The sequence below is a fragment of the Prinia subflava genome, chromosome 16 (assembly GCF_021018805.1).
Source record: "Prinia subflava isolate CZ2003 ecotype Zambia chromosome 16, Cam_Psub_1.2, whole genome shotgun sequence".
Classification (NCBI taxonomy): domain Eukaryota; kingdom Metazoa; phylum Chordata; class Aves; order Passeriformes; family Cisticolidae; genus Prinia; species Prinia subflava.
In genome coordinates, this window is record NC_086262.1 from 8,464,708 (window position 1) to 8,608,886 (window position 144,179).

Here is a 144,179-nt window from a genome sequence, read left to right on the forward strand (position 1 = left end):
TTTCTCCTTCCCTAGAGCCTTCCACCTGAACCTCTTGCTAATCATTTCAAGGCTATTCAGAAGGTAGTCCCTGCATAATTTCTAGCTTAGCGTAAAAAACTGCATAATTGTTATTCATTTGGCTTGGCAGTTATTACACACCAAAGTGACCTCTGCTTCTCTGTTAATTATAAATAGTTTTGTCTCTTGGATAAATTGAAGTGAATTAGCTCAGTTTTAAGATCTTATCAATAATTTAAATAGCCATTTCGAACAAATGAAACAGAAGAAAAAAACACACATTAAAAAAACCACAACAAAGGAAAAGAATCAACCTTACGCAGAAAAGGCCGACTTCCAAGTGCAGAGCACCAACAATTTGTTGATTTACCAGTGAGGGCAGAATTCAATAATAAAGCTAAATGAGGAACAAGTTATATTTTATTTTTCCATGCACACAAGCCCAAGTGTTTGCTGTGGAGCAGGAAGGGTTTGGAGGTCTGGTCCCTGCCCAGTGTGCAGGCCATTAGCCACAGCTGTCGGAGACATCTGCCTGGCCCCATCACCGTCAGAGCCGCGCGGCAGCCTCAGCGCCGCCAGCCCGTCACAACACCCTTCCCTCCACGCTCAGCTGTGGCCCAGCCCTCTGCTAGGCCATGCTTAAAACAGAGCTTAAAGCAGAATTGGCTGTGCTCTTCAGTGAGGTCATGTTTGGGTGAAATGTGTGTGCAAGGTTGATGGCATCTGTCAAGCACTGAAGGAACAGCGTCTCTTCATTCCTGCGAGGAAACATCAGCTGGAGTTTCCTCCTGGTGTCTGGTGAGATAAGCCCTGGTCATAAAAGATACATGCAGCATAAGGTCAGGTTTCATTTTGTTCTGCAATTCATTTTAAGCCTCTGGAGAGGTCATCCAATGTGAAGACTTCACAGAGACAATTGCAGGAGGCGACAGCAAAGGGAAGGACCTAAGATTTGTCTATGTAACTATATTAGAGGCAAAAAGAAGGCTCTTTTCTTTACAAGTGATGTGCAGAGGTGAGAAATGACAAGCAAATATTTGCTTTAACAAATAATACTGCTCCCTTTATGAGCCCTACTGAAAGCTCCACCAATTTGTGTCCAACTCCGGGTGGGAGCATCTCCAGCTTTCACCAGCTCTTCCCTATGGCACAGGGAGGTTTTCTCTTCTCCAATCCCTCCAACACACCCAGGTTTTATGTCAATCTTTAGTTTTGATTTAATTGTTAATACAGTTTAATGAAATCATAAGCCGGCAACACATGGACCTACCAGCGTGCCTTGGACAAGGGTATAAACCTTGGTCCAAACATGTCCAAGGTCAGTCCCACCTCAGAATCACCACTAATTCACCACAGCCAACATCTCTGAGGTTGAAATATATCAAAAGAACTCACACTTATCACTGCTGAGCATCCTTTCCTTCATCTCTGATAACCTCTGACCCTGGTCAGCACTGGCAGAAGTGTGCTCTGTTCCCAAATTCCCCATTGTGTCGTTCTGAACAACTCTTCAGGATTTCCTGAAAGCCTGGAATATTTACTCACAGCTATAGCACTTTTCTTATCTCACTGAGCAAACAGTTGCACATAGAATGCTGAGGAAATCTGTGAAAGAAAGAAAGAAGGAGAGCAGAAACTCGTAATACCACTGATTGCCTTCAATTTGTAAGCAGAGGAAGTGATTTTTGGTCAGAAAATAACAGATTGCAGAACCTTGCACAAATATTACATTTCTTTTCATATATACTTAATGCATCTTTCACTCACAAGAATACCTTTTTCTCCTAACATTTGTCATTCCCCTAAAATATGAAATTAATTTGAAATGGAATGTGAAATTAATTCCAAATGCAATAAAGCAGAGCTGTTATAGATATCTGTTTTCTATTTGAGGAAAAATTTTGCCTAATATAATACTGCACATAAAGCAAACTTTGACTTCCAATATATAAGGAGACTTTCTCCTTTTGTCTCAGAGGACAGAGGATGGAACCTTAAAAATTATAAACCTTTTCATTTTAAAAGTAAAGTAAAAGCAGAAACTACACAAAGAAACATAAGTGTAAGATATTAAAGGACCAAGAAATACCTAAAATATGAGAGATGTAACAAAAAAAGGAATACTGGAAACATTTTGCTCAATCATAATGAGGCTTGGAAAACAAGAAAGACACCCCACACCTCCCCAAGGAGCTGTCACGAGCCCCAGCCTCAGCAACTCAAACAACCAAGTCTATCAGAAGATAAAGACCTTCCAAATGTATTTGTTCTCCACATTTAATATTAATCAAAGAGCATTATAAATTTCAAACATCACTTGAGCGTTCTAGCTGTAGGGGAAGAAACACTGGCTTGACAAAAGTAATGCAAAACAACATCCATAAAAATGTAAACCAATAATAAAGTAAAAAAAAAGAGAAATCAGTTGATTAAACAAAAGCTTTTTGAAGCTGGGGTTTGGTTTGCATCAGCACAGAAAGAGCTGGGCTGTTGGAAAAATCCACAAAAGATAAAGGTTCTTGACCCCACATGGTGATCCTGGCACTTCTGTTGACTGCTTCTTTTTGTCCCAGAGTTTAGCAGCAGCTTTCCAAACCACTGCCCACATCAAGGGCTGCCAGCTCATGGGGCTGGGGCAGTGTGTTCCTAAGAACATTATCAAGGGAAAAATCGAGGCTAGCCAGGCAGGCAGGTGGAAGAACAGACACTAGAGATGGTGGTGATGCCTGACCTGTGCTCAGAGTGCATCGAGTTGTCCTGCCTGACTGGTGTCCCACACAGGACCACCAGCATTTGCTGTTTGTGTGGAATGGGCTCAGGGGGAGACAAATCTCCAGCTCCAGCATCCAGCAGGTCGCAGCAGATGTTGCTCATGGGCCCAGTGACATGTCCCAAGCAGAGGTCCCAAAAAGGAGAAGGGTTGGTGGCACCACAGCTCCAGCATCCCAACCTGCCTCTCCCTGCCACCACAGCTTGGCTGCTGCTGGTGTTCAACGCTTTATTTTTTTTTAATGTTGCTGTCTTCAGCTATTTTCTGTTGATTCACAGCTTGACAAGGAAAATGGAATGTGTCTCATGTTGCAAACATTTCTCCATCACAATCATTTGAGGTAAATTGTGCCACTTCTAGGTACTGGGATGACTAATCTCAGCTGCACTTATATCCTTGTTTACCAGGGTTTGAAAACATTTAGCAATGCTAAACCCAAATAAAAATATAAGAGCTGCCAATTCTATCACTCTAAATGTATTTTAGAATTAAGGTCCAGCTGCAGGAGGATCTCTTAATTTGTTTCTAACCTTTCAATATTATTATGAGTGTTGTTTGTTTGGGTTTTTTTAATTACAGCTTTGGAATTTGAGATTGACCAGATCCAGAGTTTCCTGGTACTTATATTGGCATATAGAATGTTAAACAGCATCAACATGTGAAGAAAAAAAAAATGGCTTGCCAGATTAAATACTTTTTGTGGGAATTTTGTGAATGGTTTTTCCTAGATAAGAGCTTGTGGAAGTTATTTGCAGATTATACACCTTTAAGTGAGTACCTAAAGTATGCTGTATTAAGGAAACTCTACCCAATTTTCCTAAGTGTTCTGAAGGACTTTGAGGACATGAGAGGCAGGAGGGGGGAATGGTAGTGGTGGTTTTTCTGTTAGTTTGGGGGAATTTGATATTAGTTGGGGTGGGTTTTTTCCCCAAATCTATTAACCTGGCTGCCTCTCATGTCTTATTATTGCTATAAAAACACAGCATCCCCCTTCTATCTCACCTGGAAAATAAGAGCTGTCCCAGAGAGCCCTGCTGGTGGAACTGCCCTCCACCCAGCACTGGTTTATGGCAGGGTTTATGCTCACATATATACCATGCACACTGAGGGGAACCTTTTGGACAAGGACAGTATAATTCATTTTGAGAAACATCTTCCTCCTGTTTAACAGTTAGTATAAACTGAAATTCCTCAAGGGAACCAGGCATGATATTTTTCATTTTCTCGGAATCCATAAGGTTCGTTGTTGGATTTATTCCTTTATTATTATTGATTATATAAGGGCTGAGGATGGGGCAGAACTAGAATCTAAACACTCTTTTTTCTTTTTTTCTTTTTTGTTTTTAAGTACAGGTTTCATGTCAGTGCTATTGATTTTCAAAACAAAAGGGGTATTGAAACTTGAATTTTTCAAAAAAACTTCTGAGCCAAGAATGCATAGCTCATTCATCTGGGTAACACTTGAACCACAATTCTTTTTTATTCAAGTCACTGACTTTCTCTTTGGAATTCCAGTTTATCCCCCTGTTCCTGCTTGGTTAAACACCATCTACTGCCACACCCAAGAATCACATCTCATCTTAGCAGCAACAAAAAACAAAACAAACAAACAAACAAAAATGACATAAAACAAAATACCCAGCCTTATTTCTCCAATACCTGGTAATTCTGAAAAATTCTTAAACTTAATCCTCAAAAAATCCTTAAATTTAACCCTTACAATATCACACAGGTTCAAAACTGAAACAGAAAATACTGCGTGAATGGGACAAAAATAAATATAAAGCTATCTTTTACTATACACTTACATGCATTTTGATTTATTTATTGATTTTAATTTTAGTCTTTACTGTTAGGGTAGGGAGGCCCTGGCACAAGGTACCCAGAGAAGCTGTGGCTGCCCCATCCCTGGAAGTGCTCCAGGCCAGGTTGGAGGGGTTTGGAGCACCCTGGGATAGTGGAAGGGGTCCCTGCCCATTCCAGGGTGCTGGAACTGGATGCTCTGTGAGGTCCCTGCCAACCCAAACCATTCTGTGATAATGTTGCAGGCTGTTGCTTTGGGAGAGCTTACAGAAGGACACAAACCCAGGAGATACAGGATTAAGGATGTTCTCCTCCTCTCCTCATTATGTAGGGGGATAAGATGCAGCATGTTTAAAACCAGGTTTGTTCTCCACCACATACAGTCTTTTAATATTCTATCTGCTTAACTCTAGAGATAAAACATCTTTATCAACAGTCAATAGCTGGCACTGGAAAAGATCAGGGACATTAGTTTTGCTCAGGACAAGCCCTTGGGAGCTGCAATGCAATCCCTGGCACACAGCTGCACATTGGTGCAGGTTTACACCTCCTCCACCACCTGTGTGCAGGGTCCTGCTCATTTTTTGGAGAAGCAGGAGCTGTGAGACAGCCGGGCTGTGCCTGCAGCAGTGATGGAACGACTCTCATCACCCTCCTGACTGATCTCTCCATCACCGGGTGAGAACAGTGAAGTCACAGCCTTTGCATGTCACTCAGCAGCTCAGTCCTCCTCCTGCTCACAGCGTTTTAGCTCTTTCATCCCTGGGCAGTACCACAAAGCTCCCACCTGCAGCAGTGCCCCTGCTGGGTTACACCCTGGGGCTGGGCTTTCTCTGATCCCTGACAGTCCTGGCTGGGTGTTCACCACCACGAGTGCACTGATCTCACTGTAGTTTACAGCAGATGAGAACGTGGCTGTGATATTCATTAAATTAAAGCATTTAAGAAACCTCTGTAGAGTGCACTAGAGCACACAGAGCCTCATCTGAGGTCAGCCAGATGCTGCAGCAGTTATGGCCTTCATTAAGTCAATGAATATTAATGACAAATTAACACAAACTTTAAACAAGCAGCCAATTTTCATTTCCAGACTCTTTTAATGAATTGTGTTGTACATTTTTTCAGGGTAGGAGTAATCTGACAGGCAATATTTTTCAAATAATTCATTCACTCCATTTCTAGCTATTTTTAACTTCACAACAGCCAAGAACCCATTGATTCCACCTTTAATTACTGTTCACAGCCACATCTGCTCCTATACTCAAACAGAAAAATCAGCTAAATGTTGCAAAGTGATTTCTCACTTACTTTTTAAATCATTAAGAGACTGTTTTTTTCCTGCATTCCATTTTAAATAGACCTACAACTGAGACAGAGGAAAAAAACCAAACAAAAGCTGCTGGTTTTGGAAAGTAAGGAATCAAATTCAGTCCAAATTCCTCTTCCTGCTCCTCGTGACTCCCATCAATCACTTTAAAATAATTGTACCAGGTTTCTAACCTGGAAACGTGCTGCTCAATAAAGCACGGACAAGTGAGTGCTGGTGGAGAGAGGGGACATTTTAACACTTGGCATGCACACATGTACACCTCTCAATCCCTGTTTTCTTTGGAACAAATGCTGCTCTAATTTCTTCAAAGAATCAATAATTCCCATTGCCAGAGCCCAGCACTGTTTGAGATGCAGATTACACAGGGAGAGTGAAAATTTATTGCATTGTAAACGTAGGCAGAAGGGGGCAGGTAAGCTTTAATTAAGGTTTTGCTGATAATAAAAAATAGGGGGAAATAAGCAGACTCCATAGTCAGTAAATGCTGGTGCTGCTGCACAGTCACCCCATTTTGCAGAGAAAACTGCAGTACTAGGCTCTTTTTCTGCACAATTAGCCCAGGGAAGGGTGGTTTACATTTCCAGCTGCCCAAAATGCTGGCATCCTGTCTGCCCTCCTCAACCCTTACACCTCCAGAGCCTTTCCAAACTTCCAGCATTTAGATCTTATTCTCATTGTTTGAAAATAGCATCACACATTCTTTGCTCTTGCTAACTGCTTTTATCTGGGAAGCAAAATTCAAGACAGACCTTTACCTATAACAGAGCTGATGCATTTTTTTATTCTCCCCTGCATCAGACCTGGCAGTGCACAAGCTGGTGGGGAGTGAGGTGTTTAGTGGAAATCCAGAAAATCTTCCTACAAGGGCTTATCTCACAGACGGGTGGGAAGTTGGACTGGTCTTCATTCCCTCATGTGTCCCTCCACCTGCACCAGCAAAGTTTCATATTGTGGCTGACTCTGTAAAAAGGCAGAAAGCAAAGCCCCAAACCAAACACTTCTTTTCCTTTTCTTTCCCCTCCTTTCACAACTTCCTTGATTTTCAGATTTCTGTCCTTGTCCCAGGGTTGGGATTGCTCACTACTAATTATCCAATAAAAATAGAGTTGAAGTATTAAATCTACCCCTAGTTAACCCAATGTCTTTAATAATAAAAGAGATTTTGCACCAGGGATAAATATTGTATCTCATTTTCTCACTCTTACAAGTCTCCTGTCACTCCACACTTATTAATACTGCTACTAATATACTGTTCCCAGTTAGCCACTAAAATAGTTTGGTTATTCCTATTAATTCACCAATAAAATGCAGCTTCACAGTGCAATAAAGAAGGTTTTGTTGCTTATGGGGTTTATTGGCAGCATCTATTTGTCCAATTTGTCAAGAGATTTTCCCTATTTTCCTGATACTATTGCCAAATAAACCTCTGGTGTGGAATGGGGTGAGAAAGCAGTATCTGATCTCATACAAAGTGCTGCTGGCTTCTCCCTGGGTATTTGGCAGTGGGTGATGGCACAGACAAGTGTCCATCCCTTCAGGTTAAAGGTGAGTGGTACTGCAACAACTTCAGCCCAGAATAAAAAACAAACCTGCTTTTTGGTTAAATTTCAGAATACTTCATTTTCTGAGAGAGAAGAGCACCCTCCAGCAGTAGGAACCACCTGTGCTCTTAAGAGGTGAAAGATCCCAGCACCAGGAACAGAGCCTGCTGTTCACACCACAGAGTCACAAACAAGCAATTTAGCTCCTGAATTTGTAATCTCATACTAATTTATGAACTTCTCAGCCCACTCTGTGAAAGAAAGTGCTGAAGATGTCACTTTCCTTACAAAAACACCCATTGGCAGTTAGAGGTAACCTTGTAATGGGTGTTTAAATTAGGAAAGCCCCCTGAAATTCTTCTGTGCACCTCCCTGGACAAAGGCAACACACTTCCCTGAGACATACCCAAGGTTATACTAAAGACACCAGTCAAAATGCTCCAGAAAAAGAGAAACTAGAAGGATGCTCAAAGTATTTTCAACAACAAAGAATGTATTAAGCAAGGTACTGAAAATGTCAAGAATAGACAGGTAGGTACAACTGCTCAGTCACTCACTCCATTTGGGCAGTATTACATCCACTGATGCCCTTCCCTTTCAGTTTGGTCTTACAGCTTGTGAGCCAGTGAGATTTGCTGGGACCCATCAGAAAAGGCAAAGAAACAGCAGCAGACAGAGCTGCCAGAGAACCCAGCACAGCGTGGGGAAGTTTGGGATCAAACACTTCACAGGAAGAATTTAAAAAAACAGGACAACTCAGGCTATTAAGGAACTGGGACAGGATTTTTAAACTGGATAATGTTACGGCTTTGGATTCTGAATCCTAACTCATAAGCAGCCAGTGTGACTGTGCAACACTGTCCTCTATTGGAAACAGCTCACCAGACCACCTGGAGCACTGCTAGGCATCCTCTGCCTCTGCTCATAGAAAAAAGCTCCTCATTTGCTAGGGCTGAACATCTGCTGTGATTCTGCTGATGTTGTCTGTGAGGGCTTCCTCAGCATTATGCATCACCCACAAGTTGTTCCAAAATATCATTGTGCTTTGACTTTGCTTTGTGTTTATTGGGTACTGGTAGCAGTAAAAAGGCTTTGCACAAGAGAGCCATTGAATTAATACAAGCAGATTTATTGTGCAGGCTTTACAATCTTTCTTGTGCACCAAGCTCAAAATCTCTAACACATTTATTAGGAGAAGGGATCCTGACAGAAATGCTGCGAGGTGCCCCATAAATATCCTGGTGCCTCTGCAGAAGGGGAACCCAGTGACCTTCTGGAAGGGGTGCCATTTGTAACTCCACCTACTTGCAGAGACAGGACCCAGGATAAGACATCATTTTTAGAGCTACCATCTCTGGAGACTCTGGGAATAAAAAAGCTGATTCTCAGATGCTGCTGGAAAAGGATGAGAGCTCATGGTGTGCCAGGAGGAGGATAGCAGTGCAGGGGCTGGCAGACACCTGCCTCTTGCACCATTTGGAAATGAAGCAGGGGTTGCTGCAGCATGGAAGAGGGGTGCTCCAAGGCAGAGCAAAGGGGGTCCAGTAGCACAAATGCTGCCTATCTGCTGCCATCTCCACCAGAGTTGCACTTACTTCTTTCCCTCCTCCTCAAGGAAAGAGATTTCCTGACTCCACCACATGGCTTGCCATCCTTCCCTCCATCTACTGCTTTTAAAAAATCGTATTTTTCTATTTACAGTCTCTATTGTCTTCTTCAAGGGCTTTGTCTTTCTATCATATCAGAAGGAGATGGGGAATATTCTCAAGCCCTGGCTGGTTTACCTTTCTAAGGGATATGGTTTGGGCAGGCTAAAGAGGTCAGGCATTTCTCTGCTGAAGCAGCCACAGCACCTTTCCCAAAGGACAACTAGGGCAGCCCAAGTGGGCTGTGAGACAGAGGAAAAATAACAAAACTTCTTCCAGGGTCTGATTTTACATGAAGGGACACCTTCCTGGTTATGTATGGCCTGGGTTCAGGTGATTTCTAAGAGGGGAGGTGCTGTGTGTCACCTCTGCTCTGTCATCTCCTCCCTCCTGACACCAGTGCTGGTGATGCTGTCCTCAGCAAGACTGCCTACAGCAGGGAGAGTTCACGCTGCTATTGTGAGGGCCCTTGCAGCCATTAGTCTCCAAAATTGCTTTCCATGGTGTACAAGAGACATAACAAATGGCTAATTTAATAAAATTGTGTTGGTTCATTCAGCCAGAGAAGCAAAGATAACAGCAGCTGATTCTATTGGAAAGAATTGGAAGGTACTTGGATGTCATGAGCTCCAAGTTCTGGAAATGGGAACAGCAATGCCCAGATTTCAGCTGGGCCCTGCTTCCTCCTCCCCATCTGCTGCCCTGATGTGTTGTGGAGGAGGGGAAAACCAGCGTGGAATGGCCCAGGAGAAGGCACTGTAGATAAAGAACAGCTGCAATGGGGGTACTGAACTCTGCACAGGTTCCTACTATCAGAAATTGCCCTGTGCTAATAGCATCAAGGGCTTCCACACAGAATTATAGAATCCTTAAAGTTGGAAAAGACTTCTAAGATCACAGAGTCCAAACATTAGCCTAGCACTTCTGGGTCCACCACTAAGCCATGCTCCTAAGGACCACATCTGAGTGGTTTTTGAACTCTTCTGGGGATGATGATTTCACAATTTCCATGGACAGCCTGTCAATCCCAACCATCAGCAGCTGAGTCACCCTAAATCCATTCTTTTCTCTCCCTGCTACAGAGGTGCCACTGTTTAAGTTAAACAGGACAAACTCCCTGCTGCACCAGTCCAGCACCAGCTCTTCATTCCACCAGTGAGAACTTTGCTTTCAGTTTTAAAGAGCACAAGAACGAGCTCTGGCTCTGCATGGAGGATACAACCAGATATGGGACTCACACAGCAGAGACTGGAATTGCTCTGGCTGTGGGAAGGACACAGGTTGGAGAAGAGACAGATCTGGCAGAAAAAGCATGAGAAGCCCCTTGTAGGTCTGCCCAGCTTCAGAGCAGGACACAGACACACAAACATGTTGAATCAAAAACCACATTACACAGAGCAGTGCCAGTGGTAGAGCAGATTGAATTTTTCCATTGGATATTAAAGATCTGTAATCATCACTGTCAGCACTGCAATAGCAATCAAGGTTAGATTGCCAGCTTCCACATTACCTTAAAGGTAAAATGAAATGTTAAAAGAGGTAATTGAAAAGGCCCCTTCCACTTCCTTTTACCCAAGAATAAATCTGAGAAACTCAGAGAAGCTCACTGCTGAATGAGCAAACAATTTGATCACATAATCTTGTGGATGCAAAATCTTTAATAGATTTTTAAACAGTCCTTACCCAGTGACCTTTAAACAATTTGTAGTTATCATGTGTAAATTCATTATTTCCTAAAATGTTTTAATTTTGTAATTAAAATGCACTACTTGCATTCAATCTCGTTTCAGAATGGAACTGAGTACTACTAAAGGAAACTTGGGGATGATGAACACTGGTATTCTCACTCTATAATTTTGGCTGTATGAAAACACAGGGTTTTCTCCTGGTGCCTGCAGCTGCCAAAACCTTCCCCCCACCTGTGAGTGCCTCTGCAATGACAGAGCATGGCCCAAGCTGGCCTAGCAATGCTTCTCCCCCATCAGAACCTGCTCCCAGCTGTGTTGAAGGCATGACCACTGGGCAAAACATCTGCATGGCTGTCCTGGTGCCAGCAGGCAAAATATGTTCCAGGCAAAACAAGAGTGTACAATGCCTGCTTTCCTGTGGCACTGCTATGTATGGATTTTCTGGTGATGGTCAGGTTCCCTCTTCCAGCCCACAATTTATTCTGACAAATTTTCCTGGTAATTTTGAGCCCATCCATTTCAGTGTCAGGATGCACTTGAAACAGGTTCAGAAGTCACAGGGGAAGCAGAAACAGATGGGCAGGTAGGAATCTGAATGTGGTTTTCTTAGTTCTCCATTTCCTGGGGAAATTTATAAGTCCAGAGACCATGAGGGTTTCCAGCAGAGCCCATTTCAGGTGTTCAGGCACCATTCCTGTCCCCATTCCTAGGGAGAGTATTCAAGTTAAGATCAAGGATATGGGATGTCACAAAAACCCATTGCTCCTCCCTGCAAATATTCCTTCCTGCTCCCCTCGGCCAGATCCCTGCTTCATGCTGGGCCTCCCTTCTCCTCTCTGAATCTCTCTCCCTTTCCTGCCACCTTCTCCACCACATTTGGGACCTTGGTAAGTCCCTGGGGTGCTGTTGGGCAGAAGCCCCCGTTTCTGAATGATGTTTGCTTTTCAAAGAACTGCAACACCCCAAACAAGGACAAAGAAGGCAGACAGGCAACATCCATTACTGCCAACACCAGGAAAAGTCCTGCTGGAGCTGTGAGAAGCACCCCCTGACCCCAGCAGCATCCCTTCTATCACCTGATGATTTAGCAAGAAGGGGTTCTCATGCATCTGATAAGGCACACATAGAAACACAGCTTCCAAATAATGAAGGAAAAAACCCAGCCAAAAAAATCTGCTATGTTTAAATCCTTGCAACTTCTCAGTAAAAGAGTCTCAAGCTTCCCAGCCCCCCGCCAAGCCCTCGGCAGCTGAACACCTGCACACTCCATCTGTCCCTACCTTCACAGATCACCTCCTGCTTCAATCACTCACCACCAACCTGTCCCTCACTGCTTCCTCCAAACTGCTCCTCTCTCCAGACCAAATGGGACCAGAGCTCTCCAGTCTGCACAGCCTGATCTCAGTCTGCTGCAGTGTAACCTTGGAAAAAACAAGATCTTCCCAGCAAATGGCTTCTCCCTGTTCTTCATGGGTTTTCTTATCCATAAAAGCTTCTGCTGTGGTTTGCTTGGCATTAGGAGGCCTGGATAAAAATGAAAAGCTCCAGTACCAGAGAGGGGAAGAAACACCATCAGTTGTGCCCCTGTAATTCAATGCTTATTAAAAAATACAAGGGTTTGGGAGGTCTGGACGTGGAAAGGAAGAATTGGGCATAGACGGAAAATATAACCTCTGATGAGTGACAAGTGAGGTTATATCGATGAATACTAATGAGGCAGCCTTGAATAATTCACACCTGGGGTTCAAGGTGAAATGGTTTGACCTGACACCTTGATAGTTGCGCTGTCTTGCTGGCCTCAGGAATATCATCTCAAAGAACAAGGTCTGAACATAACTCAGGTTTTAGATGTTAATTTGTCCAGATGTATCTTAAAAAAGAAGAAAAAATATCACAGCTCGCTCACCACTAGAAATTGCAGTGCAAGCACTGTGGGTTGGATGACTTTCCTCCTACCCCAACCTCCAACCTTGCTCCGTGCCCACCAGTGCTTGCACCAGCACAAATGTCCCTCATTCTGCTCCAGAGAAAGCTGCAACTTCTCACAAAGGTGAACAAACTGGAGGACTTTTGATCACAATTCCCCATAACAAAAAGGAAGACACATTTCTTAAGGGAAGATCATTTATCTTCCATGGGGAACCCAGTTTTGAAACTGGGTGCAGTTGCAAAATTTAGGATTGTGTTTTATACTGTTTCATCCTCTGCCTTGCCAAGTCCTTCACTCATTTTAGATTTTGAAATACACTTATACCTTTCAGCAAAGTCCCAATTAACCAGTCCTCCGAGAAAAAGCCCGCTGTTCCTTCAGGAGGAAACCTGGACAACCACCAAAATTATTTTTAACTATACTGTAATGTGTTGGTACAAATTCCACTTTCATACATAGCCTTTCAAGGGATATAAAAAATGACAACAAGTGATATAAACTGGGAAGCAGCAGCCACTGAGGGCATCAGAAAAAACTCTCTCTCACCAGGCAGGAAATAAATCCAACATTATAAATTAGCACCATAAATATTATACACATTTGCAATGATTTATACACTTATTTTATCTGAGCTTGGCATTTCTTGCTTTCTAAGGAGGGAGAAGGATAACCAAAGGATACCCATCCATCCCAGCTGCTGCTACCTGGATCTGGAAATTTCTGCTCACCTGTTACAATAGTGCCAGAGAGCTCTGCAGGGGGGGTTTATCTGTAGATCACCACATGGTTATACAAATGTCAATAAAGGGGAGGTTTGTCCTAAAGGCAAATTTGCCTCATTCAATCTGGTGTTTCAGTGCTTCTGCTGCACTTGTACATCAGAATTGTAATGCAGCTGCTGTATCAAGAAGCTGTAAAACCCAGACACCTTTGTCTGTGGTTTCCTTCTTTTTATTCTTCCTTCCTCCCTTGCGAACTTCACATCACCTTTTATACTTTATCATTGTGCTGCATAATCCCTGTCTCTGCAGAGCTGCTGGGCTCACCACAGCGCCTAATACCAACTATGAAATATTGCACTGTGCACCCATGCAAAAGGCCAGTTTTCATTAATCAAATATTCAGAGGAGTCTGTTGTAATAAAAGTGCTCTGTTATAATAAAGAGTGCTCTGTTATAATAAAAGCTCAGAAACCAGGGTGTGAGGAAAAACAGATAAGATGAAGTTTCACCCCATGACATGCTGAAAAAGTTCCTACCAGGGAAATTTCAGCACTTCATTCCAGAGCAGCCATTAACATGTTCCTGGTGCTGGTGGAGGCTCTGTGCCCCTACCACAAATAAAGGGCACAGCAGTGAATTCCTGCCTCTCTCTAGTAAATCCATCCTCCCTTGCTTCCTTACCTGCTGGCATCAGGCACTCTCAAATCCTGCACGGGAGGTGTTCAGAACACCTGGTGGTACCAATGCACTGAGGGAAGGAGCTGTTGTGAGCACCCACTGCACAACAGCTGCTTCAGGGTGCAGAAAATGATGCTTTTCATTTTGTAAACGTGGTTTAAGTTCCACTTTGTAACAGCCAAGAGGGTGAGAAGAAGCTACAAACACCATCAGAGTCACTGAACCTGATCAGGAGGGGACATGGAATATCTCCCAGCTGCCAGCCTGGAGAATGTCAGTTGTGCCAAAACCAGCTCTTACATTAATGATTTATTCATTAAACATATCCACACCCCCCGAGGCACCACGTGCTGCTCTCCAAGGGCTGCCACCCCTCCATGCCCTTAACTGTCCACTTCCCAAAAAGAAGTCATTCCCCAAAACAAGGCATTTCCCAAACTGACAGGTATTACTGAATTCTAAATTTTAATTATATTTTACGCAGTACTGCAGAAAAGTGGACACTGAAAGATTATCTGACTGGGAGCTCAGCAATAGAAAACCATAAATCATGCTGGCAGGTATGCAGTTTCCCTGGGAGTAGTGGGAGTAGCTGTTCACTGACAGAGGCACAGGCTGGAGTCCCAGCAGTGGGTGCTGTGACTGCTGACACCACTGCAGCACCTCCATCCTGGATTTACAGCCTTTTCCCAAGGGACACAGAGGCAGAGGTGAAAATCTGCCACTACCAAAGGCCATCTGGGGATCCAGCAAAGGATTTGGAGGTTGGACCTATATGATAAAAAATACTGCTATTAATCATGATGAATACATAAGATAGTAAATAAATAAATAAAGACAAAAGTAACAGGCAGCAATAATATAGAGAGATTACTTGCTGTTAATTAAATCTGCAGCAAGCACAATGACAGGAAAACAATAAGAAATTAATTTGTTGTCTATATAGCAAATGAAACTAATGGATGTTTGGGGCATTTTTGACAGCAAAGGGAAAAAAGCTACATGAAGCAGGAAATTAGACTACTTTTCCAGACTCTACAAGGTCCAATTAGGCAGAACAATTAGCAAATCTTTCAAAAGATAAAAATAGAAGAGTTTGTGGTCACACTGCTGGATTTTACCTCATACTCAGGTGCGTTAATGGAGCCTTATGCAGGATTCTGCCAGACATGTCAGCTCTGTTCCCAACTGGAACAGACTGATGGAGCTCAGTGGGACTGGGACAATTCGTACTAGCTCAGCTTTAATGCTAAAAACAATGTTTGCTTATGAATAGATCCCTTGTGCCAAAAGATGAGCTGGTTTCAAACTTTAAAAAATATTTTACATCTCCTTCATCTGTGAACCAAGAGAAATGTACAGAGTTTTCATTAAAGCTACTGAAGCCTGCCTTAAAACAGGGAGAACCGAGACACCTAACTCTCAGTTTAAGGAGTTACTTCCTGAAATACCTTTTTTCCCAACAATCAGTGGCTAAAAATCAACAAATCCAAGTAGGCAAAACAATAGAGGAAAGGATATTTTGCTTTAGAGACACTTAAATACTTGATTTGTGCTGTTCAGATTTAATGTAAAACCCGAAATGTAAGCAGAAATATATCAATGCTGAAATATTTCACAATATCATATAAACAGTGGCTGTGTTGGTCAGGTCAACTTGTGATTACTAACTTTCCTAACTGTAAAAGAAAAGGAGATAAGCAGAAGTAGGTGTAGAAACATTGCAGGAAGGAGCTGGAAGAAACAGTTCTTTGAGTATTTTGCATGTTAATACTGCTCTCACTGTTCTCTAGGCTCTTATATTTAATTGCAGTGGTTTCAGCCACATCAGGATAATCAATCATTGCTTTAGAAATGTAATTAACTCCTACAAGAAACTATTCATGAAGGGAATTAAGAAATTTACTGTCTGAGGCTAAACTTGGGGTTACTTATATTTTTTTTTTATACTTACAGAGCTTTTCTGGTGCTGGCACACGATCTTTGTGCTCTGCAAGTGTTGCTCAGGTTGTCTGGCTGCTGAGGATGGGGACAGCCAGACCTTAGCAGGAAACAGAGGACAGAAGGACATTTTGTGGAGTTTTTTTGTCTTTTTCAGAGTTGGGTGAGGTTTTCCTGTGGGAGACAAAGGGAGGTGAAGGCAGTTGTCTTTGTGCTCTGAAGAATCCAAGTATTTTTACAGTATATATTCTGCAAAGATCCTTTAAAAGGAAAAGAGGGTAAATTTAACTCAGTAATGAAGCTGCCAATGAAGAGGCAGATTTTATCTTACACAAACTCCCCAAAAGTCCTGACTGACAAAGCCTTTGCCTGTGTCATACAGACAGCTTCCAGTCAGAAAACTGGGAGTTGTTTCCCATCCATGGAGATGAAGCATCAAGCCAGATAATATCTAGTTGCAACAAATATCATATTTTCACCTATGGAAGGACCACAAACTCCTCTCTTTATCCAAGTCAAAATACACAGATTCTAAAACCCAACTTAGAGACTCAGTTAATGTTTTTTTTCAGAAAAGTTATAAATAAAGATGTAAATCACCTCAAGAAGTTCTTCTTCAGCAGATAACATCCTAGTCAGCTTCTATTATACTCTGACATACAATTTAAATGGGAGTTAAAAGATAAATATTCACTAGTTATTTCATTTTATTAAAGAAGCCTTGAAAATACCCTTGGCAAACACTTTGAACAAGACTGTTGCTTTGCAGCTGCTTGAACTGTGGCATTTACCACACAAATAATAATAAAAGCAAGGGAGAGAATCAGCGAAGGAACAGCAAACAAACATTACTGCCATTCAGCTTTCTCTGGGCCAGAGACAGACTAGGCATTAAAGAAAAGAAAATTAAAAATAACTTTGCCTTAAAGAGTTTCTGTCAAGGCACCAGCTTATTGAGAGCTTTTCTTGCTCTCATTTGCCAGCACAGCCTGCCGTGGTGTTGTTGACCCCAATGAGGATGATGCCCATGGGATGATGCAGGCAAAAAGCATCACCCAGAAGAGAGGTGAAAACCTTCCCAAAACAGGGAGGGGATTGGTGCCTCCTTCTCCAAAACACCCCATCTCACCACTTTCCCTGTTAGCTCCTGAGCAGCCCCACAGTCACACAGAGAGGTTTTAACAGATGGAGCAACCAGCTGGAAGTTGGACACCACTTTCCCTATAGCTGGACACATACAGAGCTCTATTAAATTTTAAATTTTAATCAGTGAATGTCAAGTTCAAAATTACACTTAAGCCTCTGATTTTAAGGTTTGGGGAATGAAATATATTATCAGTCATAAATGCCCTTTATTTGAAGGAGAGAGAGTGTGATTCCTGTTTTACAAAGCAGGCACATAGGCAAGTCTTTTCCCCTCTACCCTCATAAAACATGGGAATTTCATGTGAAATGCTTGAAGCAGGGTATCCCACTGCCAGGCCAACTCAATGACTGTCAAAAATAAAATAATAATAAAAAAATAGGTAAAACCAGCCATACCCGAGGCTCTTATATGCAAAACCTGAACAATATCAAGTGTAACCCAAACCAGAATTTCTGCTGCTTTCCTGTAAATGCTCATGAGCTCTCAAATAATATCTCATAAAGTAATGTCTCATAGGATATAATATAATAAGACCAGAGAAACACCCTGTTCATACCCCCATGAGACCACCACCATCTCTCCTGCTCTTATCAGCCAATTACCCTCCAATTACTGATACACAACTACAGATCCCTCCAATTACTGAGACAGAGCTACAGATCCCCAGCCACAGGACACATCCTGATCCCTTGTGCCCTGGGGCTGCAGCACCTCCAGGGAAAGATGAGCACATGGAGGTGAGAACAACACCTCTCCTGATGTACTCACACAGCATTCCCACACTTTAGGGAGATGAGGATGGAGACTTCAATCCTGCTGTGCCCCTCTGGTCACAGGGGCTCCAGGAGTTTATAGCTTATTTTATGAGTATCATCAGCCACCGCTGCCCTAGGTAGGATTTCTTCATCCCTTTTTACTATGTATGATAATGGGATTTTAAGAATTCATTCTCAGACAATAATTTCCATATTTGTGAAAAACTATGGGACTGTCTGAACATATAAGCAGAGCAGGATATTAAAATTGTAATAACCCTCACTTCAGAAACTGCCAATTTTTGTACCCAGGAAAGGAAAGGGGCTTCTCAGGGGCATGGGGGTCTGCAATAAAGTTTCTGTTGCTGGCTTCAGCTCTTTTCTCTGCTGGAGCAGCTGCCCACCCAGGAGACGTGCTCAGCATTCCAGATTTCAAAGGTGCAGGACACAAAGTCCTTAAACATTTGCTTCTGTTACAGAAATTCTTTCCACATAGTGATGCTAAGATCCAACCTGCTTATGACAGCCCTGATTCCACTTGAAAATCTAGGACTTTTTATCCTTTTTTTCCTTAATAGTGAAATCTGTAAACCTGAAGAGATCAGACTCAGATTTGTGGAATACAGTCACTTCTGCTGTAATCTTTACTTCTTTCCTGCCATAACTAGAGAGGGACCCAAGATGTAGAGCTCTAATTTGAGTTATTATTCCTTGCACTTCAGCAGGAGGGATCCAGCCTGCTGCAGGAGAACCCAAGCCATGGAGCAGCAACACACACAGGCATCAAAGCAAGGGGCTGGAGGGAAAAGGGAATATCTGTATCAGCTGTCCATGTGCAGATCCAGAATTTTTAACACAGGAAGAAACAAAGGGGAAAGAATCTTTAGGATTATTAAACGCAACTTCCCATCTCAACTTTCCACAGAAGTTGAGCTTCAGTGTCTGCTGTGATGCAGAGCAGGTACAGCCCCAGGCCCCTGATCTTGGCCCAGGGCTCATCTGAGATGAGGATTGACCCAGAGGAGTAATTGGAGTCCACAGCCTCTCGACAGCTACCAGGGCACAATCTGAGTGACCAGAGGACTGGATCAGTAGCAGAGTCTGCACTCCTTTGAGAATGTGTCAGGTAAGCCACACATTTTGGCATACTTGACATAAATAAAGAGAAACACCTTTGGATTTCCATTTTTGAGCTCAAATAGCCCTGACAACCTAAGAAAATTACAAAAAACGTGCCAAGTGTGTATATATAGACAACCACAGGGCTACTGCTGACAGTCATCACCTCAGGCCCTAAGTAAACTTTTCCAAGAGGTTCCAGATATTCAAAAGGAACAAGAGCCTGGAATGACAGGACAAGAGGGAATGTCTTCACACTGACAGAAGGGAGGATGGCTAGATGTTAGGAAGAAATTCTTCCCTGTGAGAGTGGAGAGCCCTGGCACAGGTTACCTAGAGAAGCTGTGCCTGCCCCATCCCAGAAGTGTTCAAGGACAGGTTGGATGCAGCCTGGAGAAACCTGGGATGGTGGACCCATGCCAGGGAGGCTTGAATGAGATGATTTTTAAGATCCCTTCCAACCCAGATCATTCTATGGTTCCATGATTAGGCATGTAAGAAACAACACTGGTCATTACATAAACAGCTTTTATGAACAAAAATTGTCCCTCTCTTCATAAGGTCATATCTGCTAAAGATTAGAAAACCCTGTGGAGACAAAATAAACCACCCAAAATACCCCTCTGAGTCCTGTCACAGCCCTATCATACCCTGTCAAGGCCTTTCATCCTGTTTTCTTCAGAATTTGAGAAAAAGACAACAGAGGTGTATCCATCCAACAGACCACATGCTCTGGTAATAAACTAATCAGCCCTGAAACAATCAAGGGGTATTTTGTACAACACAAATGAGGTTGTGGCTTTATGACACAGATAAACAGATTGAGATAGGATCCACCCAAATACTTATTTATAGTTTTGTCATTAAAGTTAGCAGTGAATACTGTTCTAAATTTACGTGCCCTGTCCTCCAGTTTATCAGTGAAGGGCAGGATGCAATTTCTAATTACTCATATATTACATTTATTACTAATAAAATAGATTTATTATTTTTTTAATATCTCAAGGCACTTAGTGAAGTCTTTGATGATTGAGAACACAGTTTTTAACTGTGCTTGTCATTTCACTTCAAAACACATATTCCTCGTATCTAAAAAATCTTATTAAAAATAAAAACAAAAATAAGACAACAAACCAAACAAAACAAAACAAAATGAGGAAAGAGCAATGAGGTTGAGCTGTCAACTCTCACTATCCTCCACACCATACAGCAAGAAGACAGACAGACTTGGGTCACTTCACCTTTTGGAAGCTCATTTCTTCTACCTGTTCTGTCAGCTACAGTCCTCCCTCCAGCACTCCAGCCTAGGGGGGATGAGGTTTATTTAAGCACAGCACATGTGCCAGTCTGCCTTCCTATTCATCACACTCTGGCATGAAGTCTCCTGATAGTTTTTTGTTCATTTGTCTATAGACTCAAGAAACCCATGGAAAGCCTGAAAGGGAGCTTGGGAAAGGTTAATTGGTTTTGTTGACCATCTGTTTGTGCTGTGAATAAATGCTGAGAATAATGTGTAACAAATGGCATCTACAAGGATTAAATAAATCAGTTCTGTGGATTAGAAATAACCTATGGACTGTGTGAATGGAGTACAAATCTGTGTAATAAAATCAGCCCTACTGAGCTCTGGAGATTGTGACCTTTAGGGGATGGAGAAACGTGGATTTCCAGGAAGCCTGAGGTGAACTACGAAAACATAACTATTTGATGGTCCAGTAAAAGTTGAGCAAACATCTGGAGAACACATGGAGGACAGTGACTAATTCCATCTGATTGCAAAAAGTGGCAACAAGCCTGCATTCTCTTCTCGTTTTTTAACTTTTCTTTGTCCCACCCCATACTGAGGCAGTACTTTTAAGAAGTTCTGTACTGATAAAGGTAACATATTTTGATTTTAATGCTCTTTCCCATGCTTTTCTTCTCCTTTCCTTTTAGCTCAGAAGATTTCAATGGACCTCACTGGATGTGGTTCCATCTCTGCAGACCACAATCCTTGGGAGCCAGGATCACCCCGGTGTTTCTGGAAACAAACATCACGTGTTATCAAATCAGAGTTATTTGAATTACTGGAGAAACTTTTCAGAAGTGTCTAAATAACTCAAACAGGTGCACGCCCCCTTTCAAACACAACAAAGCATTTAGGAACAATCATGAAGCCCTTGGATGAATTGTGGTTGTCTTTATCTGTAGATACACAACTAAAGAATCTATAATTTAGCTAAGCCTCATGTCTTTAATCCACTGAAAATTATGTAGCTCAGTGCCAGAAAAGAGGAATACTTGATAAACTGATCAAGTTGCAAGTGAAGTTGCAGCATTCTCCATATTGTGGAGAACAAATGTGTCTCTGACTGAAAGGACATTTTGAACCATCTCTGAGATGCTTTACCTGCTTAAGCCAACTTTGCATCATCATTACATTAGTATATTTTATTGTCTGTATAGAACAACTGAAAGCGTTCAAGCCTGGAAAGCTGCAGAAAAATCAGCAACTGAAATGATTGTACTTTCTCCCCTGAAATTCTCAGGCACCTCGTGGCAGAAATAAATCCACACTGCTTTGTGCACAGACCTTCTTGCCATGAGCAGCATCAACCCTTCCCTCTTTAGAGCATCCTGCAGGTGTTATTTTAACAATACCACAAACCCATGGTTTGATTCTTGTTTAATTAGCAGAATAGGGACATGCACACCAGCCCTTTAGACCTGCAGGCATGAGAACTGCTCAAGAATAGATCCCTCAAAGGAAATATTCTGCAGCAAGAAGATAGTTTTAAATTTTTCCTCTGAAGCCTACTGAAGCCAAGACAAATTTCACACCAACATGAGTGGGAAGAAGGTCCAGACTCCAGTAGCTGTGCTCTAGGTTAGCTTTCTTCTGTACTAGTGAGTGCCATAAACATCTCTTAGTATCAGAGGTATTAAAAATCCCATCTATTCTAACTACACATAGACAGCTGAAATCAGCCCCACTGGACATGACACAAACATAACAAGAGGAAAATTAAATGAAGTGGAATCTTTTTTCAGGGAACAGCTCCTCTTTTCTCTTGAGCTTCCTTGGGATTTACAGTTGGCATGAATGGCTGCAGCCTTAGTGTTAAAATTTATTCACTTAGGAGGAATATTATAAAACTAAAAGGAGAAAATAATTCAAATACATTAGAATAATCTCAAAGAAAACCAACAAACAAAAGTCCTATGGGGAAAAAGGAGAAATTTTATACCAGCAGAATTCATATTAGAGAGCTTTCAAGCCTATTATTTTCAATGAACTCCCATTGCTAATGCAGATAGAGAAAAAATGCAGAGATGGATGTTCTGCCAGAGCCACAGATGAGTTACAACAGGTCTTAAAATACACCCTCTTTCCTTGGAATAGATTATCTGTTCCTGTACCTCCAACCTCTCTGAGACTGAGGTGGGGAGCTGGAGAGTCGTGACTGCTCTCCTCTGAATTTCATTCTCAAAACCATAAATATCACTCAAAAGGAATAATATTTTTAATATAATTTAGGTAGAATGAGCCATAAAAATAAAAGTTCATCAGAAGACTTAGTCAGGATCAAGCACAGGGGGAATACAGTGTAATATCTTGTTCAAAAACCACCCACGGTAGTGTAGGAGAAAGTGTAGGGATTGAGTGTCCTTGACAGGAAAAAGGTGATCTGGAACAGGGAGAAATTGGCCATTTATTTCAAATAAAAGAAATGCCGAGCTTTGGACCTTTCCTAATCTTTTTATGGGATTAAAAAAAAAAAAAAAAAAAAAAAAAAAAAAAAAAAAAAAAAAAAAAGCTATTATGAAATTGTCTTCATATGGTGCCTAGATTATGTCTTCAGATGTATGTGTAGATAGTAAGAGAAAACAACAAAAAATATTCTGTGGATAGTGGTCCAGAATGGGCCAAACTTGGTATGATGTGATTGTACAAGTTTTTGTAGGGCCATAAGGCACTGTGGGAAGGGTTTCCTCATCAAGAAGGGTAGAAGAGCATTCAAAATACAACATCCACACATTAACCAGATGAGACAGGCTGGTATATATATGATGCTTGATTCAGTTCAGCAGGTTTAATTTTAAAAAAGTGTTTTTGCGGAAAATTCCAGACCAGTCCTTGAAAACACTAACATGAAAAGATGAATTTAATAAAAACACTTTACAAGTTCAAGTGACAATCTTAGATCTCCCATACAACTGTATCAAGAAGCATTAGCTAGATATATGTCCAAATACAATGAACATGCTCTGAAAGTAAACAATGATTGATGATTAATGATCAGTTTATTAGAGGTGACAGTAACTAATGTAGTGTCTCTCACTCACGCACTGCTCCAAACAGAATTCCACTGTAAACATGAGAAAAAATAACTGCACATTGCCTGTTTTCATGACTTTGCCCTTGAGAGCTGTCCACTTGCAGGCATCTCTCCAGCTTTACAGGGCCCACTGGGGACCAACAGCCCATGGGAAATATTTGATCTACCAGCCTGCTTCCACCTTTTTTCCAAGGGAACTTCCCAGCCAGAGCCCAAGGGCAACCCTTCTCCCAAACAGCCTCTGTGGGCTCAAGGGCACCCTGCTCACAGCTGAGAACCCAGAGCAGAAACATCACTATGAACCTCCCCCTTGTTTCTGGGGGCTTGTGAGTGAGCAAATCCCCACATCACCAGCTCCAGAGTAACCTTGTGTGAGCACACAACCTTCAGCAAATCCAGAGATCAGTCACATCCTGCCCGTGCACAGAAACCTATACTCCAATGTGTCGGAAAGTTGAGATTTACTTATTCCTTGTGCCAGAATTATTGATCCCAGGGGCAGCTGTAACCTTTGGAAACTGTATTTCTCAATAGCACTCAGCAAAGAGAGTGAATAGCATCTCAAAGGACCAGAAGCCTGAGAAATCCAGCATGAATGTGGAGTCTATTTTTAAGTGTCTATAGAAATGCATTACCTTTAAAACTAATGACATCATTTTTTTCCTGGCCTTCTCAATGAATCAATGGAAACAGAGCTTGGCTCTGACTTCTGGTGTTTCAAGAGTCCCTTGAAGTACCTACCTGAAGACCAGTTGTCTATTTTTAAGAAACTATAAGTATAGTAGATGGATTTTAAACTCGGGAAGTTAAATTGCACAATTCCACAATATATGCTGAGAAAACCTCTCGTGCATGACTCGCCACAGAGCCTACTAAAAACACTGTCAGTGCATATCCATGTTTGAGCAGCAATAAGAAAAAACCCACAGAACCAAAAGCAATGCAATTTTTCTTAGGAGTGAGTTGAAAGAAAATAAACTCTGATAAAAAACACTGCGCCTTAGATTTCTTTAAAACAGATTCCCAGGAACTTATTATTTATTTACGTTAAGAACAGAACAACTTAGGAGAAATACTGTGTTTGAATCAATAAGCTGTAACTTCCAAACCAAGATCGTGTCTGATTATTCCATTTCAGGTAAACTGCTGGTGTGAATTATGAGAGGGATCTAATCTATTGCACTATCTGGAAAACTTAATAGTTGCATGTTAACTGAGCTAATGTTTGAGGGGACCTCTTAAAGCAGCACATCTTCCTCGATTCTGCACTTCAGTTAACTCATTAACACCCATCCCATCAACTGCTCTCTCCCTGATTCTGGCATTGCAGAATAATCCTTGCCAGATCCCCTTAATTAGTCGGGGGCCTCTTAATGTAAAGATAAACTGCCAGCCTTAATATTTGCATCAGATAATACAGCAAAACCTCCAAAGAGCCCCATTTTCACACATTTCCCGTCTGATTTAATCTTATTTGTGCACTAGCTTAAACCTCTCTGCCCTCATTGAATTGGATTTGTTGATATTTAAGGATGTGATGAAAGAAGCCTCAAAGCACATGACCAACTCTTTAAACCTCTTTTTGATCTGGCATGTTTAATCATCACACTTGTATTTACCCTAACCAGAATCAGCAGCATTACCTGCCACAAACTCACTGTCAATCACCTACTCCACCTACTTACCTACCTCTACAGCCTTCTTGGCATACCCAGATTTATGGATATGGGTTAATATCTCCCAACCTCATCCTCCACTGATGATACAAACCTGGGACAACTCATCCATACAGGAACAGACCAAATTTCCCTCTCTCTGTACTCCGATGGAAGTCAAAGGTCTTCCTTCCATTTATGCTTTTTAATTATTCTGTTCCCCCGTCCTTTATCCTTTGGAAACATGGCCATTCAACCAGAAAATTGCATGGAAATTATCCACAAGGTTTGAATTAACAAACTGATGTTCATGGGGTTAAAACAAGAGGTCCCAATGTCAGATATTGCAGCAAAAGGAAAAAAAAAAACTGCTTCTGGAGCACGGCAGTTGGCAGCCAGCCCCTCACAGAAAGTTATTCCAAAACTTCTCTTAATATATTCATTTTTGCCCCTCTTTGTAATGACACAGCTCCTCTACATTTCACCTACAATTTATCGAAATTAAATAAGGACATGTTTTGCATCTGGTGCTTATATACAGAACTATTTCCCTGTCACTATCACATCATCTGAGTTATTTCAAAAGAGTTATTTCAAAAACAGGATTGAATCAAGTCATCTTTTGGTATGTACAGCAAATAGCTGTATTTGCTTTGGAATCTCAGGTTTAAGATATTTCTTTCAATGAAACTTCAATCTGTGTGAAACAAAGATTTAAATGTTCTGCCTTCAGATCCCATTGTGCAACAAAAAACACATTTATCTTGCATAATGAAGTGTTTTTTTAAAAAAAACCCCAAACTAATTCTATCTTCCACTGAGGAGAGATTTCATACATTCTTTCCACATATGTCAAAAAATGTGAAAGGATGGGGATATTTTTTATCCAGTGTATTATTAAACATAATAGTCAGCCACCTCTAGAACCCATCATTGATTGAGATAAATGAAGCTATTTTTTAAAAAAAAGCCTAATGAAGTCTCTTTGGTGCTTCTGAAACTCAGCAGTAAAGATAAATGAGAAACAATTTCTTGATATCCATTATTTTAAATTACAGATATCAGCACTGCTGCTGTTCTCAAGGTTTATTGGATTTTCATAGAATATCATGCACTTCTACATCCCACATGTGTAATTGAAACCAGAGCAATGCGTTTTTCTCCGGTGTCAAGTTCCAGGTGCAGAGGAGCTCACCCCTGCCACACCTGGACCCCACGGGAGGCCTGTGCTCTCCCCAGCAGAATGCCAGGCACAAAAGCCTCCCCTCTGCTCTCCCTGCTCATCTGCCAGTCCTGGCAATTCTCATTGCAAATTTAGCTGTGCCACAACCTTTCACCAGAGAATTCGTTTCTCTTTAGCACAGTGTTGGTTTAAGTAAACAATTAGTGCTAATGTTTTTGGGTTATTGTGGTGGAGAAGTCAAAATTAAAGACAAAAAGTTTACAAGTTTTTACCTTAAAATGATGTGACTGGTTTATAATTCAAATTATTTTCCTTTTGCTGCTTCTGCAGTTTGCCTGGTGCTCTTTCTGCTCTCCTTGAAAGACCAAAAATATGAAAAAGGCAAAGGCTGGTCTTCTCAAACCTGGGCTCTACACATCAACCCAAAACTCTGTTTCCAGCTGGGTGAGCTTTTCCCACAAAGGAGCACTTTGAGCACAGTGTCCCTGTGGTGGGCTCCCTGCTCACTGCCCCCAAGACAGGCACTGCCACCCCACACCCCCTGCCCAGAGCTTACACACACACAGGGGTAAAAATCAAGTGCATAATTCACAGCAGAGATCCCAATTCAGTTCATAACCCAGAGTCATTCCAGGGCCCCTTTCCTTTGGAATCACTGTGTTAATGAGCCAGGAGGCTGAATGTGGGATGGGGGGCTCTGCCCTGACCCTGCAGGGGTCTGGGTTGGGGACAATGGAATGAAATCCTTACCTGATGGCTTCCCTGCTTCTCCCCTGGGAGGACAACCCACAGCCCTTCTTGCTGAAGCCCCCAGACTAAAATCATCCTTGTTTTCCACCCTGTGCATTGTAGACATGGAGCAACACTTGCAAATATCTCAGCAACTGGGAGAAAGTTAATGGCACAGCAGGAGGATGCTGTTGGATTTGTCTCTTACACTTGTAGTATTTATTATACTGGGAAGAGGGTAGCAGAACTGCTACTGAGTAATTTAAATTTAATCATTTATTTTGACACTTTTAACTAGAATGCCAAAAATACCTGCAACTGAGAAGCAGCACTTTATTCTGCACTAACATAAATCTGCATTAGAAAAATACTCCTCTTTAGTCTACTTTGATTTATCTTTGACTGAGAGCTATCCAGAATTGCATAATGAAACATAGTACTGCCTACATTTAATATAGCATTTTATCTATAAACTGGAAAAGGATCTAAACCTCATTATTATAATCTTTAAAACATTGAATTCTTGACTTCACAGCATTTTGTAAGAACTTAAATAAGAACTTAATCAGGTCAAAGCTACATTTCTACCATGAGGCATCTTTTGGATCTAAAAAGCTTTTTACATGGTTGAGAATCAAATGTTCTCCTATTAAATGCAACACGTTCCTTACTATTGTCCAGTATTTTGCTAGGGATATCTGAAATCCCAAAAGTGATAGGTGCAATAGTCTTATTTCTTTTTCTGAACCTCGCTCACTCAGCTGTGTATCTGCTTCCTCTTGCATACCCTTCCCAATGCTCATCTCATTTTGAAAGTTAAACCTTGGATAGATGCTGCTTTTCTCTCTGAACTCAAGTGCCTTGCACAGGGCTGGTGCTCTGCACTGCTGACAGCTGTTTCATCTTCTGTCTTTTAATTGCACAGGCTACTTACAGATCTCAGGTGAGATAAAGCAGAGTAGCCCCTGCTGGAATACACGAGCAGCCCACCATGACCAGAAATTTCTGCTGTATTCAGTGACTCCACTGCACCAGGACCTGGACACCCAGGACCACTGAGGGCACTCTGTCCCCTCAGCACAGAAAAATCTCATCTTGAGGACATCCAGCCCACATATCCTCAAGGATTTAGAACAGGTAAGGGCTGTGAGAGCAGTGTTAGTGAGGGAACAGAATGACAGGGGCAGCTGACCTTGGGTATTTGCTCAAGGTCCATGTCTAGAAAGGACCTTGACATGGAATAAACCAATAATGTATGTTACAAAAAACTAAACTGATAAAACCTTTTGGCGTGTGGCCAGAGTGAAGTGAGCCATGTGAAGATTTATCAAGTCTTTGAGGGTGTCCAGCACTTCTCAAAATGGCTTAATAACAGTGAGACAACTTCTCTGGTCATGCTTTGTAAAATAAAAGGTTTTAATAACAACAGATATAATAAACTTTATAGAACAAAGAAATGTAAGTCAAACACAGTGTAGAAAACACTCTTACACTGCCTAAGGCAGTCCAAAAAAGCCCTGAGCACCTCTGTGCTGTCCCTTTAGTACTTGGCATAATTCTTTAATTTAAACTCAGTAAATCAAAATAAATTTCACAGATTTCTTTGGAGTCACAGATCTACTTTTGGGTAAGCCAAGAATTCTTTTTTAGGGGGAATATCACTCCCTTGTATTTCATAATAAATTATTCCCAGGATGTAGATTTTAGCATGATCTACAGAGAACAGGAAACTCTTCCCATTCTCCAATTCTTCCTTTCCCAGAGGCAGGTTTTTCCTACAGCCACATGCCTCTGACCTTGGCATCCAGCAAAGCCTTACTTGCTTTCCATGGAGCTCCCTCTCCCCTGCCTCCCCTGCCAGTTCCTTCCCCAGAGTACAGCCTCATGAAGGAGTCAAAATCTGACTTTTTTTCTGGATCTGTATTCCCTAGAACCTTACCCATGATATATCACTGCTCATCAAGCTGCTGCCTGCCTCCTATGGCTCTTCTGAGATGTTATTACTCTTCTTATTCATCACCAAGTCGAGTTAATTCAGGCAATCTTCCTGATCCATGGCCTTGCACACTCCATGGCAATATTTCATGGGATATGATATTTTGCTATAATAATAGTTTCACCCTTTGAAGATTCAGATAAAGGACACCAAGACATTTTCAATAATTAGTGCTACAGTGAGATTCAACATCCCTTCTCTGTGGCTGAGAAGAGGAGAGATGCTCTAGCAACATCATCTTTGGCACATGGTGGTTGAAGGGACACATGGAGGAAAACAAATCAGAATTTCTGTCTGAGTTGTCTTTTTGCAGGTGTTTTGAACTCAAACTCTAAACATTTTGACTCTTCCAGAAATATTGTCTGTGATGAAGGCAGAGCTGGGAAGACTCTGGGAAGAGGAATCTAATCCAACTTTCAGTGCTGCCTGGGGAAAGTCGACTGGCCCCATATCACCTTTGATTTCTCTATGGGAAGGGTGCAAAGGGAGGAGAGAAACTTGCTTTTCTCCTACTGAAAAAAAAAGAAAAAAGGTAGAACTCAAGCACTTTCGTTGTTGAAATCTTTTTAAAGAAACCAAAAAGTTATATTTTGTTCAAAATATGTGTACTGCGCTCTAACATTTGGATTAAAATGCATTTAGGAGGGAAAATACCTAATATTCAATTGCATTTTAAAGAAGTTGATGGAAGGAAGAGTAGGCTCAGGAAAAGAGAACATCTCAAAATCTACAGTCTCCAAATTTACTGTGATACAAAATTTTCTACTGCCAACAGCAACACAGAACAGCAAATGTTTAAGTCTTATAGAAATTTCAACTACAAAACTGCATTTGAAAAGAACCTGCAGAAATGTTTGCAAGAGCAGGTAGGTAACTTGTGACTCAAGTAAATGTCTTTTGATAAGCACGTACTCACTTGAATTCTTTTAAAAACACCATAATATAGCAAAATTTAAGAAATACCTGACTTTCTGAAAACCATACAATCCGAATGAGCAGCCACTAATGGGATGCCTTCAGGAAATACTCATCTTCACCACTTTGATCTAACATCTTGGAGTTTAAATACACATTGGAGACTGTAGGGAATGAAGTTATACTGTTGTTCCGAAAATTATTCATGTGGGAATCAGGAGGAGAGGTCATATTTGGGCAAAAACTCAATTAACCACAGTAACAGATAAGAGGAGAATAATTGGGAAGAACCAGAGATTAATTACACAGCCATTTATCCAGTTTCCTGCCCTCTGCCCACCCCCAGTATATACTGCTCCCTCAAATACCATCCGTTTGCTCAGCAGGGCTGGAGGAAGCGAGAGAGGCCAATGAAAACAGATTTATATCTGAGCCAGCAAATAAACCAGGCTCTGGAAATGCACTGGAACTGCAAGAACTTGCCCCAGCTCCACTGTTCACAGACTCTGGCTCTGTTACAAGAGTGATGCTGATGGAGGCACTGCAGGAAATCACCTCCCAGATCCCACGCCAAGCATTACTTTGGTAAATTACAAAAGGACACAGTGGCTAATAGGATCAGGACCTGGAGTGCAATAGAAGAAGAGAAAGGACAAATGAGTGATGTCTAATATAAAGTGCAGTTTTGTTTGCTCTTCACCACCTGAAGGCAGTAGCTGCTTCACAATATTGCCTGCATTTATAAGGTCACAGGGTTCTCTCCTAACACGGTTACAGGACTGCAGTCGCCATTAATTTCAATAGAAGTTTCAAACATGCAGCACCAGCAAAATAAGGTCTTAAAATTCCATCTGTCCTGCAAGATATTTGTTGTTCTAGAGGGTGAAATCTACTGCATCAAGCAGTTATTTTTAAAAGCCAAGACAAGATAAAGAGATTCTGCTTCACCTAGCCAAGTAGGCAGAATTGCAGGCATCCTATAGCACTTTGTGTGGGTTTAGAGGAAGTATTACACCTCTGATTTCTGCTGGAATGAATCCACCTGACCCAAAAGTCACTAAGTTTTCCATCACTCCCTATGGACAACTATTCAGAGCAGCTTCATTCCAAGTGTCATTGTCCAGGGACAGACTGCCTGTCACATCCCAGGGATGCCAAACTATCCAGTTATAAAGGTGGAGGATAAAGTGGTCTATGACTCTTGCACAATATCCTGTTTAACTGGAAACCATGTCATCAGGAGGACTTAGCAAAACAGTTTCTGCCCTAATAACAAATAATTCTGACCACTTGGAATCTTCGGGCCCATGGCCATATCCTCTCCCTTCATTTGCAGAACAAAATATAAATGAATGTTTTATGCTTCTAGCTTGTCTACTGGATAAGTAATTAAGTACTAAATTGGACTATAGAATGTGGTACAAAGGAAAGCTAGACCATGGTGCACTAACTCTTGATTATGTTATTTGGACCTATTAATATATTTTACAAGTTTTAGTTTCTGTCTCAGAGAAAATGTCTCTGTTACTGTAAACCATTCAATCTGTTACCTTCCATCCATACTAACACTACTTTGTTTTTTTTAGGTCTGTGTACCACCTTACTCCAACATCTCACGTGCTCAGAAAGCTTTAGAGCCAGGCATGGGCACATAAGGTCTCATGACACAGCAGCATCAGACAAAAACGAAGTAAATAAAGTAGATTAAATACATCTATCAATAATAAAAAGTGAACTAGGCCATAACTACCTACAAATACCAAGATATTGCTGGCAGTACTAAAACTGGAGCTGATGTCAAAAGTGACACCCAGGAAGATCTGGAGACCTAAATTCCAGAGGCAAGGATGGTGGCTGCTACATGTCGTCTGCTCAAGCTCAACCCAGAAAAACTGCAGCATTTACTCTCCAAGTATAGCTCACACTAGCATTACTGTGATATCAGAGATTAGGGTAACATTCAGAATCATCATTCAACAAGCAGTTTGTCCCAGAAAATTCACTTTCTTTTCCTATTTTCTTTGTTTTCCCCACAAAATAGCATTGCAGTAGAAACCACAGCTAACTTAGCCACAAGATACACAACAGCACATTTAATTGGTGACAAAAGAAGAGAAATTAGTTTATTTCCTGCCACATCTCCAAATGGGCTCTCACTCAGATACTGCAGCGAGCAATAACAGTAAATGGAATAAACTACTTCTGTGGCAGGTTAACTTTATCCATATTAAGGGTTTCATCTACCCTACTGCAGCTTTATTGGTACAATGTCCAGGTATGACCCAAGCCCTTCAACACACCACACTGCTGTCAGTGTGTAACAAATCTTGCTTTGATCTATAAGCCCAGGTATCAAATCCAATGATGTTGAGGCTGCACAAACCTTGGCACAGATTGCTGGGGGATGGCAAGTGGGTGATCTTTAAAGTCCCTTCCAACCCAAACCATTCCACAGTTCTCTTCTATGAAATGAGCACAAGTGCACTGAGAAGTGCCAGGACTGATGGTACCAGCTCCTGGCTGCCACAGCTGCAGCACCTTGGGGACATCCAGCTTAACTCAAGGCAGTCCCATCCTCAGATGAGCAATCACACTGTTACTCATCAGTGGCAGCAGATAAACCCACCAACACATCCCAAAATCAATGGATTTGCTTCTGACAGTTGTGACTACCGCAGCTGAATTAATGTGGGATACTGTACTTGGGAAGTGGATGGGAAAATCCTAGCAGAGGGTCATACAAGGAGCACCTGCTCTGCCCTTTATTCCCAGCTTGCTCTTCACAAGTCAGCAGCCATCAGTGCTGAAGTTTAGAACAGAACCAGCTGGAAGAGCAATGATGCAGTGTGCTGGGAAATCCCAACCCAGCCACAGCAAACCCCAGGAGAAGGTTTTATTATTGCCAGTGGGGTGTTACCAAGGCTGTCAAAGACAATGAAAACACAAAATTCAAATAGACTGCCTGTTTCCCCACAGACATGAAAATCACTCCAGTTCCATTATTAATGCACTTAGGCTCATTTGTCAAGAATTTCAGAAAAATGTGTTCAAAACCAAGAAAACCTCCAGCATGTTTATGATAATGCCAGTAAAGTCTGTGGGATAGAAGATTAGGCTGCACACTGTGCTTCCTCCCCAGAAAATCCCTCCCCACCATTTTAGATTATTTTAAATCAAAATGAGGAGAAAAATGAGCTGTTTAAAGCACCAGTAAACAAAGGCCTCTTACTGGTAGGCCTTTATCCACAATTTATGCCAATTTTGTATTTTGTTTCATATGAAAATGTAGTGCCTTTAGCCCTCCAACTCTGCTACTGCTGCCTTTATACTTTTACCCATTCACACAATGATTTATTTACCATTTCCTTTTTCTGTTTTCAATTCAAGAAGAATGTGTTCTTTTATCAGTTATTTATTTAGGATTTCAGTAAATTGATTTTTCCCTTTTTTGTGCACTGCACAGCTAAAACATGCAAACAGATGAATCCCATTCTGCTTATTTGTTTGATTTTCTCTCTCCACTCATCTGAGTTTCCAAATTCTCTTTCTGCACCTGGCAGCTCTCCTGCACCTCCCAGGGCCCTGTGCCATGTGACACCAGTCCAATCTTTTAGGTGCCATTGTACCAAGCTTTTAGGCACCATTTTAATTACAACAGGTTGCAGCAATGAAGAATGTGGATGAACTTGCACCTGCACACATCAGTGCCAACATCATGATTTTCCCAACCCAGAGAACTCAAACAGCCCCACACAGCTCCTGTCCTCAGCAATTTGCCCAGTGCAGGTCACCCACCTGAATCTGAACTGAAAGGTCAAAGAGCTGAGAAGTCAGAAATCTGAGAGGTAGTGTTCTCCCTGAGCCCCACAAAATCTGCTCTTTATTTGCCTGCAGGAAAATAGCAAACTGCTGTTTTTCAGCCTTTTCCTCCACCCATTAGGGATGCAAGCACATATGTGCTCATCTCTCTGCTTTCATCTCCCTGAGCCTGGCACGAACCCAAGGGACCACGAGGAGAGGCTCGCACAGGCTGCTGGAGGGGAGGAAATAAGTGCATCAAGGAAGCAGTGCAATAAATCCACACCTGTCAGGGAAAGGGTGCCCACAGCAACAAACCACACAGGAGCAGACTGTTTCTGTCAGTTTTACAAAACTTGCCCCAAAGTGATAGAAAATGAGATGGAGATGGGCAAATTAACAAAGCAAAAAACTGGAATGCAAATGTCCTGACACTGTTCTTCATTTCTCCTACAGATTTTCTCCACAGCCTCAGGAGAGCTCGAGGAAAAGGCTGTTGCTTTCTTTCCCTTCTATCCACAGCCACACTGGGTCAAGTAGAGAAGTCTCCATAGCTCACAGTCTTGCTGAAGGCACCAGAGACACAATGGAAGCTGGCAGGAGCCCAAGCCAAAATATTTTTTTTATCTAATTCATCATGTTCAGGTGGAAAAGCAAAACTGAATGCACACACTGCACCTGCAGAGGTGGCCTTCATCAGGCCCAGCTCTGCACCACAGCTCAGGGTTCTCATCAGTGCCAATCCCTTGGTGGAAGCACCACGTTCCTCCCAAGAATCCAGTGGTGTGTGATGTGCTTGGCAAAGCCATGAAGTCACTGTAAAAATCCCCTTGGTAATTTTCCCCATTGAAGAGCTTAAGTCTCTTCGTTCCGTTTTAATGGAGTAATTTATCACCCGATTCCTTTTAAAAGTAACTAATATAGATAGATTAGATAGTAAGACGTGATACATAAAGAATAATAGTCCATTATTAATAATAAGTTTCCAATATATTATAATTTTGTGTGATTGATTAGAAAGTCCGTTGTTTTACTCTAACATCTTTTTAAAGACTTCTCAATATCAGTTCAAGATTAAAAAGTTAAAGGCAGCTTAATCATCAGTTCTAAATGTAACTTGGAAGAGTATTGGGTTCAGGAGCACTTGAAATTGTTACCTGGCTTCTTGACCATGAAAGAAGGAGAATTTTGTTCCATTCCCCATTTCGGTGTCACTCTATCCCAATTGCTCAGTCATCTCAGTCTGTCCCTAAGAACAGACAAAATAATCAATTTAAGAGTTAAACAGGTAGGACTGATCCAGTTGCTTGTGGAATTACAATTTCTTCATTACTCTTTGAACAGCAGCATCTCTCCGTTCTCTGTTAATTTCAACAGAGATTCACTGTTTGAATCTGGGTTTTAGATATTTTTAAAGCATACATTTGATCAGGGTTTAAGTGGCATTCAGTGAACTAATCATGAAACATGGAAAGATAGATTCATTTGCACCAAAATATAGTCACCTTGTCCACAACCCAGCTACAATCCTGAGCCACAGTTTTCCAGGGTCTTTCAGAAAATTATTTATTTATCCTACTGCAATAAGCCAGTAAACCTTTGTGACATGTCAGCCCAGGAATTCAGCTCATGCTGCACATCTGTGTGAAGAACCTTGTAGCAATTTTTCCTTCCAGACACAAAATTTATGAACAAATTCAGCCCTGTCATTGTTCTAATGACCTTGATTAAACCTGAAGGAAATTGACTCTCCAGCAAAACTAAGCATGTATTACAAGAAATAATTTTTAACCTCTATCCTAATTCTGGCACTTTTAAATTTCAGCCTGAACACCATCTCCAGTCCCTTTCATGAATGATAATTCGGTGGAATAACACTGCAAAAACAGCCCTGCACCTGGACATGATTATCTCTCTGAAAAGGACATTTTCAACCAACAACTTTCAATAAAAATCACAGAGCAGTCAGGAGTTTAAGGACAGAAACCTTGGACAAAGGCTTTATGTGATAAGCAGGAGCAGTGTGACTGCAAACACCTCCTTCTCTCATGGATGTGGGACCCTGTTTTGTGAACTGCACATCTCCTGTGCTGCCAAGAGGCCAGGAAGGGTCACCAAGCAAAGCACCAACAGGAAAATCACTCTGCTCTCTCCCCTCCTCTGCAGTGACAAGGAACAGACCCCTGAAGTGCCTTGTGCCTGCACATGCACACACACACTACCCAGGGCAGTGGCAGAAAATGAGTTCATGTTTCAAACAATCAAATTAATACACTGGCAATAGAATATGCAATTTCCTTGTTTATTGCCTTCCAAGTCAATGCCATTGCCAGAGGTTGTCATTGTACCAACAGGCAGAAAATTAATTTGACATAGTTTCAAAGCAGCATACTATTAAGGACCAGGGACTTCTCAGCTCTGCTGCTGTATCCCAGAAAAGGATGAGCCCTTTCCTCTTCTGGCCTTTCCCATCCTCTCTCTTGCAGCAGTACCTTTCCCCTGACACTCAAGAAACAGGGACAAAGCACACCTGTGGCAAACAGAGGTTTTCAGGCAGAAAAACCCAGAAGTATGAAAAAAAATCATAATGATAATGTGCCAGATTTCTCAGAGAACAAACAAAAACATGGTTTCCAGTCAGAATGTCTCTTTTAGTTCCTCTCATTTAAAAGAAAAATCTATATACCAGTTAAAGTTACTCTCAAATCATACTTTTGGAGCTAGAGAAACCTTTTGTTTTGGAAATGTCAAAACGGGATATATATTATTATGATGAAACTTTCATTCTAAATTATACATTAAATATTTCCATACTCCCCACTTGAGCTTTAAATCATAATTTCATCCAAGACTAACTTCCCTCTGGAACAGCAGAGTATACAACCTGTCTGCACACTTAGATCAGCATCACAGCATCTCTTTCAATATTAACACCCATTTCAATCAGGTAAAAAATGTTCTCATTAGCAACAAAAAAATCCAAAATATCACTCAGCTGCTGCATAAGCTCCATGTCCTCCTGCAGTGCCCATTCTGAGCACCCACCAGCAGCTCTTAGAGGGAGGGCACAGCTGGACAAGAGAGCTGTGTCTGAAATCAATGGCCAGATAAAAAAGAGTCCTCTCTTTTCTGATAAATGCACAGATACATTTCCATCATTATCATCAACAGGGAGAAACAGAAAGGAGTGTTTGGACAACAAACGTCTGCTGAGCAGGAGGGGCTTAATCAATAGCCAAGCACAAAATTACCCCAGCAGATTTCAGCTCATTTCCATGGAAAATGCAGATTCTGAAGAAGATAAATAAAGATAAAAAGCAACTTTCTCCCTGCCAGCATGGTGGGGAGGGGCCTCCAGACCACCCTGCATGGGCAGCTCTACTCAGCTCTGCTCGACTCACAATCCAACATCAAAGCTGCTGTGCTAAAAAAACAAAAAACAAAACAAAACAAAACAAAAAGGAAATAACAACCAGAGATGAAAGCTTCGTTTGGAAGAAAAGAGCATGCAACCTTTCTGGCCCAAATTGAGCAGATTATATCTGGGCTTTACTCTGCTGTCAGTCACATGCTTGGCAATTCAGAGCAATTTGGCCAAACCATTAGTCATATGCTAAGCAGGGCTTCTTCTCCCACTGCCTTCTCTCAAATTCTCTTGGTAGACACTGGCTCAGTCCTTTGTGTGACTTCTTTTCCTTTTTCTAAACCGCTGTCGTTTCTGCTTTAATATCATTCCCTCCACATGTGACACAATTCTGTTCAACATTTAATGTTCTTTTCCTGTCTCTAAAATGGAATAAACAAGTTTTTTATAAACTCTGTGCAATCTTTGTTGACAACAAAGACGAAGGAAGTTTTCCAGAAACAACCAGCAAGTGGAAATCTGTCCTTAGGGATGATGAATATTCTGACCTGAGTCTGTTCTCTGTACACAAAGCATTGGCAGCCACCACGAGCAGCAGTGACCATCCTTTGCTTGCTGCAGTTGCAAACATTTTGTCCTGGATCTATAGACATTCAGACCTCAGGTTGCTCTTCCTTCCTATTTGGATGCTATTCAGAAACAAAAACCTGAATTCATCCATGTTCAGACCAAAAAACTCCGTCTTGGACCAGCTTGAAATACAGGGCAAAAATTTTCCTGCTGGTGACCACGTTCAATATACATTTGTATCAAAGTATTTCTCTTCATTACAAAAACAATAAAATCCCAAACAATGACAAAGGCAAGAGCAGTGGGTTGCAGTTTCTTATTAGAAGTTGAGCTTGGCCATAATTCTATTCATATAAAATCTGATATGAAACCACCTGGGTGTCATGATATTCTTTATATTACAGTAAATTCAATGCATTAAGGATGCAGAAAAATCTCATTTGGGACTGCAAAGCAGCCAAGAGTCTTTGCAGATACCCCAGGAGCCAGGAAAACAGCAAATCACAGCAGCTCTCCCAAGTGATGCAGAAGTAAAATAATCTCGTGTACCAGCACCAGCATCTGTCTGCAGCAGCAAGGAGTGCTTTACAAACTTTAATAAATGTAAACCTTACAAATCTCTCCTTATACAGATGGTTTATGGTTACCATTCCTCACAGAGGAGAAGCAAGTGCCAAACATTGCACAGGTGGATGTGGACCCTGTTCCAGCCAGGATCTGGAGCAGAGCCCAGGGTGTGGGTGCAGAGCAGTGCAGAGCTCCTGCCCCAGCTGCACTAGCACCATGCACCTCAGCCCTGCAGGAGCAGCAGGGCCCTGACACAGCCAGCACAGAGGCAGAGGATCCCTTTGCAGAGCAGCAAAGACCTCGGCAATGACCCACCCTGGGACCCTCTCGATTCACCCCAGCACAGCAAGTGCCAGGACACCCAGCCCCTGTTACCCACAGACCTCCATGAGCCTATCAATATTTCATTATCAGTACAAAACTGACCTCTAAATAACTGTCTGCAGTGTCCAGCAGCCTGGACTGCCTCCTGCTGCCAGCCAGGAACATCTGTCCTTGTCCCCTCACCCATGCCCCAGAGGCAGCAGGGCAAGGATCCCACTGCCCCATTATTTGTGCTGCAGAGATTCTCATCAGCATCAAACTCACAACGTTGTATTTGTCCATCTTATCAAGAATCAGGGAGTCCAGGCAAGAGGCTTATGGGCAGAACAACAAACCCAGAGCTGGCTGAGTGAAATGCCTGCCACAAGAATCCTTAAATCACCTGGCTTTCCTGAGGCTTTACATGCCAGTCAAATGCCAGCCCTCTCCCTTCCTCACTCCAGCCCCAGGCAGAGAAGCTGTGTCTGCTCCCCTCCAGCCTCTGCTGCTCCAGTGACCACTGGTATTCAGGGTGGGGAGGGTCCCCCCTCCAGGGAGAAGCAGCCAATGGAACTGTGCATGGCTGACACTGAGATGGCTTCAATTACAAACAGCATTTTCTTAGTACACTGCATTTCTTTGCAAACAGACAATATCTCCAGGCAGAAGGAGCCTCTGGGAAGGGAAGAGTACCCATTCCTGTAGAACTGAAAATATATGCAATACCTCCATCCTGGACAAACAGAAGTCAAAGATAAAAGTGAACAACACTCACTGTGTTCTGAAACACAAACCCCAGTATTTTATCTATTTCAATTAATTAAATTTCAAATTTTGTCTCATGCTGAAATATTAACTCACTTCCACTTATATATGTTTAAGGTACTATAATATGTTTTCAAGTAATTGAAATAAAATATTTCATCATATTAAAATTTCAGAAATATAGAAAGGTAATAACATGATCTTATTGAAATAATAAAGAAGCTGTGAATAATTCACATACTTTTCTTTAGTATTTGTCTTTCATCATGTAATTGCATCTCTTCATTTCAGTTCTAGTTGTCTTGAAATGAAAAAAAAAATTCCAACCAAAGAAAATTTCAGGTTCTGGCTTATTCCAGTCCTTGACAGAAAATTCATCTTGGACTAATTTATAAGACAGAAAAAAAAAAAAAAAAGAAAGTGGATCCAAGTGAGCAATTATCTACATCTATTAGGCTTCTTGAGCGCTCAGTGGAGTTTCAAAACATTAATTTGTTCAGCAATTATAACAGGAAGATGTTGTCAGACCCCCACAGCAGGAAGGGACACAAAAAGTATCCCTTTTTGCCAAATGCTTGTCCCTGAAATATCTGCTATAAGTTACTCACTGCTTTCACAGTGAGCAACACTCTCAATAAGTGCAGAGAACCTGTGAGGGTGTAGAAATCAGAGCTGAGGGACAAAACAGAACCATTCAGAAATTAGTTGGACTGTATCAAAACTACCTCAATGGCAAAACATCGTTCCAGTGCCTAAAGGGGCTGCAAGAGAGCTGGGGAGGGACTTTTGACAAGGGCAGACAGTGACAGAACACAAGGGAATGGCTTCACACTGACAGAGGGCAGGGTTGGACTGAGTGTCAGGAAGAAATTCTCCCCTGTGAGGGTGGGGAGGCCCTGGCACAGGGTGCCCAGAGAAGCTGTGGCTGCCCCATCCCTGGAGGTGCCCAAGGCCAGGTTGGACGGGGCTTGGAGCAGCCTGGGATAGTGGAAGATGTCCCTGCCCATGGCAGGGGGTTGGAATTGGATGATCTTTAAGGTCCCTCTGAACCCAAACAATCATCAAAGGGAGCCCCAGCACTGGCAGTGGACTCAGCATGAACATCCTAGGTGAGAAAGGGAGATGCCCCCTTCCTTTAAACCCAGCCCCACACACAGACAGGGCCAGGCTCCCTGCCCAAGCCCCACAGACCCTCACTTTGCTGAGTGCTCACCAGCTCTCCAGCACTCCAGCACCCCAAATCCTGATGTTCAACACCTGGACATCAATTGCAGTTCTTGTCCAAAATTGGACAAGATAAATTGGACAATTTCATCCTGTGCAGACTGGAAGTTGGACTTGATGATCCTTTTGTGATCCTTTCAACTCAGGATATTCTAGTATTCTACAAATATTGATTTGCCTCAATATATTAATGCTTGTGTTCTATGAGTCAGCCTGAAGAAATATTATGTTTGCACTTATATATTTTTCTTTGGCATAAAATCCTCCACTTTTCAGTCACTCAGCCTTGTCTGCCACACTAAAATATTATGTAGCTGAAATGCCTTTTGCTCAAGTTTTTGCATTAGTCATTTCAGTCACCTTCTTCCATCAGGTGGCTTTGTTTAGCTGGTGTTAAAAACCCACACTGCAGCAGGGGAACAATTTCTGCAGCACAAATCAAAGCAGGAGTCTCTGAAATGTACCTTTCTTAGAAAAAAAAATCAGACTTTGTGATAAAACATAATTCAGACTATTTTTGCTACTTTCAATAACAGGACAAATCCCAGTCCAGTAGTACAAGGTAGCAAAGGGAAACTCATGGGAACTGTGGCAGAGAAGGGAGCTGATGTAAAAAGCTGTTCCAACACAGAGAGGATATAAAGGAGAGTTCAGTATTCCTTCTGCACTCTTCATCCTTCTTCTAAAGCATGCCTGTTATCTCTGATGAGCCATAGTCCATCCTGCAAAGCCTGGCCATGGCAAGCAGCAGTGCACAGGTACTTGCCTTTCTCCCAGATTTTTGTGAAAATCCAGAAAAAAGGTAAAGAAGCTTTATACAAATCACGTGAGGGATTTTACATTTTCTTATCTAGGTATTAAGAAGTTATCATTTGAAATTATTTTGCCTGGCCCTGTTGCCCACTGCAAATGAGTCAATCCTCTCCAGGAGCAAGCCAATAAAGGTCCAATTCCACCAGGATGAGGACAAATAAGATCTCATCAGACAGCTGCCACCCCTTTACTTCCTGAGGAATTCTAGATTTACCATTACTACTTTTTTCTTGCCTCTGTCACCAGAGAAGACTCATCCTGAAGCCAGGCACATCTCCAGGAGCACATGTGACAGGTTAGCTCAGCAGCAAAACCAACAAGCTGTAAAGCCAATGCAGTAATGACCTCATGCATTACAATGCTCGCTGTGTAACAATGCCACGCATAAATAACAGACTGCAAAGATCATTAAAGCCAATCAAAAGTATAGATTAGCCCATAAAATCTGTTTAATGCCTCCTATGTTCTGATACACTGTGAAAGAGAAGCTCCAGTCAGCAGCGGATGCGGGTGCTCAGCAGCATTGGGCTTTCAGCATCTTCACCTTGGAGGTTTCCTTCCACTCTGATGTTATCACTGCAATTCTGTGCATCCTAAATCCTCCACAAGGAGAGGTGTAGCTAATGACTGTGGCCATATTTCTGCTGTAATCTCCAAAAAACATCAGACCCAGTACAGCTGCTCTGCCAGCCCCAGTCTCAGCATCCCAGTCCTGTTCTGTGGCTCCACCAGCCCAAGCCTGGTGACACCACCATGGGGACCTCTCCCATGCAATGGGTATGGGCACAATCACAGAGTCACCGGGGCTGGAAGACACCTCCAAGAAGGTCTAGTCCAACCACCAGCCCAACCCATAATCACACCTAAACCATACCCCAAGTGCCACATCCAGACTCCTGTTGAATATTTTCAGATACTGTGACTCCACCACCTGGGCAACTTATTTGAATGCCAATCACTCCTCCAGTGAGAAAGAAAAAAATCCAATATTCAACCTGAACCTCCCCTGACACACAGCTCTCTCCACTGTTTCCAGGTCGGTTGGATAGAGAAGAAAAGTTTTCATGATAATGCTCCCGTTTAGCAAAAATCTTTATCATCTAGGGAGAAAGCAGCTGCTTCTCATGTTCTCCACAACAGACTGCCAAGGGACACGGAGTTCCTAAGTGGCCATTCCTACCTAACCAACCAAGATCACAGATGCTGATTTTCTGCCTTTCCAAGATGTGCTTCGTGATTATGTATCACACCTGATGTTTCTATTTACAATATTTCCCAATTAGATTTTATTTAAGTTTACTTACCAAAATGTAATTAGGTTTTAGCTTTAACGAGATGTGTTTGCCCTGCCAACATGGCATTATGCATGCAAGAAAGAGAGATGGGCAAACAGGTGAAGAATAACTCGCCTTCATCAGCATTTGGCAAATCCTCTCCTACATCCACAAAACCTGCTAATATTAACAGATGGCATATCCTTCCTGCTTGAAGACAGACACCAAATCCTGACCTGAAAGGCCATGTTTGTGGTCTCACTTCCCATTTCACAGCAGAGCAATCTTTAGAGCCCAGCAAACTTTATTCTGTGCTCATATATTCTCTGGATGAGGAACAGGGTCAGCTTGCCTACCACCTTTTAAAACAGCTGCACTAGCAAGAAGCTAAAATGAGATGCTTCCAGGAAAGATTTCATGTTTTACCTTGCAGATCAGACAATTTAAACCATGTTGTGTATGCTAATAAAAATAATTTCTTAAGTTACCATTTAGTATAAGAAGTGTCTGCTACAGGAAGTAAATTCAGCAATTAATACTGGCCATAACCTTAGAGCAACAATTTTTAAAAGTAATTTCTTATTTTTTAAGAACCACAACTTGTGTTGAAAGCACATTTGCATTTTATTACCTCTAAATGTTTAACTACCATAACTAATGCTTGATTAATAAATGGCTAGCTCCTGCTGCTACTTGAGACCTCACAATTTAGATGTGGCAAATTATTTGCCATTGAATATTGGTCCTTCCCAAGCAGCAACATAGGGACAAAGATTTCTGAGACTTCCCCAAGGTGGCAGAAAATTCCTAATGCTTTTGGGGCTTCCTGGAGGAACCCAGCCTACATTCAGCACCTAGAATCAACCTCCAAGCGAAAGGCAGGTATTTTGAGTGGGGGTATTTTTGTTGTTGGATTTTGGATTTGTTTGGTTTGGGACTTTTGGGGAGGATTTAGAGGGTTTTGTGTTTGGTTTTTATTTCTTGTTGTGGATCTGTGGAATTTTTTTAAAAGACACTTTGCCCTCTTTATTTTTTTATTTATTGAACATGCCATTAGCTCACCAAGTTGGTAGCTATAGAAGCATGAAGGCTTTGGGACTAATTTGAATTAAAATGAAACATTGTGGATAGTAATTGTTTGCTTCCAGGCCTTCACAATGGAGCTTTCAGGGGAAAAAAATTGCAAAAGAAAGTATGAATTGGAATTCAAAGCTGTTAAAACTGTCTTGGGCAAAAGGCTTTACCTGGAGTGGTAAAGCCTTTTTTTCAAATGTAAATATGTAAGACATTTAACTATGCATGAAGCAGATCTCAAGTGCTTTCTATTGCTTCAAATGTTCCTCTCCTCTCATCCCATTTCCTAAATGCTTGGGCTTTTTAGGTGGCAGCTGATTTAGCAGCTTCAGCTTGCTTTTCCTGGAGATAAGTGATAAGTGATGCTTGGCCTGGGAGCTGCAGCATCACACCTGGGAACCAACCCAGTTTGCTCTTCACATTTTGGGTGGCCCACAAAGCCCAAGGGAATAAATTTTCCCCAGCCCAAATCCTGCACGATGTCAAGTTTATAAATATGGCTTTCAATTAAAATTATTTCAGCAGAGCTACATGACAAAGTAGAAGAACTAGCAGAGTAGGATTGAAGAAGCAGAATAAGAAATCTTAGGAAGCAGCAGAGTAAATCTTCCAGTCTGAACAATTTTAAAGGAAAATAGTGCAGTTAATGGAAATCTCACCATGCAGCCAAAAAGAAGAAAGCAGAACTGACAGCTATGAATCAACTACTGTTCTGTTTTTTCAAGACATCAACAAAGGTTACAACCTGCTGCACAGCAGCTGTGGACACAGCTGTCATTTCAGATTTGATTTCATAATATCTGCTTTCAAATTAGGCAGACTTCAACACTGATTAGGAGAAGGCTTTTCTTCTACAAATGCTTATAAGAAGTGCTTCCTCACAAGTCATACAGCCTTACAACATTTTGGCTTCCTCCAGAGATAAATCAAAAATATCCACCCCCATAATCACAGCCTTTTTATCTTGGCAGGTCCTTCCAAGTGCTCAGTACTCTGAATTTTCCGCCACTATCAATAGTGTTAAGAACTAATACTCAGTAATTTTTTAGAACTCCTTTCAAGCCTTTCAGGAACTTACTTGTATGAAATATTAACAAGAAAAATGTTCTGAAGTACTAATAAATTTGTCTCTCCCCAGCCTCTAACATAGATGAAAAGCTGTACAGGGAATTTTCAAGTTCTCTTCAGGCCCTGGGGATCTTTGGGGTGCTGGTTGGTAACATCATCCCACAAAGAAGCAGCCTAATCTCACCGACCCAACACAAACAATAGAATTACCAGGACAGCCCTCAGCCATCACAAGCCATGGATATTCTCCATCCCAATATCCAGGGATATCCTTGCTCTGTGTTTAAGCAGCCAGCCACTTCTCAAAGCAAACAGCCAGGTTGAAAAATGTATTTAACTGCCTAAGGTGCAGAAAAGCACCCAGGGAGAGCTGCTGGAATCCTTTAGGTGAGTAACTCCAATTTACTCTCTTCTGTGTGCATCAACTGCCCACGAATCCCACGGTCTGGCAGCAAAAGTGGTCTGAAACTGAGAAAACCAGAATATTTCTGCCTGTGCCAAGAGTTCCCCTTTCCATGCAGGGCATCTTTATCCAGGGTTAGAAAAGCAGCTGACAGCTCCATGTGCAGGTGATGCACTTTCAGTCACAGTACAGACCATCCATTTCCCATCAACAGGAGCAACAAGCTCAGGTGCCCACACATTTAACTGAGATTATGGTGGGAATTAATTATATAAGATTAACACAATCTCCAAAAATGATGTCACAGGACAATACCCATAACTGCAGTATAGCTTACAAAGGACAGTAAGATGATTTTAAAATGCTATTAAATACACACGCCTGAAAAGAAAATGACATGTGGCACTTCTGGTATGAAATAGTCACAAAGTATGTTTTTTAGGGCCCAAAAATTTCTTTTAAGTTTAAGAAAGTGTGAGATATTTCAAAATGTGCACAAAAAAGTAGAGTGAGATTAATCTCAGGCAGACAGAAGCAAGAGAAGTAAAAGAGTCATCAGATGTGTGAAGAGTCAATCCCACAGGAACAAAGACAAAAAATGGAAAATTAACAAGTAAAATTCCTCACAGTTTGGGCAGGTTGCCTTTTGTAATTCAGTAGGAGTTACTATACTGCAAAATTCAAGGGGATAAAAATCCATTACAGCTCTTCTTTATACCCTGCTCCAAGGACTCCTTGTCTGAAAGAACTGTATTTTAATCTGTTAGCCAAATGTTTTCAATACAATCCTTTAATACAAGACTGTGTAGAGAGTTTCAGGCTAGTAGAAATGTTTGGTGCATTATTTCTGCTGTTTAGTTCTTCACCTCTTACACCTACGCAGACATAACAGGGCACAGGAAGATAACCCTTCCACATGAAGTGTTAATAAACTTTTAATAATAAAACATTTCTCCAGGCATCAAACCCTGTCCCTGCTGAGGACACTGGAGTTTTACCATTAACTTCAGTGGAACTGAGACACAGTCTCCAGCAATGTATTTCATATAAATTACATTGCTATTAGACTTGATTCCCAACAGCAATTACAGTCATACAAGCTCTAATACTCATGACCTCCAAAACAAATCCAAATACTTTCTTCTTGCATCCACGCACATGCACAGAGCTTTTTCTCTTTTTAAATACTATAGCAAATAAGACAAATTATGGAGATTATTTTTTTCTTCTCTTAGGCTTCCATCAGGACTTGCCCTCTATTTTAAAAGCCAAGCTTTGTTCTTTCTGAGCTCAGCACCTACAAACACAAGCCCTGTTGCAGGAAGGTACACTGAGGCACGAGCTCAGCAGCCCTGTAGTGGCTCTGGAGATGCTCAGCCTGGAACTTCCCTTCTTGGAGGAGGCTGAGCACATCCTCATCTGTCTTTGACACCAAAAAAAGGCATTCTTAGTGCCCAGACCTGAAGTGCACAGTAAATCATACCTCAATTTTGCCTACATGCTGGGCAGGCTGGATTTCCCCTTCCCACTCTGCCTGATTGCCTTGCCTACCCTCCACTCACAGGAGTATGGGGAAGCCAAAGCTGCAGCCAACATCAGTTTGCATTTCTGTCATACAAAGCACACGGGTTCACCCAAATTCAACACAACAGCCAGGATTTATCCAAGGTAATGGCCACCCTCACCACCTTCTGTCCGAGCCACCGACCAATGCACCCCGGCTGCAACATCAGAAACCTCTTGGGCTCTGTGGAAACCAAACACAGGGTGCTGGAGCCCCAAGAGCATGTCTAGCTTCTCCTGACTCAACCTCAAAACTTAAAGACAGTTTTAAATGTTTTTAATTGTGTGGAGTGACAGGTCTATCCAACAGAGAAGGCCAGGAACCCAGGGTCTCCCAGGGCTGTGTCCCTTCTCTCTGGTGCTGCCTGGTGAAGCACCAGCCTGTCCAACTCACAGCAAGCAGTGTTGGGCCAGATATTTTTTTTAACAGAGATTTTCTCATGAGTTGTCGCTTGTAGGTGAATCCTAACTGCTTGCTTCAATTGTTCCTTTTACCATAAACTGAAACATCTGGTCTGTTATAGAATATTCTGAGTTTATATTCAAGACATTTGGAAATCCAGCACGTTTTCACTCTCTGGAAAAGAGTAAAAACCAGCTCCCCAACATGCAGAATTTAGCAATTTGCGTATGAAATTAGGTTTTCATATCACATGAAATCAAGTTTTATTTTTCATTTTTAAATCCCACTTTCTTCACCCTGTATTCTCCCAAAGTCAGCCAAGACCGTGGGCCAGATACCCACAATGGTGAGTGATTATTCACCAAGCAACCCAGGGAAAGAAGGAAGCCTGGCAGGGTTGCAGGATATTGTGGGAGGCTGTAGATACCAACAGCTTTAAACAAGGTTCCAAGTGCTAAAAACAGTGAATTAATCTACATTAGTCTCCCTGCTTTACCAGCTAGACAGGTCATTTAAAGCTGCTGTATCTTCACACTACACTGCCGACAGCACTGGAGACATTTTCACAATTCATCCTGTAGAGCAGTACGCTCTAATTATTATTTCTTTTTCTTCTGCTTAGGGCTTTGCCCATTAGGTGGTGGGAAATCAAAAGGATATATGCAATGGTTATTCTGTCGTCTTCATAGCTCTTAAACTGCTTCTCCGGCTTATGTCAATGCGTAAGTAATTGTGCCAACATGTAAGTATTTATGTGCTTAACTAAAAAGGACATTAACAAAAGGAAGAATGCTGTTGTTTAGATGCCAGCTAGAGACGCTGTGGTCTGCAGACACTTTCCTGGTTTTTACAAGGAAAGGGTATTTCTTCTGATTTTAGATACCCTCCCCACATCACCAAACCCATGCGCTGCCATAACTGGCTCGTGCTGTGGTTCTCTCTCCTCAGAAATTCACCCTTATTCTATGTCATGGACCTGGTTTATGCTAACATGCAGACAGACAAACTGCAGATGGATCTACATTATCAGAACAGCCTTTTTCTCCCTGCATTCCCTCTCAACTCAAGCCAGGATGGCACTCGGTGGGACCTGTGGACGAGCAGCTCACCTCCTCTGCAGTCATAACACCTGGGCTGTGCATGCAGCAAACAAGAGGGAAACTGGCTTGGGAAATTTCCTGCCCACACAGCTCAAAGTCACCAACTGGGGCAACCTGCAGACTCAAACAAAAGCTGAATTCTTGTTTTCCCTCCTAAGGCCACTTAGCTCTCTCATGCGGGACACACCTTTTGTGCAATGTGCCCCTGGGGGCTGCAGTGATGGGTTAGCCAATCATACAGAGAGAGGAGGAATTTGACAAATGGATCGTTTTTGGTGCACTCTGCACTTTTGACTCATAAATTCCACGGAAAACAAGGTAAATGGAGCATAACTTATTAATGAACAGAGCCCTAAATATCAAATGATCTGCTGTGAATCATCAGCAGGAATTGCAGAGCCTTCACATCACGTTGGTTATCACATGCTGCAGCGGCTCAGCCATGGACAAACTCTGCAGACCGGTGTCAAGTCATACAAGATAATTTAGGAAATAACATCCTGCTTTCTGTAAAGCACGTTACAGAGAGGTTCTTGCCTGGCCTTCAGTCTGTGACCTCCAGAGACAGTGATCCTGCAAGCCTCACCTTGCACTGCAAGCCTGAAAGCACCATTGAGCCCATGATGAATTGTGAGCCTTGGGAAAGGCACATGAACCCTAAATCTCACCAGAAAGCTGGGAGAAATTCAGACAGTTCTGAGGAGGAACACCAATGAGATTTTTGTGTAGTGAGATAACTTAGGAGCAACAGCTTTCTATCCTGCACCACTTCTACTGATGGCTGAAAATGGACAATCCCTCCACGTTTGAAGGTTTATTAAGGTCCAGATTAAGCCTGAAAAACCACATTGACTATTCTGAGAGAGCACTACAGGGCAAGGTAAAAAAACATGAAGAACCTTCAATTTCCTCCTTTCTATAGGTGGTTTGGTTTTTCTGAGAGTTGAGAAAACATGAAAAAAAAAAGGAGGAAAGAACAAAGAAAGTCATGCACCCAAGCAACTCTTCTCAAATTATCTCTATGAGCCTGAGGGTCACTCTCAGAGACAGGAGTGAGCACACACAGACTGTTCATGGTCACAATGAAATACCTGATCTGGGCATTTTCCTCCCCACTGTTCTGGTTTGAATTAATGAGCTTGTTTCTATGCTTCTTGGTGTCCCTGTCGATGGCAGGGAGTTGGAAACAGGTGGTCTTTAAAGTCCCTTCCCAAATCATCCCATGATTCTTCTTTTACATTAACATGTCTGAATCTTCTGGAGTTAACTTTAGTGCTGTTTTCCAGTTTTCTTTCCTGTCTAATTTTTCCTTAAGAGTTTTCAAGCATTTCAGTACAAGTCTGCCTCCTGGAACTGAGCTGCAGTTACCTGTGTGCTGTGGAACTATCTTTACAGGTTTTTTTATTTGTATTGACAGAAGCAATAATGATAAAAAGCGTCCACTACTTTTAAAGGCCATTTCTCCCTGTATGTGTACAAATATGTCATCTTTCAACTGTCAGACCTCTAAATAGGCTTGAAGTGACTTTCTGCTGTAAATGCAGGGATGCAGGCTTCTCCTCTTTTTGCAGGGATGGCCTATCTGTACTTTCCTTTCTTTCCTACACTTTTGCACATTACCTTGTTCAAACAAACTGCCAGAATTTCAGCCAGCAGATAGCAATTAGTGCATAGAAGCAAAATGAACCACTACAGCTGGATGCTGTGCCATAGGCAAAAAAAATGCAATGGAAAGCTACTTTAGTTGAAATTGGTATTTAAAACACATTTCTATAAGAAGGCTACAAACCCACCCTCTAATTGAGTACCCATAAGGCTTCAGCTGCACCTGCCAGGTAGAGCAATTTTCTAGACTATTAAGTAAAGCAAAACCAGCAAGGCAGATTATTGCAATCTGACTGAAAAAGCAGCAAACTGATAAAAAAATTACCATTGAAGTCAACAGAAATAAGGACTTTCTACCTACAAAATGTGAACTCCTGTCAAAGGGAGCATCTTCCTAAGTCAGAACACAGTGACTCAAACCTACATATCCCCTTTACTGGTATAAAGGCATATTACTACTAATAATAAAATAATAAAATAATAATAAAAAACACAAAATAGAAGCCAGCACAAAGAATTGAGAGATTAGCAGCAATTAACTCAGCATAGAGACACTTTACTGCCCAATTTAATGATTTTTATACAACACTGACCTTAGGTAGGTCTCCCTTGAGATACTGTCACCACTAAAAAGAAAAAGGTCCTGCTCGTTTTGTCATTTTCAAGTGAATTCCTCCAAGGAGCCTAAGAAAATACACAGCATTTCCTTAGCTAGATTTGGCAGATGAGCAAGATGATGGGGAGGCAGCTGGGCAGTGGAGCAGAGAGTACTACAGAGATGATAGATAGTGTGGACATCTTGGCCTTGGCAGGCCAGAAACCTTGGGAACTGCAAATAGAAATGTAAGAGAGGAAGAGAAAAGCAACGTGGTGCTTTGTTTTAAGGAAGTCATGTAAGACTGCACCTACAAGCTTGTGGTTAAGCAATATTGCTAAGAAACATTAATAATGTGATTATTGCTTGGCAGAGGAAAATTTTACCTAAAGCTGTAAGAGTATACAAACTGAGCTTTGGAAACAATAGATGACTTCACAACTTCACAAGAAATGACTTCACAACAAACAACTTCTTTCTTGCACCTAAGCGGAGTCCCGTCCCTCAGTCACCAACACAAGATTTGTTGCTAATTCCCAGTATTGATGTGCTGAAAGTGTTCTCTGCTGGAAACATAAAGGAGCAAGGTGAGGCTAAAATTACTCATCTACTTGAATAATGTGTCCTGTTTACTTTGGTATCCCCTTCCACAACTGTCCCTGCCTTCAGCAGCATCGCCCTGACAGAAAGTAAAATGCTGTTAATGCATTAAATCGAACAGCGAGATTACACAGGCTGCCTCTCCAAGACAAAGTGTATTAACTGCTGATAAATTCCAGTTCTCCACAAAATTAGAATGAAAAAGTCGCTAGCCAATACTTTCAGGAAACAAATTACATCCCTAGAGCTATCCAGTACCTGTGCTCTGTTCACAGAACCCATTGAGAGCAAGAAGCTGGATGTCACAAGCAACTGCTCAGCTTACAGAGAAGAAACAAAGACTCAGGGAGACAATGTACTCCCAAACCCCAGCCAAAACTCTCTTTTCACAATATCTGTTACCCTCAAATACATCCCTCCTCTCGCACCTAAAGGAGATGTGTGCTTGTCCAGGGGCAGGGGGTTGGTGGAAGCCAGCATGTCAAGAAGAGGAAAAAAAAACCGCACAGAACCAACACCCCAAAACACAACTGACCTAACTGTGAGTAATCAATCATCTTACAGATCTCTTTGGAGGTGGCAAATTATCAGAGATGGCGCCAGGGACAGTTTGCCATTTTTCCTCATGTATATTTTGGTGATTTTGGGAGCAGTCAGGTGTGCAAAGATAGATCTCCCTGCTCCACTCCAGGGATTACCTTCATTCTTCATTTGCTAGATCACATCTAAAACACTAAAATGCAGATTTCAATGCCTGGATAGATGGGGACTGGTGAGAGCACTCCTAACAGAGGAATATGGCATTCCTCTCCACTTCCATTCAATATTGTCAAAGGTTTCACTGCTCAACACAACAAACAAACAAACATTGAAAAACAATATTACTTTTCTTCCCCCTTTTGTATATAGAATAATGGCTTTTCGACAAGCCAAATGGGAAACTGTGTTAATGTGTTTCCATGGGCAAAGCTTGAGAACCCTGTAAATTGCCTTGCCTAATGGACTTAGGAGTTCAGCTATCCATTCAGAAATTCCACACTCAACCAAATGGTTCAGTCCTCAGGAAGTGCACACACACAGAGTTCTGAGCTCTGTGGGTGTCATTATTTATGTCTGTATGATCTGATGGAGAAAATGTCATTAGGAATGAAGGGGGACCTGTATCCACCAACCCTCTGGCAGGAATGCGCTGAGAGCCCTTCTCACCCAGGGGACTGTGCAGATGCCCTGTCCTTCAGGGCTCCACACCATCTCTGTCAACACAGAAGAAACAGGGATCTAAAGCCCCTGCAGGCACCCTCATCTGGCTCTAAATATACTGTAATGACCAACAGCTGGAGTGCTTTTTTAAGCTATTAAAAGGAAAATCAACTCATTTAACTGTTTCCCCTGCCATGGGCAATGACTGCTCAGGACAAGGGTGAGGATGGACAGGCTTGTCCCTCACATGCCATTCCATGAACTCCTGTGCCTGTCAAGGCCACTGCTGAGCCAGGGAGCCTAATGAGAGCAGAGGTTGTGCTGGTTTGGGGGACGTGACCCCTGCAGAAGAGCAGTTCCTGGCATTAACACCTCTCACCACTCTGTAAGCTCTTTGCCTAGGAGGACACAGCCCAGATGAGAGCTTGTCCTCAGCCCAGGATGGTGGAGGGGAACAGCCCTGGCCACACTCATCTCTGCCTCAGGCAGCATCCCTCACTCCTGCATGATGGGGATGAGCTGAAGGTGAAATTTTCAATTTCCTGTGTCTGTTTTGGGGTTCAGAGCAAAGCACAGTCCAAAGGTGATGCTCTTCTCTCTGTTGCAATTTTTAAAATCCACTTTTATTTATTTATTAAGCACAAAAGTTGACATGAAAGCCCATGGACAGTCATTGTGGCTGGCACAGGCAGCCAGTTTGGGTTGGGATCTTCTCAGCTCTGTGCACAGCAGATGAGGGCATGAACTGGTGTCTGTAGGGGGCTGCTCCCCAGTCCCCTCCAGTCTCTGCTTCATGTGTGAGACTCAAGGAGATTTAGCACCACCCAGTGTCTTTGTCACACCGTGGGACAGCCAGGCACACTCCAGCCCTGATTCAGCCCAGCACATCCCAGCTGTGACCGTGCAGACAAATCCACCCAACAGCACAGTCTGCCTGCACTGTGGGAGAGGGGCATAAAGCACCAAACACCCCAGACTGTGAGATGGCTTTGGGAACCCTCAGAGTGCAGGAAAAACAGGGACATTTTGATCTGCATGCATGAATCCTCTAGGAAAAGAGTATAGAGGAAAGGAAAAAAAATAGGTGAGCTAACGTCCTTTGCAACTTTTGTAAAATATAAAATACATCAGAGAGAACAGATTCCAGGCCTGATTACTCCTGATTTACAGAAATGTGCAACCATGGGGACACATATGTTATGCTGATAATAAAATATACATGTCTGCAGCTGGGACCTACAGCACAACTAAAACATACTGAGAATACTCAAATCTTTTCCCTCCCGTGTACCTTAGTTCTTCAGAGGGATTTTTTTTCCACTCAAAATTGAAATGAAGGGGAAAAAAACCCACTTCTAGGATTAGATCCTAGAAAAACAGATTCCAGCTGGGAGCTCAAGCACCTGCAGAGAAGTATTTATAAATGAAAGGACTGACATGACTTTAAATACAGTGTCGTCAGAAACTTAATTATACAGCAGCAAGTCTCTAATTGGAAGTCGCAGAGCAATATATTGGCTTTGTCATGTGATTTGATACTCTCCAAACTGCTCTCCCAGGGTTGTTTGTGTTATCTGTCTCAGGTTTGAACAGCAGTGTTTGTTTGCAGGCTGTGGTGGGATTAGCCCTATTTATCTTCTTGGGCTTTGTTTCCTTGAACACAGACGGAATTCACACGGATTTGTTTCGGTGCTCCAGGAAATCCTTGGCTTTGCTTTACCCAGTCCACAGGCATGTTTGTGCTAGCTCAAGCTAAGTGTCTTGGGCACCCAAAAACTCTAAGTTCAAGTCAGCATGTGTATCCCATTAGCAAGAGGAGGGGAAAGAAACCACCCACCTGTGATAAATCAGCTTGAAAGTTCTAATACCTGTGTAGTTTTGCACTGAAACATTAATTTCTGTAATAACACTTTTTACAGAATAATTTATTTTAATGTGTTATAATTCCAAACTGAAAATAAATACTTCTAGAGAAAATCTCGAAAGAAATTACTGAAAGAGCTAAAAGTTCATCCTCAGTGCCCTCCACATAATCACATTTTCATCTGAGGGAATTTTGTAGATATAGTTATGCAACATCTTTTTCTTCCTTTGGACTGTCTTCGCTCCTGATCTCTGTCTAAAAATACAGTTATTTCAGTTTCCAAATTTAATTCTTGCTTTAAACTGAGTGCATATGATTTAAATATCATTCATGTTCCACCAGCTTGTGTTTTCTTAACCCAGGTGTCCTTCTGGTATCACTGACAAGTAGATACAAATATACCCATGGGGGTGGGATTTTCAAATTTGAAAAGAGCTCATTACATTCCTCACCTCTGTCTCACACCATATGACTCTTTAGGGCCTCCCAATTACCATGGAATCCCAGAGTGGTTTGGGTTGGAGGGGTCCCTCAGCCCATGCCACAGGCAGGGACACTTCCACTATCCAGCTTGCTCCAAGCCCCCTCCGACCTGGCCTGGAACAAACCCTCCCAGGGATGGGACACAGCTTCTCTGGGCAATGACCCATTGAAGGACAGTCAAAACAACATTAATCACAGCTATGGTTTTCCTGCATCACATCCTCTGACTGCTCAGCCTGATGCACCTCCTGCCTGGGGAGTCCTCCCAGGGTTTTCCCTCTGATTTTCCTGTCCTTCCCCTCCCCTCCTGCTCACCCCAGTGCAGAGCTCCCCAGCCAGGTCCAGCTGTGCTGCCTTGGCTCCCACTGTTCCCCTAACACCTGCAGGCTGGTGCCTGGAACACCGAGCCTGAAACAGGAGATTACAGAACTGTAATTACTTGAGCTGGAAGCTTCCAGCCCAGCTGATTTGTCCTGTCATTTAAAAATCTTCATGTTTCCAAACACTGCTGGCGGAGGTACAAACACGCAGCCCTCTGGCAGGGGTCCAGGCAGCACCGAGGATGCTGTGCTGCTCACAGCATCACAAGTGAGATTTTCCACGGCTAAAAAAAGACAACAGTGAAATTGATACTACCTTTTAACCTAGGGGTCATGAAAAGATGAGACAATATATTCACTCCACTTCAGGTAGCCTGAAGGAATGTGACCTTTTCCCTATCATTTGTAATCCAGACGGCTGAAATGAGCACCAAATCCAATTACGGTGTATTTTTATTTACCTAATCTACCAGCAGATGGCCTTTAATTTTAAATTTTCTTAATTTTGGAAATCTGTTCAATCAGAACTGGCAGCACAACTCACGTTCCCCTCCACAGGGAAGGGTTTAATGACAGCCCCATGCAAGCTGCCACTTGGTTATTGCCTTCCTGGGCCTCTGCTCATCAGACCCTTCCCTTGTAATTAGAGACATATATTTTCTTTGTCTTCCTATTGGATTATGAGGCATTTAAGGCAGGTGTCATCTTTCTGAGCTATGATTGTACAGTATCTAGCAAAAGCAGAGGCTAACCCTTCGCTGGAGCTCCTAATCACCACAGTAATGAAAATATTTCCTTTTCAAATGTAAATTGAAAACTCAGTTCTCCAGTACCTGGAATAACCAAAGGATAAATACCTCAAAATAGCAAAAATTGAGTTTAAAAGGCAGGTAATTTAGGCTGAGCAAAGTATGTTTTTATAGTTAATGTATAAAATTAAATCATTGAATGAAACCACGCTCCTTTGTTGTGTCAGTTTTACTAACCACATGCCCATGGAAAGGCTCAAGCTCATGGATCAAACTGGAAACATTTCCTTTTGTTTCATTTCCTATAATTCCTTAGGAACATTTTTGAATGGGATTCCCTGCCTGTCTCCTAGAGAAAACACTTAGTGCAGCCAAGGGTGGGTCAGAAACATCCCATCTGTCAGCTGCAGCATCTTCCAGCAGCTCAAGCCACCCAAAACACTGCAGCCTGCAGGGAGTCATTGAGTTGGAAAAGAACTTTGAGATGAAGTCAGATCCCCAGACAGACAGCAATAAATACCTTTCCCACTATCAACAGCTGCTGTGTGCCCAGGCTGGCTCCAACAGCCACTGGTGGGGGACACATTCACCACCCAGCCCTGCTCAGAGAGCCCAGGAGCTGCAGGAGCTGCTCAGCTGCCCTGCAGGGGATGAGCAGGCTCAGCCTTTTCTCCCTCCTGCCTTGCTCAGTGGAGCCCAGTTGAAATGAAGTGCTTTCACAAGTAAAATACTCAGGCCTCAACAAATCCCTATTTGCATAAACCTGTGGTTTTGCTAACCAAAAAATGTAGTATAAATTACTCAGACACACATTCCATTTTCCTCACCTTTTAGTAGAGCAAAACAATCTGTTTGTGGGTGATTCAAGTGAAATGCTTAATTATAAATAGCACTTGTACATATAATCCTTTTGGCTGGAATATTTTTATAGTGAAAATGAGCAAGACTTTAATAATGCTTTCAGTTACAAAACTTAATTAGGCCTGTTTCTCATTCCAGCTCAGGCCCTGTGCAATGATTGGGTGTAAATCTGCATTTACTCGATAGGGCCATGAAACACCAGAGAATGAGCCATGGGAAGGTGTGAGGCATCCAAGCTCCACTGGCTGCAGTGATGCTGTGAGGATGAGCACCTGCTGAGGATCTGTCCCCAACAAGATACAAGTGGTCCCTAGCAAAAATGAAAATTATACCCATTAATTTTATTTATGGAGAGCTAAAAGACACATTTTCTAAAGCCAAGTCTGCGTTCAGCAAATGAAATATGTGTAACTTGCCACCAATGTTATGGAAAGGTGGAGGAGAATGTTTATCAGTGTTGATAGGATTTTTTTCCTCCAGATATATCTACAAGGAGAGAGCATCTTCTACAGGAAATAGGATACAAGATATTAATTTTATGCTTAGTCTAATTGTCAGACATCCTGAGATGCTACCCAGTCCTGACAGCACTAATAAACTAAAGGGTTAACCCTTCTGTGATCAACCCCTTGGGAACCTCTTCCTTAATTTTTTAGGGAAGTATTTTAGACTCATACCTAAAGACTTGAGGTGTACATGTAGATGTTTGCCCTGTGCTAAAGCCATAACATACTAAGCAGGATGTGAAAGAATATTAAAGATACGCTGAATCAGCTAGACCTTGTGATTATACAAGATCCAAGACTACTTAAACCAAAGTCAAAACACAGCCAGCAGTGCAGCAACAGAAGTTAACTCAGGGTTAGCTCTGGGTTCAGATGCACCAACACATATTCTAATCAAAGAGGGTTTTACCCAAAAAGCAACCAGCAACAGCTTTGCACAGATTTTTGCCTCTAGCTCCTGGTTAAAAAAAAAAAAAAAAAAAAAAAAAAAAAAAAAAAAAAAAAAAAAAAAAGGAGTGATGTACTCTCTTAACTCTCTTAAAGTCATTCACCAAACTGGGTCTCATGAAGGAAATTAAATACTGGGGTTTGGGAGCTTTGCTGAAGCAGGGACTAATACCTGTCAGCTTAGACAAGCTTTAAACACATCATAAAGCACCCAGCAGCTTCAGATACAGAGTTCTGCTCTAGAAAACAGAAAGTACTGGAGGCAAATAATATTTTAAAAAATCAGTTCTCTAAACCAATGTATTTGTTAAATAGTCAGGTAAGTTAAACAAACAGAAAGACATATTGATGTGCTGATTTGTAAGGTAGGGAAAAATCCACCGTGTAGCAATTATACAGCTGGTCAATTTTAGGGAGAAACTTCATCTTTTTATTAAGAAAAAAGAATGCAATTATAACTTTGACATGAAACAATTTATCCCATTCTTGGTATTTCTTTCTGTTTGTTGGTTTAACGCCTCAAAATTATTTATCTTATTATTTACCTCTATGTTTATTTTTGAAGAACATCTTTTTGTGCCTTCAAGTCTCTTTACTTATTAGTTCTCTGGAGTTCATGTCCTATTTCATTATGTTTTAATCTTTACAGTTGTTAATTTGCATTTCATTTCCTGTTGTAGCAAAAAAATTACTAACGAAAAAGTGATTGTAAATATTAATACAAGTCAACTGATAGTCATCCAATAAAGCATTTTGCAGCAACAGCAATTTGCTATGTTTGAGGAAGAAAGTAGGAATTTAAACAGCTACAGAGACAAAGCAATTCAAGGTGAGGGCACAGCACCTTCTTAGAGGGGGAGACTGGGCTATTACAGAACAGTTCTTAAAATTAGCAACAACTTGCTGAAAAGAGAAACTGCCCAGAGAAAACCCAAGACCTATTGAGTAATCAGGTGTCTAAAGCACGTCAGAAGCTGGGCCACATACTCTTCACATCATCTAAGTGCAAGCAACTGCTTAACTAATGGCCACGACACTGACCTACAAAAACTTGGAAAACAGTAAACCAAGCAAAAACAAACAAAACAAAATAAAATCCTGCACCAGAAAAACCAACAAACCGAGTAGGTTCAGAGTCCTCCTCCACACACCTTCTCTTTCACCCCTGGCATTGCACCCCAGCACCTTCAGTTTTCACTTTGGGAGAGACACACTCAGCTCAGAGCAAGGGAAATAATCCTTTCAGCTCTCTCAGATCTGGGCCACTGTTCTGCAGGCTTTGAGCTTTGTTTTTGTTTCCCCAGGCCAGTTCCCCACCACGCTGCTCTGCAGGGACAGCTCAGTCACCAGCAGGAAAACTTCTTCCCCATCCCCAGAAGTGATGCCTGAGCACCAGTGGATTATATTGTTCTGACATTGGATAATTATCCTCATTAGATAAATAGAAGGCAGGATTGTAAATACATCTTAGTTTTTACGGAAGAAAGCGCTCAGTGACTCCTGATGTGTGAGCTGAGCCCCAGCTCCCCTTGGCTCCATCATTAACCTCCTGCAGATGCTGCAGAGGAGTTAGAAGGGAAGAGGCCAGCAGGAGCTGCTCATTAAAAAAGCTCCACAAAAGAGAAAATGAAAGCTCAGGGACTGCCGTTTGAACTTGCCTCTTGTAACTCTGCTTGTTGGCCTCAGACAAAGGCCCTGGCTGAGAAGGGGTTGACCCACAGAGATCCCCATGAACTGTATTTCCTGGCTGGGTTACTGTGCCACGTCCCCAGCACACAGCACAGTAAAGAAACAGCCACATGGAGTGTGACAGAGGGATTTTGAGCAGAGCCTTATAAAAGCTTGGTCCAGGCTTTCAGCTTCCCAGTGTTTGCAAGAGGATTGCCTCTAATACCTTTCACTTGTGACTTTGTAAAAGCTCTGCCAACTTGCAGCAAATTGCCCATCTAAAGCCATTTCTCTGAGCATCTCCTGTCCATGTGTCACAGCAACCTGCCATCCCAGACGTGCTGCCTGCAGGCAAAACATGACAGCTAGATGGACTTAATACTCATTAAAAAATAAATTTGGCTCTTTTTCATTATTTTCTTCTCCAGTTTCTCAGCTTTTCTGTGTTTCCACAATTGTTTTGGTAAGGACCTGTACCCATCACCACACTCAGGCCAGGGGAGCTCTGCAGCCACTGGCCAAAGGAGCTATGATCAGGACAAAATGTCCCTACTAAAATTCTGAGGTTCTTACAGGATTGATCCTTGCAATGAAAAATTAAGAGTTTAAACCTGGAAAAATAGAGCTTTTCTTGATAAGAAATTTGAGATAATTTACTTTATCATTAACTTAGAAAAACCTTGGAGTTGACCTTTTAGATGAGCACAGTCCTCAAGGAGTTCCCTCTTGCAGGAATAGGAAATAATTTCACAGGCGTTTCAACATCAAACTTACTCCATTAACTCCCCCTGCTTCCATGAGCGGGAGGAAAGGGAGGGTCAAAGTGGGCAGGGAAGAAGTCCTGCTCTCCTGCAAGCCATGGAAAAAGACAGAACTAATGTGCTCTGCCAGTGGTGCAATTTCCCCAAAGAACTGGGAAAAACTGAGATGGCACAACAGGGACAAGGGCAACCTCCCATCAGAAAAACCCATTATGTCTTTAAAGCAATTAAGATTGACAGCCACATAGTGAGAACTGCTGCTAATGAATTCAAATAAGGAAGCACCCAGGAATTAACTGGAATTTTGCAGCTGCAAGCTTCCAGCTGAGCAAAGTCAGCCTCACATCTGCCAGCTTCCTACAGATAATATTCCCTCCCTGCAAAACAGGATCTGTACCCAGCACATCTCCCAGATGGTCTGGCTTCCCCCAGTGCTTGTCCAGTGCTCCAGCCTGTCCCAAGGGCTGTCACTCAGCTTGAATTCTACCAGCCTTCTCATGGGACAGCCCGTGTGTACAAAGAGTCTCAGCAGCTTTAATGAATTTTCACATCCTTTAAAACAGATTATCATCTTCTTTCCACAGGAACTGAACAAACCCTCCTCTCGTTAGACAAAGTGCAGAGCAGTCTCTTTACACTCACTTGAGTTTTGCTGGGGTTTAGAGTGATGTAGCTGGAAGCAGGGAGGCTTTAGCTGACAGATAAAGTTTGGCAGAGCTGTCCCAGATTCTGCAGCAGCGGCTCTGATTCACATGTGAGAAAAACACACAAGAAAAAATGAATCAAAAAGGTAAAGGTATCAAACAAGATGAAACAACAACTAAACAGATACACCCATCCAAGGTTGAGGCAGAAAATCATCCCATCCCTGCTTTATGATCTCTGATCTGTGTTAGTTCTTCTTCTGCCCCTTCTTAAGCTCATTCAAGAAAACCTGGGACAAAGGAGGGTGCTGTAGTGCCATGCACAGACACAACACTGAGCAGGAAACCAAGGCCCCCTCTCGGACCAGCTTAAATGTTAACAGAATGCACAATATCCATCTTGATCACACTCCTTTTTTCTTTCTTCTTGCCTTCCTCTCTTTTTTCCTCCCTATTCAATCTGTTTCCATAGATCCTGGAAGCCTTGGAAACAACATGGGTTTTTAAGCTGCTGACAGCAGTCCTAATCCTTCTCACCCCCATCCTCCCTTTGTTTCCTGCTGGACTCAAAGCCATCCCTGACTGTTGTCACTTGTCTCGTTGTTGACTGCGGGTTCCCCAAGGCAACTTTCCTGACCTTTTACTGGGCTTAGTGAAGTCCTGGGTCATGACTAAGGCTTGAAATGCTAAGGTGCTCTCAACTAGAATAGGTTTCTGCAGTCATAACTTCCATCATAAGAAGCACCTATTTTGTAACCATCACAAAATTCTCCTTTTCCTCTCCTTGCTGTGTGATACTCTCATAGTGCAGGATTACACCTCATCAGTTGTTTTCTCTACTCAAGGTTAAACTCTAAGTGGTGCAGAAAGTTGAATTCCCTTTGAGCCATCTCCCTCTAAGCTGGTGGAATGATCCCCAGCAGATGGTGTGGTCACTGAGGTTGGTAGGAGGCAGCTGCAGCCCCTCCCCATCAATAACAGTCAGGCACGTGGCTCAACTTTGGCTCCCAAAACAATCATTAGTAATGATCCATCAAAAAGTTTTTTGATGAGTGAATGATAAAAGTAAACAGGACATGGTAATAATCAGACTTTATTTATAGCCAGGTAAAACACCGCTGTTGTCAATTTTACAAAGTGACTTTGAAGGAACTTTCTAAAGGGGATATTGAGAATGTTTCCCCCCCACACCTGCAAACAACCATAATCATTATTGATAGCATTTCTAGAATGGCAGGTACAGAGAAACAGAGACTGTTATTCTGTGTCAAAATTGGTTTATGGTGCCATATTTTTCCCTTGTTTAAGGCAGCACCACTCATTCACAACATTAAACAGTGTTATTTATGGACTTTAGCAGAGCTTACTACATTTAAATGTTTTAGGCATTTCATTTTTACAACATACCTTGTTCCAATATAATCAATGTGCTTTTTTCTCAGGCTACGATAGGAATGCAGTTTGTGTTTTATAGCAAAATCAATATAAGAATTAATGGGTGACGAACAAAGTAAATTGTAAAAAGTGCAGCGAGGTTGTGAGATCTCTTTTGCTGTATTGATTCCATTAGCATGAGGTTGCCCAGTTGTACACAGTTTCATATTTGATAAGCAAGCAGCAGACCTCATAGTCTGTGGAAGACAAAATGGGCGAAGTTCAGCACTGGAATAACTATGCCAAAGTCATTGAGGTTAAAGCAAGGATGGAGACGAGCCAAGGTGGCTGCTGAAACACAATGAACTTCAGAGGCAGCAGCCGTAAACATCAGATGGTCACAAACAGTGCCACTGACTTTTATTAAAGGCTGTGATACCTGAGAGATGACATTCTTGGCTGTTCTGTGCTGCTGGGTTATATGTCTTTCAATTAATTCCAAAAAATGATGAGAGGAGAATGCTACTCCCAAGGTTTTTTTGCTAGTAGATGAAAAACAACATTTTTTTAAAATGCATGAAACCTAGATTTCATGTTAGAGACAAGCAGGGAAGAGCTGTAGCAAGCTACAAGCAGTTTTACCTGGAAGAGATTTTTCCTTTCCTTTGACATCTTTTCACTTCTGAATTTTACTTACTCTTGACAAGGGTGCATGTGCTAGGGACTGGAAAGGTCTCCCTTGAAATATCCCTGGAGTCTCTCTCCCCACTGGGGACTCATAGCAAGGCTCATTCCCTGCTCTCCCACGAGCCAGGAGACAGAGGCACCCCAGCACCTCGTGTCTGGGTGTCCCCTGAGCAGAGCAGCAGCCCCCAGGGCACAAGGGATGGGTCCCAGCCCCATCCCTGCTGTCCCTCTGCTCTCCATCACCAGCAGCACAGGAATGCTCCTGCCAAGGCTTCCACCTCTGCAAAATACCTCTGCCCCTGCAGCACTCATACACTCAGGTCTGTGGAAAACTACCAGACTGGGATCAAACATCTCTCCAAGTGTCCAGTTGTCCTGGTTTCAGCTGGAGAAAAACTACTTCAGTCCCAGCCAATACCAGGACACCAGTTAACTCTGATTATTACTTCACACTCCGACTCTGTTTCTGTTTCACAATCTGTATCAACAAATTGCAGTGATGCCCTTCCACCCTGAAAAGCATCTATAATCATTCTTATTCCAAATAACAGATTAGATGCATCTGTTCATGTTGCTACATTACTTTTCAAAGCTGTGACCAAACAAAGCAATTACTGTTCAAATCAGGCTTTGGATACCTTCCACAACCAACAGTGAAGCATTCTGGGGTGCTGTGGCATGTTTCTATTCTCATCTTCTCCCTTTCCTTTGGGAACTTCCTTTTCATTTCCATAATCATCAACAGGTTTTAATAGAGCCCAGCAAACAGGTCCAAGAATGGTAGCCATGGCAAACATTTTTTGCAAGAATATTATCCTCCAAATGTTCAAAATCATCCCTACTTGGCAAATTTTGTTCCCTCTTTGTTGTGGAAGTCTGAAAGTTTATTGCTCTTTGGGATGCACTTGGAGCAAAATAATTTAATTATATTCTATTGCAAAACAAATTGTTGATGGAGACTAGAAGTGTCAGTAATTAGATAATTTCACAGTGCACATTCCATTTTCACTGTCATACCTAGTGACTGTTTGAAGAGTCCTTCTAGCATTGCAGCTACCCCAGTATTAAATACAATAATAGATGGTGTGATTGGGAAGGTTCACCCATTGCTGTCATATTTAAAGTAATGAGCTCTCCTACTCAAACATGGAGATTTAGATGGCAAGGAATAAAATGCTGGCCTTAATGAAATTGGTAGTAAAATACTCACTGGCTTCCCAGGGCTTAAATATAATCAGTTCCTTGCAAGTAGAAATGATTGGTGACATAAATTAAATATTAAATAAACAATTATTGTGAACTCTATCCTGACTCTGAGTGTCAAGAAGGTTAATGTAGGAAGACCCTGTTTATTCAGTCATGGACCCCTTAACCCAATTAAAAGCTTGTGCTACACACACCAGATCTGCATAACAGCCCCTACTGAAAAGCTTAAACCAACACCCTCAGATCTCTGTGAGTCTTGACCACTCACAAATGCCTGGAGATGGGGACAAGATCCCTCAGCAGGGGATGGGAGCAGAAATCTTCAACCACATGCACCACATCTTCCACCAGTTCTGGCATTCCAGGGAGAGGGCAAAGCCTGGCACTGTTGTGGGAAGGGTGCTGTTATCCCAACAAAACCTTCTGCTAAGGGATGCAGAGGGGCTGGGAAGGGGGTCCCATTCCCTCTTCTTGCTCCTGAACTTCCACCTCCTGCAGTGCTAAAGTCACAGATTTTGTGTCCTTACGTCATGAAATTCCTCTGGGCCATTTCTGGAGAAAGCACAGAAACTGCAGCACTTTCTGATTTAACAGAAGTTGCATTTTTTAAATTTTTCATTTTCTGGTTTACTTTTTTTAAGAGAGCAAGATATGCAGGTAATAGATTTTTTTTTAATTATTCTATTAAAATACTGCAAATTTACCATCTATATTTTTTCCATACCTGATTTTGCCTCCTTTTCAAGATACTGATTTTAAATACACACAGGACTCCTTAAACCACACAAAACCAAGCACAGTGATTGCCAATCTTGTGGCAGAGGATCTTACAATTCTAATGTTATTCAACAAGACATGGACTAAATTTAGGCTCACTTAGTGAGGCTGCTTTGAGGAAGCACCAGCTGAAGTGTCTGTCAGTATGTGGTGATCTCAGCCCCGAGCAGCTGGAGCTTTCAAAGGAAAAGCATCATTATGGGCTGGATATTAAGGATGGTTTACTTTCAACAGCCTTAGCTTAGCAAAGTGTTGGGTAAACAGAATTATCTATTTTATAAAAAAGGGCCCTGTTCTATTGCTGAAGTCGTGCACTACATCTGGAAATTAGAGGGAACTCCATAAAAAGGTTTAGCCTGAGTCCACTTAACCCTAATGGAGTAGGAGCCAAGGTCTTTATCTGAAACAGAGTGCTTCAAGAAATGTGTTACTGCTTATTAAGAGTGAGATGCCTTTAATGACCACAAAGAAATACAAGCAAGGAAAACACTCCATTTTCACACACAGTTCTTCAAAATGCATTGGGAGATGTTTATGCCCTACATGCCAAGACTTGTCCTTTTTACTTTAACTTAGGCATTCATTTGAACAACAGAGCTAATGTGTTTATGTATCTGGTTAGGAAAATAATCTAATGCCAGCTTCTAGTGGCCTAGGGGATAGAGGCTCAATTCCTTTATACAGGGGCAACCCCTCCCCCAAAACAACTTCACCATCACAACATGTTCAGAAATGTCCTTGCATTTTCAGTGGCTTTTGGTTTTTTTCTGGTTTGCTGCATTTGCTGCAGCCAGCCCCTCTTAGATGCCAGCTAATAACCTACACATCAGTCAAAATGCATAATAACCAAATTCACCCTGGTTTTACCTGAGCCAAATTTTCCTTCACTGCTTATTGGTGCAGCGCTTTCACAGATTTAATATTTCTGAGCCTTCAGATTTGTGATCAAATTCAGGTGAGGCTGGTCAAGGGATTCAAAAGGGCTTGGGTAGGAGGTGATGCAGGAAGGTACAAAACACACTCTCATAACTCTCATTTGCATTTGGAAAATAGGCCAGCAAGGGAAAAGGAATTGAAATATAAAATACACAAAGGAAGGTTACAATAACAGCTATCTGAATATTCCGGATGTCCCTGCAGCCTCTTTTTCCCTTAAACTGAGTAAAGAAACTGTCAGATAATGGCCAAATAAATCAGTCAGTATTATCAGCCACAGCTGCTGCCCATGCCTGTGAAGTGCAGCATAAGCTGTGCTCCAAGACTTAGGAAGCACTCCAAAATTCAGATTGTTCTCCACAAGACATGCTGAGATCTGGATATCATATTTCACTTTTTAATTAAAATATATTTTTCACTCGCTATCTACATAAGGAAAAACAACATAAAAGTAATTGAGACTTCACATTTCACATGTCAAATCATGATAGCTTTTCTTATTCACTGGCATGCCAAATAAGTACTTATAGCAATATTCACCATCAAAAAGCAAGCAACCTCCTTTCCAAGGATGACGGAATCAGGCTTAGATAAAATAAGAACCAGCTCATGCTCAAAATGAATCCTTATGTCAGGCTGCTGCACCTTTGCAAAGTCCTTCATCTCTCTAAAACCTGCCATACTTCCTTATGATAGATGGGAAAATGCAACAGCTTCTCCAGGCATTTCACAAAAATTACTTACCAAAGCAGACAGTATCCAGAAATTAATGCCTTTAGTACCAATGAGCAGGACTGAGCCATATATTGCAGGCTGTAATTTCAAGGTCTCATTTATCCCTCCCAGGTATCAAGTATTTTGTTGCAGTCTTTTTGTGGAAAGCTTTTTCTCTCTGCCACTAATACATTGTTAAAAGGAAAAGCATAAAAAGGAAAGAAAATAACTTCCTGCACTTGGAAGGCACTGCAGGTCAGAAGGGGTATGAAATCACAGAACAGGCTGAGAGAGCTGGGGGTGTTCAGCCTGGAGAAGAAAAGGCTCCAGGCAGACCTGAGAGCCCCTTCCAGTGCCTAAACAGGTTCCAAGAAAGGTGGAGAGGGACTTTGCACAAGGGTCTGGAGTGACAGGGCAAGGGACAACACTGACAGAGGCCAGGGTTAGACTGGGTATTAGAAAGAAATTCCTCACTTGAGGCCCTGGCTCAGGTTATCCAGAGAAGCTGTGGATGCCCCATCCCTGGAAGGCCAGGCTGGATGAGCTCTGAGCAACCTGGTCTAGGGGAAGGTGTCCCTGTCCTTGGCAGAGAGGTGGAACTGGATGAGATGGTCTTTAAGGTCCCTTCCAACCCAAACCTTTCTGTGATGCTTTTATGATGACATGTCACCAGTGATTGGGATCTGAGAGGGTCTGACAGCACAGGGGCTGCTCCTGCAGCACAGGAGGGGTGTGGTCCTCTAAGGGGTGGATTTCACAGGGGTCTAGCCCAAAAACAAACTTACGTTTTATACACACAAACACAAACAATATTAAAAATTAAGTTTTGACACGTCTTTATTCTTACAGGGATTTTTAACACTCCCTCTAGTGCAGGGGGTGGGAACTCCATTGCCCTAAGATAGTAATTTCTTTTAAACCAGTAAACACAAAACTTACCATGATTTAAAATGTCCCTTCCTCTGCCATGACGCCTTGTCAACTGCAAAGGTAATTTGGCAATTTATGATATGCAGACTTAGAAAATATGGGACTGAATGGTGCAGAAATAATGATTAGTGTAGTAAGATTTTGAAGAAAGCCGAGATCAGTGTTGAGGAATGCTGAATCTGCCCATTACCTCAGCTTAATGGAGCGCTTTTAAGTCTAAACAATTAATTTTCTGGAGATTTTCCACAGCTTCCTGAAGATCAGAGCACAATCACAAACTCCCAACACCAACCCAATTTCCTCTCTGCAGCAGCTTTTCAATTAGTCTAGGTAGAGTAAGTGTGGAAAATACAGCCCTTATATCAATCTATATACCTTTACAAAACTTTCCAAAAGCAAATAACTGGTGTCAAGGTTGGATAAATCATAAAGGAGAGTTATTATACTGGATCTAAGACACTGGAAATCTTTTCAATTACTGGCATTTAATTTTCTTATTATTTTCATCTGTTAGTTCCACCTCATTTTGGATATATCCTTTTATTTCACCATTAAATCTGTTTGGTTCAGAGCCATAATCAGATCACATTTAAGGTCTGTGGATAGCCAAGACATCAGACACAAAAGAAAAGTGATTAGAAACCCCACACTTAGCATGCTCAGTCTCATATCATCTCAAAGGTTGTTACCATAAATGCAAAACCAATGTGGCCTGACACTGGTGAAAGTTGGAAGAATAGGAGATAAATGCATGAGTTATTTTTTACATTAGGTAGCAAACTGAGTTCTTCTTTAACCACTTAATTACCTTTGCCTGTCAGGAAAAAACATTGCTATGAAAATTAATATTATCTTTATTATGGATCTGTCCCTGAAGATGTCGATGCACTGACATATCCCTGTGTATGAGGCCTGCAAGCAATGAAATAATTCCACCTTGTGAGCAGATGCAGGTTTTGCACTATCACCAAGGATTTATTACGTAGTTTAATGGCCATTACTTAGCATCATCTGCTCTTTTTATATATTCTCTATCAGCATACCCATTTTCAACTTTCAGCCTTATTATCTTATGTATATGAACAAAGAATATGTGATGGGTAGAGGGAATATAAACCAGACCTAACTGGCCACAGGCAAGTCGAGCTCAGTTTCCCTGACTCAGGTAGAGCAGACTCAGCATAATGTACATGGGGTACATCACAGTGTTAGCACAGTGCCCAAGGGAAGGACAACCTGACACTTAAAACAAAGCAGGATCTGCCCTATCTTACCAATTTGTGGATACTCTCAGACACCTTCATGCTTTTTGCAGCACCTCAGTTCTCCCCTCAGTGAGCAAGGGCATTCACAGAATCATAGAAGAGTTTGAGTTGGAAGGGACTTTAGGGACCAGCTTGTCCCACCCCCTCCTCCACCAAGGCAGGACATGTCACACTAGACCATCCAAGCCCCATCCAACCTGCCCTTGGACACTTCCAGAGATGGGACAGCCACAGCTTCTCTGGGCAACCTGTGCCAGGGCCTCACCACCCTCACAGGGAAGAATTTCTTCCTCAGATCCTCAGATTAAAGTCTACCCTCTTTCATCTGTGCAGCTCTCTCCTTTCCTGGAGGTCCATACTCCAGAGCTGACACTGCCAGACAGGAGTATGAAAAAAACTAAAATTTCCTTTTTGCTGCTGAGACTGCAAACCCCTCTGTCCCATGCAGGACATCTGCCCCAAACAAGTTGTTTGCTCCAGCACCAAAATAAAGAAATTGTCAGAACCATCTCTAGTACCATCTGCTGCCATGGTACATAGAATAAATCATTCATATTTCAGAGGAGCAGTCTATATATCGCAGTGTTAGGAGCTACCTGTACACACACAGTATTTCCCTCTTTCAATGCTAGTTTTTCCAGCATCCCCCTCCATCTGAACACTCTGCAGTTAGTTCTAAAAGATTTGTTGCATTTTTCTATAAATTTCCAGCTCCTATTCCAGATGGACTGTAATTTTTCCTTTGTGTAGATCACAAGTACAAAGAAGATTCAGATGGACTTCTTAAAAAATTGAAATTTAGGTCAGCAGAAGAAAAGACTCATTGTGAATTCTCTACTACATCACCAGGAGAAATAAAATACAGAGAGGAGCTGTTGGACAGAGATCCCTCCGCTCTCCCAAGTGCATGAGAGATCTAATTCTGCTTTTTAGGCTCAGGTTCTCCAAGTTCTGACCCAGACCCTTCCTGCACTCCCCAAATGCATCTTAAGTTCCCCTTTATATCCCACATGGAGCAGCAACAGTTCTCCAGTGGTGCAGCCTAAAAGCCCTCACATTACCCTTCTACTAAAGAATACATGGCTGGGACACGATGCCTTTTCAGGTTTTGAGGTTGAGTTGGTTGTTTCCCTGGCTCTGCCAGGCATCCTCCTCCCCAAAGCCTGCAGGGACAGTCCCAGCTGAAGTTCAGCCTGTGACAGAAAGTTCTCACACTGTGACCTGGGTCACTTTTGAGCCTATTGCGTTAGAACTGAAATAAAAAGGGGAAAAAACAGAGATTATCTGAAATAAAAGCATAACTAAATGATGTGTGAAAACTAAATTGCCGTATCACAGCTTAGTGCCCAGCCCAGATCTGGGAATTATGGCACTTATGATACAATGAGCCATTGACTCATCAGCAGCATGACAGTTAACTGCTCTGCTGACAAGCATAAATCTATCCCACCACTGTTTTGTATTATTAATTAGGAGAGGGGGGAGCAGTATTTGTAGCATATACTGGTGGCTCATCTACTGCCTAATGTGATAGGTTTTATTTGGCTTGAAAAATCATCTATTTAAATTGTGCATCAAGGTCATAACACATGGGTATTTTCACTCACCGTGGCATTTTGATGGTGGCTGTGCTAGGTGGGAGCTCATATGCCATATCATTATTTCCCACACATCACCTGGAGAGGCAAATAAACTTTTGATTCATAATGGGAACACAATGGAAGCAGGCTGAAAGCCTGCCTCCAAGAGCTCCAGTTAAAGGTATTAGGAGTTAAGGTACAAGCTTGCAGAAGGATAACAAGATAAATCTACTCACACTCTACAGAAATATCTATCACTATTCCCCAATATTGCTACCTGTGTATGGATCTGATCAATATTCAGTATCACTTCCACTTTACCCAGAAGCTGTGCAATATGCTAAATTAGCTTTTTCTATTACCATATCAAAGGTATGCTTGAAATTGAACATCACTGTAATTTAACTGAAATTACAGGCAGACCAGGTCTGTCTTGATCAGTTTGCAAACCCCTCTACATTAATCATATTAAAGACACTGCAGATGAACAAATCAGCAATGCAGGCAGAAAACTGGCTGCCTTGAAGAAAGTCCTCAAATGCCCCTGACACTGGGGACACAGGGAGGCCTGAATGTCACTGCAGATGTCTGTGGGCCATGCCAGCCCCATGGTGAGCATGCTGGTCCCATTCCCAGTCTCCCATTGCCCAGCAGTGTTCCACCATCACCACATTCCCCATCACCAAATCCTCACCCCAACGCCAAAGGCTGGTCACAGGTGACCTCACTCAGGATGTATTGGCCCAATCTGAAAACACCACCACCACCCCCAGCTTCAGCAATCCATTTTTCCAACACCTGCCCCCCTGAAGATGGTGGCACTGTGCAGGTGGCTTCAGCCATGCAAAGGGACAGGCTGGCTCAGACCAAGCACTGGTGTCCCCAGCACAGGGGTGTGGGCAGCTGGAAGAGCAAGGACAGGAGATTCCCTGCACCCAGCTGAGCTCAAGCAGCACCCACCCCTAAAGCATGAGGTAGAAACATCCAGTGCCCTTCCTGACCACAGCAGGTGCTTGGCTCCTGGTTCTGTCCATTTCTAAGAATAGGACCTCCTGCCTTTTTTTTTCTCCAGCCTTTGCTTCCCACCTCTTTCTTGGCCTCAGATATTTATTTTTTGGTAGGACTTCTTTTTCTTTCAGTGATTTTCTTATGCTTGGGACCTCTCTGATTTTAACAATCTTCAAATTATGTCCTTAAAATAAACCTGACAATCAGCAATATATAAATTATCATTTCCTTCTCCACATGCTTCAACTATTATCTTAATCAAGCAATCATGTCACCTCACTTATAGCCCCCGAATTATCCAAGTCTGTATGATATCATCTGTATCTGATGGCACACCAAGCCATCTGCAAATCCTCAGCATAATGCAATCTTGACTCCTTAAAGATTTTCCTGTTCTTTTGTGCTGCAAGGACTGATTTCTGTGTAGAGCAATGACGATTAGGTGACATCCAGGTGATGGGAGGCCTTTCTTTACACATCCACCCTTTATCTGACCTGTTAAACACGACCTAACAGAAGGAAAGCATCACTCTGCTAAATACAAGTGGCCCAGGGTGCAGTTGGTGCTCACTCCTCACACAGGGCACCAATTGACGATGAACTCAAATGGCTGACACCAAAGATGTGGCAAGGATCAGCCCTTTATTATCCCCTGGTGGTGGGCTTACAACTGACACCAAAGATGTGGCAAGCATCAGTCCTTTATTATTCTACAGTAAAACTTTTATATCTTTCCTCTGTGAATTCTCACAGGCAGCACCACACAACACTGACTCCTTCTCTCTTCTTCCTCCTCACATAACCTGCCAACTCTTTTATAACACACATCTTTATTGGACATAACTGCAGCCTGCTAAGGGCAAGACTGCCTCTACTCTTTGATAATTAGTACAGCAACTCATCAGGAGAGAGGTTGCCTGCAGCACCATCTCTATTCTCTTACATCCATTCTCCCACAGGATACCACTTAATCCTGAAAAGGAAACTCTAGAATCAAGTGTCTTTCCTGGGATTACTTGCACAAGTGAAGCAGGCAACAGTCACATGTTTTTGGAGACATTTTAAAAGGAAAATTTCTCTGGGGATTTTCCCAGTGGGATGGCCATACACTCACCTGGGACACTATCCCCCAGCTCCTCAGCCCCCCTGCTCTTCTTGGTCTTCAGCTTATCAAATTGCCCATGGGATGAACATGCAATTTCCTGGGAGATGGTCCTCAGCTCCTCCAGCTGAGCTCTCCAGTACTCTGAGCACCAGGAGCAGAATGCTTGATCAATGAAACACAGACTCCTGGTTCTGCAGTCACAGCTGACCACTCAGACCTGTAACTTTCCCACAAGCTCTGCACACAGAGAAAATATCCAGCATGGAAGCACCCCATTTGTATGCTTGGAGCCAGCCCACCTGCTCACCCAGCACCAGCCTCCCTCCATGCATTATTAATGAGCAATATCAGTCTCTAGTTTTCTGTCAGCTAATTTGTTCTCACACTCATGATTCCAAATATCACACAAGTAATTCATCAAGTTATTTTAACTGTAGTTAGATAAGCCCGTTAGCCATCATAAATTTAAATAAATTATCCTTTTCTCACACATGGAGGTGCAAGAGGCAGAGCGCCTTGGCAGGTGAGATATACCCCTCTGCATTTTTGGTGACATGTACAGTACTGGGTAACTCAAATCTGTGTGGAAGTGTGCCCCCAAAGAGCCCCACTCTGCTCTGCAGCAGGGAACAGGGGAGCTAGCCCTAGCCACTAGCCCTGGGTCACCATGAGGACTTCAGATGGGAGGTCTCAGCCATGAGATCTCAGTGTCACAAATTTCCAGACTTGAATGATGAACACACCCCAAAATGGAGGATCTTTGCTTAGTCCTACCCCTCAGGAGCTCTTGGTTTTCATTCAGACACCTTATTTCATTTACTGAAGCCAAACATCCTCTTCCCTCACTTGCTCCACTCCTTTGAAAGAGTGATTTTACAGCAACTCAAGATTTCAGGTATACATCATCCCTTAGGCTTTGCATTGCAGGATCTCACTCAGTGCTTTGAAAGTCTTTCTTTCTCCTCTGTCTTTGAGAAACAAGGTGTACCAATGCCAGAACCCTGGGGCTACAAAAGAAGAGGTACAGCCAGGCAGTAGCTGTCACCATCACCACTTGCTTTGATCATGGGGACTCTCTTTGCTCCACATGACCCCAAATTCCTCTGAGGCTTAGCCTCCCCCAGAAACCAACAGAAGAGGGTGCAACACTGCAAAAAAACCAGTGTGAGTAGCTGCTATAAGCACTGATTTTCATATAAGTAACCTTGGCAGGGAGTGACATTTCACAGATGTAAATCATTCCTGACTTTGAACACTGCTTGAGGAGCACCCTGTGCTGCCACATGGTCGTGTGAGGGGTTGTCACAACAAGTTAGCAACTGATTTTTGCAGAAAAGCCACAGAAGTGTTGTATTTATTGCAGCAGGATGACAGTAAACAACTGTACATAATATAAAGGGAATCTAATTTAAGTAGGTGGAGAAATGAAATTACACCATTCTTAGTTTAAATTGCTGGGATGCAGTTTTTTCCAAGGATTTTAGATGAAGGTGCAGAAAATCAACAGAGCTGACTGAGGTTTATAATTAAAAACATGAGGAAACATTGCAAAGAATGTCAGACTGGGATTTCTGGGACTAAGACATCCACTGTCTATTAGGAGTTAGGATCAGGTATTAAGAGGTAAAGGCAGATTATCTAATGTCTGTTTATGATTAGACTCCTTCAGCATTTGATATTCACCACCATGAAAGAGAGTCAAAATGGTCTGGAGTGGAGTCACTCAGGCAATTTTTAACACCCTTGCTTCTGCAAGGATGCTACTACCTATGTGGGAAAGGTGTTTCATTTCTTAATATCACAGATCTAAACAAACAGTTTTAAATTAAATTCAGACAAGTACAGAATGAGCTTACTTCCAAATATTGCTTAGGAAGGATAGGGAATAAAAAGGTCCTTTTCAATCTAATTGTCCAATTTATTAAAAAAAAAGGCAGCAAAACATATGAAATCTCTGTGAAAGGGAATTAACCTGTGGTTTCAGGTTATTCCCATTTCTGATGCAAACAGAATGCTGGCTTCCTTGTATCTGTGGGCTACACAGACAGATTCAATAACCTGAAATATTGTGGACCTCTTCCTTCCCATTCATCACATAATAGGCTGCAGATATGCACCCACACCAATCATGGCAGCAATGTTCTTTAGCACATCTTTTCAGGAGGACAGTGAGGGACCTGCTTCTCAGCAGGGCATTGATAGGGTCACCCTTTTACCTTGGCTGGAGCTCCAAATGCCAAAGCAGGAGAGAACAGTCCTGGTGGTGTGTGATCTCGGACAGAGCCACCACCACACTTAATCTGGGTTTCAAAAACATCTACATCTCCCTAAAAATGGGAAATGTTCAGGGAGTGACTCAGCCACAATCACCCTGCAGACAGAGCAGCACACGGGTGCTTACAGGGGCTTTCTAATCCCTTCTGGTAACTCTCATTTTCCCAGACCATTTTTTTTTCAGTCTTCAAAGGTCTTTTTGCTGTGCCTCTTTCTTGTCACCTTCCAGGCCCTGCTTTTGCCATTTCCTTCTCACTCAGGTCTGGCCTTCCCTAAACTTTCCTGCTTAATCTCCTGTCCATTCTCATCTGTAACTTTCTGTCCCTTCAGTTCCACCTGCCCCAGGAGAGCTGAGAAAAAGTGCACAATTTTTGACCTTGTCCTCCATTTTGGCCCCCCCTGTTATTTTTCCACCTGTACCAATCTCTGCTCACAACTGTGTTTAATATTGTCTCCCCCTCCTCAGGTACTGGGTCCAGAGCTTTCCTTTCATTCCCACAGTGCTGGAGGCACCTGGAGGTGCTAGGAACTCTGTCAGCAAAACCCATAGCACCTAAGGAGAGAAATGGGGGTGAGAAGTCCAAAACAGGGTGCCTGTGTCCTTGCACAGCCATGAGGAGGTGGAAACAGGAGCTGAGGTTCTACCCCCACCCTGACACAGACTCACTGCATAGCAAGAGCCTCCCAGATCTAAAATTAATCCCAGACCTTACCACACTGTTGCAAGACTCAGTTAATAAATATTAGTGAAATGCAGAGATCCCTGGATGAAAACTGGAGTGGTGTTGTAGACTGCCACGTTTCATTAATTTCTTATTATCTTATAAGGGCTTCACTGGAGCCCAGAGGACTGCATGAATAGTGCATGAATCTGAAGAGTTTTGCTGTCATCCTCACCTTCAGCTTGAAAATGTGGCTTGTGGGAACCCAGACCTGAAGGATGCCTTAGCTGAGGATAGAAAACATGCTCAGGAGCTGATCCTGGCTGTTGGGAGGGGGCTGGGCCCTCAAGTCTTTTGAAGTTCAGAACAGTGTAAGTAAAACACATTTAATGAACTAAAACACACTTCCTGAAGTTGGAGTGAGCATGTTGGAGTGACACAGGAAAGTGTTGGACTGTGAAGGTAAAGCAGGAATGGTCATGGAGAAGACAGGAGGTGGCAGGAGAGGAAGAATTGTGGTTTTTAGAAGATCACAGAATCACAGAATCATTAAGCTTGGAAAAAACTACCAAGAAGACATTCCAGTAGTCAGTAGAGCAGCCTCAACCAGCACCTCCAGTCACCCCAGCTCCCATAAAATATTTCTTCTATCTTCTCACTGAGAAGGACAGGTCCAAGCTACCACAGGAAAACCCTAAGGTTGGGATTTGCCTCTTCTAGGAAATCTGCTCTGCCTGCAGATCAGATGGGATCTAGTATGAAAACAGCACTGCCACAATTGGCAATGAGTCACACTGAGCAAATAAGTCATCTCTTAGTGAGTTACAGAGGCTTCCCAACTACTCCTCTAATCAGCACAAGGTAACTCTCATTCATTTATGAACACTTCACCATGTTATTTTAAAGGAAAATTATCTCTCTCTCATTTAGCTCAGCAGTCTAAAAGTTGATTTGGCTGAAACATAGGAACATCTCTCACCAGGAGAGATAGCAGCAACCAAGTTCTGAAAACAGCATTTTAAATCACCCCTGGCATTTATTTTCTACATATAATAGTACTGGTGTCAGTTAATCTGCTTAAAATGACAGTGCTACTGCAAGATTCACATGGAGAGTGTGAGGAGACAGCCAATAACTCTCACTTTCCCACCAAATCCAGCACAGCTCTGGTACCCAAACCCACACCTACGTGTTCTGTACTCTGTGTGTTTTACAGCTGAAGCCCAGCTACCCAGAGAGTGCTGGTTTCAAGCAGGAATGCTGAGCAGTGGGAAAAACAAGTTACAGATCCTGGCTTTGGCTGTTCTTGGCACTGCATATTTTCTCACCTGTAGTTTTAAAACTTACTTAATTTCTAAGTACAATCTGATCCTTACCCCTCTCTGTTCTCCATCAGTGATCTCAGAATCATGGGAACATAGAATCATAGAATGGTTTGGGTTGGAAGGGACCTTTAAGAGCATCTCATTCCAACCCCCTGCCATGGGCAGGGACAATCTTCCACTGGACAAGGTCACTTCCAGCCCTTTCCAGCCTGGGCTTGAACACTTCCAGGGATGGGGCAGCCACAGCTTCCGTGTGCAGCCTGTGTCAGCACCTTCAGGCACAGTGAAGATCTTTCCAACACAAATCTAACCCTGCCCTCCGTTAGGTCAAAGCCATTCCCTTCCCTTGCAGCTGCTGGGCTGCAAAACCCACAGCTCATCTCCTGCTGCTTCCTGCTAAGGCACACAGCAGGAGATGAGGGCAAACACCAGCAGCACAGACTCAGGTCTGAGGGTATTTTTGAGGTGCTGGTGGCACTGGGTGGCACATGGTGGCACATGGTGGCACTGACACCGCAGTTTGAGCCTTGGAGCAGGATCTGGGCACAAGGGTACAGCTGGAGGAGCAGGAGGTGTTGCCTCCTCGACAAACATCAATATAGACCTCTTTGTGTGAAATGTGCTAATTCCAGGCAGAACCATGAACTATCCTGCTACACAAAGCCCTTTCAGATGTTAATGACTCAAGCATTACAGGGCTGGTCTTGGTTAAAAGTCTTTTGATATTGCCTTCCCTCATTTCACTGCCTGCTCCTGCTCAGCACTGGGTTTTGTTTTGGCCCCTTTTTTCAGGGCAAAGCTTTTGCACTTTCATAAAATACAGAGGCTCCTCAGACTGCTGCAGTCCGTGAAATACAGACATTGATGAACTTCATATTAGTGACAAGGATAAACCTTCCATTTTTTCTGCAAGATCAGGGGCTCTTACAACCCTAAAAATCTGCTGGGTGTCAGCAGTACAGGGCCAACAGCACACAGCAGAGCTACTCTTCTTGCAACTGGCAGAGAGCACTAAACCCAAAAGAAAACCCTGATGGCACTCACCAGCCTGGCTCTGATGCCTGAGCCCTGAGCCCACCCCAGTGACTGTGCAGTGACTTTGGCACTTGGCACAGTTTGCTTTCCCAGCTGACATTGAAATAACTTTGCAGCAAGCAACCCACAGACACCCCGTGCTCCATTTACCTCCCCCAAAACAGAAAGACTGTGCAAAGCACTTTTCTCCATCCAAACAGATCATGGAGATGCAGTAAGCATCTTTGCTTCCTAATTGAAATCATACATCACTTACTTAAGTGATACTAAATCAGATGCAAACATCACTGGCAATTCAAGCATTAATAACCAGTTCCCTGCTCCAAAGACAACAGGTCCTCTGCCAACATAGCCCTCACGGCTTCCCACAAAGCCAGCCCCTACTCTGCTCCTGCCAACCTGTCCCCACACTGCTGCTGGGCACATTGATCCCACAGAGGAGCCTTTCCCTCAGAGGTCATGCATTTTAGTTTTAGGTGCCAGGAGAAGGCTGCAGCTGAGCTGTGGGACCGAGGAGATGGGGCAATGACACATCCCTGATTACTTTTCCCAGGGGCTGGGGGCTGCAAACATTCTCCTGTCAGTCCCAGGGCGGAGCAGGCTGAGGCCACCCCAACCACTGAGTTGGTGGGAGCAAACCACAGCCTGCCCCAACAACCCCTCACATGGGGGACAGAGCCATCCCAACTCCCTGCCCTGGGCAAATCCCAGTCCCACAAACCATTGAATCACAGAATGGTTTGAACTGGCACTTTAAAGCTTATCTAGTTCCAACCACCCTGCCATGGGCGGAGACACTTTCCATTAGACCAGGTCACATCACGGTGAGGCAACTTTGCCTTGTGGGAGCCATCCAAGAGATTTTTACCGAAGCTGTTCTGACCCACAGCTCTTAGAAACTGATTTTATTTCATTTTCTTTTAAATACCCAAACAGATTTCAGCATGGATTTTTAATTTTGCGAGAAGCAGAAACAAGTTCTGATTCATCTTTTAATGTGTGGATTTTGTGCACCTCATGGATCTCTCCTTTAATGATTCTCCCTCAATTCTGCTTTTGTCAGGTCATATTGTATCATATAGAACTCATAGAATATAGATCATACAGAATATAAACCACATAAAATCATAGAATGGCTTGGATTGGAAGGGGCCTTAGAGATCACCCAGTTCCAACCCACCTGCCATGGACAGGGATGCCACCCACTTGACCAAATTTCTCAGGCTCCCACCCAAAGCTCCTTAGCTTTAAACACGAAGGAAAGATCATCTCACTCCCACAAGAAGATTTTGCATTGCTTTCTCCATTTTTTGTACCCCAGCAAAAAGGAGAGCCCTACACATGGTTATGAACGCAGCTGAGTTAATGTGCAGCCAGAAAATAATTTAACAAACTTTTCAAAGAGGTGCAGTCCCCTGCCAGTCAGCCTCCTTTGACTGAAGCTGCTGGAAGAGCTGCCAATGGGAAAGGGAGAGCTGACATGGAGCTCTCTCCCCCTCTCTCTCTCTCTGCTAATGGAGATGACTATTTAATTTACCTGTCTTGTGTCATTCTCCTCAGCTAAAGCCTCATATCAATAATAATAATAATAATAATAATAATAGCTATTATGAATAATCTCTATCAATTATCTAATTTACAGGACTATTCAAATGGTCTTTGAGCTGAAATGTAATTTGCTTGTTACTGAGCCCTCTCAACTGTGTTGCCCCTGTGCCAGAAGAAAACCACTGTCCACCTCGTCTGTGCTGCAGAAACAAAGCAGTTTTCCCCTAACTTTGATTTTCATTTCCCATTCAGCTATTAGAAGAAAGCCATTCATCACAGCTATAGGTTTTCCCTCTGAAAACCTTCGGCATTTAAAAGCTTTTGACTGAAATATAACATATTAATGGAAGCCATGATTGCACAGCCCTCTGCTGACCTTCCATAGGCTGAAATTGCTTATTTTGCTAAATTTATTTGCTACCCATTTATCAATCTAAATCTAAGGTGGTTTTAAAGGTCATAAACCAAACAGCTACTGAAATATGATTAAGGAATATGGAAATAAATTACAAACTCACAATGTTATCCCTTCCTGTGACTTAGTGGCAGAAGCTTGGATGAAGTATGGGAACTTTTTTAACATCTTTTGTATTTGGGGATTCATCTGCCTCCCGAGAGTTGCTCGAGCTCTGTTAATTCATAATGTGGTGCTTTGTGCCTACTGAAAGGAGGATTAGAGGGGGCAAGCTCCAGGTCAGAAGCAGACTAAGAAAAGTCTCTAATTTCCTTAGAGGGAAGAGTCTCTCCTTGATGACCAGACACATTATGCTGAGAACTTCCTTCCCACTGAATGAGTTAGGGCAGTTGCTACCATGACCACCTCCAAAATAATTAATGGAGCATTAAACTGCCTTAACACTGCAGGATTAGCATGAAACATGCTGAAGGTTACAGGAAAAACAAGCAAATGTTTTCTGTCTGGAGGACAGAAGTAAAGGGGAATCTTCATGAAGCTTTGAGGCATGTTGAACAAAGTTGGTTGTGGTAAAATAGCCAAAACAATTCAGTGGTGAGCACCAGGGTGGAGGAGTTGTGCACAACTGAAGCTGGGGAGAAGAAGCATGATCAAACTGCCCTGCCTGAGCTGGCAGAGGAGCACCAGAGAGCATTAAGTGCTTAGACAGCACTTATTTGGGAGTAATTAGACAGAATAATTAGACATGAGCACAGCAGCAGTGGTCCCACACCTTGTCCAGCTGCCATCCAGTTGCTGTCCCTTGGGTGTTCCCCAGAGCAGTGCCCTGGTCCTGCCCTGCCATGGGGTAGAACTTCTTGTGAAGCTCTGAATGTCCCATCCCTCGAGGTGTTCAGGGCTGGGCTGGATGGGTGTTGGACCAACCTGGCTTATGGAAGGTATCCCTGCCCATGGGAGGGAAAACTGGATGATCCTTAAGGTTCCTTCCAACCCACACCATTCTGTGATTCTTCAGAGTGAGGTGGACCAAGGAAGCCTCTTCTCTCTTACAATGTTAAAAGTAACTAGTAAATCATGTAGGCTTAATAGCAAACTGCCTGCTCAGAATTAGGTATTAATTCCTGCATATCATAGAAACAATTTTGACTTCATTACCAGAAGTGTCAGTGAAATGAGTGTTTAGCCACTGGTGAGTCTTAATTCATGATGAACCTTTAATTGCTTTGCCCAGCAGACATGGTAAGCACACACAAATGTCTACATCCCTACAAAAATCAAGCACCACCTCCAGAAACACAATGCCATTTTTGCTCAATATCACTTGATTTCCCAGGGAGCATATTTCCATGTAGCAAGAAAGAACTTCTTGGGGTTTTTTAAGCAGATCTACAGAGCTCCAGTGCTCTCTGGCATGAGTATTGCAGGTAGCACTAGCAAATGATGCAGCCTGAGGTGCAAAATATGCACAGCATTGTTCCTGAGCTGTGATCACTTTTAGCTCTTGGTTTTGGTGCCTTTCCTTTTCCCTCTGGTCTAAATTGATTAATGAATTATTAATAAAAGAGACGTGCAGAGCAGACAGACACTGTTTCATAAAGACCTCTTTAGAGAACCGTGGGATGAAGACAAAAATAAGCAAGACAGTAAAAAGGCAAGATGAAAGCAAGCAGCAGCCTTGTGAGCGTATTATAAGTAACAATAAACCAAACAGAAAAACAGGAAGGCAAATTACCGCCTGGCACAGCCCCTGCAAGGGGTTGCTTAAATGGATTACTGAAAAAAATTAGATGTACCAAAACACTACAGAAGCCAGAAATACAGCCTTGCACATCAGACCAGTAATATTAAGATGTACACACAGCAAAGCTTTCTGATTGCTTTATTTCTGGATTGACTCCAAGGCAAAGAATCCAAAGATAAAATAGAGGGTATGAAAGATGTCTTATAGCAGTTAAGAAAAATAACAGGGCTTGTGACTTGGAAAATCCAGCTCTTCTCCTATTAATCTAAAAAACCAGTTCTGCAAGAGCCAGTGCAGGTCTTGCTTGCATTTAAAAACCTGAGCTTTGGGGAAGATTTCTGCTCACCTGCAGCACCCCTGTGAGAGGATCCCTCTCCTCTACTGATTCCCCACTGCTCAACAAGGACTTTAGCCTTTCCTTAGTCTAAATCTCTGGAAAGGATTTTCTCTGCTGGCTGTTTGTCTTCACTGAATTTGCAGGAATATCATCACTTCAAAGCTTCTACTGTCAGAAAACAGGGTTAAAACGTGTTAATAGGTCCAAAAGTGACAAGAAGAAATCATACACCCCCAAACAAGCATGGACATTGAGAGCCTGATACAAGTGTTGTTTCCTTAGGAAACCAAGCTACAAAACTAAATTGGTGCTTTCTGTGACCTGGATCACTTCTGTCACTTTTAGCCAGTTTTTAATTCTGCACTCTGAAGATCCAAACTATGTGGAGTCTATTCTGGGCATAAGGAACTGGAAAGGGACCAGATGTCAGAAAATTGATTGCACTGACACAGATCCAGAGGAATGTTTCTGTGGATCAGACCCAACTTTTATAAGATATTTTAGCAATTTCTCCAAGTCCAATTAGCAACTGATGTGTAATGCATTGAGAAAGCCTGTGGTTAAAGAGTGTACTCCTATTAACACACTTATTAGCTGCAGAGTTTGACATGTTGTCAGCTTAAAATGAATCGTAAAATACTACATTTTAAATAAGGGTCAAGAAAAGGAACAAATAGGCATAAACAGAATGTTTTACAGCTATCCATAATAGAGTTGCAGCAATAAAAAATGAGTTAGAAAGAATACGTAGGCGTTCTGAATTATATGACCACAAAATTATGTCTTGATTGACTCTTAGCTTTAATGCTTGCATTGGCTGGCACAGTTGGATCACAGAATTTCATTTGAATATATTAACATTTATTAAAAAAATGATCAATTTTGAAGTTATGAAATGCTTTTCTAATTTACTACACTGCCATTTACTGCTAGGGAGCTGACCGTTTTTCCAGACAGACGCCCTGGGAGTTCATTCTGGACTGTTATTCATTTGAAGAAAATTAATTGTTTAAGTTTTAGACTAATGCTGCTGGAGGGCAGCTGGGGGAGATGGTGCAAGTTGGGCAGCAACATCACACTGGCTATGAAGGACAGCTTTGTTTCTTAATGGCAGCTCTATAATGAAAATAAAAAGAGATTACTCCACTGTGAAAGTTGCATATCAGAGAGAAATTACTGCCCAGAGAAGCTGTGGATGCCCCATCCCTGGAAGTGTTCAAGGCCAGGTTGGATGGGGCTTAGAACAACCTGGACTAGTGGAAGATGTCCCTGCCCATAGCAGGTGTTTGGAATGAGATGAGCTTACAGTCCCTTCCAACCCAAACCATTCTGTGACTATGAAATCAGAATGGAACAATTTTAAGTAAGTTTTGAGACAAGCAGCCAAAAACTAAGGCTTAATCCTGACCTCATAAATATGAGTCAGTGAGACAGCCAAAATAACAGTTTTGATTTTGCTAAGCACCTGCTCATGAGCTGCACTGGACAGGGAGCACACTGGGCCTCTGAGTCCTGTCCAACTTGCACAAAATAAAATGAAAATCTATAGGTCTCCACCCTACCAGTCACCTGAGCCTCATCCTGTTACCAAGGAGATAAAGAGCTGGACTCACATCCAAGGCACTGTTGGATGAACTGTAAATCTCATAGTCCATAATGATCCAGGAAAAATGGTCCCCATCCCCTGTGAGGCTGATGGGCTGATAAAGCATCACCACCATGAGAAGACAGAGACCCAGCTCTCCCCTCCACCACCAGCACTTTGGGAATAACTTCCCTCCAGCACCAGAAGAAACTCAGGTGTGAAGAAGCTGCACCTAAAGCCCAGCCCAAGGCAGCAGTGCCCAACAGCACTGCCTAAGTTGGCTCTTCTGCCCCCAAAGCCTGCACACAGGCAGGTAGCTGGTCTGCAGAGAAGCAGCCCTCAAATGTGGCTTTGGGGCTCAGCTCAATGAATGACGGCTGTAAGTCAAGATCCACAGGGTCCATGTTTTTTTTAAGACTGGAGTTACAAGAATTTATTAGGCTCCTGACTAAAGTGTGTTTATTTGGTAATGCACCTTTTTCCAGGTGAAATAATAGCCACACCAATTAAACATACAACTTCAGAAAATACTAGGTTCCAAGGCAAAAAGACTTCTCCTTCACTGCTGAGATTTTCCAGGCTGCCAGAAATTTGATTGCCAAGATCTCAGCAAGACTTGAAATAATCAATTATTGACGTTGCAATCCAGTGCCTACAACGAAGCTGTTCACTTTGCTGGAGATCTGGCAGCAGGAGAAAGCACTCAACAGCTCTGTAAAACATCTGGACAGGGAGCTCAGCCCACAGCACCCCGAGTCCAACAGCTGCTGTCCTGGGAGGCCCGACCCTGCTGGGTGGGAGGAACAGGGAGATGCTCCAAACCATGTGTTTTCACTTCAACAGCAGCAAGCAACTTGCAACACGTTTGGCTCCCAATCATATGTATCCCAGTTGTCTCGTGAAACATTTTGTGTAAGTTTGGAGACTCAGCTTTAGTGTATGTTACTACTAATTGCTTCACTCTTCAGCTGTACAACAAACCACCCTGAAACACAATTTCATATTAGCACCAGAGAGGGATTAACTAATTAGCAAAAAAAAAAAAAATTCTTGATATAACATTATATATATATTAGCTAATTAAAACTCAAAAGCTATGTCCAAGAATGACAACCTTTTTCTTTGCTTTTTATTTTTGGTATTCCCCAGTCACACATTGTCTTTTCCTCTGCGGTGTCTCAGGCATGATAAATCACTAAAAGGGACATGTGTCCAATTAAGTAATGAGATATTATTTCGTCTCATCTTCATGGATCAAAAAGAAAACTTACCTATTTCATATACCTATTAAAAGCAGCAATTCACTGCTCACAAAATGGGACATGAGGCCATCTCTGTACCTGTTGGTTTGACCAACAAACTCGAGCAAAGGGATGGAAAACTTTTACCTGGGAAGGTCCCATAGTTTGCCTAACAATAATTCCACAGTTCAGTGACTCAGAGGTGGGAAGTGGGAAGTAGAAGGAGGAAGGGGTTGTGTGATCCAGACGGATGCACACCATGGAGGAGGCAGCAATCCTGTCCTGGGGGAGAGCAGGACGGCTCAGTGAGGCATGAAGGCATCCCTCCAAACGTGAGAGCAAAGGGGGCAAGGGGAAGCTGAGGAGTTAGGCTCTAACCCGAGGGGGATTACTCCTCTGTCAATGAGAATATGACTGGGTAGGACCATTAATAAGCATCAGTGAGTCTGAAACTGTCGGATCGCAAAGGCTGAAATCTGTGAGTGACTGTTCCCGTACTCTGAGAGCATTTGGGATTAGGCATGGCCTCTTCATGCATCCTCTCACATTGTTGAGCTGTGAATCCAATTTCACAGACCACACTGACTCTTTGAAAGGAACTTGTCCATATTTTCTTTACATCAGCCTCTGCACTGATCCATTTGCAACAGCTGTCATTTTGTCTCCCAGATTCATGAGATTCAGAAATTAGAGCTCAGGAAACAAACTAATCCAAATCAAATGGACCTAAAATATCTTCCCAAATAGAAGATTAGTATCATTTTCCACCATGGAAATCACTAGCACACATCCCAAAGGCCTGAGCATCAGGCTTCCTTCAGAGGAATATAATCAAAAAGTCCTCCTGGCTGGCAGCAATCTCACCTCCTTGCTGTATTTGATAATACCTGTTCTTTATGCACAGACAGGAGAAGAGTAAAGCATGGTATTATCTCATTACTGACACCGATCACAGTTCAGGCACTAAATCCTGCCTAAGAGACTATGCCTCCAAATATTCATAACTTCTCTTTGCATGAGAAGAAACTATGATTAATCAGCAGCATAGAGAGCCACTGTCCTGTGACATTCTGAGAAGATCAGAGCATCCCCTTCTGAGCTCATAACTGAGACCAGAATTTTCCAGAATTTCATTATGACCTTGTTAACATTATGAGATCACAGGAAGTATATGGAAACAGACAGAACATTTATCATTATTATTGTTATTATTACTTATATTTTTATTGTTGTTATTGTTGTTACTACTACTACTTCTATTATTATTATTATTTATTCAACGTACCCACAACAAATCAGCTCTCTTACATCCCAGAGCTTTCCCTTTGGTTTCCTAATCTCACCATGAGTACACAGTTGAGTCCTGTTCTTCCAGGAAGAGCACCAAAAAGATCCTGCACCTGTGAATTGAACCAGCAGCCAACTCAGCAGTCTCTGTGGGACTCATATTCCTGAGATTCCTAATGTTTGGCAATCTGGTCGTTTGGTGGTTTATTTCCCCTGGGATTTAATTCTCCATTGCTCTGTAACACTGTGCATCCATTTACATGCATGTCAAACACATGCAAGACAGAAGTGAGGACTCACTATACAGCAGCAAAGCCCCAAGATGAATTCAATCCTTTAAAAGTTCCCTTGAGTGCTCACTAATATTCAAGTATCTGTCTAGCACCTGGGTTTTGTTAAGTTTTCTGGTAGCGTGGCTTTTGAAACTCTATTACTACATGCTGGGGTATGATTAAAATGCTTGGCTTTCCATGGTAACATTACCCATCTATAATCTTGTTTCTTAGTGAGATCTGAGCCAACCACACCAGTAATTTCCTTTAATAATAAGTCTTCAGTAATAACTCTGCCCTTTAAACACAAAATCTGAGGCAACACATGATTGACAGATATCATGGCTTTCAGCTAATTAAGTATTCTTAATACTCAGTCAAGTGAGGGGTTTTTTTTAATGGAAATAATTTTAGTTGCCAGACTCCCTGTGGCAGCTCTGTTACCAAAACCTCTGGCACGGCCCTGGGGCGATGCTGCTGAGCAGTGGAGCTGCTCTCCCTCTCTACAGGGGGGGCTCACCAGGCTCCCTCCACCTAACTGGAGGTAAATGGAACTCCACCCTCAATTGCACAAAGCACTTAAGCGTGCTGGGTTAATTAGTTACAGCAAGGATGATCTTCTAGGCAAGCAATGTGCTGTTCCTTGTAAATGATGCTGCCACTGAAGTGTTAATTCCCTTTGAGGATTAAGCTGCCTGGGTATAAATCAGATGCTGCAACCGCCCCAAAGTATGAATTGCTGTGCAAAGATCAGAGTCAAAAGCAGGAGACCAAAGTGCTGAATACCTTGCACAACCTGGATAGGCTTGGAACACTTATGAGATGAATCACAGGGATGGGCTAAGAGCAGTTTAACGTTTTTGGGGTTTTTTTGGTTTTTTTTTACAGTGTAACAGCACGTTCAGTTCATCACAGCTCTGAGTGGGGTTTGGGCCTTTGGACAGCACTGCAATAAAATCATTTGTAGTAAATTCCAGAACAGCAAAGGCAAGGCACATGGCCACTTTGCAGGTGTCAGAAAGGAAGAGCTCTGCTGGAGTTTGTCACAGCTTCAGCCCCACTGCTGTGACTGCTGCTCCTCCGCCACAAGCGCCTTTGTGCACTGTCTCACATACCTGTGTGTTTGAAAGCACACCTCCAGCAGAGATGATTTGTTTTCATAAATCTCAACCAAATCAAGCATTTTGCCAACAGCAGTTGGAAAGTGTCCATGCTTTTATTGCCTGCACATTCTACATATCCCATTGCTACTGTTCTGTAATAAATGTATTCATAGCTCATACCAGCTTCCTCCCTCAGATTAAGAGAGTGTTGCAGCTGGAAAAGACACCTGGGTGGATTGGAAAATACATACCTAATTTAACAGCCTCTCTCCCTCTGTAATACAGAACAAGTCAGGTGCTGTTCACAACTTTGCTGCAAAGCATCTCCTCCAGAGCCTCCAGGATAGCTGTAACCTGGAGTAGCCTAGGGCTCTGCAAACCCTTGGGCTGAGCTTTGAACAGGCTCCCTGGAAAGAGAAGTGAGCAAAAGGGGAAAACAAAAACAAATAAAATAAAACTAAAAAGGGACAAAAGCTACATTTTTTGGGGGAAAAGGCTTTACAACCTCTGCGAAACTGAAACTGCTCACTTGGCAACTGAGCTTCAGGAAAATTTCAGCTGCTCTGAGCAGAAGGAAGTATTTACATCCTTTAGTCACAGGATGCAGGTGGTGATATTCTGGAGATTACAAACAGATTGTAGGCATCTTGCAGTTTTATTGCTCTGTTGTTGCAAGGAGATGTAGCATACCTGAGCCCAGCTGGGGCACAGGGATCAGGAACAGCCCCTGGAGGTGGCAGAAGCAGCAGCACTGCAGGATGGAGCTGTGGTCCAGCCCCCCTACCCTGCCAGGCATCACACCAGGCTCCAGCACGTTCAGATCCTGCTGCTTAATGAGAATGTTGTGGATCAGAGGCACAGGCAAGGAAAGGCTCCTCTTGCAGCTTGGCATCAAATAAAATACATGTAGCATCACGCTGTTAACGAACACACATCACTGACAGGGCTGCTGCATAATTTATCACTGCAAAACCCATCCTTCTCCAGAGTTTTCATAATTCTCATATCTTTATTTATAAAGTGGTAATCTGTCTAAAAAAAAGGGAAAGGCAAAATTTCAAATGTAAGCTCTAAAATGTGGTGAAATAGTGAAAAGTCTAATTGGAGAGGAAGGGATTCAGCTACAAAATTCTGCAACTTTCAGATGCCAAGTGAAATTCTGAGTTTGGGGCAGTTATACTCTGCACATGAAGTCTAAACCATGGCCTGAGCTTCAGTGATGCAGAAGAGGATGAGGAGGCTCTGCTAGAAGCAACAGGCTTTTGGTGTTTTCCAAAGCAGAAAATATTTGAAGGTTTGGATTTTTCTTTTCTTTTTTTAAGAGGATTGATGGTAATAGGAGATGCATTATGTAAATAATTTCTGTAGTGAAGACCTTTATTCAACCAGCAATTTCCACAAAAAATTGCTGGTATAAAAATCTGTAAATGCCCCACTTAGGAAGCAGAAGGAATTGTGACATTCTAATATTCTCACCTGAAGCAAAAAGACAATCTTTAGCAGACCAGAAATGCAACAAGCAGATAATGTCCCCAGAGATGGAAGAATATGTTTGGAAAAGCTTTTAAGTATCTCAAGAGCAAAGGGCTATTTGAAAACCAACATGTCAGTCAGACATTTTGACATGAACATGCTGGTTCCATCAGCGCCTCTATAGTAAATATTTCAAGATAATCTCTTCTGAAATAGAAAACTGGCTACTTGGTTTGAATGCCCTGATCTCTGCTGGGTTCCTCACTGCAAACTAAGGCCCAGCAAGGCCAAGCTGGCTGAGCTCTGCATTCTTGGGACTGGGAGAGCATACCCAGGCTGAGGGGGTTGATGGCAGTGTGGAGAGGTTTGCTGGTACAGCAGAGAAACCCTCAGACCCAAAGACTTGCTGAGTGTTTGTGCAAGATCTACCTGCCCATTTCCAGCCCTGAACACTGATGTGGCTCCACCTTCCCTAATTTGAAAGGGAACATAGGCAACCCCTTCCCTCAATCAGCAGGGCATTTGGAGACAGGCTTTGCAGCAAGTGCCATGAATAGAGGAAAAGAATTGTTAACTTTTAGAGGAGTGGCATCTTTTCCTCCTTTCACAGCTGGCACTTCCCACCCATACCCCCAACAGGGCATCCTTCCTCGAGCCAAGGTGTCAGCAGAGAGAGGGGAAGAAATCACATTCCCCCTGCTCTCAACCCAGGGCCAAGCAGCCAAACCTCCCCGTGATTTTCTGCATTTGTTTTTTTTCTCTTTCCTCACTCAGAATTGTTGCCCCTCTGCTCCTCACCCTCTGAGGAGCCTCCTGCAGAAAGCGCTGACATTAATCTCAGAGGCAATTCAGACAGAGGGAGGAAGAGCTCTGTAAACCCAAACAAGATTGAGACCATCTGGCAAAAAGAAGCAAACCTGTTAAGAGACCACTTTGTCCTTCCTGCAACTTCAGCACAAGCTGTCAGAGGCCTTTCAATAGGAACAGCTTTTCTTTACAGCGCTGCACACAGTGCTCAGCTTAGTTTAGGCTTTTTTTCTCTTCAATATTGTTTCGTTTATTGTACCAAAGCCAGTGGATTGCTTTTGAAGTAAGTGTAATCCAGCCTGAGTAACAGCATCAGAGCCTGGACCATCATCCCTAAAGCCTCAGCCCTCAGTTACCTAAGCATCCATTTGCAATTCATTGTAGGGAGGGAATTAAACAGAAATACACAGAAATTTTTTATCATTATCTCAGCTGACGCTGTTTCCACCTCTGGATCATGTTTTATGTTCTAGGACTGGCAAGTTACAGAGAAATAAAGCAGGAAGTTAACCTGAAAGCTTGGTGGATGCTACCATGATAGTTTCCTTTTTCTTTTAGCGATTCTGATTAACATTTTTTAGGAAATCTATCACTTTAATCTTGGGTAAAGAGGCATGCTAATGGCTGTACCAACTTTAGTACTGTTTTGACTTTTATATTTATTTTTTGCATGGAGCATAAAGAGGAATAGTATGAAGGATTGCCAGGCTTCAGAGTCACATCAGAGTCCTCTGAACATTAACAGAGCTCTGCTCTGAGTGCTCCCTGGTGGGAGTTAAAATCAATTTTAACGGAAGTTAATTGCTGCTGTAAACATGAAAATGAATCAGCAATGCAGGATTGACTTGAGTCGCTCTGGGGCTGGGGTTTCTGAGGACAGGGATGGGAGATCCTCTCCTGCTCTCAGCTGTTCGGCACAGAATAACTCATGTGTGCATCTTCCACAGCCCTCAGAAGGGTTCTCTTGACCCTTGGTGGCTCACGAGCCACGGGAGGACCCTCGAGGAGCATGTCAAGACTTCAAGAAGGAGGATGACAAATGGATACTGCAGATGATGCACAGCTCCCAGAGTTGCTTGCTGGCCTGGAGCCTTTTTCAGCATGGGCACTTTTCCTTTAGTACTGGGGAAGGAAGGAGACCTCTACTGGAGATCACCTGAGATACAGCAGCTGCTGTAGAGCCAAGAATTTTTATCTTTCTCCCAAATGAAGAAATTTCTTCCCTGAGTTTCTAAGACACCTTTGCCCAACATTGCAGCTCCACAAGCATTAGCAATTCCCATACAATGACTGCACATGTGTAATTGGAAGGAGAAATGGCTAAGCAAGTAATTAGGCAGGCAAACTATTTACAGACATAAAATAATGGTTTTTCAGACATTGAGTTCAACAAGAACTAGGTATTAGCAGTGTGCATGTATTTAATCTATTGACTGGTGTTTTGGTGATGTATTTCTAAATCTGTATTTACTCAAGCACGTAGCAGTCATTTGTATATTGCTCTGGAAAAGGTTAGGTGCTGTCAGGTAAAATTCATCATATTACAATCTTATAAATAGCAACATTTTTTTTCTTTCCAATAATTTCTGCTCCCATGCAGTAACATTTAGGGAGATTGGTGTCTTTATTTTCCAACGTTTTCCTCTCGCACAATAATAGAAATATATGTTAGATTGAGGAAATAGATTTCTTTTTCCCTGAGTTAGAGGAGAATTGTGTGATTTCAAAGCTGGAGGATATTTTGCTGAGCCCCCCAGGAGGAGAGACAGTTTTTATTCTTATAAACTTATTACAGCTGAGATGGATTAATACATAAGAGCTTCTGATGTTAGAAACACATTTTTCAGGACAAAACTACAAAATAAAGGCATGGGAATGCATTGTAAGAAGAATATAGAGTCATTTATTGGAAAAGACAGTGTAAGATCCTTGAGGTCATTACTCCAAGGTAAAAAACTCCATTTCTTGAAGATTTTTTTAATAAAAAGTAAAGTAACACCCCTTAACACCTCTCCACATCTCCATTGCTCTATGGGCTCATGCTCTCCGTCTCACAGTGTCAGTTTTGTCCAAAGCAATTTATCCTAACACTCATTCTTGAATTTATTTTGCACTTTTCCAGCCCTTTGCTGCTTGCCAGGCACCTTCCATGGTGCAGCCACACTCCCCCCTGCTGGCTGCTCCAGCGACTGGCCAGCATCAGAGAAAGCTGTGAAAAATAAATTATTTTAATATTAAAATGATTATTATTTTTCTTCTGAGTATTACTTCGAGAAAAGTTGTCCTCAGCAATGATGATTTCACAGCCCCAGCAAGGTAAGCTTTCCTGCCAGATAAAATATCTTCCTCTGCCTCACCACTGAGTTATTTTGGCAATACAACTTTTATTTAATATTCAAATGTTTCCTTGCCCAGGCCCAGGCAGGAGCAGGCAGCACTCCAGGAAAGTGCCAGGGATGACAGAAGGATCCTTTTGTTCTTACACCCACTGCCCAGCAGCACCAAATACATCTTGTTTGTGCTGTGATACCCAAAATATTCACACTGAAATGAGAAAGGGTGACCACAGGGTTTTTCCAGGGTTGGAAGATAAAGAAATTGCCCAGTTTGCGGTCCTGGCTCTCTTTAACAAGCTCTTCCTGCAGATCAGTCCTACGCAAACCAAGGATGATGCAGAAGAACATCCTTTTCACAAACCACTCATCCACAGCAAAGGACTTCTCCTTCCCCAGTCCCTGAGCTGCTCCCTGTGAGTGCCCCTGGATAAACTGCACAGCCTATGTTAAAGTAAAATTATGAAAAATTGCACAAAAGAAGGCTGCCTCTCAAACTGCTCCAAAACTGTTAAGATATCGTGTATCACAGAGCCTTTTTGTCAGTTTGTGGTACAGCCCAGCCCAAACCCTCTGTGCTCAGGATCAAAGACAACTCTTCTTTTCTAGGGAACACCTATTCCAATGCAGAGAATACTTCCCAGGAATGATTCTGAAAATGTGACATCGCAGCTCAGAAGATTTTGGCTTAATTTCTGCATGATGCCATTATGCACTTTGCTCCAACCTTCTTTTCCTCCCCAAAAAATGTGGGATATAATTCTCCTTTTCTGAACATCTGGCACTCCAGCTGTTAGGATTCATGGTCAGCATGCATTAGAAATTAAAACCAATTCCAGATTAACTGGTAGAATTTGTCAGCTAATACTAAAAGCACAATTTTAGGTGTTGAAAAAAACTTTGCACCTTTATAAAGGAAAATGAGCTGTTCCTTGCCCCAGTGACGGCAACTCAAGAATGTTCACCCTGTCACATATTGGAAATTTAACTATTAACTATTGGAAATTTAACTATTAACAATAAGCATGAGTTAACGTGAAAAGATACACCTAAAGTGAGTCATTAGGGCTTGTTGCAACGGAAAAACTATGCTATGTGGGTACTTTTGATGGTTTAATTCACTGTCCCAAACTTGCAGAGGGGGAACAGTTATGTGGAGAGCATAAACATTTTCCCCAGGGACAAAAAGCACTTCCATCAGTCCTCACAAGCCACTATGTGACACAGCAAGATGGTGCTGGAGGTTCTGACAAAAATATACAACGTAATCCTACTGCCTTGCAGAGCCAGCTGATAATGACGGGCAGCTTTGTGATCAGCAAACACAAGGCTCCCCCAACTCATGTAATCGGAATTTTAAATATTTCAGTAGCCTGGGTACATATGTGAAACTCAACTCCAATGTTAACCCTATCAGCTTCCTTAAATACCAACATTTCAACATTGTTTAAAGAAAAGTACAAAACGAATAAATCTGGTTTCCCTTAACCTTTAATAAAACCCCAATGAGTGCACCTCAATAACACAACCCACATATTTTATTTTTAATCAAGATAGGAAATTGCATTGATTAGAGATTTTCAGTGTTAATAACAAGGCAATAGACCTTGTAATTAAAAATAACTTTTAGAAGGTTGCTAAATTATTATAATAATGATTTAAGGATCAATTACAGAAGAGATGTCATTCTTCTCTTTCTAGTCAGATGTATTTGAAACAGTGAAGCTGAGAAGTTCTTGTATTAACCATTTTTTTATTACAGCAAGGGCATTCATATGGTCTGTATCAGAAAAGTCTAACAAAAACCAGTACAGGATTTCTCTTTAAAGGACACTTGATGGTTAAAAAAAAAAAAAAAAAAAAGGTTCCAAAATGATGTTGTTAGTTCTGCTGCTTTGTGGAGGCTGGGATATATGGCCTTGAAGATTACTGCTCTATCAGCCTTACATGAGGATTTAGCACTCCCATAAAGCTACTCAGCCTTGTAGGAAATGCAGCTTCAGTTTGGATCTGGGACAGGACAGGGAAGCTGCAGAGCACAGGGGGTTCTGTGGTGCTGCAGACCATGCACATAGCAGCACTGCCATGGGGCAGCACCACCCCTCAGCCTCCCCAGAGACTCTGCTCAGAGATTCCCCCATGAGAGTATTTCTACAAGAAACAATACAAACCAGAAGAGACCCCAAATCCTCTGACTGGCTTGGCCTTTCAGCAACAAAAATCATGGTGGAGAGATTGTAGCAACCACTGCTCACTGGCCTCTACAGTGTGAAATGTTCTTGTTTGGGCTTGGCTTTATGAGACAGCTTAGAAACAGCTCTAGAATCTCAGTATGGTTTGGGCTGACAGGAGCCTTGGAGATCATCTAGTTGCCATGGGGCTACACAAGGTTATGAGAAACCTTGATGATGGTAACAATGATGTAACTGTAACAAGAAACAAAAAAGAACAGTTTGCTGCTCCTGAACAGGGACCAGCCCCACCTCTGCTCTCAACACCCATCACTTGCCTTGAGCCACCTCTGGTGCTGGTCTGGCTGCACAGTGAACCAGCCCAGCACACTAAAATGACTAAAAATCAGCCCAGCAATAAGATTCAAAAGGAAAGTGGAATTTTTTCACTGGCTTAGGAACCCACTTACCTTCCAGAGCAGCCAGCATGGGGAGGCAGGGGCAGCAAGAGCCACCCCAGGCTCTCAGGAGCCCTGGCCCTGGCCAGTGCTGCCCACAGGAGCTCGCATCACATACCCGCAGCCTCCACTCGCTGACAGCAGCTCAGGTGAGGAGCTCTGCTGGGACACCCTGCCCCTTCCCCTCCAGAGCAAGAACAGCTGCCAGATAACAAGTCCCTCCTGTTCCCCCAGCCCCAGGAGGCTTCACTGCCTCCAAATTTAGGCAGAAAATTGAAGGCTGAGCAAGTACCTGCTGCCAGCCAGGTTTCTCTTTGCTCAGTATTGCCAGGTTTCCACCAACAATAAAAGCAAATAAAATCTCCCCACTGTCGCTCATCACAGGTTTCCTAAACTTTGAAAACCCTTGACCAATGTTTTTATTAATAGGAGTCTGTGTTAGAGATATAGAACTCTCTCTTTTCCCTTTCTATTATTTTTATAGCATTGAAATTCATTTAAGAGATATGACATTTTTCATCTCCACCTTGCAAATTAATTTCCCATAACTCAAAGCACCCTGCTCAGATAAACCCTTCTCTCTTCACCTTGTACACAACTGAGCAAGGACAGTTGACTTAGAGCTGAATAATATGCACTGCTGCTAAATGAAAATTAAACCATTAATATTTTAAAATACCTGATTTCCTGGATAGTAAAAGTGAAATGTATCATTTGTTTAAACTATGCTATTCATTATTTCTTTCCTCATTTCATAAAACCCAGCCACTAACAAGAACCTACATAAATAGAGCTTGAACTTTCATCTCGGGAAGTTTAATCAGAAAGCTCTTCAGGAATATTTTATTCCTTTTATCAGAATATTGATGGAAGTCATAATTCACCTTAATGTGAGAAAGTTTCCTTTCTTCACTACAGAAATTCATCAAGACATTTCTTGTTGGTAAGATGTGACATAAATCCGCTTGCTTTTTCCTCTGTTTGATCTCAGCACTTTATGAATTTTTGATTGCCTGCTCTTAATTTTCCACAAGCAAATTCAATTAAAGAAATTAAAACCCAGTAGTTCAACCCTGATTGCCTCATCAGCAAATGGCTCTTTTATTGCACAGTGGATGACATATGCTACACTCTCCTGGTGCTGCTGGAGCCCTTGTAAAACCGGATCAGGAAAAACCCTTCCCTCTTTATTGGTGCTATTAGGCAACAGCTATTGACCGCCCAAGCCCATTCAGCGAGCACTTCCTTTGCTCAGGCAATAGTCCAAGGGTTATTGAGAATGAAAAAATATCTTAGGGGGAAAAAAAACAGTCAAAGTCATTGTGTGCGTGTCAAACCTTTCACCTGCAGAGGGGCGAGGTCCCTTCTCCACGGGAGAACGAGCCACAAGTGCGCTTGAGAAACACCTCGGCACCGCCCGGGGCCAGGGTGGAGCGAGAGCCTCGTCTGCCAGCTCGGCTTCCCGGCTGGCCGTGCCACAAACGCAGCCACGCTGTGACACTGCCGCAGGCAGGGGCTGCACAGGCTGTGTGCCAGGACACCAATCACCGCTGGTAAATCACCGCCACTGCAGCTCGGTTACCGAGCGCCGGGCAGCCAGCGGACAGGTTTCACTGATATTATCATGACAGGATCATTTGCTGTGATGCATCCACAAACACTGCTGTGACCAAGCCATCTCCTGGGGCAACTTGCTGCAGGAACTGTCAACCTGACACTCACCACAAGTCCTTAAAATAAATTAGTATCAAAAAGAGCATCTGTTAGGTAACTCCCCAAACTAAACCCACTGTTTAAGGAACTTCAAGGACTTCAAATTAGTATTAATTCCCTTTGAATTTAAAATTATTCTTACAAGCTGTCCTTACTATCATTTGTGAAGAACATAAATTGTAAAAAACATTTCTATTTGAAACAAGTTTTTCTTACTTCTGTGAGGGAGGATGTGCACACAGGAGATCAAGCAAAGAATAACTGCTCATCTTAAGTGCTTGAAGTACTTGAGTGAGGCAAAGCTGTATTCTGCTAGAGAAGACACATGTGCAAACCACCATTTCATGACCTCAAACATCACTCACCCAACACAAAAGGTTTCAGTCTTGGTATGGCTTGATGAGCAAAAGCCTCATAAAGTGACTTTCTCCCCTAAAGTAACCTCATGAAGAGCATTTTCACAGCTACGTGGGCAATTCAGCAGAGGATGGATTTAACACGTGCAGCCCCAGGGAGCTGCAGGTCATTAGGCCAAAACACCTAATGAACATCCCACATCTGTGGGACAGGTATTGCCATGGCACAGCTAAACCTACAGGCATTTTAATATGTACAAAAACAACCTGGTTTACTAAACCATGCCTCTGCCTTCTGTGAGCTTTTTAGGGAAAGTTGTCAATCATGCCATTAACTGAGTGCATTCCTCCTCCAGAAGTTAGCAGGTTTGTTGTAAGGAACAGCTTAAAAGCTGTAAAGATTAATAAATATCTCTCCTTAGAGACAGCCTATGCACAAGGACAATTTGAAGGAAACAGGGCAGGGAAATGCAAGATTATTCCTTAAAAATACAGTTTTAAAGAAGACATTGTTAGTTGCTCAGAAAGCTGAAAGAACACATTTACATTGGTTTTATTCTACCGGTTGAACTGTGGTTCAAGAGCTTTGGAAGACAGCCAACATGGATGAAGTTCTTATCTATGAACTCCAGAAAACAACAGAATATGCCTTATTTCTACTAATTTAGACTGATGTTAATTTTCTGTATTTTTAAATAGTATTGTAGCTATTACAGTGAGAAAAGTGGCTGAAAATGGAACGTCTCAATGGCCCAATTCACTGGGTGGGTTGAAGAGAAAATGAAGCTTCTCATGTGGGTATCTCTGTACTTCTGTGCAGTCAGGCTGTTCACTGTGGGTTCTGTGGTACCAAGCTGAAAGGAACAAAAGCTTCTGCCAAGGCTGAACCTATTATTTTCTACTGTCAAAATCACTACACTCTATAATCAGTAACTTTTTTTAAGGACTAAATTACTGAACTTTTGGGTGCAAAAACATTACCTACCTCCTCAAACTCCAATATTTAAACATCCTAATGAAGCTTTGATAAGTAACCTTTACGTTTAGATATTGACCACAGCAGTGTTACACTTCAAAGTAGGCATGTTCAGGTAAGAATTTCAAGTGTCTTCCACAAGAATTATAGACTAAACAACTTAACCTAAACAAATAATGTTAAAGAATGTACTAATGCCTATAGCTTTCAATATTTAATTTAAGCCTTGCTATCTCTCCTACACACCATTTAACAATAGATGCATATAACAAACCCTCATACACCCAGTAGGGGCAACAGAGAAGGTTTTGAAATGGTTTCCAGCTCCAAGCATAAGCAAGTTCTTTTTCATAAGTTACTATATAAAAGTGAAATAGTTGAGAAACACAGGCTTATTATTGTCATTTATTTTAAAAACCTTATTCAAAATATTAAGTGATACAAGTCCAAATACAATAAAAATTACTGCAAGAAAAGAGTTTTCGGATATTTTGTTTGTGCTTTACTTCCTGTGGTTATGAAAAGAAAGCATTTAACAGTAGGATACAGAACTTTTAGCATTTCATTCCCAAGACAGCATCATGCCTTCAGACTTCTCATGCCAACAGGCGTGAAGTTGATTTGTTTCCAAATGTTACATAACTACTTGAATACCAAGTCATTAATTATAGGGTTCTGATTCACCATTATTTACAAATGTATCAGTCTGAAAACTAAATCACAAACAGAATTTACAGAAAACTAAAATTTTATATTTTACAACTCATGAAAACATAAATAATGGAAGTACAAAAGACAAATTAAAAAAACCCAACAAACTACTGTAGCAGTAACTTGATTTACACTAATGAATAAATGTTTGTCAAAAATGAGAGTGCACTGTCCACAGACTGTGGCCCCCACACCCTTACTTTCACCTGTTACCTGGGTCAAAAAAACAACCAAATAAATTATTCTTACAGTTTCTCCCATTTATAATGTAACAAATCACACAGCCATTTCCCAACTGTCTTAAAATTCAACAGAAAGCTTTGATGTATTGAAAGCCTGTCAGCTATCTATATTTTAGAAAGATTATTCAGCAAGGCTTGTTTTCCACTCATTAATTACAAAGACAATGAAATAGTCATAAATAGCATCAGAGAAAGAAAAAGGACAGTCAAGAAGCTGCCTACCTTTTCAAACACATTAAACATTTTAGGAAATATATGGTATAAAACTTCTGAAATAAAATGAGTTATACATAATTATTTTTAAATTATTTACGGCATGAACACATACAGAAATTATTAAATTGCCATTCTAGCTATTTTGCCAAAATAGGAACAGATTATGCAACAAGGAAACAGAATCAGAAAAAAACAAGATGAAATTTGCAGCATCAGAATTTCAGCACAGAAAAATATAATTATATTTTAAGTTTGCAATACCGTGGAATTTATAAGCCATGTAAGTGATTAGCAAAGAGATCATTAATTTGATTTAGTGATGCCAAAGTCATCAATTTATTAGACCTAAAATATTTTATGCTTTTTTTTTTGTAGTATGACTATTAAGACTGCTCCAGACAGAAGGGAATGATGCTTAATGAATGGAAAGAGCACTAATTTATTAAACTCGCTATCTTTACGGTTGATATAAAACCCGACCAAAGTAGCAAACAGATGGATCATACCCTTGATCTTCCATGAGATTTAATCTCCAAAACATCCAGGTCAAAGAGAGTACATCTCATTTCCGCACAAGCAGCTTATTTAGAATACCTGAATATCATTACATGACTGGCAGGCAAAGAGTGCTAAGTTCAGCCAACTCAGATCACAGTGCTTTCAAAACACGTAGTCGTTGGTGATTTTCAGGGAAGGCATCGCTTCGTTGACGTTTTGATCTAAACGATGATATTCCACTGTCCTGGAGCACAGGCCATCCCTCCACCTCCGGCTCTGCACCAGCAGGAAGATCTGGAAGAAAAATGGGACAGCTTACAGATGCTGTGCAGAAACATTCTGGGTTTGGTAGACAGCTGCACAGTGGTACTGACATCGTGGTTTTACCTCCCATGCTGGCAAGGGCATTAAGTGGCAAAGACAATGCATTTTTTAATCACTTATTTGAATGCCTCTCAGATAAATTTTCAAAATGCAACAGTCTTCAACATCTTCTCCTATAAAGAGTTGGCAATGCACATTACAAATAGGCCACTGCACAGTAAAGAAGGTTTTGGGTTTTTAGCTGCTTTCGTTTCAGAGTCCTGCAAATCCTCACCCAAATCAGTGCTCTCCCCCAAAGATAAACACTAAACTTTCCTCTTATCTAAAAAGTAATCTGTGGTTTAATGCAAATTTATGCATGCACCTCTACTGTGTCTGGTTGGGCTGAAGTTAATTTTTAATGCTAGCAGTATATTTTAGAATTCCACCAGTCAGGCGTATTTTTGAGACACAGAGAATTAGTTTGTACTGAGGAAACATTTACCTGAAAATAGTAACTTAGTAGCTTCTCTGTGTAAAACTGGAAGCAGCATTAAACATTTTCTACAAGTTTGTACTTACACCCTCAGAATGTCTATGATATAAAAACCATATTAAAGTGACTATTTGAAGGATTATCACAATCATAACAAGAACATTCCCACACCATTTGTAATTAAACCTCCCTTAATTTGTTGTTTTCCTGTCCAGAGAAAAAATTAGTTAATCATTTACCCCCACTTGACTTGGCTCAGGTCTCCTCTATAGAACTCAAGTTGTGCAATGCCAGTGTCCATTACTGTACTGACTAATTACTGATGTTACCAATTAACTCATTTTCTTATTGTAAATGTTTGATTCAAGTTCATTTTCATTGTGCGGGTAAAAATGACACTAATGATATGCATATTAGTATAACCACAAGACTAAGTGGTCAAATTTCATTCTTCAAAAAGCTAAGTTCCTCTTCTTAAAAACGTGTACAAGGGAATGCAACTTTATTTTAAACACTACAGCTGCTTCTCTCAACCTTTTAGAGCAAACCTACCTTCCTCTTATTGTGATAGGTGACATAAACAACAGCTACTAAGAAGGCAACTACAACCAGATGAAAAAAGAAATGGCTGTCTTCTTCTTCATCCAACCCTGAGACAGAAACAGCTTTTATCTTCTCATCAAGGGTCTTGATCTCCTCATTGTAATTACTGATGGTGTCAGAGTTGTCATCTTCTGATATGTCTAGAAGGTCTGGATTGTATCTGGAATTCGGTGTCATTTCATAAGCATAATCATCTCCATCTGACTCCATAGTTTCTTTTATGATGGGTGGGGAACTACCTAGTGTGTCTTTCAAATCTGTTAGAAGATCTTCTTCCTCAATTTTAGTATCTTCAGAAGCATCAACTTCCACCTGTGATACCGGACTAGCAGCGACATCAGGTGACAAAGAGTCACCGTTTGCTGTAGGTGGCTTTCCTGCAGTCACAGCATCGATTTTGGCTGTTGCTGGCAATGTCTCCTTTCTTGCTGAGGTTAAACTCTGCAAGCTGTCTGTCAAATTTTGGGATCTACTCAGTGTTTCATTCTCACTTGTAGAAGAAATGTTTCTTGTAAGCATATCCTCTTTCACAGGACCTGAGAAAAGGATGAGAAACGATCAGCACTATGCACAAGGCACTGACTTCTCTGACAGAAAACTATTGCCACAAATTTCCTTCCTAGACAAGAAATCACATGAAGAACACAGAATATGTCACACTACAAACTTTTTAGCATTTATATGCAGAAATACACACTCCTGTGCTTTGGCAACTCCCAAAGAAAAGGCTTGAGTGGGACAGGAACCAAAGGTTGGAAGCATATGCCTTCTAGATTAGTGTGGCAAAGTGTCCCTGAAAAACTTTGCACGCCTGTTTTCCAGACTTAAGAACTTCAAAGAGATGTCATCCTTCCCTCTGTGCATTCATGATGTCTTGTAGAATCACACATGATCAGCATTTTCTCCATCATCAAATTCTCCCTCCCACAGAATGAGCTGAGGTCTACAAAGGAGGATGTTCTCAGGAAAGCTTTTCCTGCAGTTAAATTTCTCATCTTTCATCATTGCCTGTTTTACCAGCAAAAACTGAGAAGACGTTGAGAAATCCCCTTCAGTCAGGACACAAGGTCCCAGCATGCCTTCCCAGGCACTACTTTTATTGAATTTGTAGACACTGAAACAGATTTCACACCTTCTATTTACTCGAATGAAACTACTGAACCAGAGGTTAAAAAGAAATGCTGCCCATGCTCCTGGAGGAAAGCCTTTTGTTGGCAGCAGTTCTGGTAACTAAGTAAGTCACAAAGAGCACAGTAACAATGCACCCTCACACAAATTCAGCATCTCCCCAGTGCTGGGAGGGCTTCGCAGAACTACATAAAAAATAAGGTGAGCATTAAATCCAGAGGCAGAGTCCACTGTCCCTTTTATCTATCCAAAGGACAGTGAAAAAAAACATGCAAAGAGAGTTTAATAGCTAATTTTTTTGAAACCTAAAAATTAGCAAACTATTCATGTTTACAGCACATCACTACCAGAATTCAAATCCAGAGGCACCTTAAAAAACATAGAACAATTTTAGACTTTCAGCCTGTATTTTCATTTAAACCTGGAAACTATACTTGCCTTGTACTTTGGCATGCCAAACTAATTTCTCATTTTACAAAAGCAGCAATACTTTCATTTAACTCTCACAGGAGTTACAGTCTCTAGAAATGAAGCATTCAACCAACTGCTTGTGTCAGGTTACTTGTAAGTAAAATATTATACAGGGGACACTGAATCATGTTATTCACGGAACTTGTATATTTGCAGAGGTTCAGTTACAACAGAGCTCTTGTTTACATGGCACACTTTTGCAGTATGAATTACTCTTTAACCAACTGTAAAACAGAAGAGTCATCTCACATGATGCAAACACCATGGTGCCTCTCTGCTGAAGATCAAGGTCAACTATTACATGTCTAACACACTTCCTGTCGCTGAAAAAAGTACTTGTCTGAATTAGCATATCAAAATTAACTTGTTCAGTTCTTATCCAGGACAAGGTTAGGGAATTCTGTTCTCTCCTCAGGTTTAAGCCAGCTAGTTGCATATGCAGAGAGAAATATGAGGAAAGGCAGTTGCAAGATAATTTCATATTTATAGCTGGCTGGCATATTGTGAGTGAGGTCAACCTTACTGCTACCTTCCCCAAACAGACAAAACTATTAGAAAGTAATAGCTAAACTGTTTGAAATACAAATAGGTATATTCTGCCTATAAAACTATATTGCATCTGGCCTCACACTTCAATATATTCTTGAATTCATTTTAACATGGAAGTTTTAGAAGGATGTATGCTTAAATACAAGGGACTCCCAGTAGCTATTGCTGCACCTTCAGACTGAGAAAGAGCAGTTTCCTATTATTCCTAAAATATGCTTGGGTTTTTTGTTTTAATAGCAGCTGAAAGCTTAGCAGCTAAACCACAACTGATTTATGAGATTTACCCAAAACTATTTGGCATTATAAACGGTGGTTGCACTGTTTATAAATACACAACCCTGTCAGATGACTTTAGATCGAGAGATGCTTCAGAAACAGTACTAAGGTTCAATCATTGTGACAGAATTAGCAACACAAATATCGCACATAAAAAACATGTCATGGTTAAAACTCACACCCAGGAAAACTGCTTTTAGAAAGCAAGTTGTTTCATGACTCCTGAAGTGAAAAACTCTCCTTTTCCTACAGGTTTCTGTCCCAAATTGTTACTGCCTACCCATTAGAGCAGGTGAAGGGCAACAAAAATAGAGCTGGTGTGGAGACGCTGACTGACAAGCACAGAAGGAAATGATGGATCAAACAGTTCCCTCTTTTTCCTTCACTAATTCCTTTCTCTTCATTGCCCAGCCAGTACTCCATCGAAAACAAAGAGAAACCCACTGCCCCTAAACACGCATTTCTTATTAGCCTTTGGTTACAGCCTTCTGTAGTTTTAAGGGGAAGAAACAAAACACCTTACTAGGAGTCAACTTGCAAAATAACATAAGCTTAATTTCTAGGGGGGGGGAAGACTAAAACCAGGCACTCAGCCAGAGTATTTAGAAAACAATTATCCCAAGTCTGATGAATGAAGTCCCCAGCCGAACTGCTCTTTATAGCAACAAAAGCGGCGCACACCTGGCAGGCGGCCTCCGGCCCCGGCCCGGGCGCTGCCCTTCCCCTGCGCACAGCCCGGGGCCCGCTGACCCCAGCCCACCCCGAACAGAGAGAGGCCGCGGCCAGGCCCGGCCGCCTCAAGGCGCGACCCGCGCCGGCCGAGGCCGCACAGCGCTCCAGGCCCACCCAAAGAGACCGATAAAGAGACCGGTGAAAGAGACCGGCGGGGCGGCCGCGCGGCGCCCACAGCCCGCAGCCAGCCCGCCCCGCCCGGCCCCGCGGCGCTCACCGGGGGAATCCTGCCCGCGGGCCGCCAGGGCCCAGGCGCAGAGCAGCAGCAAGCCCAGAGCGCGGCCCGCCGAGCGCCGCCGCCCGCCGCCGGCCGCCGCCATCTTGGCCCCCTCCGCGGACGTGGCGGAGGCGCCGCCCCTCGCGAGGCGGCCGCGCGCGCGCACGGGCGGGAAGCGCGCGGGGCCTGAGGGAGCGGGGCGGTGTCAGAGGAGCGGGGAGCGGCCCTCAGGGAACCGCGGAATCACTGTCTCGTGGAATCAAATAGCCGTGGAATCATCCCGGTTAAAGAGACCTTTTAGACCGTCCAGTCCAACCCTCCGCCAGCACCGCCACTGTAACCCCTAAACCACATCTCCCAGCGCCAGATCCCGGCGCCTCCTAAACCCCTCCGGGGCGGTGACTCCATCACCGCCCTGGGCAGCCGGGGCAGTGCCCGAGCACCCCGACAGTGGAAAGGTTTTTGCTAATATCTGATCTGAACCCTCCAATCTCAGCTTTAGGCCGGTTCTGATCCTCTCACTGCTTGTATCTGCCTGGGAGCTGCCTGCACACGGTTCCTTTGGACCGGTGCTGTCCGGAAGGGCTCCACTTCTCCCAGGAGTGCTGGTTAAACACTGAGGTAGGAAATGCTCGGGCTCCCGTGAGGGGGAAGTCAGCACTGCCCGTTCGTGGCTGTGGCTGAGGCGGCTCTGCGGTCCCTCACTGTCGCAATGGCATTGCCTCATCGGGCACATCCTGCACCGCAGCCACCCACGGCAATGGCTACACGTGAGAAAGTACACTAATGAACAGCCTCTGAGCTGATCCAAGCTCGTAACTGTTCACTGCCCACACTTAGGTGTTTATAGAGAGGTAATTCACTTGCTGAATTCTATAGTAAAAGACAAGTCATGTTATCTTGTTTTATCCATGAGATAAACACGTGTAATGTGGTGTTGTCAGAGCTTAAACAGCACTTAGAACAGTGCCACGTCTGGAATTTAATGCTGCTAAATATTTTTGGTTTATGTGGTACAAAATACGCACCAAGATGTTGCCAGTCTTCTGCTGAAGCCACAAATGTAGATGAAATTGCTTTTACAATTAACATAAAGACAGAGTAAAAGATGACATTTCAATATTTTATTCAAGTCAGGTTTGGGTTTTTAATCCATTTTTAGTAGTGTCAAGTACAGCATTTTGGGGTCTAGTTCCACACAAAATGGAAGACTCTCTAAAAATGTACCCATTTAGTTGCTAAAAAAAAGTGGTAATAAAAGAAAACTCCGTTTCAGAATTAGTGATGCAACTATGTGATTGCAGTTGCAAAGACTCTTCCTTGGTTATGTCCATTTTACAAGCTTTTTTCATCAGTGCAAGGGGAAGGAACCACAGCATGGGACAGGCAGTACTCGCTGAGTCACATCAGACCTCCTCCACAGGGACTTGGACAGGGTGGACAACCTAAAGCACTCTGGAGACAGCAGCAGGCGTGGGATAACCAAGTAAGACAAACCATTGATGAAACACGTATCTAAAAAAATAAATTTTAAAATCCCTTTTTCAGACAAGTTTGCACATTCCCTCACTGACTGAAACCTTAGGTGTCACAACATTTTGCTTACACAGTGAACAGTACAGTATAGTGGTCTGCAATTCCCAGGTTTTATAACACATTAACACATTCCTTGTGCCATCAATATATTAGTAGAGGTAATCAACACCTTCCTTCTTCTTATCACATGGCAGTTGACAGATGTGATGAGCAATTACATAAAGAAAAAAAAGCTAGGATTTTTTATTTGTGATTTTTGTCTCCACTTCTTTAACAACATCATTTTTAAAGCTTAGCTGTCTTTAACCAGGACTAGCAGGACAGATACGTAGCAACACTTGCACCCCAGACAAAACACTGAAAGGTACACTATTTTCTGAAGGTAGCTATGCTGTATTTTCAGATTAGCAATTGGGAAATCACTCCTTATGCTTCAAATTCCAATCCTAGACCAAGTTTGTGACCCCCTGCATTGACATTCTTGCCATCCAACAAAGCTGACAACGTCAGTTTGACACCTGCAAAATAGAGAAAAGGGAGAGAAAAGTCAACTTAAAACTTGGAATGAGCTTTATGTTCAGGAATTGCCAGTTTGTTACTGCTTTAATTTATTGGGTAGCCAAGTTAATGGGATTTGGCAGCTGGCCTTAGAAGGACTGGGCATTTTAAAACAATCTGCAGATAAGAAATCTTTCTGAATTATGAAATTTATAATAAACCATGATGATAGATTCTGCTTTTTATCACTCTGAGTAATTAAAGCTCTGAGCCAACTCACTGCTGCTGGTCTACTGATTAATCTAATTTTAGAGTCCAGAATTACAAAAACCTGGGACCTTGATACATACTCACCTTTCTAAACCACTTTAAAATCTGGATATGAAAAAGCCCAAACCCCATATGCTGTAATATCTCATGTCAATCTGCTCAGTAGTCTGGCAGCAGATTTATTACACTACATTAAAACCAATTTTGCAGCAGTAAGAATGTCCTCTTCCTGAGCCAGGGGACCTTGAGAAAGTCACATTTTTAAGAATAAATTCAGTAATAGGAAGCCTCTGAAATATTAAAGATTTAGTTACTTGTCTGTGACATAAATAATTATAGACATATTTTGTATCAACATGAAAGACTATTTGACTTTGTCAGTGGACAATAATCTCTAATAATTCTGCTTCCAATAGATATCCAAAATTAACAGAACAGTTCAGAGAAAAGTTCATCACTGGCTTGCCAAGAAAGAGCAATCTTACAAAACCCATCATACTTTGTCACCAAAAAGCTTCTGATATTTCAAGATTAAAGTAAGTATCACTTTATTGATTCTGACTTTTTTCTGCATAGACTTACCTGGCTTTAAAGTCTGAGTGTATCCTAACCCAATCAGACTGGAGTTGTTCACTTTAGCCTTAAAGGAAAACAATAAAAAATTATTTAGTAATAAATAGTAAAATTAGTAAATAATTTAGGATTTTTCTTCAATGTCCTCTGTGCCTGGGAATTATACAACAGCTTTTAAACATATTATAAAGTAACTTAAATCCTAAATCTCAAAGAATCTATAGTTACTGTAGAAAAGAACGAGTTTATTAACATAATTTTTAATTTTGTCCAGACTGACACAAAAACAATCTCAAAACAGTGCCCAGTAACACAATGAAACATTCTGTCTCTCTTTTAAGGAAAATCCAATAGCTGTGCTCTCAGGCTGCCAAAACCAAAACAAACAGATCCATGTGCCAACTGCACAGCACAGAACTGCAGCACGACCGTGCTCTGCTGATGGAAAGGCTGCTCTCCATTTCCATGACAAGCACTTATTCTCAAATGCATATAAATGTACATGCACAGGACTCACAGAAAAAGAGGCATCTGGGTCGATCTGATACTTGGCTGCTATTCCAAAGCGAGTGTTGCTATTTCCAGCTGTCCAAGCAAGATTCACAGCAGTTTCCAGTTTATCATTCACCTTCTGGTAAATGGAGCCGCCAAATTCCGTTCCATCATTCCTGGAAGGAATGCATTAGTGTAGTTTTAAACAGCACCCCAAAACAATCATCTTTTATTTTTCCAGTAAGAGCTGTATTTGCACAACATCCACTTACACCTCATTAAATATCCCTGTAACAACTAAGATAGAGACATTAGGCCAGATTTCTTATGAAGTTGTTTTTAGATGCCTCAACTCATTGCAGATTGTTATATTTCAACGAGTTCTGAAACTGGAAAAAACCCCATAACACACTATCAAAAATTAGACTAACAATGACAGCTTCCAATTTTCCCTTTCCTGTAGATGGGAGTCTTTGTAGCAGAGAGACTTATTTTTCCCTGCATGTCTCTGAAATAATTATTTTCCCTGGCAAATGTCTCCTTGTGCCCTAGAGGGCTGTACCCCAGTCAGAGAGCCCGAGTCATCCCAAAATTGCCATGTCAGCATGCTTTTACCACTCACAGAGCAACTGTATCAGCAGTGAAGTTGCCAACCTACTGTGCAAGTCTACAGGCTATTGCAAATGAATTCCATTTGCAGCAGTCCTTATGGTACATCTGTGCTATGGACTGGAAACAGAAATGGAACTAATATTGCTCTGCACAGAGCACTGGCCCACAGCTGAATGATGAGTAGCATAACTTCCAATTACTACGGCCCCCAATGTCACAGGAATAAAGTGTGGTAAATAAAGGGCAAAAGGTTAGAGCATGCAGATCATAAAAACAGGGCCAAAAGACTCCTAAAGGCCTTGCACTCCTCATAAACCACTGAGCATCTGAATTTCTATTTTGCTAATTTTCTTAAAAGCGGATACAAACATATTGTAGAAAACAGGCTTTAAACCCCAGGAAGATGTGCAGTTATTTCTAACTGTGAAATAATCTGGTTCCAATTATTAGAGTACACCAGACGTTTAGTGATTACAAAAAGGGGTAGATTTAGGATCTTTTCCCTTTTACCCCTTTGGTCTGATATTCTTTAGTTCGTAACAGTTGCACAAACAGTGCTGATATGCCTATTTAAAAGTTCAAGCAACAGCAACAGCCTTTGAAATTGTTAGAGCAATTCTTCCAAAAAAACACTACAATACTTACTTCAGATAAGACTGAAGCTCACATTAACTGCATGTGCTTGGCTCTCAAGAAAAGGAGGGATTAAAAGGGGCTGAGGAGAGCTGGTTATACAGGCAGATTTTGTGCAAGGTTCCCACACAGCTCTGTCTTGACCTGCAACATTAGGGGGGGGCGGTCTGAGCTATGCTTAAAAAATTAGGAAAGTCATATTTAGAACTAGAAATTATCCAGCCCTGCCTCCTGTTTTAATCATTAAAGAATTATAATAATAATAAAGTCAATGTCTTTTTAACTCTAATAGTAATAATAGCACTTTGTATGCAGATAATAGCACTTCTTATGTAGATTAATAAAAAACAAAACACTAGCCCTCTATGAAAATCAATATATTAAGGCACCCTTAAGGCAAGTAACTTGCTAGAGTCCCCAGCTGGTTTGTGTAATGCCAGCAACAAAAAAAAAACCACATGCTTCAAGCCCCACCTAGTTACATTATCTGCTCTGCCACAGCATCCCAGTGAAACACTGACCTGTGCAGATGTAAAAACCAAGCAGCCTAGTGAGGGGAGTTCCACACACAGCTCCTTCTGGGATTATATAAAAGCTCTGACACATTTTCAAAGCTGAAATACATCAATCACCTAACTAATCTATTATTAACAATAAATAAGATTTCTATTTGTATCATACATCTATGGTTTTGTACAATAATAGCAACCCGAGAAACAGACCCTCTGGAATACCAGAAACAGATCTGAGCCCCTGCTGCTGTTATGAGTTTCTGCTGTTGCTTTAATTAAAGGTAATAATAACCACAGCATTTTATAGCAAAAGCCAATAATACAATGTTTTGAACTGCTACAGCACAACTAAGTTGAAAGTCATTGCGCTTGAAGGAGCAACTTCTAACTCCTGAGTGGAAGGGGACCCCACATATTGTTTTGATGGAAGTTTTCTGCCTACATTTTTGTGCTTTGGCAATCCTTCAAACATAACTGGGCTGTGGGGGTTCGATTGTTCTGTAAGGCAGCGGGAGCTTCCTCAACCAGATCGCTGCAAAACAGCATGAAACAGAACAGAAGGCCTTTGAAGAAGCAGCTCTAGGAAGGCAGAATTGTTCAGCCCCTAGATGGAAACAGCCTGGAATAGCTCTGCTACATGCAAAATATCCAATTACCCAAGGGCACGGAAAGGGGGGGCCAGGAGAATGGATTAGGGATTGCCTAATCTTAAAAAACTGTCTTCCCCCAAGGTATAAATTGCCTTTAGGAGGAAGATGAGACAGAGAAATTAAGGTTTTCATGGAATTTGATCCTGGTTTCCCACTGTTGATACATTCAGAAAGGACAAATATTTGTGTAAATAGATTATTAGAAGTTGCAATACCAAATAAACTTTTATACTATATCCCTTCCAGTACTAAAACAAACCCAGTCCCTGTCTCTTCCAATCACTCCCTTTTGCCTGTTCTTGTTCATCCTCTGATTAACTCCTTCATCTACACATCAAACCACCATTTTCTTTGATGCTGACAGGTGTAAAAGGAAACCACTGCTTTTATTTCAGCTTTCACTAAGAATATTTTTATAACTTTTATAGTGTTTTTTTAGTTATATCACTAATGGATTCTAATAGTACTTATCTGCTAGACAGACACTGGAGCCTTGGGTGCTCAGTGAGTTCCAGTTCCTTCCATTGTACAACCCTCCCTCACTCACATAATTCAATGCAAAGGTAATGCAGCTGAAAAATACAGCTTGACATCTTTAATGAAGAATTAATTTCAAATTCACCATTCCCTTGTTCACCCTTGCTGAACCTCTGACCCTTTCACTGTTTAGTAAGCAGCAAAATCATTCCAAATTCCTTTCTAGTGCCTGTCTGCCAGTACTTACACATTAGTATGAAGCTGGAATTCATCAGTCTTATAGCCAACAGCGAAGTTGCTCTGGGTTACTCTAGACTTTGCTGTCTCAAAAGTCATTTGGTAGCCTGCCAGCCACCCCTCGTAGCCAAGCACGAGAGCTCCACGTATTGAAGGACCCGCAATATCAAAATCCATGTCACAGCCGATGTTGATGTGTTCCCTTTTGTACCCCGACTTTATTTTAGCACTCTTTTTCCTAAAGAGAAAAGACAGATGTCATAACTTTGCAGAGGTACACCTGTAGGCAGCAATTCCATCATCTCATTTACTTTAACTCAGAGTAATAGTTCTGAAGACAATGTGTACATCCCTGGAGAGCCACCACATGTCACCTTCCTAGTGTTCACCTTTTCAAAATCCTAACTCAGCTACAGTGAATTCTTTGCAAATGAGCAATAAAATGTGGTGTGGTGCCCCACAAAGCACTTCTGGACTGTTTTTGAAAAGCAGCTCACACAGAGGGGAAGTGACAAAACCATATCCTCTTCTCCAGCTGATGGTTTTGGAAGTTTGGGACATACAGGGAAGGAATGGAAACTGTAGAAGTTTACAGGTTTGCCACAGAAGTCCACAATAGTAGACTTGCTTGCCTGCCCCAAGCAAACAACTTTTGCCTGTCCCAGACAAACAATTTTAGACAATCCTAGTGAACTGGGTAATTTTATTTACTGTGACAGACATTAGGAAATCGCTACTTTATCTGCAGTTTCCTGAGGGAAAGTCTCTGCTGTGAAGCAAGCAGGCTGCTTCAGTGGCTCTGACATCCCCACTTCTCCTTATGGTACTTTGTGAACTTTAATGGTCACAGCCATTTACAGCCACCAGAAAGCTGCCAGGTTAAGGCAGAAATAAACCTTCCTGAGTCACCTGTTTATTTTTATACTGTTGGTCAGAACAGTATTTTCTCATGTGTCCTTAGGTTAATTTACATCAAGGGTGCAGACCCTCACAAGGCAAGACAGTAATGTCTAATATATTCAGCTACTCTTATTTAAGATTCCTTTATTCTTTTTTTACAAATGCCTTCTGTCTTTGACCAAATCTTTACAGAAATCTTTCTGAAAAAGGCTAATCTGAAATTTCAAATCAACCTTTCCCATCAGCTAACAAAAACAACCTCCAAGAACAGTATCAGTGCTGTATCAGACCCACACAGAGACTGATCTCTTTTTTATTATTAGCTCAGACCCAGGAATTTCTTGTGTTCTGCAGAATCAGAAATAAAAGTGTGGTAGTGCCAAAAGCACTCATCTGCAACTTCGGTAAAAGTCAGCGGTACCTCTACCACCAATGTCACAGGGACACAGATAAGAACACAGAGTGCTCCAAAAAATTACTTTACCTGCTGAAAGATTCATCAGAGTCAGCAAGTAATAAGGAGGGGGAGAAGAAGACTCGTATTCAGACATGGTGCATCACTGCCAGGTCACACCAGGGTTGAATCTCACTCCACTTACCTACATTTAACAGTCCTCTCGAGGCAATCACAACTACAGTGTCTGTGAAGTACCCAAGAAATAGTTCTAGACCTGTAACATCACTCTTGAACAAGGTTTTTCCTTTTAATTTCTCTAAGAATCCTACCAGTTAAGAAAGAATTATAAAAGCCTACTTGAGATTATTCTGATGAACAAAAACGTCTCATTAATCTAGAATTAGGAGTTGACAGTGCAGAACACTAAATCTAAAGGACAGGGTGGGAGCTCCCCTGGGCCTATCACCCTGAGAGCCTGCAGTGCAGTGTGCTGCTCTGGAAGCTGATGTGCAGAGTATTTTGACTCACTGGCAGCATTGCTTGCACAAAGATAATCAGGGGAAAAAAATAAACCAACATCTAGACCTACAGCTGCTGCTTAATCCCTCTGGCCCACATAAAACATGCATCCAATCACCATGTCAGAAATACCCATCCACCACCAAGGCACACTGTGGCCTGCAAGAATTCGGATGATAAATTCAGCTTGGGACAAGAGCCCAGTTCTGTGTCAACCTATCAGAGCTGTGGCCAACTGGCCCCTGGAGCTTGCTCAGCTCTGCATTACAGCTGACTTGTTTAGTGCTTTTATTAAGGCAGCAGCTCATCCTCTGACATGGCCAGAAATACACAACAGAGCAAAACCACAACTTTTTCTTCACTCTCTAACTGTAATTTTCAAGCTATTGTGTTTAAGTTTTCTTGCTGTAGTTACGGATTAAAAAGGGATTATTAACACTAAGATTTAAGTGAGATGTACATGATTTTATCATACACAGGCTCATTACTATCTATCTTGATATATCAGGACAAAAAAATTTAAAATGCCTTTTTTGTCACTTTAGCTTACTCACTTCTTACCCAGTGTTAGGAGAGAAAGTGGAGTCAAAGGTCAGCTTCAGGCCCCGTGCAAGCTGAACAGAAAAGAAATTCACTGGTTGGATTTCTAATTAGAGATTGGCATAAGTGAATTTGCAAATTGCTTTTTTGGAGCTAAAAATTACCTGATCCTCAAGAGTAATCTCAGTGCCTAGCGTGTTGTCAGTGTTCCACTTTTCTGTGAACATCAATCCATATTCCACCCATTTGTATTTTGTTTCCAAACTACCACTGACTTTGTTTGTTTCTGAGTTTGCTGAACCTGAGCTTGTAAATTCCTAAAAGAAAAAAATAATTTAGATATATAATATATGTATTTGTCAATATACTTATATGCAATCTGGCAAATGCTTATACTTGTAGAGTGTATCAGTCATTATAATTTGTTAAATACTAGTTCATATAAATACAAATATATTTATTTTAAAAAGAAATATACATTAATCACAAAACCACTGCAATATTTTGGATTTCAGTGTGCTTCTAAACTCACCAGTCCATTTTCAGATCTTGTTTTCAAATCAAGCTTTATTAACCCAAAACCTAGAGAGTGAATAAAAAATATGAATCATATATATGTTGATTTGAAAAGCATTTCTGATTTATTTCTTAAAACTCTCTTCTAAATCACCTGTGAACTATTAAATAGTTAAACCAAGGGCACAGTTATCAAACCATGGGTTTCTAAGAAGCAGCTTGTACTCACTTCAGATGGCACTTGACTGATGAATCCTATTGACCTCAGCAATATAACTGGGACCAAATTAGGTAATAATACTTCTATCCACAGTGAGCAGCATTCTGTTCATAAGCAAACTACTGCCATCAGTGCTCCTGCTCATCAATACAAGGGCACAGCCAAAATACAGCACACCATTTTCTCTCAAAACCAACAACAGGCTGGGGAACAGGAAGAATTTTGTCAAAAGAAAAGTAAATTACCCTCCCTTTCCAAACAACAAGGGCAATGTGAAGCTGTGGATTCTCCAAAATAATTGGAGTATTTCTCAGGAGAAAGTAATAAAATCCTAACAGTTTCAGGAATCAGATAGACAGGAAAAGACCAAACTTATTTTAGCTTTATTTACCATATCCCTTGGTGAAAATATCTCTGGCAGATTTGCCCAGGTCAGCATAAGCAGGTGGAACAGCCATTTTCTGGAAAGGAAAATTCAAGAAATAAAAAAAAGGGAACTAAAGTGTTCAGAAACTTACTTAATTCATTTAAGCAACAAGAAACTTAAGCCCATTTCGGCCCCTTTCATTTTGTATCCCCCACCCACCACTTAAATACAGCCTGACAAAAGCAGCTATTGCAAAGTGTGATTTCATTTTGCTCGGGACCCAGCAGCAGCAATGACCATGTAGTTGCCACAGAGGATGTGAAACAGGCTGCAGAGCAAAAATATATTAAAAGAAAAGGAACTGTCTCTGCCTTCCCAAGAGTTAACTGTTGGTTTCTTATCAGTGTAACTGCATGAACGGACTTACAGCTTTTTCAGACCATTTCTTGGAAATGTTTCTCCCGTTTCTCGCAATGGATCTCTGCATTCTGATGTAAAGCATTAGGGCCCCAACTCATTCACTAAGGAAATGTAACCAGAATAAGCATCTACCATCAGAAACATCTCTCTTCCCCTAATTCAGAATAGCAAATTGGTAACATTTATGTCAGCAAAATCAATAAATGGTCATTCTTATGCTTCAGTTTTCTTTGACTTTGCTATCACTATTAATGGGTTAAGATGTCTCCTTGGACATTGACCTTTAAGTGTTTTCCTGTGCACCTGAGAAAAAATCATCTTGTTGCAAGAAATTCGGCCTGCAGGGAGGCCACCCTGTGAAGTCAGGCCATCAGGAGGGCAGCCCCAACCCCACTGCAGCAGAAAAAGGCAGACTGGAACTCCCTGCAAAGGCACAGCCCAGTGGTGGGGACACTGCAGGGGCAGCTTTCTCCTCTGTGTTTTGTCCCTTAGGGATGCCCACACTGCCATGGAGGTCCTCACTTCCCCACATTCTCAGTTCAGTGGCCTCCTGCAAAAGACATAAATGCATCCCATTTTCTCAGCCACTGGGAAAACTGTCTCACCATGTAGGAGGAGAAAATAGGATCCTGAGAGGAACAAACCAAGCAAATCACCTTTTTTATCTAAGTACAATAATTTCTACTCCCTTATTCAAATAGTCATTTTTTAGGGGAAACAAAGTCAAGCTATCTGAAATGGTGCACATCTTCTGTCTTTGTAGACCAGATTTCCAAATTCTACACAGCAAAGGAGACAAATAGTACTTATAAAGTTAATCCTCCCGATACCAGATGTTGCACTAAAATTCCACATTCACAAACCTTTTAGTTATTCAAGAGTAATAAGTAGTTTACTACATATGCATACAAATGGTTAAAAAACTGCCTGACATTCTTACTCTAGAGTACTCAATGTTAGCAGAAAACTACTCCTTTAAATCCCACACAAACCCAATAGCTCTGAACACAAAGGTGCTTTAATATCTCTGGCTGCAGACTGGGATGCAGTTGTCAGGCAAGCTCACCATCCCACGAAGATCAGATAGGGGCTTCCAGCAGTCACTCACTGCCTCAAGCACTTTAGACAACAAGCTAGTACCTGTTAAAGCAGGATATTGCTACTGCATAAAGGAAGAATCCCTTTCCTAGAGCGAACAAAACAGATCTGGTGGCTAAATAAAAGCCAACAGTCTTTTCAGAACATAAAGTAGGATTCAAGGGCACACACTATGATGTAGCTTCAGTTGCAGACTACTTGGGTTCATGTCATTTCTTTCCAGTCCTAGTGCAGTATTAAAATGCATCCCCAAACACACAACCAGCTAAAGAGTTAAATTTCCTTCTTTTTTTAAGTCATATTCCCAAACAGTTTTAGCTGCTTGTATTGGACCTAAATTTCTCTGCTTGTGTTTGTTTAATGAAAACATAAAAGCAGAGATTTAATGTTTATACACAAAATCAGCCTTAAAAAAGGGTGAGAAAAAGGGAAAAACCCCCAAAAGTGTAAGCAGAAAAAAACCCTAAGAACAGATTACCATATTTATGTAATTCCCCTGTTCCTCACTGAAGTCACTAGAAGCAGAGACAATGCCCTGCTTGGAAATCACCCCCAAAGTCAGGCATCACTCAGCAGAGGGATGGCAGGAGTCACTAAGAGCTGTCTGTGTACAGCAAATGCTTCTGCCTTGCCAGAGCGGCCCAGCCCCACGAGAACCCTCTGATGGATATTACCATTTAGCATCATCAAAAATTAAAAATATTACAAATCTCTGCACTTGAAAAATCAAATAAGCATTGCTTTGAAAAATAATGCACCACTCTGCCAGCTGCATCTCAGAATGTATCAGATCTATTTTATCAAAAGTCCCTTTGAGTCACTTCATAAAATCAAAATATTTTCTTCATAAATGAATGCTGTATGTTTGAGGTTGGATTTTCTCAGTCATGTTTTCTGTTTCTCCAAACCAATGAAGCCAAGTTTTGTTCCTTGATGCCTGTGTATCCCCTCTGGCTGTGGCCAGGCTCATCAGGTGCACGAGCTAAGCCAGGCTGCTCCACTGCTGCAGTCTGGGCCCAGAACAGTGGGAGACATGAGAGCTCCACTTAGACAATTACTATAATTAGGGGACAATACTGAAAGCCAAATCCCTGCTGGTTGTAAGGCAAATCATATAACACACACAGAGCAAGGTGCTTAAAATTGCTCAGTGTGGAAAACACTAGGAGCTGTGTACTTGGTGGTTACCCTTGCTGTTGTCAGCAAGAACAAAACAAAAAATTTCTGTTTGCACTGGCTAATAAGAAGCCTCTTGTTTAACAGATGGAAAACAAAACTGATTACATCCTGTGCGAGTACAGGTTGTAAGACAAGCATGCTTAGCAGGGATTCAAACTCTTAAAGGATCAAGGAATGACTGTGGCCAAGTGCCCTTGCTTTTCACCAGTGGGATCCCTGCACATTAACTCAGATTAGGTTTAGACTGAAATGAATTCATTGCTTTTATCCTTGTCCAACTGTGCAAATAGCTCAGCGTGACTGTGGACCTCAGCGCCCACACAGAGCAGGACAAGTAGAGTATCTGTAACATGTTCTAAGTGGGAAAATATTTTTGTTTTCTTGAGTAAGAAACACACTTGCACAAGTGATGACTGAAGAAAACCTGAACTGAGGAGGAGTAAGCTCCGAGTGCTGCTGTCAGCATACCTCCAAGAATGCCTGACTTACAACTGCCACAGGGAGAAAATCAGGGGCTCCCATTGGAGCTGCAGGACCCAAGAGGCAGCCCCAGTGAAGATTTCATCACAGCAGGCCAAATTTGAATATTTTCCAGTGTCACAGATGGCAAAGTTTTCACTCTATGATGCAGTTCTGGGCAATTAAATCAAATTCAGTCTAAAAATTAGCAAACCCATAGGGTGCCCTGGCAAATACAAGGATTGGCTGCAACCAAAGGAAAACTCATCTCTGCTTGATAACCATCATACATGCCTTAGGTTCAAGCTTCCCTGCACATATTTATCAGGTTTATGATACTTACACAGGAAAAGGAACAATCTAAAAATGTAAGGTAAGAATCAAATCCATTATAAGCATAAAATTCCCATGAACACAATGGAAATCTATCAGATTCAAGGATAAGAAAGGAAAAACATTTGCTTTATCCTTATCTAGCCATATTTTTCCCAATAAATCTGAACTCATGGACCATTTCTTGATGGTACCAGTAGTTCTGAACACTCCAGCTCCCTGTCTCCACGAGCATGAAAAGGTGCTCCTTGCAGGGTGGACACATTACAGCTGCTGGGAACAGCTGGGAGGGACAGAGAGCACTGGGTTATGTGACCAGCTACAGTCTGTCTGCATGGGGAAAAACCCACAAGAGGGCCTTTTGCCTCAAGGTTAAAAAGAATACTAATTCCTTTGTCATTTATCTCCTTCATTAAAGGAAAACTTATTCCTTGGAGTGAAGCAGGTTTTAGGTGCCTTTCTGGACTTGCAGCCTGGGCGGTGTCATTTCCCAGCCAGTGTTTGTTGTGTCAATTCACCACTAAGGATGGGGCTTTGCTCCCAGAGCAGGGTCCAGCTCCCTGCACGTCCCATGACTGGCTGGAGGCACCAGCTCCACTTGGCACCAGTGTCCCTGTGCAACACCCCAGGCTCCCAGGGGAGCTCGGTGCTGCCTCCACACTTTGGGTTTTATGGTCCAGCTCCCAAACCCCTTCAAGTCATGCCCACAGCCTGCCTCAGATCAGGTTCAGCAGCCTCATTGTGCAGAGATTTAAGAGTACACTTATCCATAAATACATGCACAGTCACACAGATGTCAAACATCAACCTGGGTACATTCACGAGGCTTTTGAGAGGCCAGTAAAAGCACGTGGTTTGTAAATACTCGGCATTATTAGACACAATACTTAACAACACTTTTTGTCCCAACTTGCTACTGTGCTAACATCATATAATCCATGCATCATTATGACTCAAATTTTAAGATTGGGAGTCCACAATTTCTTTTGTTGCAGGCATCACAAAGCAGCATCTCTGTGACACTTGCAGGATCCCAGGCTTCCTGCTGGAGCTTTGCTCTGGAACTGCATGCATGATGGAGCAGATTTAAAGAAGGGTTTATGCAGTACCTCTGTAGCCCAATAAACAGAGGAGCACAAAGGAAACAAACCCCTTAAAAACAAATGTTAATATTATTCTTTAGGCTATACTAATTATAGAATTAAAGAAAGAGGCAGTCTCCTCTTAATTCTGTGGGTATACATTAGGAACTGCAGTGTTGTATGGCAAACTTGTATTAAACTATCACATATAAGTATCAATTAAATGGACTTGGGTGATGTCGCACCTTGCTGTTGCTACTGTAGTTACTAAACTGCAAGGGAAGAACACAGAACCACAGTCCCTACATGTTAAATTAAACTCTTTCTGTTAAATACCTGCAGAAGAGGAGAAGAGCAGTGCTTCTGTCCCACCCCTTGCCACCAGCACAGCGGGGCCCAGGCCAGTGCATGCCCTGGCAGCGCACTCAGGAAGGGACACGTCCCACGCTCCCAGCGCCACTGCAGGAACACCCAGCACCAGATCAATGGGGATGAGTAACTAAAATGGAATTTTGTCTTCCAGCACAATGTGACAGCTCACACAGAAGAGGAGCATCTGCTACACCGGTGGATGTTTTTCCCTACCTGCAGCAGATGCCAAGTGCATGAGGGCCTGAGCTGTGAGTCCTGCCTCCATCCCAACAGTGCCAGGGCTGGGGACATCCTCCTGCTGCTGCAGCAGCCAACAGCGATGGCCCCCACACCTTCCCACCCCCATACACACCCCAAAATGTGGGCAGGGAGAAAAGGTGGATCAGTGCAAACCTTTGATGGAGAGTGCTGGGCGGAGGCATTGTTCTGGAATGTCATTGCAGTAGTGAAAAAGCCCATTTCTCACAAAAAATCATAGGTCAAATGCCATAAGAAAGGTGATTATTCAACCATCCACTGCACCAAAGAAAACAACCTGCAACACACCTCTATTCTCACTAATCCATCTGGGTTACAACAAGCTGGGATCTGTTTCTGATGGAATCACTATAAATATTCCCCAGAGACACAACCCTGCATTGGTCACTGATGATGAGTCAGCTCCATTCCATTTTCTGAAATTTTGTTATCTTTTGTTTTTGTTTTGTTGGGTTTTTTTGTTTTTGTTTTTGTTTTTTTGCAAATACCTAAAGACTGCATGAATCAAAGACTTTTCCCCCTTCGGCAAGAGTTGTTCCCAGCAAGGGCTGTGACAAGGCAGAATCGAGGCAGATGCTGCTGGGGCCCCACAGTGCTAGGTACGGGAGGGGAAAGCAGAGACATGGGGATTTTTAAACTGACATTACTACCCATAAGTAAAAAGCTACATTCCGAGAATAAGCAGAATAAAATGGAAGAAGAAATCAGCTTGGCTGCCTGGCTTGAGGGTTTTGTACATATCAGAATGAATTTGCCAACCCGCAGGAAGGATCCCGGGACTGCGGAGGAGCGAGCTGAAAGCGATGTCAGAGCCAAGACGGTGCCAAACCCGGGCAGGTACAGCCACCTTCGACCTTTGCTTCCCGGGAAGGAGCAGAACGATCCCGCTCGCTGCAGCGCTGGTCAGGAGCCGTGGCCCAGTGACCTTTCCGCTCCCGTCACGGGGCCGGCGCCGGTTCACCGAGCTCGGCCTCCGTGCTGCGGCCGGCGGCATCCCGGGATGCGGCGCCCCGCGATGTCCCGGCCACCCGCGGTGTCCCGGCCACCCGCGCCTCCCCAGCAGGCCCCTGTGTCGCAATGCCCGGCATTACGTAAGGACACGGTTTTATCCCCGTTCCGACGGGCCGCGGGTGGGCGAACCCGCCCGGGGCGCCGCGGGCTCCCCCCGCTGCCATCCGTGACCCGTGCCCGGGGTCCCGCCGCCCGCATCGCCCCGCGGCTGGGAGGGGCGGCCCGGGCCCCCCGCCCGGGAGAGCCGTACCTGCCCCCGCCGCGGCAGCTGCGCGCTCCGCTCCGCCTCGGCCTCCTCCGGCGGCGGCTGCCCCTGCCCGCTGCCTCCGCGGGCTCTGCGGCGGCCGCGGCTGCGTGACGGCGGGCGGGGAGCGGCGGGGCGGGGCGGCCGCGGCGGGCGGGGCGGCCCGGGCTGCGGGGCCGCTCCCCGGGCACGGCCCAGGGGGCTCCGCCGGGCAGCGCCCGCGCCCCGGCAGCATCCGCACAGGGCAGCGCAGCGGCTGCGGCATCCCGCTGATGCCCCGGTGCCAGCCCCGGTACGGCCCAGGACAGCTGCGGCCGCCTGGGTACCAGAGTCCCCAACTCTGCGGGAAACCAGGCGAGGGGACTTTTAAAGGGCCCTTCCAACCCTATACTGATTCGATCAAAGTCCCCATTTAGTCTGAATTAGCTAAATTAGAACTACCTAGAATTTAATTTAGAATTTAATTCTAGCTCCCCGTCTTGTTAACGTTTCGATTCTCCTTATCCTGGTTGAGGCAAGAGTGGTGAGAAAGGAGGAAGGGAGAATTTGAAAGAGGATCTGTGAGCAGGTGAGGCTGTTTGTGATAACTGGTGAGTGTCCAAAGGAGCTGTCAGAGGGCCAGGGGCCAGTGAGACAGCGAGCCTTGCCCCCGTGGGGACTGACTGCAGGGCATGGAGAGGCTCTCAAGAATTTGGGAGCTGGCATCTTTCCTAACTCTCCCTCAGACACACGAGTCAGCCCTCACAGCTTACTCTCCCGGTGACAAAAGGTCAGGCAGGGAGTGCTCTGCTCTCGGAGGGGAACAGAGGTGGAGCTGGGCCACTTTCAGGATGAGATATAAACCCAGTCCTGCACTGGTGGAGGTCCCTGGGACAACTCAGAGCATCACCCGGGTGATAAACAGGGGAATTATCTCAGCCAGGAGACTGCTGATGGTCTGGCTGCTCACCCCTCTGCCCCCATCACGCAAGGGATGTCTGTGTTAAAAAATGAATCATTGAAGAGAGTTTACATCCCACCCACAGGAACGTTGGTTTGTTTCATTGTTTTGGGGTTTGTTTGTTTGTTTGTTTGTTTATTAGTTCATTCTCACTCTTTCTCCCTTGCACAGTGGGAATGGATGGTGAGAGGAGGCAGTTCCCCTGCTTGTGCTCTTACCTGGCTCATGCCTTTGCTTTTCCAGCAGCATTTCTGTGAAGGGCACTGCTCCCACAGCCGTGGCAGGGCTGTACCCCAAGCAGGTGAGTAGTGCCTGTCCCAGCACAGCCCAGGAGCAGGGTTGGAGTCATCGAGCTGAACACACACACAGCACTTGGGAACTTTGGTCAGGGTTCAAACTAAATAAACCCTGCAAAGAACTTAATGTTGAGCTGAAGTGTATAAATGAAGAGGCTTGTGGTATTCAGTGGGATCTCAGGAATTTCTTGGCATGACAGGATGGTAGAGGGGAAAGGATTGTGTGTAGCCATATATCTACCTTAGAAAGGCAGCTAAGGCAGCAAAGGCTGAAGAAATTGTGCTGGATACCAAATCCACATTAAAATAAAGGGTGCAGCCTGCCACCAGGGTTGCAACCCATGGGGAAAGAAAAGAGGTCTCTCTCAAATTTGGAAAGTTCTTCTAACCACAGTCATTTTGTTGATCCAGGCACCACTATGAGTGTGGGTGTCGTAACCAGAGCACAGAGTTGCAGTCAGGGTGAAGTGTCAGCTCTCAACACCCTCTTGGTTCTCCCTGTGGCAGCAGTTGGTGCCTTCCCTCTTTTCCTGCATCCTGGGGCTTGTCAAAGCCTGCCCTGGATTTCACTCACTGTCCCATGAATAAACGTAGCCTGAGCAAAAACAGTGCTGAGCTTTCTGCTGGGGTGCATTGAACCTGCTCCTCCAGGAGGCAGAGGAGAAAGGGAAGGGAGGGGGCTGCAGGACCCCGGAGGGGAGCAGGGGCACAGGGCACTCCCCATCATCCCTTTGGCTCAGTCACAAGGGTGCACTTCCACCCCGAGCAGCAGCTCCTCAGCCTGTCCCTGCCAAAGTGCAGCCTCAGCTCTTTGCCCTCTGCAAAGGTAAATCTGACCGTCATGATTTGTGTGATTTGTGGGGCACTGTGTCCCAGCCTTGCTCCCTCCCCTTGCATCATTCAGCTGCTGCCCGAGATTGTCACATATATTCTGTTATTACTTCTGGGCATCAAGAAGTATGTTATTATTTGCAGACATGCAGAGATTGCAGCCTGTTCCCTACAGCTTTTCTCTGAGCAGCCAGACCATGAGGAAACCAGCCCAGCCCCTACCCCACGTTAAGCCCTTCCAGGCCTGCAGGCACCCCCAGGGTTATTGGGAGCTCCTTGGAGTATCACTGGCTGAGGTTCATTTTCATAGGCTGCCCCTGCAGTAGAGGCTGAGTGCACAGAATCACAGAATCATGGAATTGTTTAGATTGGAAAAGACCTTGAAGATCATCAACGCCAACTGTTCACCCAGCACTGCCAAGTGCACCACTAAACCATGTCCCCAAATGCCACCTCTACACAATTTTAAATCCCTCCAGGAGCTGATGCTGCAGGTGGACTAAGGATGAGCAGAAGGAGAAAATGTTTAGTATCTGTGAGAGATAATTTTTCATTAATTTCTGGAACATGCATCTACCAAAAGATGGCAGCAAATCTCCTCCTATGGAGTTGGGCATCAGTGTCATCTGCTCTCTTGGGCTCTATTTTTCCTACAGGTTATGAACTGTAGATTATTCTGGAGAGTGCCAGAAGAACAGGAGGATTACACTAGATGTTCTCAACAAAGAAAATCTATGCTTGTGACTTTGGTTTAAATTTTACAAATTCCTTCTATAGTATAAGAAATCTCCAAAATGCTGTAAATGTCAGTTCCCTCATTTATTTTGGCTGTTCTGCTTTTAGTAATGCTACAGCTTCATTTATTTTAACAGGTGAAAATTGAACATAAGGGAATGCATCATAATAGATTTGACTAACAATAATTCCACAAATAGTTCACATACAGGCCCTGTCTAAGTGTTCCTTTTCCATCACAGGCTTTAGGTCTGAAGCACTCAGAGTAGTTTGTTTAACACCAGTTTGCTGGAGAAGTCTGGAATTGCCCCATCTTTCATTATATAAATCTTCATGTCTGTCATAGAGGATTATTTTTAACCTCTGTTCTGCATCACTCATGGATATAGCCATGACCCTGATTCTGATACTATTCATACCAAATTAGCTGGGAATAAATCGAGGTCAGTAGAGTCACTGCCGGTACCAAAATGTGAGCTCTGCTCAGCTCAGCTCAGTCCTGGGGCTGGGCTTGTGCCCTGTGCCCCCTGCCAGGGCACAGCTTTACAAAGCAAACCACAAAATAAGTGTTTTATTCATGAGTTAGTGGTGGGAGGCATGGAAGGATCAGTGCTTCTGCATTTCAAAGTACGCTTCTGATTCAATTTCTTCATAAAATGGGACCACTAAATACTATTTTCATTAATCACTTTTACATAGCCAAATTGTGCAAAACTGTCATTTCCTCCAAAAATAACTTACCTGCCTAAAATAAAACTGTGGGAAAAAAATTGAAAATTGCAGCCTGTGAATCCTACATGAACATCTAAGTCTAATTCAACTGCAGTTTCATTCATATCACATAACATGTTTGAACAGCAGATAAACTCATTAGCCAGGGATCCAAGATGTATTTGTTCAATAAAGTTTGATTTGGCTCTCTTTAATAACAAAAATGTTTTCAGCTTGTTAACCTGCAAGGAATCTGTTCATAATCAGTCAAGAACATGCTGATTGAATCATAAAATAAGCAAGGATGCCTCACTGCTGGGTATCACACTATGTAAACATATCTTCATGCCTCTGACACTTGTAAGCTCAACCCAGGCTGTGTTGCTCAGAGCCAAGCCCTCACTGCCTGCTGTGCCCATGTCAGAGACGTGTTGTTTCCACTGCAGAAAACCCTGCACTGGGGATGCTTGCATAGCTCTGATGCTCCACGGAGCATCTCTGTGTCAGAATAAACAATTTTTACCTGAGCCAGTGTTCAGTGGGCTGCTCTGGTCTCTACAAGTGAGCATTAGCAGCTTGCCACCACCAGCATAGCCCTCTCACACCCACCCATGTCACTGCTCCCTCCTTCCCGCTCTCTCAATGTGACACAAATATCTTTAAAATAGTTGTGTAGTTTTAACTGATTATTTTCACAAAACACAGTATGGACTGACTAATCGTGCAAGTTATCCTTGAGGCTCCATAACCTCTGGGCCGGGCAGCCAAGAGAGTGTCCTAGCTGCAGCCAGAACAACTGAAGCTACTGCAGCTTCACACGGGGGAGGGACGAGCTGTGGGCTCAGCTCAGAAAGTTCTTTGGTTGTTCCTATTCCCATCTGTCCACTCTATCACCTGCCTGGAGTTTCCAGGCATTGTTCAGCTGCTTAATCAAGGTGTGGCCCCACAGAAGGTTGTGTTCTGCCCTAGCCAGATAAATCGGCCCAGAGCCTGGTTTTCCTCAGCACAGCAGGCTCAGTCCTTCATGATGCTGAAAAAAACCCACTAGAGATGGTGCTGAAGGGAAAGAGGTTATTAATGGAATTCTGTGAATGGGGGCTGTGTGAATCAGCACAGTTCTGGGGTGAGGGAGCCCTGTTCAGAGTTCTGTCCTGGCTGCACCCAAACATCCTTCATCATCACGGTGGGGTGAGCTCTGAGAGAGTAAGCCCTGGCTCCAAACACTGCAGAAAGGATTATTACCACGGATCTTCTGAAGCAGCAGCTGCCAGGCTGAGCAGTGATGGGCACCCCTGGCCAGTGTGCCACCCCAGTACTGTGCCACACAGCCTGCAGGGGGCTTGGCACTGGCACGAGTGGGGGCACTCGAGAAGTGCACTGAGGGCTGTATTGATTTTTGAGGAAGAAAGCTGAAAAGTAGAAAACAAAAGGGGAAGGCAATAAAAGCTAAACTCCCACAGCTCCTTTTGATCTTGGAAAATAACAAAGAGATTGACCTGACATTATTACACCCCTCACTTTCTCCCTCTGGATTATGTTTTTGTTTCCCTTAACCAGTAATGATCAAAGCCAGGAGCCCCTCCATTGCTGTATATTTACCTTTTCTCTCCAAACAAAAGTTGCAAAGGCTGCAACACTTTCTCTCACGCCTGTCCTGGACCACTGGTCTGCTTCAAACAGAGCTGTTTGCAGGAGCAGCAGCTGCCATGGTCTCAGTAACCTCATCTTCACACTGCAGAGCCAAAAAAGCCCCACCCAGGCAGGGGAGAAAGAAAGTGATACACACCCTCCTCGTGGGCTGCAGCATGTCAAAACAGATGTCATGGCTTTTACAACTTGAATTGTTTGGGGAGAGGTGGAAATTCGATATGTCAGGTAAGGCTGGAGTAGAAGCCTCCCTGAGGCCAGAGCATGGACAATATATACAGGCAGATAGTGATGGAGAAAGGAGAATGGTTTTAAACTGAAAGAGGAGAGCATTAGATTAGATGTTAGGAAGTAATTCTCCCCTGGGAGGGTGGTGAAGCCCTGGCACAGGTTGCCCAGAGAAGCTGTGGCTGCCCTGGGATTTTCCAAGGCCAGGTTGGACAGGGCTTGGAGCAACCTGGGATAGTGGAAGGTGCTTTTGCCCAGGGCAGAAGGTGTGAAGCCTTTAAGAGCCCTTCCAATCCAAACAATTCTGTGATTTTATGACATCTGCAACCACAGGGAAGTGGTGAGTGAGACAGAGCCAACTGTGCCATCATTGCAAGGAGCTGTGCCTGCAGGTACCAAAGAGATCTCACAATCATAGAACCATTTAGGTTGGAAAAGACCCTAAAGATCATCAAGTCCAACTGCACTTAACCCAGCACTTCCATTAATTCTTCTTCAGAGAAAAAAGAAGAAAGAGAAGAAAGAAGCTGAAGTCATGACCTCCTAGCATACATTTTTCTGAATGTATTGAAGAATGTGTCAGCCCTCTTCACTTCTCAGACAAAAATCAAACCCAAAATTATCACAGGCCACAGTATTTTCTAAATATCACTATTATCTTGTCTTGCAAGTAACACTAATGAAGCAGTGAAGATATGCTATGGCAGATAAATAGGTGATAAACGCATGCCAAGCAAAACATTATTTGTAGGCTATTTAAATTCAGGAAACATTGGTATTAATCTGGCAGATAAGTTTCTACATTGTGGTTACAGGGCTGCAGACAGAATTATTAGCTGTTACATAGTATATACATCTATATATACACATCTTTTACTTGTCCAGGACCAGACTGCTGAACAGAATTGGAAAAAAGTCATTGAGTCACTGGAAAAAAAATATATTTGAGTAAGGGTCAAGCAGTGGAAGCTGCAGTGATAGGCAAGAGGACCCAGTGAAGGAAGAAGCTACCAGGGCTCATTGCTGACTGCCAGCTTAATCATGGCAGGAAGATTCATGGCCATGTAAAATGGCCAAGGAAAATTCACCTTGGCAAACAAGAGCTGCTGGAGCTGAGGGCTTGCTTCTAGAAACTTCTAGAAACAAACAGATACATGACAGCGAAATATTTGCATTGGATTGATAATCACAAAAAAAGGGGGGGGTGGTTCAGCTTTATTTAAATAATTATTTAATCAGATCATAGTTAGGTTGTCTGATCAAATAATTCCGCAAATACAGATGTGTTACACTGGGGTTTTTTTAAACAAAACAAAACTAAGAACATTTGTTCTTCAACTGCAGTATTTATTCTGTGCAGTTAAACCAAAGGCATGAGATCAAATCTAAACGTGGTTGGGTTATGTGTGAGCATCCCAGCCTGAAATGCAGCTGTAGCTGCTGTACCTAATGAAACAGGACATGTGGGTTTAGACTACAGTTCTTGAAATTCCTTCAGGTAAAACTGAATGTACAGAGAACTTCTCTAAGCATTGTGACAACTTGTTTCTGCTGTTGCTGAGTGATTACAACTGGGATTAGGGCTGAAGGAGACAGTGGAAATCACAACTGGACTTGGAAAATAGAATAATTTTACCTATTTACATAGTGTAATAAACAGTCAAATCATTGGATATCCCCAGTAGGAGAGACACAGCCCTACAGCTTTTCCCTTTGAGCTTCTTCTTCCTATGGGAGCAAGGGGAATCCCTGGTTCAGGGAAGAACAGCCCTTGCCAAAAAGCTGCATTCCCCCTCAGTACTGCAGAAAAGCAAAGCCCCCATGGAAGGGACAAAGGGGGCCAGTGGGTCCTTCCCACCTCACTGAGGGTTTAGACCCATCCTTGGCATTATACAGCAACAGCCAGAGTTCTCATCTCTATTCCAAAACACATGGGTTTTCCTCTTCAAAAAGAAGTCAGAATATCAGAACTGGCCAACAACTGACTGACAAGAACAGTAGGGATGTGATAGCAGAAATTTGAGAGGAAGGACAACATGGTCAGGAGCCTGCAATAGAGAAGGTCTTTCACAGCTCCTCAAGCAAGTGCTGGCATCAGATTAAAGTTGGATATTGAGTGCACTTGTAATCCCGTCCCTGGCAGGAATGGGAGGGCTGCGTTAGCACAAGACGAATTGCTGGTTGCAATAGGAGCTGGGGGCTGCTCTGGGAAAAAGGAGTTGTTTTTTCTGGAAGGCACAAGGAGATGGCTCATCTGTGAAGAAGTGTTCCTCAGAGGGCACAGGTCCTGCTGGGGGAAGCAGGCTGGGCTGTGCTGCTGAGAACATCTGGCACCAGGTTCCTTAGGAAGGGGCTTTTTACGATCCTTATAATTCACACTTTCCAGCCAAGGATCTCATGAAAGTACTGCCTGAGAGCTCTCCTTCTTTATGCTTATAGAAATGGCTAAAAAGATATTTATTCCTAATTAAATATTTTCTAGAGCTGGTGATGAGCATTGCTTATTGCCTTGAGGTCATCCCACTGAGCCTTGCAGAGAGAAGTGGGTGATTTGAGCCAAGAAACCTTAAAATTTCTGGTTTGGTGTTTATACAAAAATAAAGGCAGGTGCAGGGTAAAATTGGTGCAAAAGATCTTACAAATTAAGTCCACATGGGAGAGGTGAGGAAGGCTTCCCTTCCAATTCAGAGGGAAAACCAGGGCAAAATCTCCACCCCCTTGCTCAAACTCAGGTGAGCAATAGTTAAAATGTCTCTCTGCACTCAGCTGAGCTCAGCACAACCTTCCCATGGACCCCAACAGAGTTTGGAGCAGACAAGATTGTTTCCTAAGCACAAGCCAAAGCTTTATCCAAAGTCTGGCACTTCTGAGGCTGGGAGCAGCCCCTCTCCTGAGAATGCAAAGCTTGAGAGCTCAGCAGATATTTGCTTTCCTTGCTGCATCCAGCCAGGATAAAGTCCAGAGAGCAGGACAGTTACAGCAGCTTGCAGAGCATCCTGTAAGGATGTGGATTTCCCCTTTTGGAGGAAGCTCTGCCCTTTAATCCATTCCACCTTCGAGAAGGAAAAGGCAATTTTCTTCTTGGTCCTGAGATACATCAGTCACCATGTGGAAATACCCTTAATTGTGAAAGAGCAGGGCAGAAGCTGACAATAAACCCCAGCTCCCTACACACACATGCACATACACACATCAGCCTCTATTCCGTTCACTGAAATTAGTGGTACTGTTCTCTGTCCTCTTTTGATCAAAGTTTTTATTTCTGTCTGTCCAAAAGTCTCTTTTTGATCTTTGGTCCTACACTTTGATTGAAAGCTTTGGGGAAGGAAGTTCCTCCACGAGTTCAATACTTGGCATGCCAGGCCCTGAACAAGGCACCCAACAAACAGAATAATTCCCTGTGACAAAGGTCCCATTTGGCAGCAGATGTTAACAGAAGCCTGGGGCACTTCAGGAACATGTTTGATATTTGGTTTTAGCCACTTCAGGCCATAGCTTAGATGCATGTCACCCCTGTAGTGACAGCAGGGGGACAGACATCTCAGGGGAAGGGCCACACAGCGAGACAGCCACCACCCTATTCCCTGCCAGCAAAGACCATTAGACCACAATTATTTTGCAGTTTTAGGCTTTGATTGCCAATAATTTTGCAAGCAGTTATATATACAAACACCGAATTCCTAAAATATTATTTAAAGCAATCCTTTCTAGAAAGACAGAGCTTATTAAGTATCCTAAGACCTCTTTATAATGATTTTTTTTTCATTTATTATATGATATTTCTTGGGTTTATATTTCATTCTCACGAAGGATGGCAAAGTATAAAGCTCTATCCTAGTGCATCCCTGGGATGGAAAGGGCAGAACAGGGAGGTGGCAGAACTGCACTGTGTGGTATTTAATGGGGCTGTAGTGCAGATTTGGATGCATTAGATGCATCCTGCTGCCTGAAGCAGCCGCAGAAGTATAAAAAAATAAAACATTGAGGGAAGAAACCTCACTGCTAGGCTTACCCTCTGCTTGTCAGGCAAGAACAGCTCACATGTGCCATCTAGTGATGCTGCTGTTTCATACATTGGGAGTTCTCCAGGCAGGACCAAAAATATTCAGCAAGGCTGGAGGGCCCCTAGCCACGAGGGTGGGCAGCAGCAGAGCTGTCCAGCAGCCCTGTCTGACACCCCCTGGCTGCTGGGGCAGCCCTCTCCATGCACAGGCTTAGGGTTGATGAATCCAGAGCCAGGAATAACCCAAATCAAATTTCCCAAATAGAGTAGCAGGGCTTGTGTTCAAATCCATATATAATTTCGTGCATATGTACAGAAAATATACAGAAAAAGTAGCGTAGCTAAATAGCCAAGGACTAAATAATAACTACACTCTAACTAGATTAACTAATAACTTGGAACTAAATAGCACCAGTAAAAGGCACCAGTAGAAGGCACCAATGCTTAAATCTGAAGAAAAAAGAAGATTTTTAAAACATGTTAATTGAAGATGTCCTGGGATCATGATCAGAGCAGATGGGCAGATCAAAGCCCTGGCACTGCGTAGGATTTATAAGGACAAAGTACCAGAGGCAGCAAATGAAGGGCAGACATTTACCATTTTAATTACTGGAAGTGGGTTTGAAGGGCACTGACTGAAGGAGGATGTGGGAATAACCATTCAATTAAAAATGGAAATGCCTTTTGTCAATATGCTTACTGCTGCATTTGTCACTGGGGTGAAGAACAAACTGTGTGGAGTTTCCCATCTGAGGTGGGGAGAGATGGGCCCAGAGATGCCCCAGAGCCAAGAGCCTCTCGTATGCCAGTGGGTTTGAGGGCATTTCATGTCACACTGCTGAGGGCTGCAGAACCTCAGCATTCCCTGTGAGTGCTGGTGAGGAAGCCCTTCCTCGAGAGCTCAGTGGGGTGAGCAGCTCCAGAGCAGCTCCAGCACAGAAAATGAGGTGGAAGGGCAGGATGGAGAGTGACCAAAGGCTGCAGATCCAGCTGCCTCCTGGGGAAGTTTGCTCAGACTTGACTCCATGGCTGGGCTGGTGCTGTCACTCAGAGCAGAAACACACTGAGGGCACAGGGACTGACAGCCCAGGCTCTGCTGATCCCAAACACTCATTAAAGCTGTGATACAAGTGTTTGGTGTCCAGCTTGCCCAAAAAAGTTCCCGTATTTACCAGTAACCTCTGTCTCTTTCATGGTTACCTTTGCTCTCCTTGATTGCAGAATATTTTCAACCTTTTTCAAGGCAATTACATCTCACACAGGATGGTTGTAGCCACCTCCTACTCCAAGAAATACCTTTTCAAAGCATGAGATGCAGGGAGAGGAAGGGATCAGTGTTTGCCTTCCCTGCAGGCAGTCCCTCTTTGGAAATCTGCTCTCTCACGTCTGTTTTCAGCCTCCCCAAGAGGTTGGCTTTAGGGATATTGAATCTCAGGGATGTGACTTGACTTTCCCTTTGCTGTCCTGCATTGTGCAGATGTGCAATGTGAAAGACACCCCAAGATCCTTCCCAAACTGTTTGATCCCCTGCTTCTTCATTAGTAAGATGAATGGTTCAGCTCACTTTGAACCCCCAAGTGATTGCCCTTTTCCCTGAAATAACTACTGATTTTATCTCTCATTTCCCTATACACCTACTCCCATATTTAAGTTTATCCCTGAAAGCCCCGAGCTTTTCTTGCTTACTTTTCATGGCCTGCAGCTTTTCTTTTAACATTAAGAGCATTGTTTCTGGCAAGACATTAAGGTTCTCATCAAATGCCAACATTAAAGCCATAAATAAACCCCCATTTGCATTCATATTTTGATAGTCCCTCCATCCCTGCTGTGATGGTGTCTCTCTCCCTGTCTGCATCCTCTTGGCCCAGGCTTTGTTTCTTCACCCAAGCTGGGATCTCACCTTTCCTCTTTCCATCATGGGTTGTTCCACCTGTGACAGTTGTCCATTCAGTGCAGCAGCAAGGGATATTCCTTCACTTGGACTTCAGCCTCTCTTCTTCACTTTCAAAATTCTCATCTCCTGGGGGAGATCATGGAGGTTTTGGCAACCTGCAAACTCAGAGATTGTTCCTCTTTCTTTTTGCATGCTCCCATGCAAGGGTGCTGCTTGTGTTCCTCTGACAGCTGTGCTGCAGGGACATGCAGCACCCCTCTGAGTTAACTGCAAGGCTTTAAATGCACCAAGTGCATTACAGCCTGGCTCCATGTCCACAAACACCCACCCAGAGGAGCATTGCTTGAACATCCTCAGCTGCAGACCATCCCTGTACAGTTTAGCTTCAACAGAGCCTGGTCCTTTATCCCCACCTTGATTTAAGATCTGTCCTCTCCCAGGTTTCCACCACCTCACATGTTCCAGCCTAGGATCTGTCACGAGAGACAAGATCCTAGTCTGCCTTTATTGCTGAGTTATAGGAAATGATTTAAAGCAGGCAAAATCAGATCTCTGCTGGAGGGTGAGAAGGGATGAATGGAATGGCTTCAAAAAACTGTGATTACCAGCTGATTTCATTAGGTCTTGTCCCTTTTTAAATAAATTTCAGGACTTCAGCAACAAGAGTTGAACTGTGAAGTGCAGGAATGGGATTAAGAGCAGACATAAAAATGAGCAAAGCCCTCAAAAGTTATGGCCAGCACTATGTATCTTGCCAATTATTAGCTTCTTGTGGTCTAGGGAGAAAACATCACTCAGCTTTAGCTTTCCTGCCTTCCTTGGGGAGATTGGTTGCATAACTCTCCTTCCTAGTAGTCCTTAGTAGAGGGAGACATGAGTTTAAGAAATTAAATCATTCCCATTTTAGGATCAGTAAGATTTGCACCACCAGCAGCACACATTTGATGGATATCCCTGTAGCTGCTCTAAATTTAATCTTGTAATTCAGAGACTACAACTTAGAAATTCCTCAAAGAGTAAAACTCCCATTCATCACTTCCAAAACCATGGATGATGTTTCCCAGGCTGCAAACTCTTCCTTCCCTGAGTCTGCAGTGTGCAGGGGAAGAAGACAGAGGGAAAGAAAAAACTTAATTTACTCCGTTATTTCTGTCTTACTTTCTGAGGCTGGTTTTGGAGATGGATACCAACATCAGCCCTCATGCCCCAGCCCTCCTGGATACCCTGTTCACAGCTCTCTGTGGCAGCAGCATGGCCATGAATACAAGCAGTGCACCTACATTATTCTTTGAACTCCAAAAAGGAAAAAGGTGGTGAACCCAGCACAGATCACACACATGGTGTGTGATCATTAACACTTGGTCCTTTGAAGGACCAAGTTTAAACGAAGTCTATTTTGCTCTTTCTTTTAGTTCCTTTGACATAAACAAGCTCACCTGGAGCAGCACAGCACCTCTGAAGTTCCTCCCACCCTCCTTTCTGTCCAGCTCGAACACTCAAGGTACAGTGGAAGCTTTGGAGCTCTGCCACATCTCCACTCTTCACTCCTCTGCCCACACTCACCCAGCACAGAGCAGTGTTGAACCAGAGCCCATGCCAAGAGCACAGCCCAGGCTGAGACCGGGCAGCTGAAGGGCCGGCAAGAGCCACACAACAATTCCCCAAAGCCTCCACAAGCCATAAAACCAGCAGAGCATAAAAGCCAAGGTGCAGAGCACTGCTCTGCACAGAGGCTCTTGCACCCAAGTAAGTCACAGGAGACACAACACAAGGTTTTCCCCTTCATGAAAGAAGAATCTCATGCTCTTTATGTGGCAAGAAGCACACAGGGGAGACAGCCCCTGCAGTCTGCTGTGCAAAGTCACATTCACAACCTTTTCCAGAAAGGGAGTCATATGAAAACAAAGGGGCTAAAACCTTTTAGCTTTATGGAAAGGAGTTGGGGTGTTTGGGGGATTGTTTATTGTTTGTTTATTTAAGTCAGACTAAGAAAAAAAAATTTGTTTTACTGATGGATGTTTAGTGGGTTTCCTGATCAAAGGCAGCAGTGTCTGTGCAGAGATCACTTATGAACATCAGGTCTCTCCAGCCCCCAAATAATGTAAATGCACTGGTGAAGTTTTCCTCAGGCTAAGCTGCCAGCCCTAAGCACATGAGCTGGCTGGCAGGGGCATGGTGTGACTGACCTGGATCCAAACCCCTGGTCTGGGACAAAGCAGGCAGATTGGTGCCAGCAGGGCCAGAGAAGGTCAGACATTAGAGCTGGAACACTCTGGCCAGTACCCTTGCTGTTAGAATTGGGATTTTTTTTCTGGGTTAATCTGATGGTCCTAAAAGATTTAAAGGCCCTTTAGTTTAGTTTAGTTTAGTTAATAGCCTCTCATCAAAAAATGCCAGTGGCAGATTTTGCCCAGTCTCCCAAATCTCCCCAGTCTCCTACAGATTCCCAAACATCCTCTAATACCTCTAAAATCAGGGAAATCAGTTGTAAAATCCTTCTCCTTTACAGTATTAAAAAAGAAGGGACAGCAATTTCTGCCTCCAGGTCTTTGCTGGCCTCAGCTATTAATGCTCCTACAAGCAGGAACCATGACTGGTTGAGCTGGGCAGGGATGGAGAGGGCTCTGGAGGACAACACTGACAGCAGAGCATTCCAGGCTGTGAGAACAGCACCCTAAGAGGGCTTTCCAAAACAGAAAACAGGGACACCAACAAGCTGCACCAAAGTGTCCCGACATTGCCCAGCAGCACTACATAATGCTACTTTTTTTTTTTCTTCTAATAGGAGCAAAATTAATTCCATAGCAACAGCCAAACTACGTGCAGCTACCTCTGACACTGGCAAAAACCAACCTTGAGGTTCTTTGAACATTTGCTTGGCATCTTCCTGAAGCACTTGACCTACATCTTCCTCCTATTCTTCCTTTTGATTCTGTATATTCAAATTAACTACTTCAAGGAATTATTTGTTTTTCTGTGCTTAGCAGCAATACAAACTCTAACAAGACAGAGAAATAGATCAGCCCATGATATCTGCCACACACCTTATTTATAAAGCAAATCCTCCTTTCCCTTTAGAGTAGCTCATGGGTTGCTGAGGCCCTTTTACATTGCACTAGTCAGACTGGAGACTTTAACTGAAACTTGAATGGTCTCTGCAGGCTGTAGGAGCTATTGAGCAGTTTCCATTTGATTTGATCAAGAAATATTTAAGCAGAGTTGGACACATGCTTCATCAGGTCTCTCCCCTGGACAAGGGTGGCACCAGGTACCCTGGTCTGTCCCTTCTCCCCTCTATCCCAAAAACACCCAACAAGCCAGGGAGGAACGAGGCTTTGCAGCTCCAAGTGGTGATGGGGCACTGGATACTCCAGCAGCGTGGGCTGCTGTCTGTGATGATCACCCAGCACTGCTGCCTTTATCAACCACTGCACATCAGCAAAACACACAACTGCACCGTGGTAAAGCCTGCTTCCCACATGCTGCACAGCCTTTGACAGGCTCCCAGCCAGGAGCCTGCTGGAGCTCACACCGTGGCTCCCAGGGCTGCTTGCTCCGTTACAAGTAAGCAGCTTGCACTGATGGCATGCATGGCCTCAAAGAGCCATTAAGTGTTATAGAAGCATCTGAGCTAATTAGCAAAATCCACATCAGAAAGTACAAGTTCCTGCTATCCTTCCTGTTTCATTATGAATATAAGATCAAGAGTTTAAAGTCCAGCCTTTAAAAGGTGACCAACACCTAAAAACTTTGGCGGTCTGGCCCCAAGCAGTTTGTGGGGGCTGTGCAGTTCCAGGGTCAGAGCCAGGATCCTTTCAGAAAGATGTTTGCTGCAAATTCTGGGTTTGTTCTTACAGACAGAAACCTCCTGTGACCTCAGAGCAGCCCCATTTGCTGATACACAGAGAGGTGACCTTAGCAGGTGGCAGGACAGGGTCACACAGTGAGTAAGAAAATGAGATTTGATCTTCTGAGCACACCTGAGAAGTCCAACCCATTTCCACTGCTCAAATGGCATGACTCAAAACTCATCCAGGGGTGAGGAGGGATTTAGAACAAGGGCATGATCTTTTTAGGTATTTCTCCCAAGCCACTTCCATGAGATTGAAACACCCGATACCGCAAAAGCCTTTACGTATGATGGAGAACGATTCCCATGAGAAGATCGTAGGTGTGGATATTGCCCAGCCCAGACACGTCTTCTAGGTCAAGCAGAGGGTGTCATTGCCTGTCCAGTGAAGGTATCCCACATTCATACCAGCCTCCCACTGTGCATGGCAATTCTGCCTATCCCATCAAGTGACCATCTATGGAGAAAAGGTAAAGTTTTATCACCAGCTCAGTGACACTTCTGGACCCTCCTCTCATACACAGAAGTGGCAGAGGGGAGTTTGTGCAGCTGTTTCTGCAGACAGAAGCAGCAGGTTGGATTTAGCCAAGCAAGCACTTTGCCATGCCCAGAACATTTTCATGTGAAATTGGTCATATTAGTTTGAACTCAAAGTGCAGCCCAAGTAATGTTGGTTTGGTGATGAACTCCTTCAGGTACTTAGTAGAATCTTGGACAGGAGAGCAAAGCTACAAATTGTTTCTTAAAGAAAAATGTGAAGTGTCATTTTATTTTGATGTTTCAATAGACTTTTTTCAAGAGAGGTTATGCATTTGGCGATATAAACCCTTCAGAATTCTTTTTATACTTCACAATTTGCTGTTTCATGAGAGGATTTTGGTTCTGTTACCCAGCAAAATAGATAAACTTCCTTGTGCATCTTGATCACCTTGCCAGAGCAGAGGAGTTTCCATGGCCATAGCATAAAGTCAGCATCCCTTGGGAAGTTCTTCTGGAGATCCTGACATTGTGGTGATTGCACATTCAGTGGCCACACAGCCAGTTTGTACTCATTAAAGCTTGCAGGTACAGCTGAACACTGGATAAAGCAGAGGAGTGGGATTGCTACCCTATTCAGGAATTTTGCTTATGAAAGATTATTTCACAGGTATCCTTAAAACTGGAATTTAGGTGGTTCTCATTAAGACCTCTATAAATCCCCTGATTACTTGCTCTTTGCTGACTTTCTCACTGCCAATAATCATTGTGGTTTTACCCATCTCCCAGCAGAACCTTTCTTACTTTCCTAATTAAAATTCCATTGTGGGCATCATCTAAGGACTGGCAATCCAAAAAACTCAGGCCATTGCACAAAACAGATCCAACTCATCCCTAATGTAAGCCCATTGCAATGAAGTCAACAGCTACACCCAAAACCAGAGAACCAAAGCCTGTGAATAGCTCCTGGGCTCCTCCAGCCTGCCTTTCTCCCACTGGGATTGTTCTCTACCAAAACTCCCTGGGATTTATAGCAATGTAATTTTCAACAGACTAACCTGTGCTTTAAAGGTCTTGTTTTAAGGGCAGGTTCTGATGTTTCATCTGCAGTTTGCTTCTTTCCACCCTTAACTGCCACTCTACACACTGCACTAATAAATGATGACATCCCCAGTGCTGAGTCCCACCAGCATCACAAGCCGTGACCACCTTAAGCATCTCTTGGCTAAGTTTGCCATTATTTTGCTGGTTTAACCTTTCTTCTGCAACACCCCAAATATTTCTGCCCTTCTCACAAGGCTTAATTAGCTAAGGAAAAGCTCCAAACCCCAACGATGCCCCAACCTGAGCATAGCCACTGAGGAATATGTATCATCATGTGGTAGTGGGTAATACCTTGAAAATGCCCATTTGTCTGGATAACTGAGATTCGTTCCAAATTCATGCCTAACATGGAAACTAACACACCACCCTAATGCCAATTATTAGCTTCAAAGGCAGCAGCACAGACTAATGCTGTAGACAGATAATATCAGACTTCCCTATATTAAACAAACTCAAATGATTTCTTTCATTTCAGATTCACCTGGAAAACTCTGTCTCTCCCATATTACTGAGCTGCTCCCCTCTGGGAATGGGATCAGCTGTGTTCACCCATCCTTGTTCCACCCAGATGTCATTGCTGTCCATTTGCAAACGTGGGCTGGTGGCACCACACCTTGACCAACACTCAAGGCTGTCAATGGAACATATTCTAATAGCAGTTCCTGACTGCATTAAGGCGAAAATAAATCTCTTGGGGGAAAGTTAATGATTAATTTCAGAGATTTAAAACCCCACACCAGTCTCTCACCCAAGTTACAGTGGGTTCTCATCTGATTTTGTATTCATAAAATGAGCATCAAAGAAGTTTAAAGTGATTTGGCCAGTAACGTTGCAAGGTATCTTCTGGTTCAATCCAATTTTAACAAGGCATTTTATTTTTTGGTTTAGGAGCATTTCAGTAGCTCTCAGAGAGTTTTAGCTAGCTTGTTACATGGAACAACTGGTTGCAACACTTGCTGGGTACCTTGTGGATGGCAGACAGCCTGTACTGACTAATTTTTGTAGGTTCTGTTGGAGAAACCACTCAGGTCAGTGGGAATTGTCCAAACTGGAACCAGCTGTTTGTGCAAGCTTTTATATGGGCCTGGCTCTTTTCATGATTTAACTTGCATTTGCTCTACTTCCTGTCAGAGGACCAGATCTTCTCAACTGCTTGTGTTTCTGGATCCTTCTGTTCTGTGAACAAAATATCCAGGGACCCCACTCCCACGGCCTGTGTACCATAATGAGCTGCACAGGGTGATAAGGAGCCATGCAGGAGTCCCACATGAAGCCCTGCTCCAAATGGATTATGTGGAAATGCAAGGAAGGAGTACAGTGCAGTTAAAAGAGAATATCTGCATAATGCGTATTTACTTTTCATTGCCAAGAATAAATTCCATGAATATTTTTAGGTGCCTTTTCCAAGGTTTATGGCTTATGTTCTTTACAAAGTGACTTTTAACACAATCTTGTGCATCTGTTTTCATTCATTAAAGAGTTTGTTTCCTCATATGATAAAAACAAATCTGGCAGCTGAAGTATCTGTGCAGAGAAATACCAGTGCCGAGACATCATCAAGGCTTTTGCAGTTTGAGGCTGGATCTGGACCTCACAACCTTTTCTCTTCTTTCTCAACTAAAATTCCATTGCAGCAGCTACAGCAGTGCCTTCAGCATCCAAAATCTGATAATAGAGTGCAAATTCACGGGCAATTCCAACAGGATGCAGGCAGAGGGGTAAGACCTCCATAAACTCATGCATCAGCTATTCAGCTCTCCCATGCCAAAGCACTGGTTGTAGGAAATTCTCATGCTATAGGGATGAGAGCAATGCAGACCTATAAAAACATTACAAGGTTATATATGAAGTGCTGCAAAACCATGGAGTTTTGTTTGTATTCTCTTCTGGTGCATCCTGTAGAATTCTGTATGAGCCTTATTCATGTAATGGTTATAAAGCCAGCAGAATCTTTATAGTCATATTAACTTTCTGCAATTCCCTCCAGTACTTGGATGTCAGGGACTCCCAGGGGTTGCAGTATATATTAGGGGTGGCTAAAATCTTTGGATGCCTCTTTTCACATTGTATAAATCTTTAGCTCTACGGGCTAACTTGGAGTGAAACTCACCATTGGACAGTCAACACAAGGGCTGCATTTCAATTAAATGCCCCTTAAACTGTGAAAAGGGTATTTTTTGTGACTTTGGAAAAGCAGCAAATTTCAGTCTTACAAAAGTAAAACCATCTTCTAAGGCATGTACAGTATATCACCTAGACCATCCCCTGGAATAACTGGGTTTTACGGGTTCTCCCAAACTGTGAATTGATATTTCCATTACTAATCTAATGTCTTTCCATCAGTTACACAACCAATTATGTTGGTTTAGTCCGTATATTTTTGCTGGAGTTTTAGAGGACTCTCAAGGAGCTACTCAGCCTTATCCCTTGGACTCATTCCTTAAGGGATGTGTAAGAGGAATATTTTCATTATGGGGAGTTTCCTCTATTAAGACCCCATGAAATGCAAAGCCTAAATGGATAAAGCCACCAATGGGAATAGTCACCAAGAGAGCAAATTGTAATTTCTTATTTCAAGATCAAAGCAAAATGGACATTTCCCAGTTTATAAAGCTGAACTTTATACCAGACACTGAAACCAAGAAATGCCTGCTCCTAAAGAGGGAGCAGAAGCATATTGTGCAACACATACATCCAGTGGGAAACAACATGAATTTACAGTCCAGAGAACCCACAAATTGCTCAGAAATAAGTCATTCACAGAATTGATTCAGGAGACAGTATGGAATAAGGAACACCCTCAAATAGCTGCAAGGACCTTAGTTAGGCACAGGCAGGAGCCTTCTCCTGGGGATGGAGAGGAGACCACCCCTTGAATCTGCTGGCCAGGACACGCTTTCCCTGGCCAGGGCACCTCACCACAGGGCATGCTGGCCCATGCTGGACCACACAGGGCTGTGGCACAGCCTGCTCCTCCCTTGGAGCAAGAGCAAGGAGAGGAGGCAGCTGCCCATTTCCAGACAGGTTTCAGTGTGAGCACAGACATGCCAAGCCCTGCCTCAGCACAGGGTCACTGCAGGTCTGTGCCCAGCCTTGCAGCCACCTGGGTTGTGCTCCTGGCCAGGACTGCTGCTGTCCAATCAGCCCACCATCTTTCCTCCCTCCTCCTTTTTAATTTCCCAGTGAATTGCTGGGAAGGCTTTAAAATACATCAACTGCATGCAGGCTATTTTTAAGCAAACAACTGGCAAAAAATCTGGACTTGCAGTTTAATTGGTAAGCCAGGATTTGGTCAGTATGAAATCCTATCTCCAAGTGTTGGGGGATTATGGGGTTTTTTTCTCCTTCATTTCACAAGTACTGTGGCAAGAAAGCTTTCTAAAATCATAAAATAGTTTTTTCTGGAAGGTACTTTAAAAGATTACTTTGTTCAGCCCCCTGCCATAGGCAGAAACACCTTCCAGGTTGCTCCAAAACCCATCCAACCTCACCTTGTGGATCTACAGCTTCCCTGGACAACCTGTGCCAGGGCCTCACCACCCTCAAGAGGAAGAATTTCTCCTCAGTCTAACTCTGCCCTCTGTCAGTTTGAAGCTATTCCAGTTTGTCCTGTCACTCCATGCTCTTGTCCCATGCCCCTCTCCCTCTCTCTTGGAGCCCCTTTAGCCCCTGGATGGGGCTCCAAGCTCTCCCTGCAGCCTTCTCTCCTCCAGACTGAACAGTCCCAGCTTTTCCAGCCTGGCTCCAGAGCAGAGTTGCTCAAGCCCTTGGAGAATCTTTGTGTCCTCCTGGCCTTGCTCCAGCAGGTCCACACATCCTTCTGATGCTGGGGGTCCCAAAGCTGGAAGCAGCACTGCAGGGGGGGTCTCAGGGAAACAGAGTGGAGGGGTAGAATCACCTCCCTCAACCTCCTGGTCAAACTTTTGATAAAATCCAGGGTACTCCTGGCTTTCCAGGCTCAAATGGCACATTCCCAGGTCATGTCCAGCATTGCATCCTCCAGAGTATGACAAGGAAAAAAGTTTTGTCTGATTTTCCTTATTTTTCAGTATGCAGAGATCAATGGGGAGAATGAATTGTGGTTTTCCTCCTTGGGTTTGGGGGTTTTTTTGTCGTTTGGGGGTTTTTTCCTCAGTCCTGACTGATCTACAGAGCACGACTACACACCATTTTCCCTGACCCAAACTTGAAAGTCCTATTTCTGCCAGCCCCAGAAAGGAGCCCCTTAGAACACCCAGCTGAAAGCATGTCACAGCAAAATGATCTCTTAACACATCTTTTGACAGAAGGGTTTGTTATGTGGACTCCAAAGCACTTGAAAACATTTTGCCTTCACAGATCCCAGCAGGAGTCACCTTATTTTTGTTTTCACATCACAAAATCCTGCCAATTATTTTTAAACAGAAAATGAGCCCAATTAAGAGAATGAGAAAGGAGGAACCTGAAGACTGACACATCTGAGTTTGACCCACACTGCCAGAACTTGTATTTAATGGTTGAGGTCCATTACCCATTTGTGCAAGTCCTGACCAAGCTCTCCGTGCTCCAGCTCTCCCAGAGATGTACCCTGGCTCTGTGGTAATAACAGCTCAGCTGAAACTGAGCCAAAGCCCCAAACTTCCTTTCACAAAAGATGCAAAAACAGATTCTACAGAACACCTGTGTAACACATTATACCCCTTTTGCTTTGCTTTTCTCATGGGGGGTGAAGGCAAAATTTGGGTCTTTGTTTGTCTGCAGATGAACTCAGAACACACCAGTTGGAAGAACCTCAGAAGCAAGAATCAGAGTAGGTGTCCAATTGCTCTTTTGGACAGAGTCAGCAGAAGGAGTTAGGGTCTCTTTCCCTGTGCACTAGACATGGTTTATTACACTGAGCATAAAGGATGGCTGCAGAGAGAGATCAAAGCTCAAACATTATACAGAGACATTAGCTGAAGGTTTACCATACCTGTCATGGGATGCAAAACCATGTTCCTGTGGTCAGTGGAGACCTCATGACCTCTCACAAGAGCTGACCACAGGATCCTGGTCAAATGCCAATAGTTAATTACATTCTGGCTTTAAGCACCCACTGCTGTGTGAACCAACCAAGGGATCTCTGATATTGGGTCCAGAGAGCCCTGCTAAACCTCACTGCACTTGACTTTCAGTGAGGAATGTGCAAGGGACAGGGATCAGAATTTATTACATTATTTTTGTTTAAATTTATTAGATTATTAGCAATTCAGTTATTTAAGGCAACCTGCAGGTAGATTTGGCCCTTCCAGGATCAAATCTGCAATGGAGGGTGAACAGGCCTGGATTGCTGGGTGAGCAGGAGCTCCCCTTCTGCACTACTGCCACAGCACTTGGGATTGCTCCTGCAGGTAAACTGGCCTCCATTTGCTGCCTTTAATCAGGACTGGGCTCACCAAATATTTTGACTGGCAATACCCCAGAAGTAGGTTTCCTGAATACAATCACTTTCTCTTTTTAAAGTGTGTCAATACCGGGAAAATGAACAGTGAGTTGTTCCTTTGAAGCTGAGATTTCGGGGTGAATAAATATGAATGTGCTATCAATGCTGTTAAGACACATTCCTCCCAAATACCATGCCAACATAATAAAAAAAAAGGCCATTTTCAAGGTCCCCACACCTTCCCTGTGCACAGGGCTCATCCCCTCCCCACACAGATGCACAGTGCCTTTCCAAGGGCAGGACAGGAGACAGGAGATGCTCCAGGGAAGCCAACAGCTTTACCACAGACTTCCACCAGGCCGTAGTCCCACCTAACATGCTGCAAATCCTCAGCGTTAATAGCACAATATAAAGTTAGTTAACACCAAAACTCTTCCTGTATTTGCACACATTCCACTGCAATGGAAGAATGTGTGGAAGAGAAGAGAAATTCATGTATATTCTGGAAAGAAGAACTGGCATTTACTGGTTTGAGCCATTCTTAGAATAAATTTCCACCAACATATCCAACCCTGGCTCCAGGAAGACATCAGTAAGACTATGAAAGATCTGGCTTTATAAGTCACATATATTATAAAGCCATAAATTCATAATATCTCAGCTCTTATACCTTAATTCAAATATTGACCAGAACTCACACAATTCTTACAGCAGTTTGTTTCATATGACTGTAGAAGGAGCAGCAGGTATCTACAAAGAACCTATATGCTGTTTCACTGTGGTTCATTAGCTCCAAGCTCCAGCCAAGAGCAAAACAACAAAAAAAACCCCAACAGTTAGCTTAATTGGTTGAAAAGTAGTTATTTTCATGTTCTGTTCTTTGTGAGGGTTGTGCTCCTGTGTTTTCAGTTGTGGTTACCTTCATTTTTCTTAGACCAGCTCCTCATTTTCTCCCCTGCTCACAGAGAGCTTGTGAACTGGAGAGGCAGAGGGATAGGGACTTAAATTAAAAGATAGGAAACTGAAAAACCACATGAAGTTTTGTTTGGTGCTATGGATGAGACACGAGCAGTGGCATCATTTGAGGTTGCAGGGCTGATCTAAGCCAAACCAGGGCAGCACACAGGCCCTTGATGGCATTTCATGTGGGGATGGGACTCCCCCCAGGGTGATCCACTCACATCAGCTTTGCTTGCATAGAGCCAAGACCTTTCAGTCCTGCAGCTGCACTGGTGGTGGTGGTAGGAAAAGTTACAGAGTGAAGCCCAGGTGCCTTTCCATTTTCTGAAAGTGTCTCCTACACTGAGCTGCACACCCAAGGCTGCAGAGCAGGGGGGCTGCAGGGGCTCTGCTGAGGCTGCCAGATCACCCAGACTACACCAAAGGGCCCATTTTTGCCTTTTTACTCACTATTTTTTATGACTCCTTCATCTCTCAAGCAGGAGAGTGCCTTGCAAGCAGCTCTGCTCCCCAGGGCTTTGCATGGTGTCTGTGGGAAAGGCAGAGGCAGATGGATCCACAGCTCAGGCTTGGCTTTCACAATGGCACTTATGGATGGATTCCTTGATGATGCACACTCTGTGGCCCACCAGTGACTCACAGCCAAGGAGAACACAAATCAAAGCTGCACATGGGGGGCAAAAACATGCCTTAAATTACATTATTATGTATAGTGAGTGAGTCTGTAGTGCTGAAAATCATTTCCAAGAAACCCACAATGCCAGGCAGAGTGCCACAGCCCTCCTTCTGCTTATTGTGCGTTCTCAGCCTGGGTAATGGGAAATTTCTGCTTTGGTTAATGGGTCCATGCCTTGTTTTCCTGCATGGAAACCCCTCTAAAATCAAGGCATCATCACATAAGAAGTGGTGTCACCCTCCAGCCCCTGCATGGAGCAACCCTGAACAAGCAGCCTCCTGCTGGGACATCAAGAACTGCTAAGGGCTTCAAGGGCAGAGCAAGGGAGGGAAATCCAGGATAAACACTCAATATTGCTCATACCAATTTTTTTAGCATTAGACAGACAAGCAAGAGCTCAGCTTTGATCCTGACATGCAAATATTT

At 42.8% G+C, this 144,179-nt stretch overlaps 2 protein-coding genes and 1 long non-coding RNA gene across 6 annotated transcripts; all 3 read right to left on the reverse strand.

Moving 5' to 3' along the window:
- Nucleotides 1-289: 289 nt before the first annotated feature.
- LOC134559244 (uncharacterized) lies at nt 290-50,518 on the reverse strand. Of its 3 annotated transcripts, XR_010082492.1 has the most exons (5): nt 50,355-50,518; nt 34,823-34,914; nt 16,063-16,223; nt 1,396-1,605; nt 290-810 (listed from the first exon to the last, which is right to left on the reverse strand). It is a non-coding gene; the product is annotated as an uncharacterized LOC134559244 (long non-coding RNA). The 3 variants fall into 3 exon arrangements; XR_010082491.1 differs by lacking the exon at nt 34,823-34,914; XR_010082493.1 differs by lacking the exon at nt 1,396-1,605.
- Nucleotides 50,519-97,540: 47,022 nt separating this feature from the next.
- Nucleotides 97,541-103,752, reverse strand: C16H5orf15 (chromosome 16 C5orf15 homolog). The gene is made up of 3 exons (XM_063413505.1): nt 103,596-103,752; nt 100,172-100,758; nt 97,541-99,114 (listed from the first exon to the last, which is right to left on the reverse strand). The coding sequence occupies exons 1-3, from the start codon at nt 103,696-103,698 to the stop codon at nt 98,983-98,985; spliced, it is 822 nt and encodes a 273-aa protein (XP_063269575.1). The 5' UTR covers nt 103,699-103,752; the 3' UTR covers nt 97,541-98,982.
- Nucleotides 103,753-104,697: 945 nt separating this feature from the next.
- VDAC1 (voltage dependent anion channel 1) lies at nt 104,698-120,161 on the reverse strand. 2 transcript variants are annotated; one of them, XM_063413542.1, is made up of 9 exons: nt 120,007-120,161; nt 113,569-113,638; nt 112,974-113,023; nt 112,606-112,758; nt 112,463-112,515; nt 110,096-110,323; nt 106,990-107,140; nt 106,482-106,539; nt 104,698-105,649 (listed from the first exon to the last, which is right to left on the reverse strand). In XM_063413542.1, exons 2-9 carry the CDS (start codon nt 113,633-113,635, stop codon nt 105,558-105,560), a joined length of 852 nt encoding a protein of 283 aa, XP_063269612.1. In that variant the 5' UTR covers nt 113,636-113,638; nt 120,007-120,161; the 3' UTR covers nt 104,698-105,557. The 2 variants fall into 2 exon arrangements, with proteins under 2 accessions (XP_063269612.1, XP_063269613.1); XM_063413543.1 differs by lacking the exon at nt 120,007-120,161 and having other exon boundaries at nt 105,565-105,649; nt 106,478-106,539.
- Nucleotides 120,162-144,179: the final 24,018 nt, after the last annotated feature.

Coding starts and splice junctions, on each gene's coding strand:
- VDAC1 (XM_063413542.1), bottom strand. CDS start 113,635: ATGGCTGTTCCACCTGCTTATGCTGACCTGGGCAAATCTGCCAGAGAT. Junction 112,516..112,605: donor AGATTACTCTTGAGGATCAG/GTAATTTTTAGC, acceptor TTTTCTGTTCAG/CTTGCACGGGGCCTGAAGCT. Junction 110,324..112,462: donor ACTTTCTCTCCTAACACTGG/GTAAGAAGTGAG, acceptor TTTTCTCTTTAG/GAAAAAGAGTGCTAAAATAA.
- C16H5orf15 (XM_063413505.1), bottom strand. CDS start 103,698: ATGGCGGCGGCCGGCGGCGGGCGGCGGCGCTCGGCGGGCCGCGCTCTG. Junction 100,759..103,595: donor CCGCGGGCAGGATTCCCCCG/GTGAGCGCCGCG, acceptor TCCTTTTCTCAG/GTCCTGTGAAAGAGGATATG. Junction 99,115..100,171: donor CCTATCACAATAAGAGGAAG/GTAGGTTTGCTC, acceptor TTTTTCTTCCAG/ATCTTCCTGCTGGTGCAGAG.